At 37.4% G+C, this 144179-nt stretch overlaps 1 protein-coding gene across 1 annotated transcript; it reads right to left on the bottom strand.

The window, feature by feature from the left end:
* Positions 1-23405: 23405 nt before the first annotated feature.
* On the bottom strand, positions 23406-135919 carry LOC132086270 (guanine nucleotide-binding protein G(q) subunit alpha-like). The gene is made up of 7 exons (XM_059491812.1): positions 135437-135919; positions 95865-96049; positions 57037-57191; positions 43997-44125; positions 42936-43065; positions 33666-33819; positions 23406-30112 (listed from the first exon to the last, which is right to left on the bottom strand). Exons 1-7 carry the CDS (start codon positions 135570-135572, stop codon positions 29922-29924), a joined length of 1080 nt encoding a protein of 359 aa, XP_059347795.1. The 5' UTR covers positions 135573-135919; the 3' UTR covers positions 23406-29921.
* Positions 135920-144179: the final 8260 nt, after the last annotated feature.

Raw genomic sequence — 144179 nt, 5'->3', positions numbered from 1 at the left:
GTACGCATTATTTTATATCACGGCCATTTTTCTAAAATTTTTATTACTGTCATCAATTCTTGCTCTATGACTTTTTTTTTTTTTGTATTTGCATCATCCTTTGGGAATTTCCTTTCAAAGCTGCCATCAGTCCCTTGTTCAAGCCTGATATGTTCAACAGCCCCTCTCGAGGACATTGCTGGCACAGCTCTGCTTTCCAGGTAATATGACCATCAGAAGAAGACTGAAGCAGTTTATTAGACAAGGAATAAGTAATATTTCCTGGTTTTGTATGTAAAAAAGATAATACAGTCATTCTTTCAACATTTTTTTTTTGATTTCTCTAATTTTAGTGTTGTATTGCTTTACTGGAAAGAAATATGAAATATGATAAAAAATATGATGGAACATATGCCAAAAAAATTTTGGGAGGAATTTGTTCTAGCAAAGTGCTGATGTTACAAGGTACACCATGACCATCAGGAAGGCAGTTCTGATGTGTCATCTTTCAGAAGTCAACAAAAGCACAATGCAAATACAATTCAGTTTTAAAAACCCATCCAAAAATTCCACCACTAACTTTTTTCACTGCCAGTGGAACCCTTATATTTCAGACTACCTAACCTACACTTAATTTCTGGCCAAAATTTTATAAATTCAAAATAAACAGCCCTATCACATAACAGCAGTGCCCTCTAGCTCCAATTAAAGAAAAAACACCATGTGACTGTCAGAATTATGAAACAATGCTGTGAAATAAACATCCCCTCATCACCCCCACCCCCCCAATTTCAGTTTTTAAAGGAAAGTATTTTTTCCCAAGTCCCACAGGCATCAAAGGCAGATGGAGCCAAGTTTGAAGAGGTCATAATCTATAATGCAAACTGGAATTGACAGAATCACAGAATGAACCGGGTCAGAAAAGACTTTAAGATCATAGGGTTCAACCTATCACATAGCACCTCTTAATCAACTAAACCACAGCACTGAGTGCCACATCCAGCCTTTTTTAAACATGTGCAGGGATGGTGACTCCACCATCTCCCTGGGCATACTATTCCCCTGCCCAATCATGCTTTCAGTGAAGAATCTTTTTTTACATCCAGTCTAAACTTCCCTTGGCACAGCTTAAGACTGTGTCCTCTTATTCTGTCAGTGGTTGCCTGGGAGAAGAGATCAACCCCACCTGGCTGCAGCCACCTTTCAGGAGATTGTAGAGAGTGATAAGGCCACCCTTGAGTCTCCTTTTCTCCAGGCTGAGCCACCCCAGCTCCCTCAGCCGTTCCTCACAGGGTTTGTGTTCCCAGCCCCTCTCCAGCCTCGTTGCCTCCTCTGGATGCGCCCAAGCGTCTCAAGGTCCTTCCCAAACTGAGGGATCAGAACTGGACACAGCACTCGAGGTGTGGCCTCACCAGTGCTGAGTACAGGGGAGAATGACCTCCCTGCTCCTGCTGGCCACACTGTTCCTGACACAGGCCAGGATGCCCTTGGCCTTCTTGGCCCCCAGGGCACACTGCTGGCTCATGTTCAGCCTGATGTCACCAGCACCCCCAGGTCCCTTTCTGGGCACTGTCCAGCCACAGCATCCCCAGCCTGTAATGCTGCAGGGGTTATTGTGGCCAAAACGCAGGACTCAGCACTTGGACTTGTTAAACGTCATCTCATTGGACTTGGCCCATTTATCCACCCCGTCCAGGTCTCTCTGCAGAGCCCTCCTACCCTCCACAATAGATCAATTCACACTCCCAGCTTAGTGTCATCTGCAAATTTACTAATGAAAGACTCAATCCCATCATCCATGTCATCAATAAAAATATTGAACAGAACTGGCCCCAGCACCGACCCCTGAGGGACACCACTGGTGACTGGCCCCAGCTGGATGCAGCACCATTCACCAGCACTCTCTGGGCCCGGCCATGCAGCCAGTTCCTAACCCAGCACAGAGTGCTCCTGTCCAAGCCCTGGGCTGCCAGCTTTCCCAGAAGTGTGCTCTGGGACACAGTGTCAAAGGCCTTGCTGAAATCCAGGTACACAACACCCACAGCCTTTCCTGCATCCACCAAGGGGGTACCTGGTCATAAAAAAGTGTGGTCAAATACGACCTTCCCCTCCTAAACCCCTGCTGGCTGGGTCTGATACCCTGGCCATCCTGCATAATGACACTCAGTATAAACTGCTTCATTACCTTACCGTGCACTGAGGTCAGGCTAACTGGCCTATAATAACCAGGATCCTCCTTCCCACCCTTTCTGTGAATGGGCGTCACATTGGCAAGTTTCTAGTCATCTGGAACCTCCCCAGTGAGCCAGGGCTGCTGGTAAATGATGGAGAGTGGCTTCACAAGCTCATCTGCCAGCTACCTCATCACCCTGGGATGGATCCCATTCGGTCCCGTGAATTTATGAACATCCAAGCAGCTCAGTAGTTCTCTGACTGCCTCCTCCTGGATAACAGGGGGACCATTCTGTTCCCTGACACATCCACCAACCCAGGAGGACAGTTGTCCTGAGGACATGTCTTTCTGTTGAAAACTGAGGCAAAGAAAGTGTTCAGTACCTCTGCATTTTTCTCATCTTTAGGTACTAAGTTGCCTCCTGCATCTAATAGAGATTGGAGGTTGTCCTTACCATTAATGGAGATTGTTCTTTTGCCATTAATGTATTTATAAAAGTATTTTTTATTGTCCTTCACAGAAGTTGCCAGTTTGAGCTCTAACTGGGCTTTTGCTTATACCTCTTTTTTCCACATGCCATAGCAACTGCCCTAAACATTTCCTGAGATACCTGACTCTATTTTCAAAGGTGATACACCCCTTTTTTTCCTTAGTTCTGCCAAAAGCTCCTTGCCCATCCAGGCTGGACATTTGCCTGATCAGCTCATCTTTTGATACAATCAGGACTGTCTGCTCCTGTGCCCTCAAGATTTCTCTTTTGAAGCATGCCCACCTTTCCTGGACTCCTTTGTTCTTAAGGACTGCTTCCCAAGGATCTCTTCAAACAAGTCTCTTGAATAGGCTAAAATCTGCCCTCTGGAAGTCCAGTGCATAAGTTCTATTGATGCCCATTCTTTTCTTGCCAAATATTGAAAACTTCTGTTTCATAATCACTATGACTCAAACAGCCTGCAGCCACCACATCTCCTACCAGCCCATCTCTGTGTGCAACAGCAGGTCAAGTGTAGTCCCTCCCCTGGTGGGCTCACTCACCAGCTGTGTCAAGAAGTTGTTCTTCCACATGCTCTAAGAACCTCCTAGACTGCCCTTCTTCTGCTATGTTGACTTCTCAGGGGATGTCTGGTAGGTTAAAGTCACCTACAAGAACAAGGGTTGGTGATCCTGAAACATCCTTCATCTGCTTGTAGAATAAGTTATCCACCTCTTCTTCCTGGCTGGGTGGACGATAACAGACTCCCAGTAGGATGGCAGCCTTGTTTTGTTGCCCTTCTCCTTAATTCTTACCCATAGGCACCCAACCTCATTGTCATTAGTTTCAATGCCCGTGCCATCGAGAGCCTCCCTAATATAAATATTGAGGGCCACCTCTCCTCCTCTTCTCCTTTCCTGTCTCTTCTGAAGAGCTTGCAGCCACCAGTGCAGTGTTCCAGCCATGTGAGTCCTCCCATCACGTTTCTGTCATGGTGACTACATCAAAGCTTTGCTGTTTCACCACGGCCTCCAGCTCTTCTTGCTTGTTGCCCATGCTGTGTGCATTAGTGCACATGCCCCTCAGCTGGGCTGCTGGTCTCACCCCTAACTCTGGCTTACCACCCCTGGGCCTGCTTCCAGACAGCCCAACTGCATGCCCTTCCCCATTCAAACCCAGTTTAGAGCCCTCTCAATGAGCTCTGCCAGTTTGTGAGCAAAAATCCTTCTGCCCTTAACAGAGAGATGGAGCCCATCCAGTTCAAGCAGGCCAGGTGCCATGAAAGTTGCCCCACGATCAAAGAATCCAAAATTCTGCCAATGGCACCGGCCTTTGAGCCACTTGATACTTTTGACTTCTCCTGTTCCTTTCATTCATGCAGTTCTTCACTGAATGTAACCAATTTAATTTTTAAAGAATTGTTAGGTTAGTATTTTATTAATATTCAAGTTATCTACTCTATGTCAACCTATAGCAAAAGAAAATGGGCTATTGATATGATTCACAAAGTAGTATGAAATACATAGGTAAAAACCAGAGCCATCCTGCTTTACCCAATGGCCTTTTATAACCCTGAATACAAGATGATTTACAAGTTTTGTGCTTCCCATCTGATGTCAAGTAGAGTACACAGTCTTCCTCTTGTATTTTTCCTTCCAGCAGCTCCTTATGTGCCTTGCTGTGCCTCTTGACATAAACCCTGAATACTGGGTCTGTGCAAATCCCACAATACACAGTGTTTTGTTACTCCATTCCCATAAAACTCTCCAGGGCTCATTAGCTAAAATGAAACTAGGCTTTTGAAGCACATCTTGACAGAGCATCATTTAAAAGCATGTTAAGAAGAGGCTAGGCTTTCAAAAAAGAGCTTGAATATGGAGTATTCCAGTCAATATGCATACTTCTGAGATATTAAACTAAAAATAATTGAAATTCAGGATGGAACAGCATATGCAGTCAGACTTGGACTGAGTATCTTTCTAATTAAAATGGCTGGAAAATAAATGGACACACAAATTGGAATGTACCTTTTAAAACCTGGTGCATCCTTATAAAACAAAGTATAGTTGTTACATTAGGAATAACAGAAAGTGCTAAAAAGGTAATAAAAAGATGGTAATACAGAAAGTATAGATAATAGAACAGATAAATAGTGATGCATTATATATCTAGAAATATATAATCATATTTTAAAGCTGTCCATTCTAGCATCATGGGAGAACAGGAGTTTTTGAAAAATGGCTATATACCAGCAAGTTCTTGGGATTCTGTTATTACTAGCAAGTCTAAAAACATTATTTGTGCTTAAAAAAATTTAAGACATACCCCCCAAAACATAGGCAAATTGTATTTTACTCTTCAGTGACATTTCTGATAAGCATTTTCTCAGAATGCATTTAGTGGATGTAATTTCAGGAAATTATCTGTTGAATCATTGCTGCCACAATACGGCATTATGTATTCTGCCGAGCAGGTCACAGACAAAAGGTGGCATGCAAATACTTCCGTGGATGCCATACAATTATCCTCCTCCCATTCACTTCAAGCATTCATTTTTTAACTCTGCCTCCAAATACTGACTGCCACATGGGTAAGTATAACCTGTTCCTCCAGTTAGGCATGGCCACTGGAAAAGGGTCCTGAAAAGGATCATGTTTGAGCTTTAGGTGACTTACCAGCTCTGCAAAACTCAATACCCTCAAGCCTCTGCTTAAGCCTCTGACAGGCCACATTTCTGACTCTCTACAGAAGAAAAAAGGGCAGAAATATTTAGGAGAATAAAGATAGCAACATTTAGTGATTAAATCAGGAGATTCACTGTTGCATGAACAACTAAACCACCTTGACACAGGATCTGCAATAGTTGGTACTGTAGCTGGTAGGCTTGTACCACTGAAAGAAGAAAACATCTTTCTGTAATTGTAGGAATAAGAGTTTGATATGCAGAACTAAATGGAGCTAGTGTGCAAATGTGGATATAACAAAAATGGCTTTCAAATAAATAAACCTGAATTACTGAAAATACATAAGGTTATAAAAAAACCATAGGGTTTTAATTACAAGAAACAGAAAAATTGTCAGAATTTTCTCTTGAAAGAAGAGAAAAGCAGCAGAAAGGGATTTTTCATAGGTTGTCAGGAAGAAAATCTTTATGATAATTCAGCACTTTTGGACGACTACCATGCTCATTCTGTTAACCACTTCTATGGAGGTACTATAATAAATGCTGAAAATATCTTCACAACCTAATGCACATAGCTACATGAAAACAAATCCATGACCATTTCCACTACTACAAGGCAGTGACAAGAGCTGTGGAAAAACCAAAGGAGATTTAATCTCTATTACTCATAAGAAGTTATTGTTTTCCAGTAGGGATGTAATCCAAAAATAAAATGTGTTTTCACTTCTCTCGTTCATTTACCAATAAGCAAGCATTCCTAATATCTGTGCCAGGCAATGTTTTGAAGTGTTATCTGTGACTTTTTACTAATCAACAAAAAAAGCGCTATCTTTCCACAGATATATAAAGAAACAAATTTGGCCTGGAAGATGAGGTTGGGGAGCAAAAACTGAAAAAAGCATCCCCCTTAAACCCAGCAGCTATTCCAGATATGCCATTCATATTCTGTAGGGTTCAGAACCATCTTCCACACTGGTTACCAAGGAAACAGGTCTCATGCATTCTAAAATCACACATGTTAAAAGCATATTCTGGAGAGTTTTTCCCTGCTGATGACAGGGAATATGATTCAGAATATGAGATTCTCCATTCCCAAAGTTAAATTAACAGAGGGAGAGGCTCCAAACATATTTAATAATAACTATCAAAAATTCTGTAGAGAAGAAAAAATACTTTAAAAAATTATTTATAAGTTCATACGGACTATTGTTATGCATATATCTGAATGTCTGCTTCTGACATGACACCTACATAACTTGCTACTTCAATGATATTTTTGCTACTAAGTGTAAAGGTGGAAATGACAATGTATCTTCAAATAAGCCTGTAAATTATAAGAGTCTTATCAAAAAATATAATACAGAATTCTTTAGTGAGAACAGTTTAATAAAGTTCCATGTCTCATTCAAGTCTTTCATCCTATAGAAGCGCAGGACAAAGTTAGTCTTAATTCCATCATTCTAAGTAATTCCAAACATCCTGAAGGAAAGCATGGGAGCAAAATCAGCATTGTCACCAAAAGTTACAACCTCTGATCAAATCCCCTAAAGTTTCCTCATGTAGGAATGTATGAGGCTTTGTAAAGCATTTCACATGCTTAATGAGCAAAAGCTACTGTCCTCATCCCCAAGAGTCTGCTACTGTTGAAAATATCTAAAAAGTGCTAAAAGCATTTCTTTAATAATTTTATTAAAAAACAGAAAAGGTAGGTCACAGACAGTCCAGACACATGTGTGTACAAGTGCACTTGGGTGGGCTTTAAATAGAAACAAAACCAAAAACTTTTCAGGAACAACTTCCTTTAATAATTCTGTCAGGAACACTGGAACAAGCATGTGGAGGGTAGGTAGGCCAGAGAACATGCTTGTTAAAGCACAGCAATGCTCCTCCACTTTATGACAGTTTTGTTTATTTCAAAATTATCCTTCATGTTTAAAATTTAAACTTTATACATTTTTTTATTTATTTTGGCAAGATCACGCCAGTAATTGTTGACTAGAAAAGAAAGAGAAATTTGATGTATACAGAGGTACAGATGCCATTGTATAGAGGCAAGATTGGAGTTGCAGCAGTGAGGACAGACTGGGGAATGAGTGGCTGGAGTGAAATCCCACAGGGGGTCCTGGCAGGTTGAACATGGGTTAGCAGTGCCCTGGCAGCCAGGAGGGCCAACCCTGTCCTGGGGTGCATCAGGGACCCTTCAGCTTAAGCTGTTAGAAAGTGTCTAAGGGAGAACTATGAAGATGGTGAAGGGCCTTGAGGGAAGCTGTGTGAGGAGCACATAAGGTCACTTGGTCTGTTCTGTCTGGAGGACACTGAGGGGAGACCTCACTGCATGACTGCAACTTTCTCTTTACCCTTGCTGTACTTACCTTAGTAAGTGGTGGCAAGAGCTGGCCTGGAGGCCCCACAGCCACAGGCAACCCTGGTGACACAACTCCCCCAGCCGAGGCCGCTGCGGATGCAGACAGCCCTTGGCCAGTGAAGTGCAGCCGGTCGGGACCAGCCACGCTGGCTCTCTCACCCTGGATAAAGGTGATTCCCATTCCACTGGAATGGGCTGTGGCCATGTGAACCTCCAATGTCCTGCCCTCAGCTGCGACAGCTCCGTGGATACACGGGACAAAGACAAACCCCAAGGTATACTATCAAGACGCAGATCGGCAGCACTCAGTATTAACATACTTGGAGCTCTATTAAAAGATCATTTCAAGGATTAGTCTGAACACTAATCTATCCACACTTGCTCAAAACTGCTTAAAAATTTTCTTGTGTCACATTATAGACATAGATACATTAATAGAGCAAGCACTCAATTAAAAATTGAAGTTTGCCAGCACAATGTTTTTTCCTTTTTTTTTTTTTTTTTCTTTCTTTCATGGAGGCTGGAGCCTATGTGCTTCTGGAGGACCTGAGCAATTTACCACCCCAAGTTCTCTCATCTTTGTGAAACTTAGACTCTTAACTGAAATTACAAAAACAAAAGAAAAATCTGCCATGCATTACTCATGATTTACCTCTGAACCACAAGTAGTCTGAGACTATCCTTCATTAGTTGGATCTTATATTAGCATTTTGTGCTGCTGACCACAGGGAGGATAATTTGCCATAGTTCTGTTTACTTCTTCTTACAAATCAATAATATCAGTGTGCCGAAATATCTGATAGTGAGTGCAAATAAGACAGGGTTAAAGTCCTCTACTCTTGTCCACTGAAAGGACAGGAGGCAATGGACATACACTGGAATATTAGAGATTAAACATAAAAAACCCCTCATTATTTAACGTGAAGGTGACTTAATACACAACTATTCTGTCCAGGGAGGTATTCTTTATCTTTGGAGGATGCTCAAAACCCAACAGGACTCAGTTCTGAGTAGCCTGCTCCAGGTGACCCTTCTTTGAGAAGGGGCATAGTTGATGCAATCCCCGAGGTTCCTTCCTACCTCAATGACTGCTATTCTATGACTGGGTGAATAAAAACACTGCCCAAAATAACACAGCAGTGCAGCAGCAAGAATCTGGAAGTTGACTGAAACCCTCTCTTCAGAGGCAGGGACACCTCATACAAAACTTCCATTGAGCCAAAATATTACTGAGCTTGAAAAGGTTAAAAAAGGTCGAAAGAGGACAAGAGAAGAACCCAAACACCACCAGTCATGCACAGCTCTGGGAGATGAACCAAACAGGATCTTATGTAGAGAAAGAGTGGTGAGTACATGAAGACAGTCTCCTAAGAGGCTGAGTGGGATCAAGGCACAAATGCTATGCCTTCGTACTGCATACCATCCAATTTTTATGTAGACATTTGGACTACAGACCACAGATTTTCTATTATTCTCCAACAGGTTTTTTCCTAGCAGTATTATTTATTTCTGCTCAAAAATGACTAAAGTGCAGACTTTATATCAGAAAAGATAGCAGGCAAAGAGTTTGAAGTCTACCAGTAAGATTAGGGATTGCCAGAAAAAAAAAATCAGGGCTATTTAGAAAAAAAACCATAAATACCCCCTAACCCCCCACATATTAATCTTAACTACCTATTATTAAGACTGACCTCATCCTCCTTTCTTCTTTTTCTCCCCAAATCAGCAGCTTCTCAGCTGCTGATTAAATACTAATATTAGCTAAAATTTAGCTACTTTTAAATACTAATGAATATTAATAGTAAATACTAATATTCTTCCTCTGTCTAAAGTTTTCTCTGATGGATTTGCACTACTACAAACAAATAAAACTTTTTATAGAAGGAGAAGCTGAATAGAATGAAAGAAGAACCAGTGGACAAACCCAGAGAGTAGTCAAACAGACTGGCCCTTTAAAGTTGTAGCATTACAGTTGTTTAAAATTTAAACTTGGTTCCAAACATTGTAATGGAGAGGTTCACTCTCAAAACAAACCAATTCTCACTTTACATCACAGGTAACAGGGACACAGGATTTCACCCTAACTGCTCCATCAGATCTGAGTCTTAAGGTAACCAAATTTTTTCCCAATAGTTATGTGTGGTTGACCTTTGCTGGATGCCAGGTGCTTATCAAGCTGACCTATCACTTCTCCTTCTCAGCTGGGCAGGGGAGGGAAAATCAGATGGAAAATGACTTGTAGGTTGAAATAAGGCAGTTTGCTAAAACAGAAGTGAAAACTGTGTGATTACAAGCAAAGGGGGAAAAAATTATTCCTTACTTTCCATCAGTGAATGATGTCTGGCCACCTCCTGGGGAGCAGAGCATCAGCACATATAGAGGTTTCTCCAGAAAGCAAAGATTGTAAATAAAAGGCATCCCCCTTTCTCCTCCTTCCCTTAGTTTAATATCTGAGAGACATCACATGGTATGGAGTTCCCTTTGGTCAGTTTGGGTCAGCTGGCCGAGTTGTGTCCCCTGCCAGGAGCACCCCAGCCTGCTGATGGGGCACAGTGTAGAGATGTGGCTGATGCTGTGCCTGTGCTGCTCAGCAGTAGCCAAAACACTGCCGTGTTATCAACACCTTTCCAGACACCATTGCAAAGCACTGTGAGGGCTGCTGTGGGAAAATTAACTCCAGCTCAGCCAGAACTAGTACACTCGAAAAATATTTTCATCTAAATAACTCTAGGGTTGGCAAAATCCACACTCCAAAGCCAAGACTCTCCAGGTTGCTCAATCTGCGGCTCACCCCACCATGGCTCAGTGGTGTTAACCAAGCTGTACACAGGAAGGCAGCAGTTACCTAAGGACACCATCCCCAGTCAAAATTTTTATCTCATCTCTTATGAAGCTATACACAATTTCTAGCAGCTCCTTATGACTTGCCTACTAGATTCTGTCTTTTCCATTTGCTTTCTATATCTTTTACTAAAATCACGCTGAGATTCTGTTATTTCTTGTTCAAAAAGCTACAAAATTAAGCTTGGTCTGAAACTGCAAGCATTATTTATATCTTCTGCTTTCTGTTCAAACAGCCAACAGTTCAACATAACAATTTCTCCAATTAAGCACAACATACACTGCTGCATGTAGCTGGAGAAAGTGGGTTTCACAGGTATTTCAGAAAGAAAAAATAGAAACAGAACACAAAACAAGAAGTTTTGTAATCCAACACTAAGAGAAGCCTGTTTAAACTTAGTTCCCAATCTACAGTTTTGTTCAGTCTTCCTGACAGCTTTCTGTCAGAAGCCTGGTTGGTTATTTGGTGAGGCACATCATTCATGACGCCAAGCCTTGAGCCCCATGGGCGTCGGAGCTGAAGGCAGAGTCTGTAGCAAAGGAGTGTGAGCACTAGCACAGAGTCCTGCCAGCTCACTGTGCTCACAGACTTCTCTGGTGCTGCTTAGAGCAGAGAAGCAGCTCCAAACTGGGAGCTTTGACTCCTGAGACCTTTTGCATCAAGCTGTGGGGGCACAGGCAGCTGCCACAGAAAAGCAAACCTTTCCTGACTGAGGCTGCTTCCCCCTAGTTTAGAATTTTGTATCAGATAGTTCCAAGTATCTGGTTTTCTTTCAGCCACTGCTGTGGGCTTCGTTTCCACCCACACTCTGTTCCAGAGCAGCAGGAATTCTACTGGATGTGTGTTTGGCATCTGTGCGGAGCTTTATAGAGAAGGCTAGAAAGGCTTAAAGCTGTCAGCTTCATCTGCACTGGAGCCCTCACCGACACCTCGCTGGGATGAGCGGCAGTGGAACAGAGCTGGCGGCAGAAAGCGCGAGCTGGGTGCGGGATGCGGGAGGGAGCAGGCCTACAGACACGGCTGCTAGGCCTCAGCACAACCGCCCCTGACACCACGGCGTCCTCAGAGTGCCCTGGCACTGCGGGCTGGCCTTTGGCTCCTCTCAGAAAAACCACCCAGGCACCAGGGAAGGGAAGGGGAAGGGGAGGAGGGATGGGAGGGTGCCTGTCGCAGCAGGGCTCTGGGTCCCCAAGCTGTCTGCAAGCTGGAAGGTGGGGGATGTGTCTGCCATTGGTGTCGGCCAGTTTTCATGTTGAAGGGCTTTGTTGGACTTAGCTGTATTTCATTCCTTTCTGATATAGTTGGATCTAGCACTGAGCTTACTGTTTTGTGGTTTTTAAGGCATACAGTCTGGGAATTTTGCTCACACCCAGGTCTTGCCTGCAGTTGTAGCAAAGCAGCATTCAGGGCAGATGCAGTGCAGTGACAGGGGCTTCTCAGGTGTCCAGCAATTAGCAGCAGCATTACAAAAGGCAGGTTTGATGTTCCTTAATACATAATTCACTGATTTAGAACAATTACTATTTGTACAACTATATGTCTCCTTTGAGGACATGGTACTTCAAGCAAGCGGCTTAACTACTGTAGCCACAGAGATCTGCATGGTGACTTGTGCTTCAGTTGGAAATATACCTCTGTGCTGAGGGTGGCTGAGGTGGGAACTCCTTCAGGTTAAAGATTTCATGGCTTCAGTAATTTATTTCAGGTTTAGCCCTTTCTGTTCTCAGGCCAGAATGAATTCCATTGCTCTTTAAGGACACACTTACTAATGTAGCAGTATGTGATACTCCATGTTCCGGAGTCTGAGGCTCATTTACAGGCTTGCAAACAGTGGAGAATACAGTCTTTATGACCTTCTAAATGTACTGAAGTTCAGTAAAATAAAAACATAATTTTAAAATATCTTTTCAATGTTATTTCAGGTACAGAAAATCTTTTATTATTTTTTCTTTTTTTTAATTTTTTTTTTTTTGTGATGGGGAGAAACATTTATTGCATAGAAGCTCAGGTTTGTAATTACACTGTATGCATTAAAAATTAAAATGTTATAGGGTTTTTTCCCCTCAATTTTTCTTTTCTCCATGTATGCATTCAAAGTTTCCTTAGAGATTGTTACTTTACTTTGTCTTCCCTCATCGAGTTTTTCTCTACTGGTTTATTCTAAAGAAAACAAACCTTTTAATGAGACTTGAACTTTTGAACTTCTAGAGTTTTGAGCACTTTTAATAATGAGGAACAAGCTTTTGATTTGTGCAACAGGGATAGGTGAAACCATTAGAAAATAGAAATATGAACAAATATTTGAACAAGCATAAGGTGATTTTTTCCCCCATAGGCGTTTGTGTTTATATCCTGAATATAAAATATTTTTTAAATTCTAAGCTTAGTATTTCTAGGTTGATGGAAAACAACTGTCTCAAACTTTGCAAATATGCAGGAGTAAGTAATTATATAATAGTTGCTTCAAAATTTAAAATTGAAATGTTTTTGTAGTTTTTATTCATAGTAAGTTTTTAGAACATTTTCCTGACATAATGACATGGCAGGTTTTAAAGAAGACAGGATCTCTGAGTTTGCTGATCATGGAATTTCATACAAATGTGACTGTTCTCTGAATGACATTACTCATTGCTACTGCAAGTAAACATTTGCCTTGTTTAATAGCATTTGATGACCTGTGCATACAGTTTGAGATAAGTGTCAAAATTAGGTTTTTTGTTGGATCAACAGAAAGATGTACACAGCAGTACAGTTCCCACTATGCTAATCGCTTGGAAAATTTACATCATATCTCTGTTCCCACATTAGGGTTGGCTCTCCAAGGAAAGGAATCAAGATCTAAATTTATTTTTCTGTATATGTCCTACCTTTATCAGCTTTATTCATAGCACCTTTTAACAGGCTGGATAACTTTCACAGACTCATAGAACTGTAAATGGAAACTGGTGGAAAAGACCTCTAATGGAAGCGAGTCTAACCATTTAACCCAGCACTTCCATGCTCACCACTAAAACAGATGTCCAAATGTCATATCCGCACACTTGTTTAACACTTTCAGGCAATATTTCTCAACATATAACACTCTGGTTCATATATTTCTTCATCTAAGAGCAAGTCAGTACAATGTAGGTAATCCTCTGGGCAATTTATTCTTGGAGCAAATATTTATGTGATATGCTTAAGCTTTCTTCCAATCACTAATTGTCTTTTTTTCCAGCTTACTTATTACTTTCTTCAATAAGCTTGCACTATTTACAGTTTGGTTATTCTGTAGATGAGTAATATAATTGTGCAGACTATAAGGCTGTCAATATTTTCTTCTGTGGGGTTTTTCAAGTCAAAATTCTGCTCCATCTCTCTTGATGCATGACATGGTTTAACACCAGCCAGAAGCCAAGCCCCTCACTCCCCCACCAGTAGGACTGGGAGAGAATTGGGAGGGTAAAAGTCAGAAAATTCACAGGTTGAGATGAAAACAGTTAACAGGGAGAGTGAAAGCTGTGCACACAAGCAAAGCAAAACAAGAAATTAATTCACTTCTTCCCATGGGCAGGCAGGTGTTCAGCCATCTCCAGGAGAGCAGGGCCCCATCACACATAATGGTGACTTGGGAAAATAAATGCCATCACTCCAAATGTCCTTCCATTTCTCCTTCTTTCCCCGCTTTATGCACTGAGCATGATGTCAAGTGGTCTAGAATATCCCTTTGGTCATTTTGGGCCACCTGTCCCTGATATGTCTCCTCCCAGCCTCCCATGCACTTCCAGTCTCCTCCCCTGCATGGCAGCATAAAAAGCAGAAAAGGCTGTGTGTAAGCCCTACTCAGCAATAACAAAAACATCTCTATATAATCAATGTGTGCTCAGCACAAATCTAAAACATAGCCCCATACCAGCCATTGCGAAGATAATTGACCCTATCCCAGACAAAACCACCACACTGCTGCTGAAGAGAAATACTGCCACCCAAAATATCCGTCAGCCAGTCGTATTTCTTAGACTAGATATAAGCATCAAGCTCTTTTCCTTTTAACTCCTCTGGCTGATCCACCATTAGTGAGTCATGCCCACTCTCAGACATTCAGGCATATGAACTCACAACAATCTTGATAAGACTGCCAAAAACAAAGGAGTAGGTAAATGATTGGTGTCAGTACAGTTTTTGTTGAGAGCTAATTACAGTATAAAATTTTATTATACCGTCACGGATGAAAATTCTATTGTCAGCTAAAATGAAAAAATTATGCTTTTATAGGGGTGGATTTGAAATTTTTAAAAATCTGATATGATGTAAAAATCCTTATAACTCAAGCACCTCACTGTCTCACATACCTATATTGCTGAAAACTAGCTCAAAAGCTGTGCCCACATGCAGTTGGGAAAAGTTGTAAATCACCCCTTTTTGTTAAGCTAAGTGAGAGTTAGTTTGGCCTCATGGAGAATGGTCAGAAGTAATTTTCAGTGAATATCTTGTCACAAAATCATAAAACAGCTACAGGTAGTCTCCTCCTTCTTCTGCTTGCATATTGTTACTCAAGGGCAGAGGCATACACAATAATTTACTGCTCTCTTCTTCTTGTCAGGTTTTCATTGTTGTTATGATTCCTTGAAGATGAACATCTTTAAATCAGGAGGGTACCAAACAAAAAGACCATGAAGCAGGGCTCTGTAGCAACTGCTAGGAAGAGAAGTGGTATTTTGAGTAGAGGTAGGAAGCAGAAGGAAATGTTTATATGCTTCATAGGCTTGTATTCATGATGTGCTTTACATGGAAGTAGCTGGTTGATTAAGAAAGGTAATGAGTATAGGATTGGGGAAGATGAAGTTTTAGAAAAAAACATGAGCAAAAATGTGTTAATGTAGGTTCAATGAGGAAGTAACCAGTTTTTCTATTTTTAAATGTTTGGGGTTTTTTTGATGGCTCACAGCAGCTTTCTGGGTATTGTTGATATGGAGAAGGGACTTCAAGGCAGAGTACTTGATACCAATAATATTTTTGTTTTACTCCTAAATTACAGATACATTTTCCTATTTCTACGTTCTATATATATTTTCATACCTACTATGAATGAGAGTAGTGGTAGAAGACCATAAAAAATCCTCCTGTCATTCACTCAAGAAGTACTGAAAAATGAGAAATCTGTTATTTTTTCTGAGCCTTCATAGAGCATGGTCATTTTAACCTGTGAAAAATGGATACACAATTTTTTTTGCAATGCTTTCTGTCCACTTTTCTTAGGAACAAAGAGTTATGTAGGACACAGACATTCAGACAGAAACAGATCTCAATTCTTATACATTTTCCAAAACTGGGAGATTAAAATAAACTTAATTTTGCTTTAACACCATGTGTAGCTTTCTCTTTAGGGTGGTGGTTTATTTTCTATTTGTTTTGTTATTCTATTGTTTTGCTATTTTACAGTTTGATAAAGTTTTACTTCAACTGACTTTTTTATTTTCTTTCTCACTTTGTGCACTTTGTGCATGTCATTGCTTAGTAACTCACAGTAGCTGTACTCCTTGAAAGGAACAGATTCAGAGAAACTTTCTTACTGGCCCAAACTAGTTTGACACGTTCACTGACCCCAAATACTGGTGCAGTGAAAAAATATCCCAGATTCAACCACCTTCCAAGTGCACATTTTTGAACATATTCTTACCCTTCAACAGAAATACCTGGGTTAAAGGATATGAATTAAAGTAGCACTTAGAATGTGAATAATGAATTATATAAAAATCAGAAGGCAGTCTAGTTCTCAAAGGCAAAGCTTGTCCTTGCAGTAGGAATACTTTGAAAACAACCACCTGCAGCTTAAGCTTCTTTCTACCAGATGTCTGAGACTTATCATGGCCAGATTTTGCTGGTCTAATTCATGGTAGGTTAATCTCATCTGGCAATGTGAAGTTATCCACTATCCTAATGCTGCAAACCAACAAGAAATTATGAGAGCAAAATAAAACTGCTGGCGTACCTTATCTCTCCTGAGAGAAGTAAAAAAGACATTATGGATGACCAAATGAGGAAGCGTTTTCACATAATCATTCTTGTGAGAGGATAAGTCCAGGACCTCTCCTAAATGTTTGGTCACATAGGTTAGAAATCCTAAATGTTTGCTCACATAGGATAATTTTCCCAAGTAAATCCACATGTGCATGCTGATGTTAATATTTACTCATGTTTTGTTTTGTAAAGATTTATGGTGTTGGGGAATAAAGCAGTTCATTGCACAATAATTATGTCTGCAATCCTGAGGTATGAGGAAAGAGTTCCATCATTTTATTATTAAAACCACTAATTAAGATTAATGTTGCATAAATGGTTCTGTATCTGCAGAGTTTAAACCCACCATCTCCTGTTAGAGTGATGCCTTAGCAGTAGTCTTCTATGAGATTCAAGTATTTTATAATGCTTGTAAAAATATATTAGTAACGGCAGGTTCAGAGGAGCTTAGAAACATATTGGATTAAATATTGTCTGGGGAATAATACGTGTTTTTTCTGCTGGCAAATATAATGAAGTTTTGCATTTTTGTATTTTCTTTTCAGTAGTTTAAACTTCACCAAAAATAACTGCATTGCTTCCCACAAAAGTCTATTTGGCTGGACTGGTTTTACTCCCTGAAGTCCACTGACTGTACATAGAAAGCAGGAGAGCAATTCCACAGGATCGCATCACAAACATGACAGAGCTGGAACAGGAAGCTTGAGTATAATCACTGTTGTTCAGTTTATCATAAAGCACTCAGTAAACATTCAAGCAAATATATTTGAAAATTTATCAGGGTGTTTGCTTATGCTCATTGTTGGCAGTGTTTAATTAGTTAAACTACATCTCATTGTAGCGCAACAGCACCATGGTTCCACCATTCTGGGGTTTCTCTTGGAGTTCCTAATTTATTAAAATTTTACATTAAATGAAACAATAACTTTTTTGAATTTTTGGCTGCAGGTTATCTGGGCCTGTTTTAATTTCTACTCAATATTTTTTACAATTATCCTTAGTGACAAATGTATTAGAAAGTATTCAATCATACTCACTTGATAGCACCTTGCTATATTCCCTTCAGACATATACCAGACATAGGCATATGGAATGCCTGCTTCCTAATTTCTTCATATTTATGTTTTACCATTTGGGTAAAACCAAGAAGGACCTATGGCATTGCTAATATTATTCTAATGTACTTAAAATATCTGTCTTTTTGGTGCTACCTCATCCTTTGGTATTTAAACTTCCCTTTAACTGTTGTACTCCCTGACTTTGAATTCTGATTATTTATGACTGGATTTTTTTTCTGTGTTGTACTGCCTTTCACTTCCCTTTGCTACTGAGTAAAAATGAACATACAGCAGTATCTGTCTTATTACTGAATCTTCATTATTGATCTAGTAACTGTCTTAAAAGTTGTGATTTTTCTTTGCAGAACACTGTGCTTTTTTATTCCATACATCACTTAAAATTTTCCCAAACTGTTGTAAAGTGGCTTCTTCAAGGTATCAGGCACATAAATTACTTCCAGGAACTCTCCTTTCTTGCCAGTAATAAATACCAGGTATTGGGATTTTTCAGTCTGAAGAGGAGGCTCAGGAGAGACCTTATGGCTCTCTCACAGAAGGCTGTGGTGTAGTGGGGTCAGTCTCCCACGTAATAAGCAACAGGACAAGAGGAAATGATCTCAAGTTGTGCCATGGGAGATTAAGGCTGAGTATTAGGAAAACTTCTTCACTTCAGGGGTTGTCAGGCACTGGAACAGTCTGCCCCATAAAGTGGCTGAGTCACCATCCCTGGAGAAATTTAAAAGCTGAGTAGATCTGGCTAGTTAGGGAGACATGGGTTAGTGGTCAACATGGCAGCTGCACTCACTGGTTGGACTTGGTGATCTAAAGGGTTTTACCAACCTAAATGATCCTGATTCTAAATTGTATGAACTTTCTGAAGAGATACATACATAAATACACACACACACAAGCATGCATACATACATACAACGGGTACATGGATAGGTGGTTGATATTGTCTACTGTGCAAGTATGAGTAAGCGACCCCAGCTTCTTGCAAGGAGAGGGACAATTCCGATCCAGGGAAATAAAGGACACCCTTGGACTGATGAGAGGATGCTACCAGTGAGAGGATGACCCCAGCACCTGCAGCAGCTCTTCCAAGCCCTGCTATCACCTTGTGTCACAGGGCAGTACCTGCAGCCAGACGGACGCCGCGGACGTTTCAGTGGAGACAGCAGCGCATGGATGGTGGCAGCTCCCCAGAGGCGGGAGTCGCTTTGCAGAGCAGCGGGGTGTGTGTGCCTGCGGGGGACACGAGCTGGTGTGAATTGCTGGTGATGCTGCGCGACGCCCGGCAGGGAAGCGCGGAGGCAGCGCGGGCCTGCGGTGCTCCCGCCGGGCCCAGACGGGGCCGGGGCCGCTGGTGCAGTGCGAGGGGCGAGGGGCGGGCTGCCGTGCGGGCACAGCGCGGGCTGGGAGGGCGGCCGGGGCGCAGAGCCCGGCTCCGGTGCCCGGCGCGCCCGGGATCCCCTCGCAGAGCCGCCGGTGCCTCCGGCCGGCCGCGCTCCCCGCGGGCGGCCCCGCACGGGCGGCTCTGGCTTTTCTCCTCTGCCTGGCACCGGCCCCAGCCAGGAAGCTTCTGGCCCACTTTCTCTTGGCTCCCGTTCCTCTGGGGACAGGGCAAGGAGGCAGAGTCAGGAGAGCCCCTGGCTCTCACGAGGTACTTTTGGTCTCTCGACCACAGCATGCATAATTTCCTCATTATCATTGTAGTTTGTGAAACCGAATCCTTTTCAGCCAGTGGCAAAACCATAGCTATACTTTGATGTAAAATATCGAGAAAGTAGGCTCTTTAAAATAAACTTGTTTAATTTAACACAAAAAAAAAAAAAAAATCAAACAAAACACAACTTTTAGTTTTCATTGACAACTACGAAATTACAATAGTTTTACAATAACTTCTTGAAAATTCTTTACATAGGTAAGCACTATCTGTAAGACTGTGGCACTCTCAGACATCACAAAATGCCTGGATATGCTTGCTATGCCAATAGAAATGTGCATGTACAAACAGAAAAATGTACTTAAAAGCATTTGTACTTGTCTATGATGAAAGAAGTAAAATTGTGCGGCCTGCCATTGGCTTAGTGTTGCATTCCTTATGTCATTTATATATGCCATTTTCCAAATGTCACTGCTCCTGAATTTACTGCTAGGTAGTATATGCACAGATATATTCTCAACTTGTGTTTTATTTAATGACATTCTTGAACTCTTGGCAAAATACCTCAGACTTTACAATTTTTATTTTCAAAGGAACTTTTATTAAGTGGTATGACATATGCCACGCTGCTGTTTTCCCAGTGTATTTTTGGTCCAAGTGTAGTAGTTTTCTGCCATAAGAAAGTCCCCTCCTTTATCAGTAACTTTGGTCTGTGGGTTCTTCACATTCCAGTGTCTTGCCTGTTCTCACCATAGATCTTAGTACATGGTCGATGACCATCTGTCATTACCTATTACTTCTCTTGCCACTTGGGAAAGGCACCTTCTTACAGAACAGTAGCCACATATTTCATACCACATATCAAACCCTGCCTGACATTACAGGCTTGATGTAGTTACAGGCTCCACATCAACAGCCAGTGGTCATATTTGTAGATCTGGGCACTCAGAGGCTCAAACAACATGGCTGAAATCTGTTGTCTGGAATGTGTGTGTCATAAGCCTTCCCAGCTCCTTTGGAAGGTTTTGTTTGTTAGGGTTGGTTTTTGTGGTTGGGTGTGGTGGTTTTGGTTTTTTGTTGTTGTTTGGTTGTTTTTTTTATGTATAGAAATGATAGGGAGAAGGAAGAAAACAGGTATCTCTGTTGTAGAGAAAGTTTGTTCCACAAAAGTAGCAGCACATCTACTCTTGCTTTGAACACAGGAACATCTGACACCATGACTTTCTGCTATGACTTTTCTTTAGGGCCCTGGATTCACAGGTGACACAGCAGGCCAAGGTGATCGTTGTGCACTGAATAGCAATTTCCATGTACCCATAAGCATTTTAAATAATGCTGCTCAGCCTAAGTGAGGGAAATACACACTTTCTTTTAATGCTTCACCCTCTATCACTTACAGACCTCCAATTACCAAGTTAATGTTTGGAAATATCAGATAATCAGCTGTAAAAGAAGCCTCTTCTGAGAAGGAGATTTCTTTTCCATGTATATATGTGAGTGGAATCAAAGTTTTACTCAAAATACCTCCAGGCAGACAAGGGAAACTATTATCTCCTAAAATGAGTTGGTCACAGAATTATTAAAAGCAAAGACTAAGCCAGTATGAATAGATTGCAGAAAATGAATCTGCAGCAGATAAATTTGTCTGCCCTTTCATTAATTTATTGTGGTTAGGACCTGTCTTTTTGCCTGCTGTGCAACAGAAGGCTAAATAAAGGTCATACTTGTGGCTCCAAGACAGCAAATCAAACATTGAATGACCAAGAGTTCAGGAAAGGTGTGAAGCTGTTTTTGTAGCCTAGGGTAAGACAACAATTGTCCCTATTTCCATTAGAAAAAACTGAACAGTTGTTAATTAAGAACTCTTCAGTTAGAATTAAAATGACTGCTAGGGTACTGAAGCCATAATATTTTCTACTGAGAAGACAAATGAAATAATTAAATTATGTGTATTTTGCAGATCAAATGGCAAAGTCATTTTCATCTGCATGACTGGGGACATAAGGTTTGCCTTCCATGCCTTGCAGCATTTCACTATCCCCCTCTGCTGCAATTCGGAGGCATCGGTTTAAACATCCCAAAATGTATGTATTGTGAGTGTGAGTGTGTATTTCTCAACTCTAGAACATCAGAGTAAGGGAGAATAAGCTTTTAACCCACTTTGCTTTGACCTGCAAAATGTTTAAAGAGAGATGCTAGTAAAGTATCTCAAATGCAGATTGGTTTTTTCTATTAATCTTGAACAAGTGAACAGTCAACTAAATAACTCACAAATTATTTCTCAGTTTACATAAACTTTTCTCTGCTTAGGAAATTTGATGTGCTCATTTACATTGTACACTATCATCTAGATTAAGCCCTGTATTTACCTTCTAGCTATGTAATGCTTTGCCCTTCTGGTTTTTAATTGAGGACTATGTTTTGCTATCTAGAGTGGAGTTGCTTTTATTTCGTATTAGCAGAAATAAAATCAGCATGTATAAGTGTGAATATGGATCAAAAGAGAATTATTTAATCCATAACTACAGAAATCTTTCACTTCTAGCACCAGTTCTATAACTTCTTACAAGAGATTCCAACAATTTCTAGACCATTAAATAATACTGAAAATCAGTTAAGTTGTTTTTACATGTATTAGTCATAATATTATTTGAACTCTTCCAACATCTCCTAAAGAATCCGAATATTATGATTATGTATATAAGATAAGGACAGCTGATTTCTTTTTAGTACCACCACCACAGCTCATTGCAATTCAAGAGGAATAGCTCCATCAGCTAAACTATAGTGATGTAATTGATTTGTACATTAGAAGATTATTATGCAAGGGAAGTATCAAATTTGACTACATTTATATCTAGCTTTTTGCCTCTCAATTACACTCAGGTTGCTTAACTTCAGCAAAGTGAGATGAAACAGTGAAGTTCTAAATAAAATTTTTATTCAAAGTTTTTGAATAAAAAACTTTGATAATAATAGTAAATCAGTTAATTTCTTGAGCTAAAATAAATCAGGTCTTATCAGCAACTGTGAGTGTTCTTCTAAAGACATGAGAAAAGTAGTCACCAAGATACTAATAAAAACATTACTTGGCTTTTCCAAAATCAGCATTTGAAATAAACCAAGTATTCTGCAGCATGTGACAACAGATTAATTAACCTCTAGTATACAATAATCACACTTGTGTGCACACGTAATTGACAGTTGTTAAGAGACTCCAGATACTTCATTGTGAGATAAATGGAATTTTATTTTTAGGGAGAGAGTGATTCCTCTTCAAAATAAATGTATAAAAGTGCAATTATCTTAAATATTTACTGCATGCATGCAAGTATCTTTTTTGTTGTTGTTGTTAGCATCGTAAAAAGTAATCTTATGCCATAGTGTCTGCAAGAATACATTTGAACTTATTGTCGAATTAATGCATCTCTTCAGTTGAGTGCCAGCCTGATCATTGCATTAACCACCTCATACAGGGCTGCAGGAAAAAAGGCAAATTTTCAGCAACATCTTAGCAAACAACTCTCTACTGACAATGCAAAATGACATATTAAAATGGCAAAATTTGGGCCATGTTTGCCAACTACATTGTTCAAATGTTTGTATTCGAACGATGGTGTTACAGTTTTCTGAAATACAATTAGCCAAAAGGCTAATTGTATCTTCCCCTGATTACAGGAACCTTCTGAAGCTGTTCTTATTCACGATTTGTCTTTTAATGCAGCCAGTATGATCAACTCTGCAATGGCTACCAGAATTGAATCTGGTATGTCAAGAAACCCTCTCTTTGTGGCAAACAGGATAAAGGAAAGATATCAAAAAATAATCAAAACAAAATGGCAGGAGGAAGAAGATTAAGCAGAAAGTGTGTTCCTCTTCAGCTGTGTGTTCCACATCAGCAGTTGTTGAATTTTACCAGACCAATTTACATTTAATTCACAAGGATCAGAAAGTATTCCAGAGTGCACATACATAAAGCAATACTGTATTTTCTTTAGATGGCAATTAATGAGTGTGGAAGAGGAAGCAATTAATGTGTGATATTAAATAAATGTAAATGGAGAAAGAAGTGCCTTGGACAAGACACAGTAAACCTTGAATATCAGGCCCAGCAACAGAGCATTTTAAATAAGACAGAAAACATCTTTTTTGAGCTTACTGGAAAAGAAGTTTTGGTTTGTTTGTTTTTTTTTTTTTTTTTTTTTTTGTTTTGTGTAGCTATGTTTTGAGGGTTTTTTTGGTGGTATGAATAAAAGTCCAATTTTTGTATTTTTCTATCCTTAACACTAAGTTTGATTTCTTGGCATCAGTCATCAGTCTGACTAGAGTTTCATTTAGTCTATGTACACAGAAATTTGTGATTCTTAAAGGGGAACAAGAAAGAGTTTTCCTTGTTTTGCAGTTTCCTTTTTTTTTTTTTAAGAATAAGTATGCAATCAAGGCCTTTAAAAATGAAAAGTGCAACACTTCCAAGCCAGAATAGCTAATAGTGCATAAAATGAACGGTTTAGAAACTACAACACTAGGATGAGGTTTTCAGAGAGGAATGTGTTACTCCCTTTCTTCCTCATTTCTAAGCCTTTGGGCCACGCAATTCTACCCCTTCCACTTGGTCAACTTAGCACTTCTTGGAACTTCTTGGTCAGCCAAACTGGCTGACACCCCTGAAAATTAGACTAATACAGCAGCCAAGCAAGAAGATCAAAAATAAGGTGGTTGTTTTTCCACCCAGTTAACTGACAAAGCAGCAGGGCTGACGTAAGGGAGAGAGAAAGCTCTGAGTGGAAGAAAACCAGGATCAGAGGTATTGGAGGGTAGCTCCTTTTAAAAGTAATGAGCTGTGAGAGGGGGTCTGGTGCCTTCGTATCAGATACTGATACCAGATGTGCTCCTAAGGATCTGACAATTGTGCAGTTGTGGCATTTTTAAAATATTCTGGAACTCCTAGATGTTTGGGACAGTATCCTACAAAGTGCTTGGTAATTGGGTGAGATGATCACAGCATCTGATGTAAGATTTTAATTGCAAGTATGCACAACTTATCACACAGATACAGGCTTCTTCATCTATTGCACATATCTAAGGGTCACAATGACACTGTAGCTTGTTGACACTATCTTCACTGAGACACAGACATAAAATAATCGCTTTCCTAGTGACTGATCCTTCTCCCATACATTCTGCAACTGCAAAGAAAAACAAGGAACCATTCACTCTTGTCTTTGCTTAGGCAAACGGTTTGCACTCCGTTGGAGGTAAGGATTCTTACCTCAACTGTTTTGTTCACTTAACAGAGAACCAACTAATTTTTGCAACTTGCCTGAAATACTATTTCTTCAGTAATGATGATCTCAGATCCACTGATTGTTGACCAGGTATGAGTCAAACTCCTGAAAAGTAGCACATGGGCCTCTTTCTGTTATGGCTGTCATGACATAGGTGAACAAAAAGATCTAAGAAACACACTACTCTTGCAGTAGCACTGCAATCATCCAAAATGCCTTAAGAAAATTTCCTGTCTGCAAAGCATGAGCTTTCTTTTCCTAAGACATAGGTTTTATTTCCTTTCTCCCATGCTTCTGAGTTTCCATTGTACACAAGCCAAAAACACTCCAAAACTTTTATAATACTGTCGAATTACCTTCTCCGCTGTAACAAACCCTAAATGTTTTGAACATCTGGCTGTAACAAAGATACTCTGGAAATTTAATATTTAGACACTGATGATGGAGCATGTATAATTAAAAAGTAACTTTGGAGTAATACATGTCTCCAGCATTTACCAAATAAGAATCATTTTGGGAGAACAATAAGTCCAAATATTCCAGAAAAACTAAATTTCAAGGAATGAAGATGCTATAGTATGAAGATATGGCAAAAAATACTGTCTTTTTAACCATCAACATTTTTGAGGGGTAGAAACTGTATAATATTAGTTTTTCAAAAAAAACTATTTCCATCCCTCGAGCAACACACAATACATGCATTTATGTGACACTTTAAGAACAGCAAATATTATTTTAAACACTCTTAAGTTTAAAAATGCATCTGACATCCCTTCCTTAAAAGAAAAAAATTATTAAGAACTGGTCAAATAAGGATTTCCTGCAGCATGGTAAATGAGGAAACCAGTTTTAACTGTATTCTGAGAGCAAAAAAACCTTCAAATAATTTACATAAAACTTAGTATATCTTTTGACACTGTTTTCAAAATCTCTCTTCCTTTCTTACCTGCAGTATGACTACTGTGAAAAAGCTCAAGATAAACCTACAGTAAAATTCTTTTATCATCTAAATTGTGACCCCAATGTATTGACTAGATAGAAAAATTTCTTGTTTGACTGACAGAACTCAAAATGCTACAGATAACCAGAAGGCAAAACAGAGGAAATATTAGTAGCTCCACTTCTCAAACTAAAGCTATTGTTTTGCAAGACTTCTACTAAACTAACAAGCTGGTAAGGCTTTAGTTAATGTCTATTAAATGCTAGAACTTATGGTTTATGTCAAAAGAGGGACCGCATTTGTAAAAGCATCAATTTCTAAAATACCATGGTTAATTAAATACCAGGACATTTAAATTTTCTAAATTACTTATGTCAGTCTCTCCAAAACATAGCTACTTTACTAATCTCTTAACTAGAGGTAGGTCATGTGTAGGCCTTGTTAATATGCTGTGAACACTTCATTAGTTCACTAATGCAATAGTCTGCAGGATAACTATGCACAGATCTCCAAGAATAGCAGCACATGTAATAAATTAAATGTCTAAATTTTATTTTTTTCATGTGGGTTAACATGTACTTGTTTTCTCCTAATATTTCATTCTTTTGTGAAGACTGTTTAACAAGGAAAGGGTCATGAGGTTGAGTACTCTGAAAGTCTTCTGCATCTTACAACTCAAGGCTGGGAGTCTAGCAAAATCTATATGCAGCCCTTTTCCCCCATATAGAGTTTTTGCAAATCATGCAGTCAATTCTGACTGTTATCCAGCATTAAAAGTCTCTTCTCCATTTTCAAACTTTAAAAAGTGATTCACAATCATGTGGCAGTATGATTAAAAAGTACAGTCCATACACCTTGACAATCAAAAGGATTGAATTATAAAAAGTAAACTGCCCTTATAGCTGCATCATTTTACATCTGTAAGGACAGTGACAGTTAATTTGTGAAAAAGGCAAGTTCCAGGTTTCTGTAAAACACGTATTACAGCTTTCTTGTGCTAGTGAACATTTAGAATACACAGGTTCCCAAGACATTTTCCTTCCCTCCTCCCCCATTTATAACATTCAAAGAAAACACATCATTTTGGCAAAGTTAAAAGGGTTTCTGTCTTGATGTTTTTGCCTTCAGCTTCATGTTAGAGGCACAAACTTCTGGACTTAAGCACTATAAGGCATAGTAGAAACCGCCAATTAAAACAACAGCAACACCACCACCACCACCACAATGGAATATACTACAAGTGGGAACAGCTGTGTTATTTAAAAAGAAAATGTTTTGTAAACTGTCATACTGCACTGCTGTGTTAGGTGATTCATGTAAAGCTTGCCTCAGCATGCCGAATATTTTTTTTCCCCAGAACATGCTCAAATGATCTAAACATTGCCACAGGTTCAACTTACCTAAAAAATACCAGAAAATAGCCCAGTGGCACACACTCTTGAAAACTTCTGCAATCACAATATAACTATAAAGCATGAGTAAACTTTTGTTTCGTTTTTGTACAAAACTTGGAACCACATTTCCTTCTCCCCCACCCAATATCCCCTAAGGAAAAAAACCCAAACAAATTAAAAAACCCCAAACTTTTGTTAGACACTACTGTCTAAGCTTTTTGTTTGTATTTTTTTTCTTTTTTTTTTTTTTTTCCTTTTCCCCTCTTTTTTTTTTTTGCCCCTTCCTTTTTTGGCCACAGTTCCATTTATAGCACTGAACCCAGTGTGGGCAATGTATTCCCAGGTTAAAAAAAGGGATATTATCAACAGCGGAACTGTGAAAACAGAAGCTCTGTTGCATTTATAGCAAGATCAGGACCAATTTTGTTAAGCTGTATGTAAGAAAGAATCACTGTTCTGATCCCCTATTCAGAATGTCAGTGTCACTTTTTATAATCTACATCTACCTGGTTTAGCTTCATTAAATAAAACACTTTAACTCCCTAAAATTGTTAACAACAGTGACTTTTTGGTTGTTGTTTTTATACCTAAGGTTTCCACAGTTTCTGAAAGACTGATCTGATGTTTTGCATTTTATCATGGTATTTGTAGGGCAACAGCATATATACATTAGTACTTATGGTACAATGGTTTGAAATATCTCTGAATTTACTTTTCCAATACAACTATCAGAAAAGTGAAAATAACCTAATGCGAATCACTCAAATAAAACCTGAAATTTCTATTTAAAGTTTATGTTCTAATATGAGATATAATAGCATAAGTTCTTGTAATAGGATTTGTTTTATACAGCTGTATAAAGCCCTGATAAGATTTGAGCATTGTTTTGAATGTGAATCATCTCTGTCTCGGTGTCTCCAATTTACTTCTACTCAGGAATGTGCAAATGATTTTATACAGCACGATTCTAGTACCGCTCTGTACTATAGTATTTTGTTTTGTAAATAAAAACAACAACGAATCCCTAGTCAGAAATAAACTGACAAAATTTACATTCTTCTCTCTTAAAAAAGTAAATAAAATAACATTATTTAAAATGTGAATTAGCTATAAGACATACAATACAATTACATAGATACATATCAATACAGCACATTCAATTTGCCAAAAAATTAATGATTACAAAGCCAATATGGATGCTGCCATATATATATATATATATATATGTATGTACAATGATTATAGCATTCATAATTGCACTATACCTACAACCAGTTTTAAATTACAAGGTGTTTTAAGAGGGAGCAAAAAATAGTAACTATTCTTATTATTGTTCTTTTGAATTTGGGAGGGTTAAGGATGAAAAATATCTCATTGTTAACTTTGGAAATCAACTAATAAACCCTTCTTTTTTCCACCTCCCATCTGCTGCTATGTGGCAGCCATTTTTGTGTTAAGTGCACTCCAGTGCCAGCTGGCATCATAGATAATCAATCCAATTACATGTCTGAACTCTATACAGAGTTTTCTTGCTAGAAATCATGCACGTGGTCAAAAAACCTTCAACCTAAGCTGCGGAATAAAGGCTCATCAATATGTGCTGCACTTTTGTTTGTTAAAAATTGCACATTTAAATTTCAAGAATGATTTTGTCACTGCTTCATTTACATTTATAAATCTCTTCTAAAGAACATTGAGAAAGGCTATTTTGCATGAAAGCCTATCAAATGCCTGTGAATCAATTAACAATCAACCTTATTAGAAAAGGTTCCTGAACGTGATCTCTCATCAATAACTTCTTGTAATACAACTGAAGGTGCCTTGACATTATTACAGAAAACAATCTCATGTCATAACTTACAAAATGAGAGATCTAAATTGTCTTTAAATTACTAGACTACATGCGGGTGCACAGTACACCTTATAGAATATTCACTTACATGTTGGTTTTGGCATTAGAAAATGGTACACTTTCTAAAAAAGGGAACACATGAGCTGAAACTGTGTGTGTTAATCATTTGGCAGTTGATTCAATCAGGTCAGTTCCCAACCCATCCATTTGGCATTTCAATCAGTATCTTATATTTCAAGCACATTGCTTTTATAAAAAGCCAGATTTGGCAACATGAATTTTGTACAATAAAAATAATTTTTCTACTGTGGAAAACAAACACTTAAAAAAGCTCTAACATAAGAGAAAACACCCCACACAACTGAGAAAAACATTGTTTCAGGCTGCAGCCACTGAGGAAAATGTAGTGTCTATGACTTTTCTATTTGGCATTTGTGAATAAAAGAAGAGAGAAAAAAATGGCACATGGCAATTAAAAAGAGGTTCTAACATATTCCATGTACATCCCAGATTGTGTCTTAATTACTTCATTACTGTCTTCTGTGCACCTTTCTTAACTGTAAAACTATGTTTACATTTATTATCCTTAGACAACTGTAATTCTGTTTTGCAATCCAAATATTCTAGTCTCAGAAGTGAAGACAGAATGAAGACATCCATGTAAAGAATTTAAAAATCACAGTATCAATACTTTTTGATCCTTCAAAGTATATACTGCAAAATTTAAGTCATACTGATGACTTAAACAGTGATGATAGTGTTTTCCTGACCGAATCATTCAACAGAAAACATTTCACCCAGGAATGCAACTGGGGGGAAAAAAAAAGGCCATTGTACCTTTTAAAAGATAGGTGGAGTAGGAAAGAAGGGGAAGAGAAAGGGTTAGGCAAAGAGGAAATCAGCTTGATTTTGCTTCAATAGCAAAAAACTGCTATCCTTTGTAAATGTACGACTGAGAATTTGAAACACATTGAGTCACATGGTTTTACCTAAAAAATGAGGAAATGTGCTGTGAATGTACTTCAGCATCTTTTGGTTTTCCTCCATATACTTTAAATAAAATCATAATATTAACTACAAACTCTGTGGACATTCACAGAGTCCAGGCCGGCAATAAATTAGTATTATGCAAATTGTTTTCACAGATTATAATACAGTCCCTCTTGTATATCTTCAATCACGGAAAGTTGGTTTTGGAGGATGCCCCAGGTACAGTTAGACCAGGTTGTACTCCTTCAGGTTTAACTGTAGGATTGTGTCCTTGACAGCAGCAAAGACGAAGCGGATGTTCTCTGTGTCTGTAGCACATGTGAAGTGAGAGTAGATAATTTTGTCACTGTCTGGATTCAGGTCTACAAACATCTTCAGGATGAACTCTCGTGCTGCCTGTGCATCCCGCTGTGGTCCTGTAAGAGAAGTTCAGTTTTCAGTCAACTTTGTATTCCACTTCTTTGAAAGAAAATAAGGAAGGCTCAGTCTGTGATCCCCACCTAAAGAAGATGGGGAACCTTTTACTAATCAGTATTATCACATACTGGCTGCATTCCTTGTGGTAGGAACTATTAAAAATAAAGATGGAAAGAAATTTTAGATGTTCACTAAGTCAGAGCTGGTCTTTCACTGCTGACTATCTTCTTTCTTTACCAAGATAAATCACCTGTTTTAGAACAGGTGATTTATAAATGCATAGAATGAAAATTTAAAAAAATTAGATATATAATTAAATCTTTTAAAAGTTAGTAGAAATGGTGAATATTCAGTCTAAACCTACTATATTTAAATTTTACTTCACTTATTTTAGCACTGCAAGTTTACTAGCTCTATATGGATTTGAGTAGGAAGCATAGAGAAATCATATCCTGAACTGGATCTGACATTGTCATCAATAGACCTTAATTTACTTTAAGTGATAATAAAATACACAGATGCTCTCCAGCTGAAACTGTTGTCTGTAAAAGGCTCATGTTCTAACAATTTAAAGTATCTAGTATTTTAGTTGGTATCTAAATTATGTATGCTAATGATCCTATCATATCTAAATTAAAGTTGTAACTCTCAGAAGGACAGAGTCAATCTAACCAAACTACATTTTCAGCTTAAAAGATCTCAGAAGGTAAAGTAATTATTTCCAGCCTGCAACAGTGAGGATTCATTCAAGTTCACAGCCAAAAGAGCAGTGCAGAAGCAAGAACATAAGCCACAAGCTGGTGAATCCTGTTCAATTACTCTAGTACTGCCACCAAGTCATTGTTCCCTTGCTCCTGTGTTTCTGAAATGTGGGCTTCTACAGAACACAGATTTTCTGTGCTGTTTCCTCCTATTCTCTTCATTAGTTCTGTTGTTACACAGCAATACAAATACCAGCATCCAGCTGTTATTTGTAGCTCCGTCCTTCAGTAATCATAAAATCTATAGTTAGGTGCCCAACACATGTCCACACATTTCACGAACTGGGTAACAGACCTTATTTTAATACTTCAAGCTTAAAATTTGTAACACTTCCAATTTGTGCAACTAAAATTTAGGACGGGGATGTATAAAAGAGAAAGCACATACTTTCTGGTGTGCTGCAAATCTATGTGGAGGAAGAGTGAGCTTTGGCAGTAAATAGCTGTATGCACGTGAACAGATGTACAAATATGCACATACATACATAGATGACATATTTTCTGAGATTTAGGAATATAAACAGATAATAAGTTTTCTGAGGCAGGACAGAGGACACTGGACAGTTGGACAGTGTCCAACACCTCTACAGCTTCTAAAACACAACTGGCTCGAGCCTTTAGCTTGGACACCAGACTCTATCATAGAGCAGCAATATTAAGTCTCACAATAGCACATATATATATGAATATTTATGAAGAAAATTATTGGGCTTCCAAAGACAATGATTTCATCAAAATAAATCACTTAGTTTTCTAGACAGTTTCTAACAGAATTTTGTTAAACAGTTTCACAGTAGCTACACACACTGTTTTCTCAAGACCTATTGGCCTATTCAGAGATATACCCAAATCGGCACACCTCGAATCTTACGTTATTTAAACTTTTAGCTGACTTCAAGCATAGAGAAGTATGTGTATGACCTCAGGAACTTAAAAAAACTGAACGAGTTAATGTCAAAGTTAGATGGTGAAGTGGTTCTGGTCTAAGAAACCTAGAAAAGAACTATCATATGAGTTAGTAGCTTTCTTGCTCACTGCTCTCCCTAATCAGCAGTTTTCCATGGCTGGCTCTATATGATACCATGAAGATCTATGTAACAAGTGCTACAACAGTATTTTTCTCTTATTTTCCTACCAACTACAGCCTCTTTTTGTGTTTGCCCTCACTCCCTCTCCCAGCCTGTGAGTCAGTTGTCAAGTACTAGCATACAAAGTGTGTCTTCATATGACACACCGACCTAGCAGCATGGCTCGGCCTCCCTTTCAAAGCTCTTACTAATGCACTGTGCAGCAGAACTCCTTAATTTAATCTGTCCAATTTGCCACCCAGGCAAGCAGTTCTCATCCCTAGGCTACTTTCTCCCTTCTGAAGATGAGAGAAGCAATCCAGCTAAAAATACCTATTTCTGAAACCTTCCTCAGATCTCCCGCTTCCCACATCCCCAATACACTGGGATAGAAGAGGGGACCACCTCTGCAGTCACAGACTCCACCCTGCTGTAAGAAGTAAACACATCAAATTGTATACACATCAAATTGTCTCTGGAGTTAGGTCCTGCAAGACCTACAGAATTAGGATACAAAAGATTCTCAAAGACTTGCAGGTCTTCACTCCCACATCCTTGATAGTCCAAAAGGGTTTTTTCCCCTCATCAATGAAAAAGGAGAAGAGAAACAAAGTTTTTACAAACTGTTTGAATTATTTTTTTTTCCCCTGGAAAAGCATTTTACAAAGGCTTTGTCAACATTTGAGAGGAGGTAACAGAGTAGACTGTAGGGTCTACTCACCTTTGGGATGTTGTCTAGGGAACCTGTAACACAAAGTAAATTCAAAAGAACAAACATATTTCTATTCAACTGCCAGTTCTCTTCTCTACATTACTATGAAACTAAATTTACACTGCCTCATAGATAATGTGATCTGATCCTGCAGGCTTTTTCTGTTCTCTTCCTCTTTAACAGAAAACAAGAAGTACATTTTTCCCATTAGTACTTTCCATATTTGAACATGGGAGTTTTAATCTTCTTCTCAGCTTCCCAATCAGCTATTCCTTCCTGGTGGGACAAAATTGATTCTCTCTTCAAAAAAAAAAAAGGAACATTTAGTTCCTTAAACCTCTTATTATATGAGTTTGATTTTTCTCTGTTACCAAGGCCTCCTCCACTCAGTTACCTCAAAATACGTAGCTTTTCCCCTCAAAAGAACTTCCTGAAAGTACAGCTTTAATAGAAACACTTATACAGTCCTCAATTTTTTTTATGGACAAACACATTAACTCCACATAATCAATGTAAAGTTAAAGAACAATTTAAAAAAGTACAATAAAAGGGTGGAAGGGGAGGTTGCTTGTTTCTCTGAATGTTACAGAGAGCTCACAACACTTCCGCTTCAGTATTCAATCTTATATAAAAGCAAACTTCAAAGCACCAAAAATATAAAAACTATATGTACAATTAAGGAATATGTTTCTATTTATTTTTAACTCTTGTATTTCAATTTAAACTCTCACCCTAACTTTTGAAAAATGACAAAAAGTGGTTTACTACTAATATGACAATATCATCTAAAGTCAACAGTTTCTCAATAGAGGTTCTGCCATCCTACCCACAAGTCATTACAGTACAAATCAAAATCTTAGCAGCCTAAAAATTCCACAAAACTTCAATCACTTTTTACAATTTTTTAGTATTTTTAAAGGAATATACCAAAGTATCTATCTGTCTAGTATTTGGTCAAGCTAGCACAATTTGCCAGTACTATAGAGTAAACAAAGCATGTCATTATACTTACCGTCATACTCTGGAAAATAATCAACTAGATGGGAGTACATAATTTTCTCCTCTAGTAGATCTTTTTTATTTAAGAACAGAATAACTGAAGAGTTCTGGAACCATGGATATGTGATAATTGTCCTAAAGAGTGCTTTGCTTTCTTCCATTCGATTCTGGAATAAAAAAGAGAGCAGAATTTTGGTGGTCATGAGATTATTTTTTTTCAAAATAAATTCAAGCATTTTCACTCCATTTGGCAAAAGAATCCATTTCTTGTTTTGCACTTTCCTATGATCCAATTAATTAAATTAAAAGTAAAGAGCAAACAGTAAACGAAACCTTCAGGCATCTTCCTTTTGCAAATTCAGCTAGTTAAGCCATAAGTATTCTTTAAAATACTAGTCATGAACTTGAAAGTTGTAACAAGAACATTTGCTAAACCTGAATATGCAGTTACAATCAGCCAACACACTGGTGGTTATTGAAATACAAGTCATTCATGCTAGAGACATATATAACAACACAAGACAACCAATTCAAAGTTGAAGAACATTATTTATTTTACTTGCCTTTCCCAAATTTTGAATACAGAGTTCAGCAATTCTTAGAGATCAGGTTAAAATAATTGCAAGTAAATTTAAAACCTGGCAATATATTTTGTCAACATCAAGGGTTTACATTGAATTTTAAAAAATTGTAAATTATTACCTTTGTTTCTAGCATTGCTGCCAGATGAAGAATTGCTGGCACCTGGACTTAATACAATGCTTATTGTTCAGAACCCACTAGCCTATGGAAGAACACAATGCTTATTCTGTAGGAAGAAAAATTAGAAAGCAACCAGCCAGCCCAGTTATGTTAACTTTTACCAGTTCACCAGGCAGTCAGGTATGACTTTGGGGTTGCTGACCAGCAGGTACCACCAAAGAGAACCACAGGACAAAAGAATGCATGTACAGAGGGAAGGGACCACATGTCAAGGATTTTGGGGAAATTATGATCGTATGTATGTTTATTCTGGGAAAATTAATATGTATGTATGTAAAATACAGTATATAAAGAGAAAATGTTCTGTACTCAGCACACACAGTATTTGGAGGAGCTACCCCCTTGTGCATCTGGCTAAATAAAGAATTTCTGCTTCTTAATGCTGCCTTGGGGCTACATTAATTTTTACTGATTTTTGGTAACAATGCCATTGGATTAGCCTTTAACTCTTTAGCTGCTCCTGAAACCACTTTGCATTATAACTGAAATACCAGAAAAGCCTACAGTTATTTCTATTTGTAAAACTTTTGTCATTGTAAAATAATGCTACAATTCGATTAGTTCTGAACTGTTACGCTGACTCGATGTGGTTAATACAGAGCCAGAGCAAATATGGTTTGTAAGACAGGAACTAACTTACTCCTTTTACTATTATTATAATTTAAAGCTGCAGCTCCCTGAAAAGGTTGTTTCACCACCAAATGGGCCTCCAGAGGATGATAAGAACATGAATCTTGCAGATTCTGCTCTTACTGAGCCATACAACAATCTGTTAGATAACTCAGAAAGTTTTGCTGTAAGTGTATATTTACTTCCACTAATTTGCATTTTAGCGAGGCCAACATAAACAAGAATGGGAACATGAAAAACTCATACCAAACATAAAACAAAAAAACAAATAGTAAGCTAATTCAACGTTGTACTAAAAGCTGATGATTTGGTCTGTTAAACTTTATTGCATGTTGCTGTAGTGCATGAAAATAAATAGTTGAATTTATATATTGAGAAACTAATGCAGACTAATCAAACATTTGCTTTCATGTAGTCAGATCTCATGACTCATATTGATTTCAACACTGCCAGGATTTCACTCTGAAAGGAAAGAACCTCTAATGTCAACACAGCTGAGCATAAAACATAACTCCTTAGACAAACTGTTAATAAGATGCTATTTTCTTCTCAACATTATATGCAGAATTCTTCTCTTAACAAGACATTAAGAAAAGGCAAGGGGAACTACCTAGTATAGTTATATCTATTATATAGTCCACCTCAAAAAGTTTAGCTCCATGTAACTCCAGAAATACTTGTTGACAAGTACTTGTGTCTTCTTCACTAGACTAAACAAGCTCAGGTCCTCACAGAACATTGGCTGTGGGCTCTTCATGCTTTTCCCAGCAGATTAGGTGACCATGAAATTTAGAATAGAATAGAATAGAATAGAACAGAACAGAACAGAACAGAATAGAATAGAATGCAAATTATTTCAAAGGGAAATAGAAGCAAACTGTGTTAAGGACAGACAGTAAACTGACATTTTGATATGTTGTCATTTATATCTGTAGTCTGCAGATGTTTTGTAGGAATTGAAAAACGGCCTAGAGATTTTCAAGTAAATTTTATCTGCCCATATAGAGAAATGCAGTTTGCCATAACAGATTAAAATGCAATAATGGTTTCATTAATTTACTGTGATTGACTGATTAAGAAAAAATTTGAAGTGATTGATTTTTGACTTCTCAATCTCTGATTAACATTCTGCTGTCTTTCATCTCTCTGTTTATCCAATTACTAAGGGCAATTCAACTTTTATGGTTGTCTCACAGCAGATAAAAACAATTTTTATGCCAGAGTAAATTCCTCCAATACTGGAGGAATTTATTATCCTCTAAAATTTTTCTTAAACTGGTTTTCTGTTTCTAATGATAGCTCACTCCTTTCAATGCTTACTCTTTTCCTTTATTGAATATATGTGCCATAATATTTTTTAGCAGTTTAATTAATCACAAGATCATATGGTTGAACTGGTTTCTGAAAAAACCTTTCTTTAACAGGATGCACTATTGCTTGTGTAAAAGATAGTTTTATGTTACAATATTTTCCCTGATAGTAGGGAAACGATTACAAGGAGTATGGAAAGAGACTAGCACTGGAGATGTGACCTTCTGTCAGATGCAACATGAAGGAAGCTTTGCCAAACCAAGCATTACAGTATGGCTCTTCAAAACCAAACCACACAAACAAACAAACAAAACTCCTAAAAACCCAAAACCACAACAAACAAAAACCAAAAACCAGCAACAATGTGGGGCAGGCAATATTTACTAGGTTGTCCAAGTACTTAATCTCCTTTTATGAGCAGCTCTATCTCACCAAATTGTTTCCAGAAAAATCTTATTTCAGCTTCAACAAAAAATGCTGCAGATAGAAACTAGAATAAGTAATGTACAGAAATGTGCAGCTGGATGTGGCTCAAGGCATTTTCAGTAGCTGACAGCCAATGTCTGCAGTGAAGCCAACCTTCCACAGCAACCTCTGTCCAACAGCAGCAACAGCTCATCATGGCCTCTCTGGCTTGGCACATGGAAAATTAGCAGCAGGATTACTGTTTTCATCATCCCTAAAGATCTGCTGGGCTGGGCAACTTCCCTGATCAGCTTTTGTCTGCTGTCAATCCAAAATTACATAAAAACATACTGATATCACCAGCTGTTCCTCTCTTTTTCTTGTAAGGATATACAGATGCCAGTGTAAAACTCTCCATCTTCCATACAACCTGATGAAGTTGTCAGTCCAAGGTAAAAATATCATTATGAAACTCAGTAAGAAATACAGTAGACATACTCCAATAGTGAATTTGTTAACTACAAACAGGTTACATAATCTTGGACAAAGTTATCCTAATATTTAAATAAATATCAAGAAAAAACACTGTACTTACTAATGAGCTACATGACTGTCCAATTTTATGACTAGAAATATGTTTCTATGAAAGAAAAATAAAATGGAATTTCTTTCTGTCATGTACTTCTTATATAAAAGATTTTACGCTGGAAAGTTTTTGTACAACAATTAAACATTAATACAAATACAAGCAGAAGTATAAACCATGTTTCCCCACATTTTTTATCCAAATGCAAACCTACTCTTCCTTAAATTTTAATGGATTAAAAAGGAGTACACTTAATTCAAATTTTATTTTTATATGTACACTTTCAATTTTCCTATTAAAAGGATGGATTTCTTGTTTGGATGTCTCTTTGCTATCTGTTGCTCTGGAAAAATGCAATTACTCCTACAATTAGAGAAATAACAAAATGGAGGTAATTTATAAGCACTCAACTGTCAGATCCTGAAGAATACCTGCAAGAGTGCTAAAACAGCATTTAAAAGCTGTATCAGCTAGTATTCAGTGAAGGGAAAGCAGCATTTTCCAGCTAACAAGCAGTGCTTTGACAGAAAACACTTAGTAAAATATTAATCTGAAACAACAGAGAAGCACTAGTGGAGTTTCACCCATTATTGTCTTTATGACTATCCAGAGTGGCATCTAGTGGGCGTACTGTAATTCACGCACTGAACAAAAAACGTAGTAATTACTTTTCTCTTTAAAAAATGTTAGCAATTCAAACAGTGTCTATTAGGAAAATTAGGATTTCACATAGTCTGAGGAACTACATTTTCTTGGAATGCAGTGAGAGACAAGGTGGCAAGGAGGTAAACGAACAAGCATTTTTCAGTAAACTACTTGTTCTGTGTATGCAACTTCTGTATGCTGGCAAAAATGCTTATATGAATCAGAGGGCATTCAGAGATGATAAAGGTAGAAAACGAGATACTGACGCATGAGAGCTTCAGAAAAACCAGAAGTTAGTATTTCTGAAGGTTATTGTCATTGTCATGGACTCTATTATTTTGGCTGACAAAAACTTGCATGGTTTTTATGTACAACTCTGTATTAACTTGGAATGTCTCTATTATCCAACTAAGATCCCTAGCAATTATTTTCACAGAAGCAATGTCAAGCTCTACAGAAAGACCTACAGCATATTTCTTGGCTAAATATTTAATGAAGCTGCTTTGCAAAACCTGGGAAACAGTAGAGGAAATGAGGAAGTGGGAGGTAAGTGCAGAGTCCTCCACTGTGTAAAAAAGTAAATACAGTATCAAAATTGGAAGTGCTTTGCATTTTTGCCACCAGTATGAAGTATAATCTCATAGCTCTACTGCTGTAACTAGTCATCTTAGTAAAAACTGCAACACAAATATTTTGATGAGTAACACAAATGCAGTCAATAGGCTATTTCAAACAGAGCTCAGGAATAATTCCTTTATTTTGTTCACTGTCTTAAATATTTCTGTAAACTAGACTGAAAAAAACAGCTTCTGGTAGAGGACTGGAAAAAAGTCTCTGTAGATAAGAATTGTGTTTTTAAATCACCTGGGAGAGGAACTCTCAACTCTCCAAAAAACTGAATTTGCAACACTGCACTTTCAAGTACACGGCAATTTTATGTACCCAGCAGAGACACAGATGAAGCAAGTGACAGTTGAAATCCATTAAATCAACATGTTCAACAACCATCAAAAACCAAACATACTGTCCAAAGCAAAAACGGTCTATAAAGTACTCATAAAACATGCTTCAAGTATTGCTGTCAAGTATTTTTTAAATGCAAAAATGGCTCCTTAATTATTTTTCATCACATAACACTAATGCCAAAATTGGCTATTTTCATAATACCTACATATATTTGAGAAAAATAAGTAAAAACATTTTAAAATCAAATTGTCCCTGAAAAAAAACCCCAAACAGTTACATCTTTGCCAGTAGCACCATTTACAAGCAATATTTCTGGCAGCCTCTGTATGCCGGTTCATGATCATCCAAGCTCCCAACTTCCATTATGAACCATCCACTTCAACAAGAGAGAAGCTCTGACTCTTCCTAATTAAAATCTTTCCCAGCACTGATAGTTTACATTCAAAAGGTTCTTTATCCACAAGCCAAAAATAAATATGCATTTGTGTGGACAGGTTTTAAGAGATACAATACATGGAGCAATGGGGTTTGACACAGATAATTAATGTGCTGTTTTCTCAAGTTTCCAAATAACCAATCAATTCTGGAGATTTGATTTCCCATGGGAAAAAAATAAATAAGATAGTATGAAAACTTTTTGAGGATTTTAGTTCTAACTAAAGGAGTTTGTATTATCCCACTGCCACATTTTCAATTGTTCTGGATTGTTGGCTGTTGATGAAAAAACCAGCCAAATGAAGCATTACATTTATTTATGATGTAGAAAGACTGAAGTCCTCTGATCTCAGTATTGTTTTCTTTCAGCCTTCACACTAAGCCATGTATGACTGAGAATAAGTAACACAGTGCTGGAAGAGAAGTGGAAGCATGCTCAGATGTGAACAGCATGAGAGCTCTGATGAAAAAATGAAATACATTGTTCAGATAATTGCCTCTTTGAAGAGTAAACATACTCTGAACTTTGCAGTCTCATGCTATTTCTTATTTTTGCACACCTCAGAACAAAGTGTGACTGGAACATGGTAGCAATTTGTCACCTGTTAATGTATTACACAAATTAACGCTACACAAGTTCCATCTAGGCTCATCTGTTTTGCAGATGTACTTTTGTTCGGATTTAAAAGTTAAGCTGTAAGCCCTATGTTTCATGTCAATATTTTAATAAAAATTTAATAAATTTTAATAAATTAGATTTTAACTGCAATATTTTTTAACTACCTGTTTTGTATTTCATACCAAAACCAAATTATCTACAATCTAGAAACACACTTAAAAGAGATGCCATTGGGTCTGAGTATCACCTGTTAGAGACATCATACAAATACAGGTGGACAGCCAGGTGTGCTTGTCTTCAGGACTGAAGCTCACAACTCTTCAGGTATTTGTCAGGGGAGTGCAATTTCACAGGTGTGTCATTTAGAAGTCATCCTGCACCTCTCTGGATAACAGGCACTCTGCACTCTTATTCTCTTTTTTTCTTATTTTCTGTGTATGTCCACTTACACAAGAGTTACATTCCTCAGAACTTTTAATTCTAAATTCCAGCAAGGGCATGAAAATAGAAACATTTTCCAGCACTAACTCACATATATCCAGTGAGAGACACTAACAAAGACTCCCAACTAAGTGTAACCTCATCTGATTTATAATCCAAATGTATTTCTCTTGAATAAGATAAACAAGGAAACAAACAGATTTACAACTGACTATCCATCAGGCATTACATTTTCAAATAAAAATCAAGAGTCTTTACTTCCTAATGAGAAAGCTCATATAACCACCAACACCCCCTTCACCCCCGCAAATAGAAAATAGTCCTTTTTAAATATTTCTATTTACTCATTAAAATTATATCAATGAAAAACTGTATTAACTAAAAAGGATGACATAAATGATTAAACACTACACTTTTCTCTGTAAAAATGTACTACAGGAAATGAGACTTAAGGCAATATGCAATGGACTAATTAGAAAAAGAAAGTAGGCCACTGTACAAAAATCATAGTTTAATCAGGCCATGAAAGCAATGAAAAGTAAATAGCAGAACACTGTAAATTGTCAAGTCAGATATTTTAATTTCAATATGAGCCACATAGACCAAAGAATTATTAGATTCCATTCTAGTATCACACTGATGGCATACATATTAAGAAAGTAGAACATTCACACACACTCCCTCCACTTTGGTGCTAAAATTTCAGTACTGCTCCACAATTTAAAGCTAAGCATGAAAAGTATCTCTTGGCTGGTTACCAAAGTCTTCAAGTTAAACCACTGTCTTCCCTACTGAGGTTGTCACACCTCAGTGAAGAACAAAAATAGCTTTGTGAGTTGAATTTCCTAATTCAAGGTGTCAACAAACATTTAAAGCCATATTTCTGCCACACCCACATTCAGATAAACTATGCTTTGCTTTGTGTGGAATAAATAAACTCATTCTTCCATTAATTCTGGGACTGCAATGTTTAGAGATACAGAGGAGAGAAAAAGAAGGGAAGAAGGCAGTGTCCTTGCATACCAAGAAAATCTAGACAGACAGGTGACAAGTTTGCTGAAAGCCACAACTTGAGCTGCCCAGATTGGTGCTCAGCTCTAAGACTGTCTAGATCCTTTCCAGAGTTAGAGTAACACAGGCCCAAGTGTGCTGGAAAGCCTACTAGGCTATGTATGTGTAACTTGAAAACAAAAACTGATTTGAATTAAAGACATGAATATATTTTAAACTACAAGTCAAAAAGGTTCAGAAGTTTTCCTCTGTTGTTAAAAACATAAATAGTTCAGTAGTGAGGTGTAAAAACCATCTGCAAGAAAGTTTTGATTTCCATGAAGCTTATTTTGGATAGTTAGAATAGTGTTTGAAAAATATCATAACTAATTTCACATTACGCAATTTCCAATAAATTCTGCTTTGCTTTGTATAATTAAAATGCTTAGTATTGGTGTGTTGACTTTGTGGCTACAAAAGAATAATGCAAACAGAAGAAGACAGAACCAGACACTTCCAGTTTGACTTGAAACATACCAAGTCTGACAGTTTTCTCTTTTTTAACTACATGTGTCTAGCTTGTATTTCCTATAAATTATAGGAGATGAAGCTGGTGCAGACTACATCATAATTTCTGGAAATTCAGCCTTGAATGACACAGGTAATTATACACTTAATGTAAAACAGGGGTTTTTTATGAAAACACTGCAAATGTAAAAATTTCCAGAGCTCCAAGGCTTTAAAAAAAAATCCTAAAGAAAGCTCAATATACAATATACAATTGTGATTGTCCAGGGACACCTGTTTTACTTTATGTCAACAACTGTTTTAAACAGTGAAACTTGTATCCAGCCATGAAGAAGATATTGTCTGATGTTCTCCTTTTTTCATCTAACTTTTTAAAGTATGTGCTGAAAGATTTTCACAAAACAGTGCTAATTACTAAAATTTGTAAAAGTTCGTTGAGTAACTTTAAAAAGCCCTCAGGATAGAAAAATACCTTCAACATATAAAATCATCCTTAGTCTTCATTCAAAACAATGGATAGTGTGCTTTGAACCATCAGCACACCCATTTGCTTACTTCTCTTGGTTTTTTGAAACAAAAATACAATATACACCTTGGGTTTTAAGTCAAAGGAATGGAGTTTGCTACCCTGGGGCTGTTCCTTAGGAATTGATAAATTTTGTCTTCATTTACACCACCTATTATTGTGCCTCTGCTCATAACAGTAACTGAACAAACATTTCTCTGTGTTCAACTGTATTCCTCTTCAACACAAAATAGAGACTTCTTTGAATCCTTCATGGAGCAGATCCACTTAGCCATACTTGAAGATTGAACCCTTCCTCCCCTTTGATCCCTGAAGTGCTTCTCCTCTGTGTGCCTTTTGTGTATGATTGCTTGTAGATGCATTTAGAAAACACCTGGGACTGGACTAGTAAAACTATTTTTTTTTGAAGAACTCATGGGTTTTGCTGACGGTTGCTTACCTCATTATCTGACTCCACAAGCACTTGATCATATTCACTAAGAGCTACTAGGAACATTATAGATGTGACATTTTCAAAGCAATGTATCCATTTTCTTCTTTCTGATCGTTGGCCTCCTACATCCACCATTCTGCAAAATTAACAACCACATCAAATCCATGAACACCTTAACAGACAAACACCCAACTACAAACACAGCAAAATACAAGAATTTAGTTTAAAACACAGTTTGGCTAGGTTTTCTTAATGGCTTTTTTTCCACTGATATTTAATAGAATCTGTTATAAGCATGTTAATCATACTTGCTGATGGGTTTTCTGTATTTGAACTACTGTGACCCCTCAGAATTATGAGATATAAAGGTCTCATGAGCAAAGATTTGGCAATGCATGCCCCATGTATTCAGCAACAAACACAAAACAGATGGTGGACCACCATTTTCTCCTCCCCATAACAGAATCAAAATCTACAACTTGTCAAAGCTACCCCATTTTAAGCAGACAAATAGAAAACAATACTTATCTAATAAAGGCTTTGACAGCCAAAATCAAAACTCATGTTTGCTTGCAGTGTATTTCCATTTCATCCCATGTCTCAGTGTAAACACAGGTGTCTAACTCATTATTACAATTCCTTGGTTATTTTTAAACAATTGTACTTGCACTAAATTAGGGTGGTATCTCTCTAAAAATCAACTAACAAATGGTGACCTTTTATTCCATGATTTACATGAATGACAAGGGCACCTGGCTGGACTTTCAGATTATTATGCATAGTGAAACTTCAATATATATTACTGAAAAGATTAATTACAGAATTTTTATCAGTAAAAACTGCTCTCAAAAATAACAAACCTAATTGGCTTTGATCCCTTTGACATTTTTAACATGAGCTACTGAATACATGTGGACAATTAGATAAAAACAAACCCACCAAGTTCAAATTTTAATACCAGAATAATTGCTTTCTATGTAGTTTAAATGAATATCCTTACTTGACACTGCTAATGTAAAAGGAAACAAAAGAAGCAAAGCAAGCGGGTGCCAAAACTTTTTTCCTACCTGAAAATGACGCTTTGTAAGTCGAATGGATATTCAATGATCCCTGTTGTTGGGACTCGAACTCTGAGCACATCCTGCTGGGTTGGCAGATAGGTGGAATCTGCTATGCGGTCCAAGTCATTAAGATAGCTATAAACAGGGAGAAACAACAGGAATGCTAGACAGTGACACCATCATCCCATGAGGAAAAGAGAAAGGAAAGCTTGGGAAGGAAGTGGGGTGTGGGGTAGGGAGAAGTACAACAGGAAAAAAAAAAGCATTATCGGCAGAAAAGAGGGGATAAAATATAAAAAGGTACTCCATCACCACTTGCAAGCTAATTCTACAAGAAAGTTAGCAAAATTATTATGTTTTTTTCTTAATCTCATATAATTTTGCTTGGCTTTCACATGTAAATTCACCAAAGTTGTCAATTACATCATTCTAGGAAATTCAGAGGCATAGTATTGTACAAAGTGTGAAAAACATAAAATTGCTTTGAATCTGTAACATATTTCTTGATATTCAGTCTGTATGAATATCAACTCCATAAGACTGAATGAACCTTCCAAAAAACAATGGACTGCTATAGAATAGATAGTGGTCTACAGGAATCTGGTGTGACTGACTGGTAATAGATCATTACCAGTTATAAAATGACAGGAAGATAAAGAGCACTGTTTTGAGACTAAATTAAAAATTGAAAAGACCAACCACTGACAATTAAAACACTCTCCAGATCTTGTTACCAGAAGGCAGCACAAACTAATTAGTGGGATCTTTGGCACCTGAACTCCTGCATTCACACTGAAACTTCTGATTAGGTTGATAAGTCTGCAGTACTTGAAACACACTCCAGCTGGCTAACAAATAGCCCAAAATTGTATAAAATTGCTTGTAAATATTCAGTAACTATAACATAGACCTATTCTGCTTATTGGTTAATGGTAAGTTTCAACCATAAAGCACTAGTTTACTGAAGGTTTTAATTAGCTGTTATGAAAAACATCCTCCAAAAAAGGAAGGTACCCATGTGTGTGTCCAGGAGCTAGACATCTAATGAAGTCAGTGCACCACGAAGCTTATGCCCTCCCCATGGTGGACCTGTGGCAGAAGGACTGCTGCAGGAAACCAAGCTCTTTGACATTTGGCTAGTTCACAGCAGAACAGTAACCCTACAGTTAGTCACTAAGAAGATAAACTAATGTAGGGATCCCCTCATTCATTCTAGGGGATGAGAGCAATGGTTTTGTAATTTATTAAATGATGATGAAGTGTCACCAACTTCTGAACATGTTCTTTTCCTTGTAGTAACTAGTGAAGACACTCTTTTTAAATAAACCCACACAAGAAATAATCCGACTTCTTCTAGAGGTTCTGGATTACTCTTTAATAAAATAGTGAGAAGTTATCCTGAACGATGACAGAAACAAACAAGTTTAATTTCTACCTTACAGTAAAAATACAGAAGAATTTGTTAGCTTTGGGAAGAGCCAAATTATTATTGGCTCAATTATAAAATTATCAAATTTCCTTCACTCTGTTTTATTAATGGAGTATCAATTCAATAGTAAATACCAATGTGAGAAAGATTAATTGAACACTATCTCAGTTAATCCAGAAGGTACTAGTCTGAAAATATTTTCTGAGAATGCTAATTGGCTTCTGGCAGTGAGAAAAGGGCTTGAGAGTCTGAGCACTGGATCTGCCATCAGGGTTTTTTTTACACAAAAAGCAGCAGGAACAAGTCACCACCAATTTGTTGGCAGAAAAGGAAAAAAAAAAGTGAATGAAATCCATAACTATTACCATAAGAAAGTGACAGACTCAATTAGATTCTTATTCCCTCCCACCTACAGAATAATTAGTTTCATTTTTTGATGAAATTTTGGAGGGAGATAAAGAAGCATTGCCAGTCATTACATGCTACAGTGGTATTTATAAGAGCAAGAGAATTTTAACTGAATAAATTGGCAGGTGGCCCATTGTGCCCATTTACACAACTGTCTTGTTGCTTTCCTTTGGCAAGCAGTCTCCAAGGTGAGCCTGGTTACTGCATCTTTGCACAGTGGACATGTTACTATCTGGTAATGCACATCTGGCTCATTTTAGGAAGGTAATAAATCAAAGGGATAGATACTATTAAATTGTAACATCTCATTCATGTTTCTAGAAATCAATAAACAAGCAGATGAGGTTTTTTGGGGACTTTTTGTCCAAAGTTTTAGAAACACTAACTTATCCTTAAAAAACCTTTTCCTTGTCCTCATCCTTTATGCTCAAGTTCTGCTCACGCAGTAACCAAAAACAGGTCATTTCCTCTTTCACCTGTAGCCCCCTACAGAGTCTACACAGTCCACAGAAGAGTCCTTATGCATACCTACAGAGTCTTTCTTAATATCTAGAGTCTTACTTAATATCCTGGATTGCTTCACTTAACAGAATAAAGAGTGTTGGGCTCTCTAAGAACTGTCCTGAATTATACATTCAAACCCAGAATCAAGGAATTAGTGTCAAAACCAGTAGGACTATCTCACAGGAAAAAACCATCAAAACAGAAGGGTGCACCAAAACTCTAAAAGAAGAAAATCTTTTTTACAATCATAAATAGCAGGCTAACATACATACAATCATAAATATACAGGCTAACAAAAGCCATTTAGAAAACACCCCACTTTTTTTGTTGTTGTTGTTTTCCAGTAATATTTAGCCCTTATCCCCTTTTCTTCAAACTTAAAACTTAATAAATTAATGTATTATTGTATCAATTTATTTAAATGAAAATATCACAAGTCTTAGTTTTACAAATTGAAGTCTTTTATCGTTGCTATTTTAATGCTGTGACCATACTGCAAATTGTCAATTAAATTCTTCCCGGAGAGAAAAAAATGGATTTAGTTTTGATTTGTGGTTTTTCTGTTTGGGTTTTTGGTGGTTGTTGTTGTTTGTTTGTTCTGGTTTTGGTTTTGTTTGAGTTTTTTCTGGGTTTTTTGGAGTTTTTTACATTTTATTTTAACAGACTCTTTTAACTTATGCTGAAAAATTACTTGTACTGAAATTCAGATTTAAATTAAGTTTTGCACTGTTGCTCTGAAGCAAAGGAACCGGTATTTTCTGTTACTGATAGTTCTGCAGACAATTACACTTCCTGTTACCCCATGAAGATAGGTAACTTGGTGTTCTGCTATCAACTTCAGGGGGATTAAACATGAAAATCTGAAAATCAGACTGAAAGTTCTGCCAGCAGCAGCAACACAAAGTTGTCTTCAAGATCTTCTAAATTCACTAAAAATGTGGCATGTCTCTTTTAAAATTTACATAACCTCTAAAATAAAGAAGGAATTTTAAAAAACCACCTATTTTCTTTAAGCAAGAACATCTATCATTGGGATTGACATCAGGGTCTTTCTGTTCCCTTTTTTTCACTGTTTTATAACATTGTCTGAAGACTTTTGATATGACAGAAATAAAATGTCTCTTTTCAGTCAGGTGCAATCTTCCTACAATACCAATGAGAGCATATCAACACACATAACCTCAAAACATTATCATAACTTGTGCATTAATTGCAAAACACTACATCTCTACATCCACAGTACTACACAGAGAAAACTCAAGGCACTTTCTCTTTATGAAGCACAAAAATGGATTTTTGCATTTCATTACAAGGGGTGGGGTGACAGTCTGATTATTCTGAACAACTGGTTGTTGAGCTGAGTCACTATTTCAAAATGCTGAGAGGAAATATGTAAGTGAATGCAGCTGACTACATAAAAAGAGAAGACAACTAGAATACAATTAATATTTAAAGACATACCAGCAGCACACACATTTTCCACTTACTACTATTCTAACTCTTCCTGTAGCATTGAGATTTTATTATTTGGCTTATCATGGTTTATTTGCTGTCACAATAAAGACTTTTACTTTTAAATCTTCTTTGTACCAAAAGAATTGGATATTTGACATGTTTTTTACCCTCATGAAAGCTGGGGCTTAAAGAAATTCCCTGATCACCAGGGAAGTGCAGCATTGCATACATAAGCTCTAAACATTCTACAGCTTATCAAACTAATGATTTATTTGTTTTTGAATTACTTTATGAGGCAGCAACTTTAAATTAAAACATCCAAAGTGCTAGCTAATGCCAATTGTCTTCTGCTTTCAACTCTGTTGGCTCCAGACCACCCTAGCTGCTCCTCTGCCCATCCCCAGCTGCCAGTTCTTTAACTTGTGCAATAGCTTGATAACACATCTCTGCCAATATTATTTGGAACAGTGAAGAAACACTACTGAAATTGTTCTGATTATGGTTTATTTGAGGGATATGTCCTAGGATGTGGCAAGTCCATAAACTCCAGCAAGAAAGCAGGGTGGATTTATTCTCTTCACTGGTTTATCTGCAACCAGAAGACAACTTGTGAAGCCACAGCCATGTGAACTGTGTTGAGTTTTTTAATGCAGATGGATGAGGAGTAAATGAAAATTTGATGGGCTTTTGTATGTATCTGCTTACTAATAAACTGATTCACTGTGGTTCTAAAGCACTTATCTAATGCAGCCCTAAAGTACTGACAACTATATTGCCCTCCTGAGGAAACAAATCCTACATACAAACAAGAAATTTAAACAAATAAGAGAAATGCACTGTGTGTTTTAGGGTAGATGCTCAATTCAAAATGGAATAACACATACTGCAAATCAGTCTTACCAATGCACTTAACTCTCCAATGTATACTTCAACTGACTTTACATGCACTCTAGCAAACAAACCACAAGACTTGACATAGATACAATCTTACAAAAAAGGACAGTAGCCAGTAATTGCACAGAGCAAGTATTTTTTCAGTTTATTGGCTTCAAACTTTGAAGTCATAATAACAATATGGTTATTGGAAACACTCTGGAAGCCATCCTGAGGTCTAGTTCAACACTGAGTAACCACCAGCATTACCACAGAAAAATCAGTTGTACAGGTAGTAGCAACTGTGCAAGACATTTAGGTCTCAGCTACATGGTACTCAGAGTTCATTTTCACGATCTATTGAGAAACCTTGTTTTGATGAGTCACACTGTAGCTATATGGCCTCTCACCCAAACAGCACCTACTCAGCTAGGCATTATAGAAAGGAGATAAAATGAGAAAATACATGGTTTTGAGTAAATTTACGATACAGACCAAGTTTCTAAAGTTAATTATATCCATAATTAGTTTTAATAAACATGAATTTTAGTGGTGCTGAGGTAATTTTCCGGGGGTTGCTATAGTGACAGGCAGAAGGTGCATTATCGAGGCAATGAGTATGTAATGAGCTGCTGGCAGTGGACCTCCCTTGACGTCAGGACAAGCTGCCAGCATCTAGCAACATACCCGTGATCTGCACGCTGACTAGAAGCAGAGGAAGACTTTTATTTCCCAGTCAGCACCAAGAGCTAAGTAATTATTTTTAATGCACTTTACATCACCTGTGACAAGGTCTAAGCCTGCAGCCAGCTTCAGTGAAGCTGCCAAGCTATGGACATGCTAACAATGCTGTTGAAAGAAAGCACATATCAAAGGTACAGTGGGTCTACATTTCCAGGTAACAGCAGGAATAGGATTATGGGAATAGACTGACTCTGTACTTTCCTACATGTATTTCCCATATGGAAATTGAGCAAGGAAGTGAGACTCCTAAGCTTAATAAGCAGACCACAGTTGTTTTAACCAGTAAAGTTCTTTAATAAACTGAGTATAACTCCAGTCACCATGAACAGGGAGCTCAATACTGAGCCTTATTTCCTAGGGCTACACCACCTAATGAAGACAGACCATCAAAACTTATTTGAATTTACTTTCAGAAATCAAGATCTTGGAGCACCTTCAACATGGGGCAGACACTTCAAAGAAACACCCTCCTCTAGCTATGAGCTACTACTTACCAGCATCTTTGAGGTCAGATTTTTCCAAGTAATCAGGTGATAAAGAAGCATTTTCTAAGGAATTCATAGGATGAATTTATGTAACATTAAACTTTGTTCTAGTTCTATACTAGTGTATAACCTACTTGATCACATGCAGGCAGTAAGGCATGGGCAGACAAAGGTAGAAAGGATACAGCCTTCAATACATCTCTAACATAATTTCCCTATCTGAGGTTAAAAATGAGACTAGTCTGCTCATCAGTATTGTCTAACAACTTTTCTTAAACTCAACAGGCAAAACTGATGTAGCAAGGTGCTGAATTAACACTCACTGGCACACTATCAAACCCTGGGCTTAGGAGTCTGAGAGACATTTTGAGCACAGAAGTCTCTGGAGAGCAGAATGCATCTGTAACACACTGCTGAGGAGAAAGGATCTGACTGGCACCATACCAGAAACGTTATGTTATAAACCTCTCAATAAAACCAAACATTGAGACAGAAGTAATTATTGACACTGATAGAAAGGTCAGTATAAAACCAGTAAGGATGATTTGTTATCACCCAACCAGCCAACACATGTTTATGGTGAGAATGAGAGTACAGGGAAGAGTTTGTTGATGATTTCAGTATAATCACAGTTATAAAAGCAAGCCTTACCAGAAACATTTCACATGCAAATGTTTTATGTTTTCTCATTGCATTCAATGACGAGAGATTTTGGTATGATAGTAACAATAAACATTTACATCTTTTCAACCCCAAAGTTCAGAGGTTTAATGCAAAAAACCATATTTTTCCTTAATATTAAGATAGTTCATGGGTATGACCCTCTTGAAACGCTCTATTTCATACACAGATAACAGCAGTGCAAGAGAAAACAGAAACCTAACCTAAGTCTATGACAATGGATAATTTGGCAAGATAATAAACAAGATTTGATATATCTCTGTCCTTTGGAGCCTGCCTGTTTTGGAGCGGGGTGGAGCTATACTACATACTATTGCTGGAGTTTGGTGTGGTTTTGGGGTGGGGTTGGATTTTTTTTAGTTTGTTCTGCAAAACTTTGAGCCAGTTGATGAGGCCACTCTCCTAAAACCCCTAGCACTAATTTGGACCATGTGCTGAAAAACAAAAGCCTTTGTTTTTTTGCTTCTTAGAGAAAACATGCAACTGGCTTGACTTTCAACAGCAGATATGCAAAATGCTAAAGCTGCTGTAGCAGGATTTTTCCTGCATCACCGAGCTGCCAGAATAATTGACACAAGTGTTCTCTATGCTGAGAGGCAGCAGTCCAGTAAATGGAATTGATTTTCAGCATACAAAACTAAATGTAAACAAGTACTGGCTGTGTTCTCAGAACGTCTGTAGAGGTTTGTGTTTCTAAGACTCTACACCATTGATGAAAAGTTGAAGTAAATTGCCAGTTTCCAGAACTATCTTATCTTAATCTATAGTTTGAAGTGAGGTAGGAAGATGTTGGCACAGCAGTTTTTTAATCCATATTCCACCTAAGCCCTACCTAGTTGTCTTCCTCAATTTCCTACCTCACTAAAAGCCAACATTAACAAAGGCTAAAAAGATTAGTCAAAAAAGAAACAAATACTCATGCAAATTTTTCTTTTTATGAACTGTGGTGTAAAAATTATACAGTCATTAAGAACATGTTTGGTGCTGCATCAAAAAAAATATCCTGAAATAAACACATACTGTATACTGCTTTACATGGTCCCTCTTTCCTTTTTGAATTTCCCAAGCTGTGTTGTATAAGCTGCAGTTTTTGTATGGGAAGCAGTACTTTGGTATGCACATCCCATCTTTCTTCAGACATTGCTTTTATTTTTGGGACTATATCTAAAGCATAAGATAGGATTATATCATAGTTCTGCTGCTAGTACTTGATCTTTGAATTCAAGACTTTCATTTTTATTTGCTGTTTCTACTTTACTCTAAACCGCACGTAAGGCTGTGCAAACTCAGAATACACAAAAGCAGAATCTACAATTCTACAACACAAATTGCCCTCAAGTATAGGTTTAGGACCTTCAGGTATATTTTTACAAATGAAAGTAAGCAAGTACTAATAAGCAGTTTATTAAATAATAATGTACTTATGCATCTTTTAAATTATCACTATATGACTATATTTGTCACTACAGTCTAATGACTGCCACACAAATATCCCAGACAGTTGTTCAGAACTTGCTATCAGTTCAATTTCATAGTAGGTCCCAATTTCAGACATTATTACTACTTCTGAGAGACCCATCATGCTCTAAGAGTGCCCTAGACCTTTATGAAATGAAAAAATTATTGCTAAAGGCAATGCCAAGAAATGGAGTAAACTGCATTAGTAAAAACTTAATATTTATGGGTTGCTCTTGCCCTCCTGTGTACCCCAAAGCACATTGTATTTAAAGGGGGCTAGTTCCACTGAAATTTACCTGTTTCAGAAAAGTAACACAGAAGGAAGATGATAGTTTTAGATGACAGATATAAATGAATTTTTTACCCAAAGTTTTGAAAATACTTCAAACCTAAATGGAGTACTGTCATAGAAAAATTACTAGATGACCAAAGCCTTACACCTCCTGCAACAAGTTTTACAAAAGGTGTACTTTACTGAGCAGACATCACTAGGTTTCATATCTTTCTTTCCAGTTAAAAATCAGTGATATGTGGTAAATGACCTCATATTCACACACTTGAGCTCTTATATTACACAGTAAAGTATGGGAATCTGCATTTCTATACTAACTGTCCAGAAACAAAAGCCTGAAAGACTATACATGCATGAGAATGCAATGGCATGCATGACTAAAGAAGCAGTACATTATATAATAACAAAATCTGCTATAGATATCCACTGGCATAGCTAACACACTAATGGGAAAATTAAACTTAATTTTCTGAAGTGTTAGAAAACATAGCCACGGAAGGGAAACTAAACAGACATTCTCAGTGCTTGTAGCAATTAGGAAGTCCTTAGCTGGAGGTACACAGCAGCCAAATACTTCAATTTCATGTGGCTAGAAAAAGATGAAATTAAAAGTCTGAGCCAAGCAAGGCTCTGGGACACTTTCTAGGTCTTGACACTTCCTACATTTTGTTAATGAATGGTAAACCCTTAGTGCCATACTGGAGAAAAATGGTGAAGAATTTTCAAAAATTCCAATTGCAACCCAAATTCTCCAACACAGAAGGCTATTGGCTCTCCTTTCCTTAGGCTTTGAAAAAGTATGATACAATCAAACTGTTTAATGGTAACTTTTTTACATTTGGATTAAGGTCTAGGCAGCTGGGACAGCATATTCTGAATTCTCTCATCTTATCTCACATACCTACTACTAAAAGCAATTCTCCATGTTAGTTTACATCTGTCTCACACTGTGAAGCAGCATCTTAAAGGGAACTAATTTGATGGTAATTAAGTGGCTAAGTCACCAGGTAATGCACATGGAAAGCAAATAACCTCTATATACCTCAGGTGCTCTTGACTTTACTACAGAGAAGTCTAAAAGTTGATTTTAAAACAACATGAACATCCAAGCTTTGGAGCATTCAATGGTCAGGAAAGAGAATAGAATTAATTTGTTAAGCCTCCAAGAAGTTCAAATTGACTCCCATAATGCAGAAAATTTTCTTTCTTAGACACTACCCCCACCTCTTCTAGTAAACATACACTGAGTGTATTCTTCTAGAGCACATCAAAAATGAAGCTAACAATGACAAAGAATGACAAAACGGGTCAAAAGATGGCAGAAAGTGAAAGTAGTATGATATACAGGACATAATAGAAACCTGAAACGTAATTTAGAAACAATAAAATAACAGGAAAAAGACTATGTGTAGTAAGAGAATAATTTAGATTGCAAAATACCTCAAACATCATTAAGTCCAACACTTACCAATCACCACCTTGTCACTTAGACTATAGCACTAAGTACAACATCCAATTACTTCTTGAACAACTCTAGGATGGTGACTCCACCAATTCCTGAACAGTCTGTTTCAATACTTAACAATTATTTCCAAGACCAAATTATTCTTAATGCTCAGAAAAATGAACCTCAGCTGGTGCAACTTGAGGCTCTGTCCTCTTGTCCTATCTCTTGTTACCTGGAAAAGTGTCTGACCCCCAGATGGTTACCTCCTCCTTTCGAGGCAGTTGTAGAGGGTAGTAAGTTTACACCTGAGCCCCCTTTACTCCAGGCTAAAGACCCCCACCTTCAGCTGCTCCTCACAGGACTTGTGCTCCAGACCCTTCACCAGGGCTGTGCCCCTTCTCTGGACATGCTCCAGTCCCTCAGTGTCTGTCCTGCAGTAAGGGGGCCAGAACTGGGCACAGGATTTGAGGTGTGGCCTCAGCAGTGCTGACTGCAGGGGGACAAACCCTTCCACAGTCCTTCTGATACAAGAAATAAGATGTGGTCCTGATGACCACACTATATATGATTCAAGCCAGGATGCCATTGGCCTTCTCAGCCAGAAGATGGCTCATATTCATCTGCTGTCAAGCAGCACTCTGAGGTCATCTTCTGCTGGGCAGCTTTCCAGCTACTCTGCCCCTGCCTGTATCACTGCCTTGGCCTTGTGACCCAAGGGCAGCACTCAGCACTCAACCTTGTTGAAGACTGATGGCAGAAAAGAGCAATATAGGCAGCAGACTGAAAATACTATTACCACTACTACTGCTACTACTACTACAAAAACAGTGGAAAACTACTGAGAAGATGAGAGGCTTGTGCAAGGGATGAATGAAGAACACACCTGACATTGACACATACATTTACCAGATACTGGCACATATGCTAAGATGAGAGCTGGTGGACAACAAACTATTCTGGTTTATACATCAAGTCAGAAGACAATGAGCATCAAGTGCTTTTTTCTGTCTTACTGCCTTGTGAATCCCAGTAGTAGCTTTAAACCAATTTGTTTCCTTGCTTTGTGACATTTATAGTGTTAATGAATTTGTTTGGGTGTTTTAATTGTAAACACACATACTGTATTTTTGAAACAACATTTCTTTTGTGTTTGCTGATTTTTTATAGTGGACCTCCACACCCAGAAAAAATTCTACTTGCAAGCATAAGTATACATAGAGGCTTTTCTAAATACTCATATACAGTGATTAACAAGTCTAATTTAAAAGATTTTGCTGAAATCCATAGTATGAACTACAATAAAGCCACCAAATCTCCACAAACTCATGGTAGACTGCTAAACATGCTGAGCTTAAGAAATAACCAATCAACTAGTACATGTACCTTTCGCAAGACAATGTACTAGAAGGTTTTTTTAATAGCTACTTAATGATTATTCCCTACTATTCTTAATGCTACCCAAAAGATCCACTACAGTGCCAATTTATTAAAAGTAGATCGAAACTACGGTATTCAGCACAATCTGATCTGAAGTAGCATCAGATCATTGTTTCCTACTTAGGAGAGTAATCCTATTTTTAGCCTCTAAGGTAGAGCACACAAAATACATAGTTACTTCAACTTTAAAACCAGTATCTCATCTGTTGTGGAAATAAGGTTAGGACCTACAAATACAAGAAATTCAAAATATAAGATGCTTCACCTTCTAGTTAACCCTGCCACTCATTTCAGTACAGAAACAACCTGAAAATATGTTGTTAGTAACGTGTCTCTAAAATTTTTTTATCACTGTTTATGCACCCTGAAATTTTTCTCTTTATGCAATATTATATTTGTTTCCTTACCACCTAAAACCAAAACACAGTATGGTATGTTTGGGGACAGTGAGAATCTGAGCAATACAAGAGAGATGCCATTGTGCTTTGCACCACCCTACACAAAAATGTATGTGTAAAAATGATGGGTTGGGAAGGTAACCAGGACAGAGAACTGCACAGGACAACAGAAGCCCTATGCTCAGGGCAAAGGGAAGTCATGGTGTGGTGATAACATTGCAACGGATCTGAGGAGACTTAGGTCATGCATCCATAGTCTTCAGCTGCCTAAATTCTATCAGCAAGATCCTAGTAAGTTCGTCTTGTCTAATTCCCTTATAAAGTGCGGTACTAGATAGGGATGCTTAGACTACTATGCAGATAAATGTCATTCCACACCTGTCATGTCTAATGTCCTGCTACAATGAGCTTAATGGAAGTTTCATTGTGCTTTCCTAAGTGAGAGGCTTCCATCCACATACACATGCCAAATGGAGACTGGAATTATGTCACTGGAATAATTTTTTTTCATAGCTAATACAGAAATCAAGGTAGAACCCGTGGAGGTTTTTGCCACGGCTTTAACAACAAACCAAGCTGTGCTCTGTAGCACAGGTCAACATCAAAAGGCCATCATCTGTTTCTTTGACAGCAAATGACAAATTTCACCTGAGCTGTATGCCACATCACTAAAAAAATAACTAAGATTCATGGAGTAAACCTCTGGCAGACATCAGATTCCAATGACAAATTTCACATGTTTTTCTAATCAGATCCCAGTCCCAAGAAAAAGGTAACATTTCAGATAGTTTTTAGTCACATACACATTTTTATTATTGTTGCTCTAGAACAAACAATTTAACTTGATTAACTGATTTCTTCCTGGCAGCCATTTTAAAGTTTAGAATTTGTTTCCATAATAGAAAGACAGTTCTAAAAGACAGTATAAAACAAATCTCTTTGTTTAGTACTGTTTACCTCACCACTAAGACTGCAAATGCCAGAGAGGAAAACCAGAAAATCTGGAAAATAGAAGTTATTGGATATTTCAATTTTTATGAATTGTATGGAGGTCTACTTTGGCTGCACTTCCCAGTATTCACTACTGTCACACTACATTAAATTATTTTTGCATATCTTGCATTTGTGATTATATGTTGGAAGAGAGTAAGTTGACTAGGTTTAACAAAAATTCCCCCCCAAATTAATCATCCCTAGTTTGAATGTTAATTTAAGACTTTGTATGATCACAACTATCATTTTGTAAAATAAGCACAGGTATAATTCTAAAATAGATGTATACCACTCCTTAATTCAATTTATATTCAGCTATGCTTGTGCTGCATATACATACAAACATGCACACAGACATATAGTACAACATGCTAAAAAGTAAAAATTACTTTGTTAGAAACAGAAAATTATATACAGATGTTCATAACTACCATGTACTTACTATTTAGTTGAATCTGATAATTGATATTCCCGTCGTCTATCGTAACACTCCTGAATTCCAGGGTCATTCCATAAGCTTCTTATTGCATCTACATATGGGTTCTCAAAACTTGACACCTTCTCTACATCAACTTCTCGAACTAATAGTGCATGAACCTAATTCAAAGCAAACAAAACAGTAAAAATGTACCTAATTTTCTATGTTTGCAGTCAGCTCATATACAATTAACAAGATTTATAATTCTTCACATTGGTTATATCACCAACACGAATTTAAATTTGAAAAATCAAATATCATGAAGATGATTGTGAAGATGCAAAAAGGAGGTAACTTTTAAGCTAACATCAAAGGGAGTGAAGTTGCTCTTGGGAAAATTGCATCTTCTTAGACTTCTTTCTTTTGGGACACCAGCAATTGTTACCACAACATTAAAACAAAGAAAAAAATAAAAATAACAGACAAAACAGAAGGATTCTGTAAGCACCATCAAATTCAAACTGGTCATTAAGATCTGGCTACTGATAGTTCAACTCAGTTGTTTCACCAACATCTAGATGGTGTAGATGGCTGTTCAGTTCACTACAATTTTGACAACAGCAGACAATATTTTCCATGGCCTTCTGGGAATATAAGAATGTCTCCTTTTATTTACCAGAAATCTTGTAAACACTTAATCAACTATTTTTGGAAAACCACGTCTCATACATTTAGGATCTTCTTCATGGGTTTCTATAAGTATTTAAAGAAAGATTTCAGAATACGGAAACTGGAATTTTGTAATCACGATATCACCACTTGAGAAGATACTGAAATAGCAACCATGTTTTCTCCCTCTTTATTCCCCTCAGAAAACTATGAGCAGGGTTAAAAACTGATTCTGAGCTTCAATTGTATTACAGCTTTATGCTGGTTTTCCTGGCAATACTCTTTTTGCCACAATCCATTATATACTTACAATAGTGTGGGTTTTTTTGTTTTTAGGCTTCATCACCTCAGTCTTCTACTTATTTTCTTTATTATCATCTCTTATTTTTATAGTAATGGGAAAGTAATGGAAAATAATTTCCATTTTCCCAATGCAAAATAATTTCCAAGCCACTAGGAAAAACCTGGTCCTACAGAATCTACTTCAAAAGAGCTGAGAAAGTTCTAGTAACTCAGCACTATTACTAAGAAAAACGTTCATATTTTCTCTGTTCTTTGGTTTGTAGGACTACGTTAATGGTGGTTAGATTTGCATAAGACCAGTGAGTTGGCATTTCACTACTGTGAAGCACTTTTTTCCTTTGGCTACTTGTGTGCATTTAAATTAAACTAGATTTTACAAAAATGCTGTATATATTTTCCTGAACTACCTCATTGGTTATGACAACAATAACAGTTAGCTGAATAAACTGAGTAAATAAAAATATTTAATGCCAAAAATGTATTTCACTTTTCCAGCTATAGGAGGAACTAAATCAGTCATCTCTCTTTGGTTTGCCTTTTTTTTTAAATCAGTGTAATCTTCAGAATATCCAGTGTAAAACTCCTGGGTTGCAGTTTCATGCCATTCCCTCAGGTCCTGTCACTGTCACCACAAAGAAGAGCTCAGTGCCTGCCCCTCCTCTTCCTCTCACTAGGAAGTTGTAACTGCAATGAGGTCTCCCCTTAGTCTCTTGTTTTCCAGGCTGAACAGACCAAGCAACTACAGGCACTCCTCACACGGCTTCCCCTCAAGGCCCTTCACCATTCTCATGGCCCCCCTTTTGGACACTCCCTAATAGTTTAATATTTGTGTATTCCGGCACTCAAAACTACACATTAGACTCAAAGGAAGGCCATTCAAAGGATAGTGCAGAGCAGGATAATCACCACATTTTAAAACCCCAGCTACAGAATAAAAATGGCACAGCAACTTTGGATGATCCCAACACTTTCTGGTAAATTGAACTTAAATGCAACTATGGATGTCTACTGTAACACTTAAAGACTGAGAATGCTGCAGCTGTCAGACAGTCAGTATGTGCTATATGGTAATTTACATATAAGGCTGTCAAACCCTCACAAAACCTGTTAGAGCAGCATCTTCCTCACCATGGCTCCACTTGCAACATGAAGATATAAACAACAATGAAGGCACAAAGGGAGAAATAAGGGTGTATAACAGCTTCTTTGTTTCCTCGTAGTAAAAGGATGACATCTCAGCTGGGTGAACTGAAATCCATCAGAATTTCAAAGAAACATACATAGAGCCTGTGTAAACCAGCCTGGGACATGGATCTATGGTCACCTTAGGAATGCCATTACAGGGCTACTCAAATGTTTAAAATACAACACAAACAGGGGAATGAAAACAGTGTATACAACTTGCACTCTAAGTATTACACAATTCTCATGACTTCTCATAATTAAATCATATTTTTATGACTCTATGACCAAATTTGTTATTTGCAAAACATCCCCAAGAATTAAGGTATGGAATAAGCAGATGAAAACTGTGCAGGTAAATAGTTCCATGAAGGAAGTAAACTCTTCCATGAAGGCAGGAAATTGTATGCCATTTCTGCGGAACAACCCAAAAATCTTACATCTGCAAAAATTACTAACATAATGCAGTATATTGTGGGGCATTTTTTCACCTCCAAGGAAATCTTAGTTACCAAAGTATTTCCAATGTTTTGTCTGTGTCTGGTATATAAAGCAATTCACCAGGGATATAATACCATTTCATATATATTGGTACTTCAGAGACTTGAGGCTTGATGTAAAATACAGATATAACTCTTGTTTTCAAAAGCAAAATGAAATTGAAACATATTCTAATACTTGAAATTATTTGACTACCTTTAATGAAAAACATTACAGTAATTTCTAGTCATCTTTTATTCCCTGTGCTGCTGGTATATGAAGAAAAAAAGTCTGAAACAAAAAATACCTGTTATTTGAAGAGAGGGGGAACATCTCACTTTCTCTCTCTGCTACAAAAGACTTAAAACGCCATAGAGATAATGCAATAACCTCCTCAACTGCAGTGATGACAGAGGCAAAAGAGAAATTTCACCTTATGACTCTAAATATTAATCATCCTTTTATATTTTTCACTCTCTCTAGTTGTTCCACCTATAAACTAAAATATGAAGATTTAATAATCAAAAATTAGAGGCTCTTTTATCCTCTGTTTTAAAAGTTTCATACCTCTAACTCTCCAGACCTCTAATTCTCCAGATCTTCAAGACATTTGCCTACTTCTTTCTTAGAAGGTGAGATCATTAAGCATTACAACTTTTAAATGCTACAACTTTGCTTGCCAATGACTGCATAGGGTGTTACACTCTTCAAATACTGGCATAACTATAGAGCTAAGCTGGAAGATGACATCAGTGCAAAACTGAACAGCAGGTTGCAAAAATCTATCACAAAAAAAATAATAACTAATATTTACATTTGTGTGTGTGGCATGTTACATTTGCAACAGGTTATAAATTAGGCACTTTCATACCTCCTGCAGGTACTAAATGTAGCACCTTACATGAAATTTTCACACACTGGTCCTGAAGTTTTGCAACTAGTGAATACTTTCCTGATGTGTGCTGTAAAAATGTGTCATTTTTGCTGTTGAGGATAGAAAAAGAAACAGCTTTATTCTATGGAAAACACTTTTGCTTTGTAGAGCTGGGGAAATTCTACAGCTGACTTTCTGAAATATCTCTATGGATCAACTAACTGCTACATCCTTTCCACTGCTTCAGTAATTCACCCCCAAAGAGCTGGTTTTGTGTTGGCAGGAGATGAGGTATTCTGCCCTGAAATTAGTCAAGTCTGCCTAAACATCCTACTTGTTTACATTCACTTCTAAAATAGTTCAAAAAACCCAAACAAACCCCAATTTTATTTGCAATTTTATTCTAATTGTAAACAATAGCTTCAATTACACGTTTAATTTATATATATTTAACTACTTGATTAGGAGTCTATGACATTTATTCACAAGTTCAACTTATTCTCCAGGCTTTGCCAAATTCCTTTTTAAAGAAAACAGAGCAATGAGTAAAATACAGTCCATATAAGTAAAGAGAGATCCAAAACAACTAGCAAAAATTTATTTTTGCTAAGTTACTACTGGGTTTAAATAGTAAACAGTCTCATTAGGTCACATTTTGACTTGTTTTCCAAGTATTACTTTGACTGACAATTTTTCAAAGGTTTTCAGCAGCTGATGAAATTTTGAGATTAACACTTTGGTTCAGATAAATCCTTAAGATTCCCAAGGATACCATGGAATATACCTGATAATGTTCTGACATTTTTAAAATTTAATTTTAGCTTTTGAATTCTAACACTGATAATCTGAACATAAAACTAAACCAAATCTTTTTCTTTTAGACATAGTCACTAGCAACAAATGACAATCTCATCAAGTCCTCACAATTAATAACTGACAAAGAAAACAAGTGAAATAATCTTCTAGCAATGAAACCTATTTACAAATTTAATTCAAATCTTCAATGACAGAAACTAACAAAAACCGTTTCAGATTTGAACAAGCATAGGCAAGAACTGGCAACAAGCTCTCCTCTCGCAACAATTTTTGTAGTTGAAAGGAATTATCTAAATTACTGCTCCATCTATAAAAAGATAGTATTATCACCAAGTAATCCTTGAATGTTTACAAAAACACATTCAAGCATGGAGCTCTAAGCAATCTGGTCTAGTGGAAGATGTCCTCATCCACAGCAGGGAGAATTGAAACTAGATGATCTTTTCCAGGCTATTCTACATATCTACAATAATATTTTCAGAAAGATATCAATGTTATAAGTATTTTTTCCTATTTTTTTGGTGTGCTCTTTGTCTTCTTTTTTTCTCCCAAGGACAATTTTTAAGCTGAGATCATCCAACAATTATTGTGCTATAATCCTACAAATAATTATTGTACACACAACATATAACAAAACATTTCTCCTACTTCATAAATATCTCAGTTTTTAGATGTTTATAATATGCTTCACTGTTTTTAAAGAACAGTGCTCGATAAGTCTTGCAAATGGTACACTTTTCAGCCAGATTTTTGTATAGTGGTTCAGCTGAATTTACAGAAGAAAATGTAGTGGAAACATGGACATGCTGAAATTTTCTTTCCATCTGCAAGCAAAATTCTGTACTTCACAAGCCTCCAAGAATCTGCTACCTCAGTCAATCACTGCAGTACACAACTAAGTGCATTAAAAAGAAGTAAAATAGAAGGACAATGTTCCAGTACTAGAATTCTTATTTAACAAGCGTACCATTGAACAGATCTCCCACAAGCCTCACTCCTGCGCCTTGGTCCTGCACTACAGACTTTTTTTAAGAGTACAAGCAGTAACAGCCTTGCTTGGTCTCATGGATTCAAACACCTAGAACTGAGAAGATGATGCACCTCTTCACAGATGTCACGGCCAGTTGATTCAGACAGTTAAGCATCTATTTGCTTACCCAAAGAAACTGCAGGAATTGCACTGCATTTCAGACCTAGAGAAGAACCTATGGTGAACCTAGGGCACAGGGAAACAAACAGCAAGCTCCTTTTAAGGGAATGTCCGGGTTTCGTCTGGGATAGTTTTCCTCTCAGCAGCTGGTACAGTTTTGGATTTAGTATGACAATAAACTTGATGACACATTGATGTTTTACTTGCTGTTAAGTATGTTTACTCTAAGCCAAATTTCCCATACTCTGTCAGCCAGCAGGTGCACAAGAACCTAAGAGGCCGCACTGCCAGGACAGGTGATCTGAGCTATCAAGGTGATATTCCATACCACAGAATGTCACGGTCAGTATGTGAACCAAGGAAAGGCGGCTGAGAGGCACTGATCACTGCTGGGCAATGGGCTAGGCATCATTCAGCAGGTGCTGAGCAGTTGTTCTGGGCATGTCATGTTTCTCTTGGGTTTTGTTCCTCTCTTGCTCTCCTTTTCATTCCTATTATTATGATGTTTTATTTTGATTCAATTATTAAACTGCTCTCAGCTCAGCGCATGAGGTTTAATATTTTTTTCTCTGAATCTTCTCCCCACCATGGATGTAGCAATCAAGTGCCTGTGTGGTATGTAGCACTAGACTGGGATTAAACCAGGACAAGAAAATGTGCAATTGCATCTGAATTTCAATTCAGGAGAGAAAGTACTACGTGGAAAAATAATCCTCTATACAACTCATACTAATTAAAATTGTCAGATGTGATAAGTTAAAAAAAAAACCACACACAAAAGAAAAGAATTTTGCCTCCATAATTTTAAGTCACACTTTTTTACCTTCAAAGAAGCAGAGTGCCCTCTACTGACTAATACATAAGAGCAGAGGCAGTTATTTCAAACTGGTATTTCTAGAAATATCAGAGAACTGGGAGGGTCCCTTTCAAAATAATGAGTGGTTCCAGCAGAAATTTTCCTCTGTAAAATTGCAACTAACTTAAATGATTGTATTTGTGTGCTGTCCAACCAAGAAGATTGTCCTTCTAAACAATTACCTCACTTCTTGGAAGTAAACTCTGAAAGTGAGCTTCAGACTTACCCTAGGCATGCAAAGATACATGACACCCTATCACCTACTTATTTTGAGTGTGCTCATTAATCCCTAGATGTTTAGAACAATGAGTTGGCAAGACTGAAGTAAGGGGGCAAAATGTAATCTCAGATGAAAAGCTGTTGTTTAGAACAGGGTCATACAAGAATCAATTTAACCCCAAGATGTTAAAGATAGCAAGCCAACAATATTTTCTCTAGAGAAACCACAGACATATTATACCATAGTGATGAGTAACTATTTGAAAAAAGCCTTGAGGGAAAATTAAAATAAAGTTTTATGCCATGTGTGACCTAAAAAAGTGATAGCTTCCTTATAAATTAGGTACTATCTTCTCTGTTCCTAGAAATGGACTGTATTTGTGCTGGCTGATATCAGATGCCAAGAAGAGCTTATTTAAAGGAGGACGGCAAAACACTGCTGACTCCCCTTTCAAGGCTTCAAGCAAACACCAGTCCTGAAATATGCTGCCAACTTATATCTTTGGGAAGGAGGAAGAAATAACCAATAAAACACATCTTTACAAGACTGAAAATATTGAAACAATTTGTCTATTTTTAAGAGCTTGAAAAGCTACTCACTTTGCTGCCTGGCGTGTGTAAAATTGATTCATTTGTATTTTTCAAATATTAACTCAGCTTATTAACTATTTAATATTTACAGTGAGAGGTCACAGTGGCCTTTTAAACAACCATTTGGACAGGTTATTTAACCACCAAAGCACAATTGGATGAGATTCTCAGGAGAAATAAGGCATGTTCTTTATAAAGGTACCATCAGTCATCACATGAGAGGAAATAGATTTTTGAAGGGTTATGTTAGTGTCCTAATAGTACATTTTTAATAACCTACATGATTTATTTGAAAGCCTGTGCTTTCAATAAGAATGACATCTATGCGAAGGTAAACAAAATTGAGGGCTTTTTTGAATTAATTTTGATTAAATTTCATCTGGAAGAAGTGAGGGGTGAATAACACAGGTGTGAAATCACAAACAGTCTATTGAGAAAAACTGTCCTCATTACTAGTATAGCAAGGTTTCTGAATTCAGTCACCTAAGCCTGCTCTTCAATATACTCTGGAGATTCTCTAAGCAACGAGATGAAAATCTAAAAGTGAACATGAATGATGAAGTAAACAGTCACATCCAGACATCACATCGCGTCTCCTGGAGTCAACAGGTTCTATTTAGCCACAAATATCTAAATTTACCCTCTTAATTCTGTCCGTTATTGTTGTTTGTTAGTTTCAGAAATGTCCAAGGCAATTTCCCAGAAAATTTTCAAAACAAATTAATCAAGTTAATTTAGGGAAGCTGTTGATGTAGAAAAGACATGCTGTTTGAGTTATATCCTGCTATCCAGAAAGAACGTTTATTAACAGGCCTTATCTACCCCGTTCACAAGTATTATCAGAGACAGGCAGCTACTTAGGAAATCAGCAGGCAACTACAACACACACACAAAGAAACATTTCTAGTTGTAATTGCAGTATTAATTCAAATGCTGATAGTAAGACTGAACTGAATGGTTAACAAAAATAACCTGCAATTAGTCTTTAAAACAAAATAATTAATTCACTGTAAGAAAAAAAGGCAGGATTTTGTTAAAAAAGCTAGCAAAGCCCTCTTGCTTTAAGTTATTATTAAGATACCTGATGCTATCATTAAAATTTTTTTCTTCAGTGGCTTTAAACTATCAATATGAAAATAACCCTAATTACTTTTTAGACAGGGTAAATAAGTATTTTGTTTCAGACTTCTGCCATAAAATGAATCACAAATTGGATTAAATATTAATAACATTTAGCTTCAGTGGATAATTATAATACATTGATTTAATGCAATCCCCACCTGCAGAACACATCTCCAACTAGGAACACTTTTGCATTTTTGCAGGTAGGTCAGGACATTATTAATCAAATAAAAGAGAGCAATGCTGGAGGGGAGGAATCAGAGTAAGCTTTATACTGGTTTTGCAACCACCCAACACCTTCTTCAGAAGTGTTGTTTACTAAATCTGCAAAGCACCACAGCCCCACAATCACTCAAATTTGTATTGATGGTGACCGACTTGACAGCCCACGTCACAGCACCTGGCAGTTTGCGCATCTCGGTATGTGACCACTGATGTCCTTCAACAATCTCTGCAATGATATATACAAAGCAGCAGGAGACGTGCGGAGGACAAAGCCCTCTTCCACAATTGTCATCACAAATCCTAACATGGAAATGCTATCAGAGGAGGGTAAAAGTTTAAAAGGCTAGAAAGCTGGAGAATACATGATAAGGACATGGCTCTGCCACTTTCTTTGTACACTGGTGAGCTTTCCTTCACACTACTACTTTCATGCTCTTAGTAATATATATTCAAATGATTTAAACTACAGATTTAGTTAAAAAGGTCAACACTGAATAGATATAGAGAGAACACTTAGTGATGCATGCTAACCTGGTAACCATGTAATGTAATATGGAATGCTCCTTGTAATAAAGTTTGAATTTTGTGATCTAAATGCATCAACATAACAATGTTAGAGCAACTACTATTATATAAAAGTACTCTCAGTTGCAATCTGTCATACCATCAAAACTGGGTTTTAACCAAAATTGACTGGCTGTGGATTATAGTGAATTTACAGTAGATGAAGAATTCACTACAGTGGCATCACATGGGTGGCTTTATGTTTAATTGTTTAAAAATCAATTGATGGAAAGCTAGAAAATTCACACTACAATTCTAAGAAAATACTAAACTTTGTCTTATTTGTGTGATAGGACAAAGGAACCACAGAACTTATGTTTTCCAAAGATTTCAGTGCTGTTTCCCCTGCATCTTCATTTCAGTGACTTCCTTTGATAGCACATTCGTTGTTGTAGCTGTTAAATTGCTTCACATTGAATTGCTTTAAATTTTAGAATGAGGCTTTAAAAACTGTCTTAGGTTGCAATGCAAGATGTACCAGAAGCAAGTATTCTATTACCACCTCTTAAAACCAGGTGGAGCAGTGTTCTTTATCTCTTCCAGGACCCATCCTCTCTCCAGGAAGATATCTTCTGCTAATGGGCCATTGAGTCTCACTGCATGACTGATAAAATTACATCATCCCATTGGGAGATGCTCCACCCAGGGGGAGGAACCAAGCATTCCTACCTGGATAAAAATCTGGTATTTGGAACATCACAGTCAGCCTTTTCCCACTGGATTCCCAGAGAAAGACTAGACCCATCTACACCACCACTGGACCTTCAGAGGAAGATGAGACCCTTCTACAGGAACACTGCTTCAACAAAATCACATTTGTTACTCCAAAAGGAATGCAGCCACCATTTAATTGGACTTCTACCAGCACCCTGACTAACAGGGTGTCAGGTTGTATTCTGACTCTCTCAGTGTTTCTATATTATTGCATTTATTTTAATTTTCCTATTAAATTTTATTTCTGACTTAGGATCCCCCACTGGTTTGCTTTCAAACCAGCGCAAAACACAACAAAAAACACAACAAAAATCCCTTAGAAAACAGAATATCAAATTCTGTTGTAAGATTCTTTTCCATACAGTAATCAGTCCTTTTCTTTGATGAAAAATTCAGTCCTACTCTTTTTCAAAATTCAGCTTTTCAGAGTACAGAAAGTACTTCCTTATTTAGGGGAGCTATGATAGAGAAAGTTACTAGTATATACAGAGGTCCCAGTAATTCACCACAAAGAGAAGTATTTATCCAAATGTAAATTTGGATCAGCAATCACATTTACCTTTTCCTAAAACACTAATCACTGAACAGTAAAATCATTCCATACTATTAAGGAAAGAAGTTCGCATTGTGAGGTCAGCAATTCTTTTTCACTTGTTAGGCCACACTTTTCAGTTTAAGCAGCAGAAAGCTGCAAGTATCCACAGTGTTTCCCCCAGAGGGTCAGCACATGAGTCAAGCTTAACAGAGGGGAAAAAATCTCATAAAGAATAAAACAGTTTGGACAAGAACAAGAAGCTCTGCCTGTGCACCCTTCTGTGGTTGCTGGTCTGCAGAAGCCCCTCCAGTCTCCTGCACCACAATTATTACAAGTATTGCATAGTGCTGAGAGGTCCCAAATACTGCCTCAGCTCTGACAACCCACTTGGAAAACACCTTAGCAAAGAAAAAAGTTAACTAGGTTTGTTAAAATACAGACTGTTGACAAGCAAACACAAGTCTAACTACAATTCAACTCTGACCCAATAAAGACCAAGGATTTGATAAGCAGTATCATCAAACTGTGTTTATATACATTTGTGGTTGGTGTCTCCGTGCTTTCAGAGACGCATCACTACTTGTTTTTCTCCCACATAATTTACTGTCTAACAGGAATCCGCAAATTCTATTATGTCTCCTTGCAACTCCATTGCTGTAACTGTAAGCAAAGCCTTTAATCAAGGAAAAATAAATAAATGAAGTGCTCAATCATTATCAACCTTCAAATACACGCATCCTTCTTCACCTTTACAACTTACAGGATCAATGGCAACGTATTTGGTCTGACACTAATACTTCCATGTCAAGAAAAAAAGGAGAACGGGGAGGCAGAAGAAAGGAAATAAACATCAAGATATAGTTCTCTAACTTTTAAGCTGTTTTGCAGCTTCATCTTCTGTCCACTGAAATCTAAAGGCAAATAACTCCTGTAATTCTTACTGAATAAGCACTGCAGAAATCACTACTCCTACAAGAACCCAATAAATTAAGCAAACTCCATCAGGGTCTTACAGAGATCTGTAAGTGGTGTATTTATCCCATTCCTTAACTTGTCTTGGATCATACCATACTGCAAATATATCAACCATACATAGTAAGTAGTTTGAAAGGCTGTGTTGCCTAATGACAGGTTTGGTATGTTCAAAATGCCTGGCAATTTTTCTGTGAGCATTACTGTGAATTCCATGGCCTTAATTTACAGCAAGTCTTACTTCTGTTCATACAAAGTACAGCTCCTGAGTGCATTTTCCTGTTGCATGTGCCACAAAAAAAGCCCAAAAGCGCAAAATCAGCCAACTGATTAAACAAAAAAAGCCTATCCAAAATAATGGCAACAAGGAAGAAGAGACAGGAAAGGAAATGACATTTTTAAAGACAGTATCCTGTGGGCAGTGTCACCTCCTACTCTCAGAAGATCATAGAATTATAATTATAAAAGAAAGACTGTGTACCCTGAAGTCAGGGAAATATTAAAAATACTCCTAGAATATTTAAACTGATGCTGCTATACTGGTCTCCCCACTTTCATACAGAGATTCAGTGGGTGAGGTAAAGAATTTCTTATTTAATAAGAATACCAGAGAAACACAGCTCTAACCATATGGCTATAGATTTTTTGCTATTATTTTCACTGTAAAGGCACCACATATTGCCTTCTTTCATGTTCAATCACCTAAACCATCTTATTACACATAAGGACAGCCCAGTATTAAATGTTCAAGTGATGTATCAGCATTACCCACACCAACAGAAAAACAACTGTTGAACCTTAGACACACACGCCCCAAAAAACCTGAAGACAGATGATGTAAGAAGCTTTTTTCATCCAGAGTCCTTGTCTATAATAATGCTGGTCTTTCCTCCCAACATGAATAAATAAATAAAGATGTTGGAACAAGTGACAACCAGAACAAGAACTCAGAGGAACACAATTACTCATCCAAGTGTCACAGTCACAGCCTGCCATGAGCTTGTGATCCATAGGCAAATGGCATCAAAAAAGCAGGTGCAGCTGTTCCTCCTAAACTGTGTAACAATGGAGATGCCTAACAGCTCCTAGAGAGTAGAAGAAGCTGGGCATGCCCACTGATTCCATACTTTCATAATTAAATTCTGAATTGCATTTGCAGAATACCAGGGACTGAATTTGATTGTGTACTATATTTGGTAATCCCTAAAGTATGTTGTCAGTCAGGCTGCAAAAGAAAAGCTGAAACTGAAGAATCTGGACAGGGTTATAACCATAAATAAACCAAGAAGAAGGCTGATAGAAGAAAAGAAAATTTATGATCGAGAAGAAATCTCCCTTTTTTAATTCCTGCTTCCATTGCCTTTTGATTACATTTAAAAGAAGGCTGACCCCAATCCCAAACTCCAAAACAAGTCACCACTACAGTTCCCATCTCAACACCTAAACTTTGACAACAATACTTTGCATCCTAAATCTTTACTTTTCCTAATAACTAAGCATGTATACTTAATTCTAAAAAAACTTACGAAACTGCTTGCCAGAGAGATGACAAATAGTCCATTCAGCTGATCCTTAGACATAAGCATCATCACTTTGGTTACAATCATATGCAAACACCACACACATTAATATGACTGTGTGAGAAACCAGTAAGTCACTACAACCTAAAAGAAACTGCAGAAACCTTTTACACAAAAGTACTACAGGAACATATTTTACAAAAAGGTAATTCACATCTACAATCCTAACAAGTCACTGTGTTAGGTATACCACAGGAAATAAAACTTTCTGTTCAAGCTATAATATTGTAGTTATTCTCCAAATTTAAAACAGACTGATCCTTCTGGGTTTGTACGAACCCTAATTTTTAATTTTCAGAAATCATACACTTTTGAAATCAGTTACTCTGGACAACGTTTACCTGAATGAGCCTATCTGAATCCTAGGGGTTTTTTGGTACAATCTGTATCATCAGCAAAGCCAGTACTGCAACAGTAACTCTGGAAGAGAAAACAAGGCTTTGGGAATTGCTGAACACAGAGGAACAGAACAGACCTAAGGAGAAGTAGAAGAGCAAGACTTTATAGTGTGAATAAATGCCAGACACAGCATATGTGCTTCACTACTTTAAAATGGTGTGGCTGGAAATAGTTCCAAATTCTTAGTGCAAATGAAAACATGGAACTATGTTAGAAAACAGTGACTAGAGGAAATAGCGTGAAAGAGGACCTGAGACTGACATTTCTCAACTCTGCACTGGAGTTTCTCCAAAAGGCAAAGAGAAAGCAGCTTCAGTGCCTTGAATCAAGACCTTACAGTGAACTGTATCTATTGACTTACCTGAAAAATGCATATTTATAAAGAGAGTAATTAGAAAAAAAAAAAAAAAAGAAAGATAAAAAAGAGCCAAGCAAAACCCTTTGATATAAAAATTGCTTTCATTGGTATCATGTGAGATGGGTGAAAGGGCCTTCTCCATCTTCTAACTAAAATCTATGATATCACTCTTCTGATCAATACATAGAAAAAAACCATTGTCTTTAATTAAAACCTGAAATCACTCATTCAGAATAGATTACCTTGCCTGTATCATCCTAAAGATTAATGTCTCAGCTATCACTAACATGACTTAGCTGGCAAGAAGAAGACTTTGACATAAAAAACTATCAAGCATATGCAATTGTGTTAATGCAATGGTATGCTGCTGGGGGAAGATAGACTTCTGGCAGCTTTGGAACCAGACAGCAACCCTCTGAAATCAGGAACTATTAAGTAGACGAACCAGCAAAAGTGAAAGCTGTAGAGCAAAAATTCCAGCAAACCATGAACACACTCACAAACTTGTCACCACCGCATCCTCACCAGTACTGTTTACCTTCTTCACCCAAACCATGTTCCTCTTAATTGTTTCCTCAAATAACCTTCAACTAACCATTACTTTATTTTTATCCCATACTAAGCTCTTAAAACTTAACAGATATACACAAATAATTGAATATGAACAGCTCTCATTGAGAGCTCTGTCTGCAATTTTTAACTCTTTTGTTTGATGAAGGCCTTGTAGATAAGCTAATAAACTAGCCCCCTTTGAGGAAATGCCCAACAACAAATAACACATTTGTTATTTGCAAATATTTGTTACTGCAAAACTAACACTCTCTCAACTTCTGCTGGAGCACAGCTCAGGAGCCAGACATTTATGCCTTAACTTCCTTTAAAGATGTTAAACTGTTCTGAGTCCTTTCACAAAGCTTGAAAGTAAACTAGCTTTTACACTCCAGAACATAAGTTTATCACATAAAAAGAAGATCAAACAAACAAAAGAAGAGGTACTGTCTACTGAACCTAAAGGCAAATAACTCCTGTAATTCTGTACTAAATTCTGTACTGTAGATGGGAACAGCCACTTTATTTTCTGGACATAAAAGCTAGATATTTAAATTGAATTCACTCTTTCAGCAGTATGAGAGCTCTTAATGAATCACATTTACTGGATTCCAATGCTGCATACATTTATCATGCAGTTCTTGAGGAACTGAATTTAAAAAAATTGCTTTGGGTTTCCTCTTTGATACATTATACAGATATCTACATATATATATATAGTTACATTGCAACTGTAATGTAACTATATGTGCTAGGCTTGTTGCAGCTATACTCACTGATTAATTTTGAAATTAATTTAGGCTATTGCTTATGGAACATATTTTGTCCTTTTTAAAAATTTCTTTGCATACTTTTTTGAACAGTGAGAAATACAATACTGGACTCTAATTTTTCATAAATCTATTTTAAGAATAAAATAGGAGGTTCCTTCATTTTCCTTTCCTGTCTATGTAAACATGTAAACCCTCATAAAAACTAAATGAAGTGTAGACATACTAATTCAGTAATCAGTCCCTCATTCAGATCAGGCTGATGACAGAAAAAAAAAGAGGGAAGAATGAAAATTTGGTTTTTATATGGACCTCCTGCTCATCTGTGAGCTCTGCCCTAGTTTGAACCTAGAGTTTGGGACATTTGAGATGTTCACAGATGGCATGTGTTAATGGAGTTGTTAGTTATTATTTTCTCAATTTCTTGGCCCAGGAATGAGATATTGGAAAAGACTTCTGAGTGATTTTGGTCTCTTGAGAATAAGGTGAGGTATTGCAATTTTAAAGGTAGATACATTTCTCTAGACATCCACATTAAAATAAATGTTCATGAAATTGTAGCAAACTAGATAATTTTGATTTATCACTCATGGGACTGTACAAACTACTGAATTAATATTTTCTGCAAGAAGAATCCACCAGACAGGAAGAACCATGGAGGCAGTTTCCAAATACAGGTGGCAAATGACACAAAGCACCCTTAACTGTTTCACTGTGGAAAATTATGAGAGGAGTGGGTAAAAAGGAACATCTGGTGTAATGCAGTTGCCTCCATCATAGCAATCCTTGCCCAACTAAGAGCAACTGAGAAGGAAAGATGCAAAAATGATTGTATGGAACATAAATGAGGTAAATACCAAGAAACTTCTGTGGTGTAGATATCCTCAATTTGGAGGAGATGGCTACTAGAAATGCTGCCTTTTAAAGGGCAACAGCTAAAACCTAGAGTTTTTAAGAAATGTAACTGGTCTGCTGACATAAAATATTTTACAGTATTTGAATACTGACTGAAATGTATTTGAACAGAAATGTATTCAAAATGCATAATCCTTTGCCAAATCTCTTAAGTGTTCTCATTTCTAACATCTATACTACAACAATATCTGAATGAAGATACTTATCACACATCCTTTCCTGTATGCCTAACATTAAACTTTTTCTAAAGCTGATGGAGGCTGAGACTTCCTGTATGTAAATAAATCTGTTATTGTCCTTGCAGCTCTTAAAGTGAGACACCCAGAGTTATATCAATATTGCTCCTTTTTCACTAAACCAAGAACAATTACATATTTTTTCCACTTGTATAAAAAGTTTTGAAAAACTGAAATCTTTAAATGGTGATTCATTGGTTCATTTTATTAAACAATTAGAGCTTAAGTTACAGTTCAATAGAAGGGGTTTGACTAGAATCAAAACATAATGATTCAAGACAAATTTTCCCCCCTTTTTTAATAATCAGTATGAGAAACTTAATACTCTCATTCTTTCTTCCACATTATTTATTGAAGAAAATTAAATACAAGTGTTCATAGTTAGACACTCTAACAAATTCTGCAGCTGAAAGAGGTCCAGCTCCTATACACCTTTTATGCCATATACACCTTTTATGACACATTACACAATAAAGAAAGAAGGTGATTAAGTGATTTGTTGCTTTCTGTAACCATTCAGCAGTATTTACATTTGACCACATATGTGTACCTTACTAAAATACAACTGAAAACATCTACCGCTGGATGACCTGAAGTTTCTCTTCACACTACTTGTTTTTCCAATAGTGCTTCTTTCCTTATTAGATAGCCCTATTTTGTGAGTTCTGAATATATTAAAATCTCTTCAAGACAGAACATTCTAGCCTTACACTGAAACTGCAAAATAGAGGTTTAACTCTGGAACCATGTTGTTAGAAAGCTAGTCTTTGGTGGCAACAGTGACTCCTTTCACCACACTATGAATAACAAGGGGCATTTAAGTCACTCTTAGGCAGTTTGGATGAAATAAATATACAGTAGTGCTATACTGTTTATATGCAATACAACAACTGTTATGATGAAAACATTAGCATTATATATATTCTAACAATGAAAACAAAATGCTAAATAGAAGAATACATTTTTAAATTATAAGGTTTCTTTTCATTGAGAAGCTGCAATTCTATTGAAACTTGAGAGAATGAAAGAATAATAGTTATCTGCAATTATTGAGCATGGATTGCAATTGGTGTGAATCAGTGTAGATTCACTGAAACCACTGTGGCTTTGCCAGGATTTTCTAATCTTCACCAGCCTCTTACCCAACACCTTGTACTACATCATCAAACAAGCACCACCTTTTGATGAATACTACTTCAAGCCAATAAATGGGAGACATGACATTGGTATGAATCCAGAATCTCTTCTGTCAAATGGATTCTATGGGTTCACGGTCATTCTGAAAGAGATGTCATTACATGTAATGTAAATATTTTCAGTTAAGGCAATCCATTCTGCTATTGACACCTAATTTCTCCTAGGTATGAAATATATGCCAAATAAGAGGCTGGTATTCAACACAGTTAATATTTATGGTATTTATGACTGACTTCATATTAGGCTGAGAAAAAGTATATAAAGCAACGGATAAAAATGGATCTTGGATAACTTCATAAAATTATTAAACTGGAATGATGTGCAAAAATGCAGCTACTCTCAAATTTTCAGACTCTTCTTGGGTGGAATGCTAAGTAGAACACAAAGAAATTTCATAAAATAGCACAACTTCAGCAAAATGTTGCATGACAAAGAAAAAACATTTTAGAGATATTAAAAAAATATTTTTTTCCTTGAGAAAACATGAAATACATAGAAAGGAGCAAATACAGGAAACAACTTCCTAGTTGTATTAACCTCTTTAAAGTGTGAGGACAGTGTTAAATATAACTGAAATTGTAAACAGGTAAAAATATATCTGCTTTGTTATAAAAGATTATATTTCTTTTTAGAGCTAGAAAGTAAGTGTAGTGTAAGTTTTGCTTCTCATCATTTATCTATAGCAAGAGAAATTAAAAAATGTTGACAAGAGATCATCACTACTTTTGGATCCATAAATTAAGAGGACAACAGCCACAGGCCTCAGAAACAGAAAATCAACAAAAAATATATGTTCTATGCAAATAAGGAGAAAATTAAATTTGTAGAAAATAATCTGGAAAGTGAACATGCTGCGTCCATATATATTGACTGTAATGTGCTTAATACAGCTATAACAACTAGCTAATTTGAACTATAAAGCCTGACATTACCTTAAAGCAAGTAAATCCATTCAAATTGCACATCAGTCATCTCTTGAAGGCTGCAATATGTAATAAGAATTTAAACCCACTGAAAAAGGCATGGATGGCATCATCTTAAGAGAACACTGAATTCAAAGTTTTTCACACACTTCAAGGTCTCCCATATAGAACTCTTTTAAGCATAATTAGTCTGCAAGTTTGTGGATGTTATTTTTACAGCTTCATATTTAGTAACATGCATCTTGAAATCATTGGCAGAGGTGTGTCTCTCACACACTGTCTAAGGTAAATGATATTTCATCTTCAGTTTTCAGTATCATTAACAGTTGAATTTAAATTAGAATAATTAATTAAGTTATCTAACCTGTTTACTATGTATTTTGAGTTATTTCACTAAGGGAACAATATGAAATAGCATGCATATAGGTAGTTTTCTTAATTGTGGTCTGTTCTCCAGTTAGATTTTTTCTCTCAAAAGGAGGCAGGAAGGCCCTTCACTACTTGAGAAGAAAAAAATTAAGAGGTGGATAATGAAAAATTTACAGAACTAAATTTTCAAACAGACACAGCTTCTCCATAAGCAAGGACAGATATTCTCAGTGTGAAGCTAAAAGTAGTAATGTTAGCTTGGACTTCCTTACAGAACTCTTTGCACACTTCTCAGTTTACTCTTTCAGTAGTTCTGTACTCCTGCATAAGTAATGTAATCCCTTTGAAAAACTCTTAAATAGGAGATACAATTGAAGTGTGAAACATAAACAATCCAAGGCACTTTTGCTAGTCTAGACTACATACAACAGTATGGAGAAGCTCCACTAAAAACTCCCTACTTTCCTGCAAGCCAGTAAGAAAAGTGCTCCCAATTAACTATTTTCTGGCTCCAAGCTAGATAATGAGCAAGATCATCAGAAAAGAAAAATAATTTTGAGAGATCAAGTTCTATTCTGTCTTCCAAGTCTGCACGCTCCTGCATACATGTCAAGCCTTGACTTGGAGGATGCAAGTCTGATAGAAAGTTTTTTGCTTAAAGAGAAAAAAAGAGGGCAGTGGGGGGATGCCATGAAAGAGGTGGCTTGAAAAAAACTTCTCGAGAATTTTGAGCACAAAAAGATGCCAGTTCTGGCTACCATTATACAAAATTAGGTGCATTTGACTTCCTTTTTGACTAATCTGTTGGGTCTGACACTCCCTCTCTCCCATGTCCCTGTCCTCACTCCAATCCTCACGCCCTAAGGTCTTCCCTCCAAATTTATTTGCAAATAACACAGAAGAATTTGTTAGCCTGGACAAGGAGCAGAATAAAACAAAAAACACAAAACCCAATCAAAACCAGAAAAGATGCAAAATGGAACAAAGAAAAGAACCACACAAAGCAGCTTTTTTATAATTAAGGCTGAAACAAACTTTCCACTAACTTCGCCAAGACAAAGTTTCCTTTTAAGTTTTTTACTCACTGAAATCTGACAGATAATTCTTTGGGAGACAATGAGGGTTTCAGAAAAGATGAACTAATCACATGAACATTTGTTTTCTTGTAAATATTCAATGAATATTTGTAACAAGTTAAGAGTTAATGAGTTGTCTTTTGTTCTCCTTTGTCAAAAAACATACTCAGCTAGTTTATGGAACCAGAATACAAAGCTCCATGTGAAAAACAGGAAAAGAAATAACTAGAATTTTCTAGGATGCTGATGAGTTGCCTTCTAGCCTCTGATCTGTGAGAAAACAAAACCATTTCCATTCCTCCAGATCCTCCTGTCTAAAGAGTAAGAATAACCCATTCAATAATGCATTGCCCAAGAACTTTCAGGCATAAAACTCAAGGGCATTATGTAAAATTGTGAAGGAATATTTTTTTCCCCTGAAATGCAGTTGCCACATAAATTATGATCCCCAAGGCTGTTGGCAGAATAGGCATCCTATGGCTGACATTATATTGCCTCATCAGTCCCACAGATGATAATATGAATCCCATCCAGGCCCAGAAAAAAGGGTCTAAAGGACAAATTGTAATCACATGTGAACTGAAAAAAACCAAGAAAGGTAAAACAAAGCAAAGTATAACCATAAAGCATTAGAGACCTTCAAGGGAGGCAGGCAAGCAGGAAAACATCTGAGGCAGAAGGATAAATGGGACTTTTCTGGGAATTACAAGGTAAGTATAAAATTGTTCTCATGATCAATGAAGTTTGTTAAAGAAAATTTCTTAATAAATTAGGAGAAAGGAGCTTTAATGTATGAAATCACATGAAGCCTTCTAAAATACCAATTTTTTCCAGTACCTGCAAATTATCTAAAGGAAGGAGTATCTAGGGTACAAGATATTTCTTTTTCTGAATAACAGAGAACTTGGGAATATGAATCCTTTCTTTTGTATGTTAAAAATATACATAAAAGAAGCATTAAAAATATGCTCCAGTAAGAGTTTTAATGAAATATGATACAATGGACCTACTGCCCCAAGTAAGGGCAGCAAACACAAAGGTATCTTTATCCAATCAAGATTCTGAAATTAGACAAATTATCTGAGAAAAAAATAAGTTTGCTCATCTGATCCTACAGCAGATCACTCCAAAGAATCTAACCAGGAAAAAGGAGGTTATCTAAATGTTCTCACCAAACAATTATCAAAACTGCCAAACAGACTCATTTCCCAGGTCTGTGAAGTTACAGAAGTATTGCTGATCCACTGCAAGTCTTCAAAACCAGAAGTAACTCCAAGTATTAGTACTCAGGTATGTGTACAGCACAGCTATAAAAACATGTTCAGCACCATGTAACAATTTTGTAAGTATTGCTACAGAATTAGCTCACTTTCAGGAAAAAAAGTGTAAATTTTGGATTTACTAGTGATGCTAATTTTTTCAAATCTAAGGAGAATAATGATTCATCATGTGGCATCCTGACCAATGTTCTGTTTCCTGAGAAAACAATACCAAAACCAGTAATAACAGAATCAGTTTCCCGATTTATGGCTTTTTCTGTAAGTACTCAAAACTTAATTGAAGCTCAGCAAAAAGCAGTATGTGTGTATATATACTGAAGTAACATAAATGGGACAGGATTCAATGTTACAAATATTGCTACTTTTGTTTTCCTGCATTACATTTTTTGGCTGGACATGCTCTGCTGTTGAAATTACAAGTGTTTGCTGTTTCTTTACTATGAAATTTAGATTTCTTGGAAGAGATAAAACATGTTTGGTTTTTTTTCTGCTCCAAGCAATGACCATTTAAAGCATTGATTATTTCTAGTCCTCCTCAAAATTTGCTTCAAACACTTCCCTATTTTCACATTCATGATAAAAACTGTATGGCTTTGCACTTGGAAATACATAGCTACTTCAGCAGTTATATTCAAAAACTGAAAATAAGTTAAATCAAAGTGAAAAAACATATTACAAAGGGTACTGCTCCTTTGATGTTTGTTGCATTGTATCACAATTTGAGAAACACGGAAAAACTTAGTGCTAATCAGTTTTGACAGTGCTTGACAGTTCCTAAATGTCAATAGTACACATTAGTCTTTCTGAACAGTACAAAATTAGGCAATCCTATGAAGACTTTCTTTTTACAGTTCCAGTTACTTGTTATTCCTGCTGAAAGCAGACACTAAACCTGCACAGTTAAATATAATACCATGAAGTGAAGCATATATCATATATAACATATTAGGTATGATCTAAAACTTCTGAACACTGGAAAGCTGCAAGTTTTACAGTCCTAAAATAAACTGTGAGATTTAATTTTCTGAAGCATCAGTGGAAGAATAAAACCAGGTATACATTAACAATTAAAATTGAAACCCTCATATGGAAGGGCAGAAGGGCTAAACTGAATCTAAACTAAGCAAAACTAGTTTTGACGGGGAAAAAAGGGGCTGTAGGTAAGGAAGAAAATCTAAAGTAATTGATTGGTTTTGGTAATTCAGCACATGAAATGGGACAGAGGAACCTGTTACAACAACACAGTTTGGAATTATCTAATTGTGGCAGCAGATGCAGAATTATTTTCTTAACAGAATCCTTCCTTACTGTGGAGGTATATATTCAAAAGAAAAATGAGAGAAACGTCTTGATTCCAAAACTATGTACAGACTAACCATTCTTGTTTTGAAGTCTCTGGAAACACATTAAGTCTGCCATCAACAAAAGAGAAATATGCAATAGCAACACCTTATCAGGTTGAAAGCAGAACATTAAAAGTCTCACAGAAGAACTAGCAGACCCTGGCAAAAACCCCAAAAAATACCCTCCCATCTAAAAAAATCTAAAAAACAAAAAACACACCAAGAAAAAGGAAACAAAAAAAAAAAAAAGCAATCAACCAGCCCCCCACCGAAAAGCGACACCAGAATCAAACAAATCAAACAAAGAAATTTTGAGCCAAACCTGAGAACTACATTCTGTACCTGGTATTAACTTTTTTACTATCATTTTGAGAAGACTATCAGTGATAAATGGCAGGATCATATGTTGCTATACAATTAATAACCGTATTTTTGCAATCTCTACTCTTCTCCTGTATGACTCCTTCCCTTCCATTCTTTTACATATTTTCCATTGCTCCAAGTATTTCCATCAAAGATCTTGTAAGGTGCTGCCCTAAGAGCTTGTCTTAGATCCCATACTACCTATAAACACTCCAGCTTCCAAAAGCGTGTCCTGGGGACAGGACATGGGAGACAACTTCTAGTGACATAGATGTACAAAGTTACAGTACAAGCCCAAAAACTCCTATGGGATTTCTAATTATAGCTTTCATTCTCTCTTTCTGTTCTCAAGCAGCATTTCAAACACACTGAACTTATTTTCATAAGACTCTGAACTGAAGGAGTGAGTTCAGTGCACACAGCTTCTGAATTGTGCAGGAGTTAACATTTTTGGAACTTTTCTCCCAAATATCATGCTTTTATTAACATCAAATAATGGGTTTTTTCCCTCTTATTTGCTGAATATTTGCTAATAAGTTCCTAAGCACGACTACAAATAATAGATGCCTAGACATACAAAGATTTTGGTAAGAAATTTTCCTGTGTAGCCAACATTGTTTTTTACATCAATGTGGTTCTAACCTTATTTTATTATTGTCTTTTTTATACAGCCAATGGTGCTTTCTCTAAGCTTTTAACTGGTCATCATCCAGGATGTTAGATTTTTTTATTTAATAGTGAAATGAGTTAACATTAAGTTATTTTAGCACAGATAATTTAGGGTTGGCATGCTTTATCCAGCCTGTTTGAAAATTACTTCAATCAAAACAATTAAAGCAGCTCTGAAAAAAAATTCTCGCAAAAATGTTTATCAGAGGACATATAATCATTGATATAGAGCTTAAAACCAGTTTTTCAAATAGCTTGGAACCTTTTCTGAACGAACTACAGTATAACATTCTCTTTTAAAACTGCACATGAATGTCTGTATAATAAAGCCAAACATCATAAAACTAAGAGCACTATTAATCAGTTAGCAAAACAAGGTAATTGAAGGACAGAACAGTTCTCCAGACCCACTGAGACAAACCTTACCCTAGCAGGAGATTACATGACAAGCCATCTTATTTGTATAGTAACAAACACAGCTATGTAGCCTAACAATTGCCTGGTCACCTGTATGGAACATTTTCTGACCTCTGCGTAATAGTTTGCCATGATTCATGTTGTTGTCAAGCTAAGAGGTAAAAAAAATAACCGGCAGCAGAAGCTGTTCAGTGCTGTGTCACACCTGATGCTCACACAGCTCACTGTGTTCTCCTCTTTAGGGCCTCTCACAACAGCATCACAAATACCAGAGCCTGAATTCAAAACACTGCTTCTGGTTCTATAGGGTTCCCTACTTCTCACTGAAATGAGAAGAAGAGGTTTATTTAAATCTTAAACACGGCACATGCAGAGCCTATAGAAAGGCAGATGGAGTTTATGAACAAAGGAGGTAACTGATAATGCATCTGCCTACTGTGTTTACAGAGGGACAAGTATCAAGAAGCAAAGCAGTTTCATTGACACTAGCAACATGTTAGGCAGACATAGCTGCACTGACTTGCTAAATTCTACAAGTAATTCAATCAGAGGAACAATGAAATGGCCCCTGCCTCCAACCCCTGAATGACACTGTATCTCACAATTTATAGAACTGCTCATGTAGCAAGGTGAAAACCTGCTTGCTTCATAACAACTATCAGCCACTTTCCTAACTCCCGTGATATGCTGGTTTTGCTTCAGTTTTCAAGCCTATTTCATTAATAACTTTAAGTAAAGTATTACTACTTTTCTTGCCTTCTCCTTTTGTATTTACAGAGGTAACAAGCATGACTCACATCCACATTAAAACAGTGCTGTCCTCCAGAAAGCTAAATTGCTTGTGCTGCTGTTCATAACTTCAACAAGTTTATGATCAGCCTCCTCATTATTTTTTTCAGCATTAGTGACACAATTAAAATACTATGCCAATTTTGTTCTGCTGCAAGGGCTTAAGGGAAGTTACAAAATGCAGAACTGTTGCTCTTCTAGACTCAAGCTCCTAAGGAGGAAGTAAACCTTAAATGCAGCCTGAGGCAGTTATCAAGGGAAATATACACACAGAGGCTTTCATAAATAAAGGCTCCTCTTCCTTCTGCCCTGAGCAGGAGTTACAATGCCACCACCTTGTAATCAGTTTAATGCAAAAGGGAGCTCCAGAAATTCCAGTCTAGGACCTTCAAGATATATAAGAATAACTAAGAAAATACTACCTTCCCTTCCCCAGAAGATATTCAGTGTGTGTTACCAAAACTTTAAAACAAAAACTATTGCAAATTGTAGATTTGTGTTTGGTTGGTTGATGGAGGGGGGTTGTGTTTTGTTCTTTTTTTGTTTGTGTTTTTTTAAATAATCTTCATTTTACTTAACTCTGGTACATTATGTTTAGTCTCTTTGGTAAGTGGAATAGGAATGAAAAGTCTCCAAAGAAAACAGTCAACTGACAGATGAATAACTACGACATGGTATTTACATAAACTACCAAAAAATGTGTGACTTTGCCAGGTACCAGCAAATTCCTCCCATTTATTCAGCTACCGCCTCAGGAGCAACAACAGAAAAAAACCTCAAACACAACAACATACTGAAATGAAAAAATTTAGTCAGCATTATAGATTTACTTCACTCAAGGTCTACAATAAATATTTATTTCACAGTTAGGAGAGGGAAAAGTAATGAACAAAGCAGATTAAAAAGAACACAGTTAGCTGGACAGTGACTTATCAGTAACACAACCAACTCTGCATTAAGTAACATCATGTATTCCTAGTTTGCTTGCCATCAAGCATCCAAACCTAAACCCAAGGAGTTGAGGGTTGCTCCAAACTCGAATGCTCAATGTATTTCTGGAGAAGGATTGCCATAAAGAGTTGCTGTCTATACAGACTGAAAACACCTTCATCCCATCAGTAAGCACCTCCTTTTTATTTTTTTCTTAACCCCTTAGTTAAAAAGGAAACAGTATCTCAGCAGTTAGATCTTCAGAAGAGGTCTAAAATTAATTAGTTCAGGCAGTATGATTTGAGGTGTAATTTTTTTTTCACCACCCCCACAGATAGCAGAGCTAAGCGGAAAGAGTGACTAAGGTAGCACAAGGACAATGCCATAGATTTATATGACTAAGGGAAAACAGTATTAAATTTATCAAGTAAAAAAACCCCACAGAATATTCCACTAACAAAAACAATAGTAACTGAATTTCAGTTACTTACTATTGCAATCTTTCTCTGGATGTTTTCCCCATATTTTTCATTTCAACAAGGTATTCAGTAATATTAACATTTGTTTGTCAGGCTCCTAACAAAGAAAATCTTCAGAAAAAAGTAAAACTGTGTCTTACAAAAATTCTGCTCATGCTGCTCACCAAAATTTACTAAAGCACAGTCTAAAACTAAATTTTAACTGGGTCCTATATAATAAATACAAAGCATAGAAATAAATCTTTCATTTTCTTGAACAGGGATTTTATTACTGGCAGGACTCTGCATATCACATTTTGTAACTTAGCCTTTACACCCAACATAGAAAAGATGCAGTAGCCCCCTGAGAAGGAATTTGTTAAGTCCCATACTTTGGAGAGGGACGCAGTCAGCCAGAGACTTGCCGCTTGACATTGCAAATACACAGACCAAATTATGAACCTTTGCTCATGCTTATGAAGCCTTCCATGAATAACCTGGTATTAGTCTGAGCAAGTACTTATCAACACGATTAAGAGGACAACCACTGGACTCATGACAATTAACACAAGTTATAAGTACCCTTGTAAAAGATAAATACTTCTGGGCCAGATCAAATGCATTTTTTACTAAAACATGCAAAGATTTCTTTGAATACTTGTTTTTTTCCTAAAGATTTTACATGAATACTTCCACTAGACTTGTGAAATGTGCTTGGAAGGATATTTGATGCCAAGAGGGAATGCTGTGTAGAATAAATAAATGGAAAGAACATATTTTTGGTTATAATTTCAATTACATCATTAATCTTCATTACTTTGCTGAAGAAAGTTTGTGGGGAAGCTTTCTACCATCTCTGTGTAATCTGAAATACAGGTACTGTGGCTCCTGAATAAAAGCCTAAATACTGTTTAACTGCCTAATAACTCCTCCTACTGACAATCTGTGTACAGAGGCAAATAGGTTTCCATGGGTAAACTACCCATATTCCTGCTAAATGCATGTAAAACACATGGCACTCGTTCAGCCTGCTGCTCTGCAGTGGTAGTGGGGTACTGGTCAAATAAATAACAAGAAAGTAACTGTAGATCAAAGTGTAGATTTAAGTTGGTGTTTATTGAGCTGAGTTTTTTCTTTTTGGTACTGGAAGGGGGCTTCGTTAGCTTGCTGTGTGCACCCCAATGTCAGTACACCCAAATCAGCTGCCCCCAAATCAGGGATTGTTCAAGTGCACTATCTGTATGGCAGTCACATGCCCCACCAACAGTGAACTCACACTGACAAGACACAGGGGGAGGAGGAAAACACTGCTTCGCTGAGTCAGACTCTGGAGTCTGAGGCTGGCAATGCAATTAAGAAGTATCTTTCAGAAATCTCAACTGTGCTTTCACTGTTCATCTACTAGGCAGGAGTCACTTATGTTAACAGCATTTCACTAGAAGAGCTGGAAGAGAGGAAAATAAGCTTTGCCTTCCTATTTGTTATTTCCGACTTCTACTGAGTTGTAAATACCTATCATTCTCTTTTCATATAACTGAAACAGTGATAGTGGAAAGGTCAAAAAACAAGTGTGTATTAGATTAAAAAGATCAGAGGTGGCAACACAAGCAAAAACAGGTTGGTGACAGAAAGCATTAGAAAGCATTATTCACTACAAACTGACTAGGCACAATCCTGCAATTTCCAAAATTATGATTAATTTTGTTACAACTTCTCACAGCAGAGGACAGATTTACTAACGCTAAAAAAAGTAAGTAAAAAGGAGTCAGTGAAAGCAGAATTAGCAGCTTAGATACCAAAAGCCCCTCCTTATGTTTAGACAATGCTAGTACAATTACTAATATATCAAAAAAATGCTTCAAAATGGTGCCAGACATGTTTTAACAGGAGTAGATTTTGGTTTTAACTGTTTTAAAAAACTGATGCCAGAAGAGGCAGCATTAGTTTTGTCCCATTAAAAGAAATGTACCAGAGCTCATCTTAAACTGTGCTTCTTGAAGCTAGATTGTCTTTTTCCTGCTTGTTACACAGCCAATATTAAAATTAAGAAAAAATTTAAAGGTAATTTCTTTATAAATTGCTTTACTTACATGTTAAATGGTAGTTAAATCATTGCTGTTTCATATCCACAATAGAGAATTTCACTTCCTAAAAGTAACTTTCCCACCATTAAAAATATGAACACTCAAAAGCAGAACAAAAACCCCTGACAATGTGTGAAATTCACATTCAGAAACCAACGAAGGGAGAAAAATTTCTTGACAGGCAATAGTTCACACTTTTAATCTCAAAATAAAGATGAACACATACTTTTTTTTACCAGCAAAAATACTTTCCATCTTGATTTTTCTGATAACTGAATAGTATCAACCTAAGTTAAAATGCAAACAAATCTTCAACAAACAAATCAGGTTGGCAAGAAATGAAACCTGACAGCAAAATCTGAGTTGCTTACTTTAGTTTCATGCAGATCACTTAGTTTAGCTCAGGGTGTTTCTTGTTTTAATCAGTGGAAGACATTACCTGCATCAATTAACTGCATGATCATATAACCAGTATAAGCATATATTAAAAATTACCTCCAAAATTATCTGGTATGGACTTTGTGACATTTTCTAGCATGTTCTATAGTTGCACATGAGGTCTGAGGTCAAACTTAGAAAGTCAGCCAAGCAATACTTAATTGAGAGTTTGGGGGAGGTGAGGTGTGGGGGGGAAGAGATTCAAAAGAAAGACTTAAGCATAAGATAGGGATAAGTCATCTTTATACCCTCCTGACAGTTGATGCTTTTAGCTTCAGGCACTACTCCAAGTTAAGCTAGAACATCCTCCATGCTGAGCTAACTTTCAGCAGCAGCTAGTGGGTCTGGCAGACAATTCGGTGCTTTCTCTACTTTATCAAATCACATCTCTATACACGAATACTGAACACTCTAGGGGAGCAGAGGTTAGTGTGCAGATCCTCAGGTTGGCCATAAGGAACAAGTATCCAAAACCACTGCAGTCCATTTTCTGAACCAGCTCTCAAGACTGCAGAGCATGTACTTCTGCATGTGTGTGGAGTTGCCCAAGACACTGAGCCACAAACATGATTCCAGCATTCAGTTCTGCAGTGATACAGGTTGTGAAGCAACACCAAACTAGCAGTGACTAATACTTTGGTAAAATGATGTCATAAAGGGAGGAAAGAGTTTTGTTTCATTCAGAGGTCAGAAAGGGGAAGAAAAAAATGTAAGAAAAACCTTACTCAAACTAGTTTGCTTGAAGTTTCCTATCTTTGAATTAACCAACATTAATGTTAATTTAAATGCTGTGGGATACCATCCAAGATCCATATTTAGACTCTTAGCTATGCTGCTTGTGGTAAGACTGACATTTTCAGGGCCATATAAGCCACTGAAAGTGACATGGACCGAAGAAAGGATCTCTACAGCTTAGTGCAGGTCACCAGGTGTGTGAGAGAACTTCAAAGAGACTGACAGTTCATGGTGATTGAAGGCAGCACATGCTAAGCATTCTTACTGCTGCTCTCCATTTATGAATCTGTGCTGCAAACTGGATGTGGGTTTGTCCTGGGACTGCTCAGAGCAAGACTGCTACCGCAAGCAGGGCGAAGGGCAGAGAATCTGGTACTGGACAGAACCACAGTTAATACTGGAAAGGAGGGAGGAAAAGCTCTGCCTTTAAAGAATCTCCCCACAATAGCTCTGAACACTTTTTCCAACACTGGTCTTCATTTTAATGTCTAGCTATTAGTACTTCAGGCATAACCACTGATCTCTATTGAATACAGGTCTCCATATAACAAGATGTTGTAAGACGAATGACAGTAGAGACTAACACTCAGAATGGCAATATTACCACAGAACAGAAGTAGTATTTTAAGGGATATGAGCCTTTCCCCTATTCTAAAATTGGTTGTGCTGAAGAAAAAAAAAAAGTATGAAGTGCAGAGGAGAATACTTAGCTCACTTATTGATTTTATTTATAAATGGTAACAGTGATGGCACTTGTAACACACTGTTACAGTGGAGATTTATCATTGCTTCTTTCATGAGACTCATCTGTTGATGGAGTGAACCATAATTAGGAGATGGGCATGAATACATGTCTGAATTTTGCATGCAGTAGGGTTCTAGTTAAGAGTATTTTTACTCAGCCTTTCAAAAGATCTATGAACTCCAATTTCTACTATAAAATTACTTCCTAGTGAAAGCATGCATTACATTTCTGCTCATTTTAAGGATGGGATAGTTACTGTCTCTTCTTTTCTTGTACTGTACAGAAGGGATGTTATGTATTTCGTGCAATGCTGCCAACTGCAGACCCAAAATTATGGCATTGTTTTTTGTTTGATTCCTCAGCCACTAGGGAATACTTATTTTTAACAAGAACTGTAGTAAAATTCCCTGGAACTCTGCAGCTGGTATAAATCTGTATCTACAAAGCAGGTGCTGGAAAATGCAACTATAACAGGAAGCCTGTGTTTCACTGTCATATCAACCATTTTTCCAACTGTGTTAAATACTGATTCATGTGATTACTTTTATTACTTGTGCTGCTAAAAAACTAAGACTGTCCTGAAAACACACTGAATTCTAAGAAGTCCGAAAGCTCAAAAAGAATATTGGAACCAGGCACAAGGCACGGCAGTGTAAGAGCTCTCATTTAGTACTCTCCCTCACACTCTTCTGCCAAATACAATTGCATAAAATCTGAGAATATGCAAAGTGAAAGAAAAAAAAAATCCCACAAACCTTAACACAAGAAGATAGAAACAGTTGTCTAAGGAAATACCTTATTTGATAACCTGTTGAGAAATAATTGTATCATGTTCAAAGATTAATGACTTAATGAGACCATCTGAACACTGGAAAACCATTACTAAACAAACTCTCTTCAGGGACTAACTCTTTCTTTACAAAGCAGCATCCTGACAACTCAGCCTACATATCAACTACACTCCTCCCTTTGCCCACGTCTCTACCAACCCCTCTCCCCAAGGCATATTTATTTAAATTTCCTCTCATTGTAGTAACTTCATATGAGAAATCTAATTTTCATCCCTTTCCAGAGGAAAGAACTCGTAAAATCTAATTCTTGTGTTTAGACCAGTAATGAAAGACACATTGAAAAATTGCATTAAAATCTAGCAAAGCCAGAATTTGATTGCATTTTATGTTGGCAAGGATTCTGTCTGTTTAAGTACATCCAGACATTTACAACACCTGCTTGGGATGCATTCATAAAAGGTTGTTTTCTACTGCATATTCTAGCCAGTAGATGATAAATCAAAAAAGACCTGCTGGATCACAGAAATCCATCCCAGTGTGCCCTAAGAAAGTAACTCTAGATAGTACTGACTTCAAAGTAGAAAAATTAAAATGATTACTGTTGGAGGTTCCTTATTTGTCAGACAGGCAAAACACTACCCACAGTGCTGATTCATATGGTATTATCACACAGCAGTGCACAGGAAGCTCTACAGGAAGACCACAAAAGCTGACAAGTGTCCAAAAAGGGACAGATAGGCAGAAACATACCAGGAAGAACTTACACACCATACTGGAATCAGGAAACAACAAAGCTAGTGAGTGAGCAAGCTATAGCTCCTACCAATCATTAATCCTCAAAAAACTACTTCTTAAAAAGGTACACTTTTTTTCTGAAAGACATGAGGACAATTTGAGTAGTTTTCTACAGCAAGGAGCTGCTATTTAAAACATTTTGCAATGCAGCGACAGAGTACACCACTATAGCAACAGCAGCCAATGCAAGTCATTGTTTATCACACAAGAAGGGCATGAGCTACAGGGCTTTACTGTCATGCTCCTCTCTGTTTAGGATGGTTTTGTTTATAAAAGTTACCCCAGAAAAAGAACTTTTTTTAAAACAGGGCCTTTCACAATGAGTCTAATAATAATAGTAATGTCACACAATTTCTTTTCCCTATCAGAAGTACTAGAATATCCCACAGTTGAAATTAAAAACTTCCACAACTCAGCTTGGAAAAATGCTGACTGGTGTTAAGACATTTTTCATAGGACGGGATTTTCAAGAAGTAAGTGAACTATACACAACACAGTATCATTATAAAAATTCTGAAAAGAGCTGCAAAAATAACAAGTCTGCAAAAAGACATATCGCCTCAACAACACAGAAGCGTCCTTAGAACCTTCCTGACCATACTTTAAATACCACCTGCATGGTCTGTGTTCTCCTTCAGGAAAGCTTCGGTTATCTCAGTGTGCAAGCTCCTCTGCAGCCTCTGAGGAGATGAGTCCATACAAGCATTACTCAATCTTTTCATACACAGTCTTAAACACCTTCCCTTATGAGCAAGCTTGAATCTGATATAAGCAACTCCAACTTTCTTCAATAAAAATCAATTTTATACTGCAAATGTAACTGTAGATACATGTCCTAGACATATTTTCATGTCTTTTACTGATGTCTCAGTTCAACACCAACAGCTCCTCCATGGCTCATTATCACAGTGCCACTTAACTTGTTTTTCTACAAGAGTTTTTAAAAGCTCCTTGCAAAGTGGTAAGTGGTTGGAAAAAATTCCATCTTTTTCAAAACCAAGACTAAGTTTTAAGGTTATTTTCTCCCCCAAATTCCTACTACGCAGCTAAATTAAAATATCTATAAATTATTTTTGAAAAATGCCACTACATTTCATTTTCTCCTGTGCCTTTCTTATTTGTAGACTATTGGCTACAGCAGAACTTACAGTATCTGATATGTTTTTGCACTGTTTTGAATGGCTTCATTTTCAATTGTTCATTATAACCCTTTCACCTTTTCAAAGATCAAGGTAGTATTTAAGTGTAACAAAGAAAATGAAAGAAAAAGAGGAAAAAATAACTAAAGCAAATCTATTAAGCTTTAGGGTTATATTTCAGCATTAAAGATATCTTTTTCAATTAAGACTTTGAATAAAAGCAGCTTTAAAATATGCAAAGGGTCAAAGGAATATTAAAAACATGTATTAGAAGTATTTCAAAAATATTCTGTGCCAAAATCAGTTTTACTCAATTCCATGGGTTTACGGCTGACCTATTAGTACACTGTATCTACAAATTGGCTTAGAAGATTAACAACTAAACAGTAATCCAAATTTTAACACTGGCTAGAAAGTAATATTAAGAAAAATGGTAAGTCGTCATCAGAAACAACTTTAACTACTACTTTAATTGTCTCAGCTTTTCCATAGTATCATTTGTCTCAGAAACTCATACGTATCTCAAGACTTAATGAGGAGAGACATGACAGTTAGAGAACTGTTAGAAAGCAGCTCTTCGTAATTCTCAACCCTACAACTCAACATTTAGCTTTTCCTGTAATATTTGAAACTGTTCACAGAAGTGACTTGCTCATAATCTACATCAATCACAATCTACAGTCAAGAGCTCTACACTTTCTTGACAAAGATGAAGCACACAACCATAGCCTTGTGATTGTCTGTTTGTTATGTAACTGTTAGACAAAAATTAAAACGTAACATGACTAATGTCATGCTTTGATTTTCCTCCGCCAACCTACTCTTCCAGAAGCAAAACCCTGGATTCTTGCCTCCTTACTCACCTTTATGCAATCACCCAAAGTGCATACAAAATCTAAGAATGGAGCTACATGGGCCCATAGCCTAAAAACAGGTAGGCATGTGATCGGATTGATGAAGTGTAAATATGTAATCACCTCTTCATGTGCAGACTTTAATCCTAATTTAACCAGGGAGAAAAAAAAGCAAAATAATCTTCCAGAAAAAGTAGAGGTCAATGTGAATACTTTTACTAGGCAATACATCCAACAACACAAAACAAATTAAACTTCAGAAACAAAAAAAAGGGGGTTGGGGGGAGGAAGGAGGGAAGGGTGGGTTGTGTTTTGATTTTTTTTGTGGATTTTTTTAACTACTCTTTTGTCAAGCCAAGGCTGAATTTTATTGTAAGACAAAACCTGCTTGCACTGTAATTTTTACCATATAGGAAGAGCACACTGAACAAGGGACTGACAAAATCTGGAGAAATAGATTGTCCATTTAATCTGAAGAACTATTAATTGATTGCAATAAACCTTATTTCAAGCATCTTGTGTATTACTAGGAATTACAATGAATAAACAAGTATCTTTGAGTCATTTTACATAATAAAACCAGAACACAACAGGATCTGAATTCCCCCAAAAAAAGGTTATTGTCAGAAAGAAATATTCTTATAAATTTTCAGAGGAAAATATGACAAAAATACTTCCATCTGAAATTAATTTAGAGATAAGTATTAGACAAGCTTAGCCTATCTCCTGTAGAAGACTGAGGAGGTGCCAGAAAGAGTGGCAAAGAATGAGAAAACCAAATGACTGACAGGAGACTGATAAAAAGATGAGAAAGGCAGCTGAGGAGAGGCTGCTATCTATTTAAGATCACCGAAATCCTCACAAAGCTTCCTTACTAAGCACTCAGGAAGAAACTGCTTGTGGCTTTATTGGAAGCCCTAAAGTTCATGGATCAATATCCCCATGGGAGGAAACACAGCTATCAGGGAAATGGGCTTTCCCTCATATTACGGCTTCCAGTGAAAAAAAAAGTAAGCTGTCTTCAGTTCCTTTGTCTGAATACATGTAGTTCAATGACCACGATATTTTAAATCTTCTATACGCTCTTGAACATTATCTGACTGCAGCTATCCAATTCTTGCAAAAGTAATGCCTATGGAGCCTCCTGGTCTTAGAAGCATTTAACTCTTCTGCAAGACTTGCTATTTATTGGGTAATTTTACTTTTTGGTTTTGAGCGCTTGGAAAACACCTCAGAGAACCTAAATACTAACCAAGCACTAAACATTGTTAAATACTAAACAAGAACCATACAAGTTTCTCCATCTGCTCGAAGAGCCATTTGATTATATCTATTCTAAAGTATTAAGCATTTTATGTCACTATCCCAAGAACATAATTATTACTTTTTTGTTAAATAAAACCCCTCTCTAAACTGAAAGACTTTCCTCCCAGTTTGCACACTACTGCTCTAGATTCAGTCCTTCACACCCTGTTTCAGGTGAGGTGTCTGCAGTAAGTCCTTTCCTCCAAACTATGTTTGTTCAACATCAAATTTCACCATGGGATTTCACCACCTAACATTCCCAAATGTTTACCCAAGACAAAAACTTATGCAATCTCATTCCATTCCTGCTCCTATTGTCCCACTTCTGCCTGTAATTTTATTAGCTTTCTCCAGTGGATCTGTCTGACATGGAAAAAACCAAGCTAACAAAACAATTATGAACTTGAAGATAATGCTAATAAGATTTTGAACTTTGAAAGCATTTCCGATATCTGCTCATTTTGACTGCAAAACATTTCCCAAGGGAAACAGGCACAAATACAAACAAAAATTAATCAGAAAACACTCTTAAAAACTTAACAGCAAATGTCTACCACAAAACTTGCTTTTATGTTTCCAGCTTCTTGAAAAACTTTCCTGCAGCCTATTCTTGAAGACTACAGTGACTCACATTAGTTTTAATATTATGAATATTTAAGAAGTCTCACAGGAAATTATGGGAATGGGATTCAAGTAAGGTTTCCTGCCTGTTAATCACCATGGAGTGACGCCTTCCTGATACTGTCTGCTGGAAGAGAGTAACAACTTTTCTGTTGAAAGTTACATTAAAATGGAAAAGCATAGGACAACCATAGTATTTGGTGATTAGTATAGTAGTAGATGCATGTGTCTTAAAATACAAACTGCAAAAAGCATAAGCCTGTATTTTTTTTAATATACATTTGAACACCTGTGGTTGCACCAGTTTGTTTGTACAAACAAAACTTTGCAAAAGACAGGCAATTTTCAGAATTGCTTCTGAACATTTCTCTAAAAACTAACACTTTCCCTTATTTCATAAAATACTTCTTACCCTAAAACTCAAAAGCCACACAACAACTTCTAGTTGAAAAAGAATTAATGGAAGCACAGTAAAATTTACTCAAAGGGAAACTAAAAAAGTCTATAAGCAACTATTTCCCATGACAGACAAATTACTGAAAGCAGAGATCACACTCACCCATTATCTTAAACCTCAGAAGAGCTCACATTCAGAAGTTTAAACACATAAAAATGAATGCCTTTCATGATATAATGCTATAACATCAGTACCAAGATATTAGTTTCTAAACACAATTATAGTTCTCAATAATTGTGAACTATAATTCTGATAATAAATCTTTCAAAACAGTCTAGGTTATTATAATATAGGACAATGCATTTCAGTCTCTGCCTCTTTAGTTACATCTGTGACTATGAAGACAAATATAATCTCACAAGAACTAACTGTGAAACTTAGAACTTACCTATGTTGATTATACTAAAATAGTCCAATGTAAATGTTGTAATGCTGTACACCACACAAAGAAAACAGCTGCCTACTTAACTGACTGCTAAGGACATTTCAAATTCCAGCAGCATTCAGAGATTCAAAATACTCCAAATTTAATAAATCACAGTTAAAGGTATGAAAATTGGTGCAGTAAGAGAAAACCATTTATACTGTAGCCCCAAAGTCTATTGCAGAGCATGAAGAACTTGACCCCAAAAAGGGGTAATTTTTTTCTTCAGGCCCAACCAAATCAATACCAACTTGACCTGCAATTTTCTAAACTACAGTGTACAACAGCTACTGTGCTAAAAATATTCTGTTACTCAAACTTCGAAATATTCTCTCCAGAGATGGGATTTCCTGATAGGAGATTCAAATTAATAGGAATTTGAATTTCCTGTGTTTTCCCTTCCTGTGTTTTCTAGATTGCTAGACTAATGAGTATGTTTTCAACAGCTTGTAAATAAATGAAGGAGCAGATTTATTTGTTGACTGGTATTCAGTGCTTTGAAGTGAAGTGACCTTGTATACAAATACAAAGCATAGTAGACCATGATCATATCTATTTAGGCACAATGCTGTAGCACGTTTGGTTTTTCCTACATTCCTGAAGGAATTTGTACAGGAATTGCCTTGAGAGCTTGGTAACTGGTGACTTTTATTTTAGTCTGCAAGTAGCCCTATTAGAAACTGATGGGAACCCTTATGAAGTAGCTGAGCAGAGACCCCTACTTTAAGCAAAGTAATTTTTATGTAGAGAAAGTGAACAGCTCTGGCCACGCTTATAAAGCTATGGCAAACCTACCCGACTCACTCAGCCATATAAACACACTAGAATAAGTCAGCACATCTAAAAAATAATTACAGAACCCATACTCTGCAATATAGTACAATGAAAAAAGAATCCTAATCTATCATTAGGATTTCCAGATATTAAGGCTAAGTGACAGCCAACACCAATTTTGAAGAAAAAATGTGCTTTACAATCAACTAACTTTTCAGGCCAGTATGTTTCATGCTTTGCACGCAGCAAAAACATGGAGCCAAAAGACTGAAATGAAAATGAAAATGCAGTTTTAAAACTAATTAGACATTTGATTGTGATTTATAAAGGATGATGGGAAAACAGACAGCACCAGCAGGCAGCTAGACTATGAAATTTAACAGTCAGGAGTCTCACCAAATACAAATTTTTCAATTTTTTTCACGTGCATGAAAAACCCCACCCACCATTAAAGAAGGTTAACAATATTGATTCTGACAGATGGGATCCTCCTGACTTCCTACTGCATCAAGTCACCCTCCCACAAGACTCTTGTTATTGCAACATTACATCACCAACAAAATGATGATAATCTGTGATGACTTCAGCAAATGCAAATGAAAAAACAACTCATCATTAGCCTGCTAATAAGCTTTATCTTCCCTACTTATAAGTCAGCTGTTGTAAAACACATACAGCAGTTCAGTTCTAAAAATTAAACTTCATATATTTAGACACAAAAGATTCTATTATTAATCCAAGTTTATCTCATTTTCTCTTTCCCAGTTAATGGATGCTTTTTTTAATTGTAAATGTTGCTGCTCTTTGATATTTTCTATTAATGAAAAAAAATAGAATAAAAGAACTTTCGAGTAATTTATCAAAGAAAATACTACTTTTATTCAGGACTACTAGATAATCATTAAATATTCTTTCACAAGATGGAAAGAAAGGTGAGCCATCCTCTTTGTCACGGATCTTAAATTCTCCTTTTGACAAACTTACTGATAATGGATCAACAGTAAAAATACAAACAAGTTCTCAGGGAACTTATAAAACAGTGCCTGCTTGAGCAGGGAGAGATTGGACCAGATTATGCACAGTGGTCCCTTCCAATTTGACCCATTCTGTGACTTCGTGATGTTGGGAGACATAGACATGTAATTCTGTGGCTTACCATATATTTTAAGTAAATAGCAAGTATTTCATTCCTAGTCACAGACTGAGACAAACTATTGTAGTTACCATACTATTAAAATCTGACTATTAAAAAAAAATGTTAAAACTGTTAGAAAACGTTAAAAGGTTAGAGATGAACCCTAGAAACACTTTCAATGTATTTTGTCCTTTTAAACTGCAGTAACAGCATCAATCTAAGAAGACTCTGACTGTTTTAAGGTCTTGCGCAGAAAATTTTAATTAACAATTTATTCACACACAAATAGATATCTTCACCTATTTGTCTAATAATTTGAATTTTTTCCACTTGTAATGTAATAGCCATCCTTAAGCAGTACATCACAAGAATGGTTTAACTGTGCTCTCATAGCAAAGGACAAGAGTTAGTGAAGTCAAATGGCAGCCTGTCATTAAACCTCTGTTCTGTGACAATGCCCCCCAGGCATCTTAAGAGAGATCTCTTGCTTAAAAGCGTATTTGTGTTGTAAAAGTAGACAAAAAGGCAGGACAGGAAATGCCCTTTTCTTCGGAGCTTTCAGTATCACTTCTCTGATGTGTCATTTTTCTGAGACCTTCAGTACATTTCCGAAAATAAAAAAGAGGAAAAACTTCAGCTACAGAAATAAACATAAATCTCACCTTGTTATTTTCACACTTGTATGGGATTTTGAGGGTATCCATGGCCTTGATCATGGCCTGCATTGCTGTAAATATATTCTGGTACACCAGTTTTGTAAAGCCCCTTTTGTCTTCATCAGAGTAACCTGATCCATGAATGATTCTCATCTGCTTGATAAATGTGCTTTTGCCACTCTCTCCTGTGCCTGCAAGACAAATAAGAAGGATATGCTTTACCTAGTGAACACAAACACGACTTTTCTTGCATAATGCTAACAGCTTGCTTACTGCAGAGCTTAACAGTGTCAAGTGGTGCTTGGGAGGTAGCTACAAGGACCAGTTCAAGGTCAAACAGCAACATCAGTAGCTACTGAAGAACTGAATTAAATTTGCACTTTGATTTAACAACTAAACTAATGAGCAAAATGGCACTCCAAAATATACATATTATATATGACTTGGTATTTGAAAATATTTTGTTCTTAAAGATGTAATTGTACAAAACTCTAACTCCATGAGACATTTCATCACAAAAGTTCTGAAAGGAAGAAAAACAATCTTCCTAGGCTAACTCTCAGGACATTACAGTAATCTGGTATTACAAGCAAGAGATATATGTGTTTTGGTTTTTTGGTTTTTCTTTTCAGGGGTGTCGGTTTGTTTGGGTTTTCAGTTTCATTGTATTTACTTGTTTGGTTTTTAATTTGTTTGTTTGAGGGGATATGGTTGGGTTGCAGCTTTTTTTTGGTTTTAAGCTAGTATTGGAACAATCAGAGCCCAACAAACCTCAATCTCAGAACCATATGAAATCACCGTTAATTAAAATTTGATTCATATTTATCAATAAGCAGTCATTCCTTCCACTAAATCTTTTTCATGTCTTTTTATACTTTGTACTAAAAGTAATTTATTGATAAAATATGACTATTTGTTAACTTAAAGTTAAGATCTCTGTTGGAAACTTCACAAAGATTACAACACACATTTTTCCTTCTCTCCAATTCAACAAGCTCCTCTATGACTACGAGAGCTTATCTATATTATCCCTGTGTTTGCTTAAGAGGAGGAGTTGAACCTGCAAAGCTACATAAGCCCTGTGTTCACTCAGCTGCTCAGCTCTGCAGAAAGCAAAATGCATTGCTCAGTGCTGTGGTTTTCAGACTTTCAGCCTCGTCTTTATTTTAATCATTTCTGTAAAGATTTCATGCCTTGTGCCCTAATACTCATGTCCAGAACAAGGTAGCTTTATAGGCCTCTTAGATAATGTTTTTGGTGTCTTCTCAAAAAAGTGTGTTTCACAGCAGTGGAGTTTATAGGAGTAACCCTTAACTATTTCTGAGATAGCACACACTGCAAAATCTAAGCCTCCAAAATCTTCTGCCCTTACCACAAGCATAATTTTGAAACCATCACTCCAATTTCCTGCACACATATAAAAAACTTCTAATGCAGGTTTTCTTTATGCACACATTCCCAGAAAATCAAACATGATGTTACCTACTACAGAATCAGAATGGTTTGAGTTAGAAAGGACCTTAGAGATCATCTAATCACAAGACCCCCCTGCCATAAGCAGGGACATCTTCCATTAGACCAGTTTACTCAGACCCCATCTAACTTAGCCTTGAATACTGCCAGGGATAGGGCATCAACAGGTTCTCTGAGCCACCTGTGCCAGTGCCCTACCACCTTCACATGTAAAGAATTTCTTCCAGTATCTCATGTAAATCTACTCTCTTTTAAGTTTAAAGCCATTTCTCCTTCTCCAATCACTACATGCCCTCATAAAAGTCCCTCTCCAGCTTTCTTGTAGGCTCCATTTAGGTAACAAAAGGCTGCTAGATCATCTCCCTTGACATCAAGACACTGACTGGTATCAACTTCTGCCTTTTACAGCCTCAACCATTCATTACAGAACAAGCTAAAAAATACATCATGGCAATACAGTCTAAAAATTTTACCATTTACCATAATAAACAAAAACAACACTGCGTAACAGCATGAACAGGACCCTTGAGTGGGCCTGTTTCACAGGGTGAAAAGAAAACCCGAAATTACATAAGAAAAAAATCTACATATTCTTCTGAGAGGATATGAATGCCTTATGGGCTCTGTTAGCCACTGCTTCTGCTACCATCATTCTATTTATACCTCCAGTGGATACAAGACAAGAGCAAAGGTGAAACAGCAGTGCAGTGGATCAGCAGAATGAACCAATGGGGGATAAAACTATACTGAGACCAATTTTCTGCTGGCTACCACAGCACCTTTACATTGGTCAAGACAGTTCCCTGAAGCCAGATATACAGTATCTTCTCATCTGTCAGAAGACTGCTGAGGCCACACGATGTACCTAAAACTCAATCATAATCAGAATACCACTGCCACACACCCTCATCTTTTAAAAAACATTACTTTCAACCTTTCCCTCCCCATCCCCTCTCCAGTCCCAATATAACTCCTTGTCTAGTACTTAGATGAGAATTGAATATTGTGAGAGTAAAACCCCACATTCTTGACTCAAGCACACAACATGGTTCATCATCTGACTTCTAAACTTCTTCTCAGATAAAATCAACCTAATGAATGAAAAAAGATTAACTGTCATCAAAAAATAATAAAGAAATGTCTGTAATAGTGATGAACTCTTCAATCATGGCATAGAGAATTATCAAAATTTTTAAGAGCTTAGCACCTTAAAAACTGAAAGTTTCTGAAAACCTCTTTGGTTTTTTTTCTTGAAATGTTAATAACTACAACAATTACGGTATCATCAAGAATTTTACAAGCAGAGATCTGAAAGTACTTCTAGCAATATTACATCCACAAGCAGAATCAAAAGAAGCCAGATTGCTTAAATGCAGAGTAGATCCTTATGCATGCACTTACACCCAGATATATACATATCACGTACAATTTATTTCTCCTGGCACACTTCCTGCAAAAATCAAGATACAGAATGTTGAAATACAACATTCTTTGCTCTGCAAAACTTATGGAAAACCTTTAAACATAGGTGACAATGCAGCTACTGGCAGAGAGGTTTCAGAACTTGTGGTGACTGACAAAAAAGATACAGGAGACTAATTTAAAAGAAAAACAACTGTAGAAGCCTAGAATGACAAGCCTTTCCTTTGTATGGTTGTCCTGTATTTGTTTTTGCATTTCTCTGCATTGCAACTTTAAAAAAATCTTAGGTATAGTATCTTCAGATCAAATACAAGGCTGTTTTTTAACTAAAACAACAAACATACCATTCTCTAAGCAAAATTCACACTGACATCTCTTAAACAGAAAGACTGCTAAACTACACCTGACAGTGTTTTTTCCCCCAAGTTTGACCTATGAAAGGGCAAAAAACCCCTGCTATTTTACTGTTTGAAAATTTATATTAAATTAGAGAGAAGAGGACATTCTTAACATGTAAGGAAGGAAAATGCCATTGAAATCCACTACCCTGTTAGTCACTGTACACACACACTTATTAGGAACTGTCAAAACAACAGTGTGTACATTTGCAGAAAACTGGCTTTCATCTTGGAGCTTAGATGCAGAAAGAAAGCCTACAAGTACCTGGAAAGTGAAGATTCATGGGTAAGGGTGAAATCAACATCCTACACAGATGAGCAGAACCATACTATAACCACAGTTTCATCAAACATGTACTCAGACAAAGCAGTTGGTTGTACATTGCCTCATAGATTTACAGAAAATAGGAGCAATAAACCTCATCAGATACTAAGTAGCAGAGTAATTCCTAGGATGAGTAAGAGCTAAAACAGTACTAGAGAGGCAATGCATGAAAAGAAAAATACTTGATTTCACTTAAAGTTGTACTTCACTTGGAAGAAAGTTTAATGTCCTCCATGCTACCACTAATTCAGTGTTAGAGAAAACAAAAAATATGGTTTGGTCTGTTGCTGCTCTAGCAGTGGAATGCTTGGATCACATTTCCACTGAAACCAAGTATGGGTAAATGAAAACATGAAACTGTGCAGAATTCCGGTCTTGGACCAGCTTGGCTTTGTAGGTGACAAATCAGTTAAAATGTAGTATGGAATGCATGAAGATCCTCCAGGGAACTGAGGCAGAGAAGCCAGTCTGTCCGACCACTCGGAAGAGCAGCTTTCAGGCTCACAGCTGGAGGCCGCTGCAGGGAGGGATATTCAGTTGGTAAGACTGTAGCAAAACTCCCTGAGGTAGAAGTGAAATTCGCCACCTCACCCTGCAACATGTATCTGTCCAAGCTCTGGAGCGGAACTAGAGTCTCACTTCTCCATCAAAAGAAGGCAGCAAGGCTAGGGAAACGAGGGGTCCCCCATACAAACAGCTCAGTCCGCCTGATGCGGTCATGCGCCCAGGCAGCCTGCGCTCTCATCCTGACATCATATGAAGAGATCCTTGGCCATCACCTCTGTCAACAGTTGCCACAACTGAGTTGACCTGCTTCAAGTTGGTACAGCTATTGATCAGGCAGTCCTTTTTAAGTGAAGACTGCTAGTACTCTATGAACTTTTTTCTCTATTGCTTAAAAAGTATTACCTCAATGACATTGTATCACTGTATCATACCTCTTGAAAGATACACAAGTACCAACCTACACCAACAACCAATTTATACTATTACAAGTTAATAACTGAAACTGACCATTTTCACCTTGGTCATAGAAACACCAAAGAATTTCAGGGACAACTCATCCAGAGACATAAACAGAATTCTTGTAAGGAATTACCAGTGCTGATAATGGATACAGTAGGCATATTAATATTTTTCACAAAATGAAAAGTAGAACCAGTATATCTTCCTTGTATGATTATCCAACTTACTAACTGACATTAAGAGATTAAACCTCACAAGAGTTGCTTGATGTTAGGAAACATTTCAATGGCATTTCATTTAGAGTTACAGAAAAGCCTATGAAACAGGAAAACATCTCAAATTTCAGTCAAAAAAAAGCCAGAAAGAGAACTAAGGTTTCCTGAAGTCTGTTCCTATATCAATAGCACAATGTTTTGCAGTTATATTAAAAACTGAACAGAATAACTACAAAAAGCAAAAAAAAGTGAGAACCTCAGTGATGGCATTTTGAGACTTAACAGTACACAGGTTGAAGTTAAGAACCACTTCGAAAACATGGGAGAGAGGTACATATTATTCTATTGCCAAGTGTTTGCTCCACTGACAGAATATCTTTAATTTAAAATCACTACACAATCTTCTTACTTGTTTTGCTTAAAAGGCACATTTGCATATTCCACTTGCTTTTTTAAAAAAGAGTAAGCATATGATCATTTCACTATTCACTGAATTATCTCCTCTGTATCATTTTCATAATTAATAAACATTTCATTAAGATTACTGTCAATATTCTACACAATACTATTTCATGAATTACTAATGGAACAACAAAAAAGAGCAAGATGAGAAAATATTTATTCCAAAAAAGGGTGGATAGAATTTTATGAAGTACCCCATGAAGTACAAAATTACCTCAAATAAGGAATATGAAACATCTAAATTCATGTAGAGCAATTTGTTTCAAGAATAATCTTGAATGTCTTAAATATTTATGAAAAACTAAGCAAATGTTATCCATTAAAATATTACTAAGTTGTTCCATCATTTTCTTACCTATGTGATTGAAATTGTATTGACCATCTTCCTTAAAAAAGGGGAAAGAATACCTGCCATTATGTGAACAGCTAGTTTGAGTGCTTTCTACAGAAGAAAAATCCTCTTACAAATTTGATCTGGTTGTTTTTGAGACTATAATAAAGTTAGTCATTCTAGTGCAGCCACAAACTTAGAGAAACAAAACGCCCATCCTCATTGTACAAGTGATGCACTCAAAATAGTTCAAGTGACCACTACAATAAAGCCTAAGACAGATACTGAATTACTGAAGGAAATGGAAGATAGAATTGAAACATAAAATTCAGCTGATGTTCTGTAGCTTCTTAACTAATGTTAATTCAAGCTTTTGTGAACCAGAACCTCCAACTCTTTTACAGGAAATGCAGTTAATCAAATACAGCTTTGTGCCAGATAATCAAAATTACACAGCAAAACTACTATTATGCAGCTGAAAGTCAGCATTCTCTTCTCCACACCTTCAATTCAGAAAAACCCCAAACCTACCCATCCAACCAAAAAAACCCAAACCAGCAAGACCCCCCCCCCCACAAAAATCAAAACAACCAGACAAATCAACAACAAAAAATACCACCAACACCTAAGCCCCCACCCAACAAAACAGAACCTCCTCCTTATCTTTTATAGCTACAAACAGATAACTGTCACCATTTTAGAGGTATCTTATTATGGTTCAGGTGTAATTCAGAAGCAAGTATGCAAGAGAAGAGATAAACTAGGTGCCTTCACAGAGGTCAAGTAATTCTTCAAGAATTTGCACAGCTTTGTAAATGGGTTCAAAGCAGGACAGGATCCCACCTTGTGTGACCTTCTCCTCCCTTCTCTTGAAAGGATCCCTCTGATAAACCACAGATTCCCTAAAGAGAATCAGCTCTTTCCAGTCTGTGCTTATTTTCCATTTTATACAGTTTGGAGCAGCTCTGATAAATTCTGCCTAAAGAACTCATCTGTGCAGAAAAAGCATCACAAATCAAATTTCAACCTCAAAAATATTTTCTTGATGCTACTCACAACTCAACTGAACAGCAAACTGTTTAAAGTCAGTCTGTTGGCTGCTGCTCTTCGATGGAAATGTTACAAACAAAACCAGAAGCAAACATCAGCATTCATAAAAGCAGGTATCATACAAACTCTTACCTCCCTAGCACAGAGGAAAGGCAAAATCGGTGTCTGCAAACATGTGTGATTAATTTCAAATGAATGTTTATATGAGGGTGTTGGAAAGCAGACTCCAGTAGATTCCAAGGCACAAGCAAATCAAGATTGATCATTTATTATCTTCTTTGAGATCAGTACAATACACAACTCTTCATAAATCAACATGTATGTTTTCTGTAAGCTATTTATTAAAATGGTAATAATACGCTGAGCACCATCTGATTTTCTGTGAAAACTAGCTTAACTACTAATTTGATAGACAGGGTTTAGGGTTTAAATCTTTTATGTTTCCTTCATATTACACCTACAGTTCATCACCTCTACACCTAAGCTGGACTAAAAATGATGGAGGCTGAGAGAGGCCACAGAACACTACATGTCCTGCAGGTCTCCAGGAGTATTCTCCAGGAATTTCAGTACGAGATTAAAATTTTCCTGCATTCCAAGAAAAGTCTTGAGTTAGCTCTAAACTTTTATTAAGGAAGATACATAAAATTTATTTAATTAATAATTAAATCTTTCAAATTTCTTTCACATTCTGTTAGTCGGAGGGATTATGAACCGGTAAACACAACTCTTATTCCTATCAACTCTGAGAGACTCTGTTTCAGGAACAGTATAAATCACTATGATTAATCAAAAGCAAGGATAAATACTGGTAGCATTCTAAATTGCAATAGTTTTCCCTTAGTTTTATTATGGAAGGTAAATATCTTAACTACTTCAAACCCTATGTCTTCAGAAAAAGTGGTCTTCATGTCTAAGATAATGCAACAGAGTTTGGCCATCTATGTTTCCCCCATGCCAAGGGCTACCATTCTTCCACCATACAGAAAACTGCAAAAGGTGAATATTTCTCTATTGGTATGTTCTATCTGGAAACATAATTATCATGTACAAGAACATATCAACAAAACAACAGCTGTATTTATCAAACACACAAAACCTTATAGTTTGCATGTTCTGCTTTCGTAAGGTATAGCTAGAAATTCTGTGACCTGTTCTCTAATCTGTGCTTTAAAGAAGTACTGTAGTACTCCGAGTATATTAGATGTGCATTTGCATCCATCTGAAATACCAATATAAAACAGTATATTATGTAATTTGTTTAACACTATGTTATGCTAACAATATGTTAGCATAACAATATGTTTTTGGACAACTAAGTCCAAAAACATGAAAACACCCTTTCCAAAGGTTTTTTAAAAAATAATATTTATTCTATTCTATGCCTGTGAGCTCTATTTTGAAAGCCTGATATAAACTTTTGACCTACCCTTCATACAAAAAGGCTCCATCCCAGAGCTGAAAGTACACAGTGCAGCATTTCTTTCTTACAAGTGGAAATGCATACAAGTAAATTGCTTTGCTATAACAAAACTAGTATAAATATAAATTTACTGAAAACAAGTCATATGAATAATAGCATATTTGTTATGATCCAATACTTAGGTCAAGTAACACTGCTGATGGCAAATCTTATTATCTGAAATCAGAAACTAAGAACAGCAACTGTTTTGTAGCATTTTGGAACATTTTTTCTTCAAGAATGGTTGGCCACTGCTTCCAAGAATGATAGTCACCCCAGTTCCAGGCTTTAGTCTAGAGATCATGAAGCACTCCTTACAGAAGAAAACCACAAATGAATGAACAGAAAACCTCTTTGTTTTTCCACTTTTTTATATGTTCTTCATTCATGCCAAAGAAAGAACATTTTCATATGGATTGAGATGATTTAAAAGAAAGAAAGAAAAGCTAATCCTGCTGGTTCTTCTTACACATGAAGAGAAGAATATTTTTCCCACAAAGCTATTTGGGGTCTTTCTGTGTTAGGTTACATACTCCTGAGGAAGATATTTAAGCTGTTCTCTTGGTCTCCTCTGCTTCTGCTTCTTTGCTGCTCATGCTTCAGAGCTCTCAGTGACCTCTGCGCTAGTATGATAACATGACAGCTGATGCTAAAGACGTCATTAGACAAGAGTCAGCTTATTGGTGTCACTATAATACTTACACTAGAAACATAAAGGAACTATGTATCAGATGTTGGTATGCGCATACCTGTCAGACAGCTTCCCTGGTCCATTCACAGGCAGTACTAGAGGAGAGACAGAGGTTTCTTTCAAGCCTCAAATATACCCCCAGCACTAAAATGATGAAGTAATTTTTTCTTTAGTTAAACTACAAACAAGTACAAACAAAGTGCAGGGTCTTGAAAGCAGAGCCCTGAACTGACTGCAGTAAGGAATCAGCTGGGGTAATTAATAAGTTTTTTTAATATTACACCTCACAAGTGTATATTACACATTGTGTATCTTCCTGGTTTCCCCAGGAAACACATCTTGAGAGCATCATAAAGGAAATACTTAATGGTATAAGCGAAAGTTTTACAGTAAATATCTCTCTCTAGCATTTAACCCCTTTCTCTCATGCTACTGTGAAGGCGTTGCTCCTCCTTCCCCAGGGAGACTGAAGAGATTGTGGTAACTGAAACCCACCCACACCCGGTTTCAGGCCCTCTCACTGAATGAGCACCCATTTCACTCCACATGCCACCAACTCAGTTACTCCATTTGGGATATCACTGTCATTACAGCTGATCCCAGCGTTAAACTGGAAGGAGGGTGGGGTGGGGGGAGCTCAGGCCTTTTATAAGGAACAAAGAAACCTACTAACAGAAAATAGAATGGGCAGGCAGCTTCAGCAGACACTGACTGCTGGGAGACCTAAAAAGGAGGTGAACTGGGGAGCTCAAAGGCAAGTCCAGTGCAGAGACTGCTTCCAAATCAGGAGCTGTGAGTAGCCCTGGGAAGAACTTTTGCCATCCCCTACAAGGCAAAGCTCCTCCTGGCTGTCCTTCACCCCATGGACAAGGCCTTCGGAGCCCAGGGATGCTCCTCTTGCCAGCCTCCTTCCATGTGCAAGTTTCTCAGAGGCTATTTAGCAGCCACTGGAAAGACTTCGTCCCCAAAAGACCTGTCCCTTACTACAGGCAGTGTTCCTTCATCTCTTCACCCCCAAGGTGCACACAGAGCCCAGCAAGGCTGACAACCATGATAAGAAGCTCTGGCACAGCAGCTATCCAAGTAAAAACATATGATTCGATTTTTATTTTCATCCCACAAATACTGTGAGAGGCTCAAATGCTGGGTTTGCGTTCTGCTTGTTCCTGCGTTCACAGTGTTGCTCCCAACTTCTACGTCTTCCTTGGTGCACACCAGCAGGGCTGTGCATATACACTGTGAAATCCAGGCAGGCTCTGAGGCCAAGCCCATTGTAAATCCACCCAGAGGAAAGCACAGTTTGTGCACATTTGTGGCACATTTCCTGCAGCTTATGGCAGACCATCCTTAACTTGAGAGTGTTTTTGAGATGCTACTTCCCCTGGAGAGTCACTAGTTTTTGAGTTTTTATGCTGTCTTCTCATATTTTATGTCTTCTGAGGTATTCCAAGAAGCTATACACTAATTAAGCAGTTCCTCCAAAATGAAGGTACAACCAAAATGAAGGTACCACAACCCCTTGTACACTTTTTCCTCCTACAAGGAGAGGGGACCTGGGCAAGTCAGCTCATTAGCTGGATAGGAGTGACAGAACTGCTATATTATTGTAGCTCTTACTTGAAACATTTCAAATCTAGGAAGTTTGGAATAATACTGAAAAAGTAAAGAATGAACAAATCACGTTTTAATCATGTTCTTTGCATATTTGAATATAAATACCATCTGTGCACATACTTTCATGTGCATACATACACACATAAAGTGACGGAGGCTCTAAAGACATAAATATACCACTGGCACTCTGAATTTAAGAAATCAGGTCAAGGGTAATATTAGCAAGGAACAATTTTATAATTAAAAAAATTATAATTAGATTCTCCACCCCCCCCCCAAAAATCCCTGCTTTTTGTTAAGGAAAAAAAAAGGTAAATCAAATAGCTAAGTTCTGAGAGGACATCCTTGCTAGCTTTAAACATACACACTACATCATATAGGTATTTCCATGCTTAGTACATGACAAATGCAGTATTCTTTTCAGATGCTGCATTTGCTCAAGCAAATAGATGAAAAATCGAAATAAACATTATGCTTGCCTAAAGTGACGGATGAAAACTACTACTGGGTCAGTAAGAACACGGACTGTCACAATCAGTAAGAACAGGGACAAGCAGGCAGATTTTATGGTCAAAGTATCTGGTGCCATCATTTTGCATTTGCATTTTTAACAGCACAGTGTCCCAGCATGCATACTGCTTAAAGCATCGCTTTGGTATGGCTGAACTGTGTGACATCTCAATGTTCTGCTTCTCCAGCAGGGAAAGTCAGGTGGCACCACTCTGGAGTACGACAGCATCACAGAGAGAGCATTCATGGCTTGTGCCCCTTCAGACTGCCCAGACAGGGCCCAGCTCCCATGCCACTGCCCTGCTCTGAGCAACTTCAGCAGCTCAAAGGAAGAGTTTCCAGTCACATCTCTGACATGGCAAAACAGACAGCTACACTACTCTTGTTCTCCTCAGGAGATCCTCCTTATAATAACCTTGTTGCTGAAGCTACATATTTATTTAGACCTGATTATATAATCTGATTATATACCAGATTATTACGTACTCTGAAAGTTTTTAGATTTTTTGTATTTTTATTCACTTTACACATGTACTATAAACAAAGACTGCATAGATTAATAAATAACTACTTTTTACTTATAAAGGTAATACTTTTTACTTAAAAAGGTAATAAAACCCATAAGATAATAACACACTCAGAACTCAGTTAAAATTGTGTCACAGGAAAGCATTGTTTTGCTGGATACTCTTACATTCTTAGAAGAAATCTCCAGAAATCCATTAACTAGATGGCATCTGAATTCAATGAAACAACTATTGTTTTACTCAAAATCAGCTATTCTAGCCAATAGCATGTACCACCTACACATGGATATGTAACTTAGGAAATGTCACCTCCTTTCTCTCCTTGAGTGCCTCATCACTCTGACCTCTTCTGAAATTACATGTGGTTTTCTGTTTAAATAATTAAAATCCACATGCTGTTCATTTGCATTTAAGTAAGTTACTTGCATTATAAATCCTGGTTCATCTGAGAGAAAGTTCTAAATTCACTTACTATCCTCAGTAATTGGGCTTTCTATGGTGACAGGTTTTCATTTTATGAACATTTATGCAATTCTGGTTTTCACTTGTTGTACTGGCATCTGGTTTCAAAAAAGATTACATTGAATACACTTCTAGCCACTTTCAGTGCTATGGCAAAAGATACTCAAAAGCATGATAACACTATGAAGCTGTTCCTGTTCTTATTTAGTACACCAAAGCAGAAATAAATTTAACTGTGAGGGCAAAGAACTGTAACACAAGTGCAGTTCATACAGACACAAGGTGGCAGAGTGAAGAACTAGTTTCTATTCGCCATTATTTTTCTTTATAGAGGAAACTTTTACTTCCAGGAAGTAAACATTTATTTAACATGTCAATCCTTTGCACAATAGTCAAATAAGAAGTATTTGAGTCCAATACTTTATGTTTTAGGCTAATAAAATGCTATTCACCAAGTCAACATTCTTTTTTTTTTTTAATTACCAATTCAGTTCAACTAAAAAACCCCACAACAAAACAAGCAAGGGCATATCCAGCTGTCACCACAAACCACAGAGTTAACCATTCAAAGCTAAACAAGAACTTACTCACAACAACCACAACGGAATGATGCTGAAAGGTGATTATATTTGGCATCTCTGTATTTACTTCTCCATTTGCATCATTCTTTATATACCTTTAGAGCAACAATAAAAAACAAAACAAAACATCCCCCCCAACTTCTTTTGGACTTACGCAGTCAATTTTGCAATTTTTTTAAGACTTTTTTTGATAAAATGTACTCTTTGATCCCTTTTGTATAGGGCTGGACTGTATGAAAATCTATAATGAAAAAATCTGGGAAATCCAAGAAGATATTAAAAATGTTCTCTTTATTATAAGGCTTGTTCTAGGAGAAAGAAAGGCAGGCAGAACGAAACATGCAATAGTTTACATGACTAGAAAATAGCCCACACCTTTTAGATATTCCTAAAAAATCCCCATGTCATAACACTCCTATTGCTCTAAAGGCCTTGAATCTTGTGAAATAAAGTTGATTTTATGGAGAGTACAAATGCTGAAAACACTAAAAATTTTCAAAACAAAGAATAGAGACAGACACCATTTTTCTCCACTAACGTCACAATTTCTAACCATCTGTGTGGGGTCCCTCCACACAGCTTTCCCTACTGGTCTGCAAAATTTGCAAAATCACCACCAAGCACAAAGGCGCACGCCTTCACCCAAACCCTCCAGCAGCTGTCCAGCCTCATCCCGCAGGTTTCTGCACTGTGTGTGCCAGCAGAGGAGAGCTGTGTGTGGCCGAAACAATTTCTGCCTGGGACATGACAGTGGGAGCTGCCAGCCAGCTCTCCCCAGTCAGGCACAGCCTGGCCCTTAGGGAGGGAGTACCGGGAAAGTGCCCTTCCTCCACCCACTGACTAGAAGCTGACAAGGCAGTTCCCTATAGAAGTCATGGTGCAGAATTTATTTCTGGAGAATTTTAAGCTCCTTCCCCAGCCTTCAAGTACAAGCAACATAGAGCCATTTGGCTGCTGTCACACTGAGGAGCAAGAGGTGTGTAAAAAAGGACAAGGATGACACTTTCAGCACAGCAGCCAACCCTTAGTCCACACTTTGCAACACTTATTTTCAAGACAATGGGAAGCAGAAGACAATATGATAACCAGGAAGTTCTGAACTATCCTTTTTTCCTGTGGTCATTCGTCAGGTTTTGGGATATTTTGCTGACTCCAACTGTCTCATTTGTCGAGAAAGAAAGAGAGAAGAGAAAGAAAGAGAGAAGAGAAAGAAAGAGAGAAGAGAAAGAAAGAGCCCAGCTGCTTCAGTGTGTGTCTTACCCTACAGATCCATCCACCACTGGAAGCCTTCGAGCATTAGTAAAAGGGTAACCACTGCACCCTCCCAGGCTGCTGAATTACACGTGCACATCCAGTATAATCAACACCTCACACTAATTACCAATTATCTAAAACACTTAAAAAGTGTTTGCCATGAGGAAGTCAATTGTCTCTTTTAACATGATCTCCAAAATCATGTAAGCATTCTGACATTCATTAGACGAGGAAGGATGCTGGTCCTCTAATCTCTGCCACATGGGAACAAGTGTCATAAAAGACAATTGAAGTGTTTTGGGGATGGTCTTTATATTGTTGCAGTTCTGGGAAAATGTTATCTACCAAACTCTAGGTTTATCAAATCAGATAAAGCAATTTCATTGACTAAAATATGCAGTTAAAGACTACCTTCTCACTATGGCTGACAAAGCACAAAGCTATGGAAATGTGTTTTAGACAACAGACCAGTGTATCCCAGATGGCCTGTGTTATTCCCTGATACAAAATCTAAGATGAATGTTTCTGCCCAGATAAATATGAATCTTTCTTGACTGTCATCAGAGACCGCCTGTTTTGCTGGTCAAGTTTTCTCACGCCATCTTAACAGCTTTCTTTATTTCTAAAGATGAAGAAATAAAGGCTTCTGCGCAAGTTTTCAACAACTAGCACTTCTGTGTAAGTATCATGTAACTTCACTTCAAACTGCCAAATTCTTTCTTCCCCAACAAAAATTTGGTAAGTCAGAAAATTCAGAGAGGGATTCCTACACTTCAGTAAGAAATTTCCAAAGTATGAACATAACAAAAAGAGAAATTTGAGTTGTGAGTGCAAAATTGTTCCTGCAATCTGTTTGCAGCAGAAAACAAGAGAAAATGCACAATATTAGCATAAAAATATGGATTTTTACACTATGCAGCTTACAGTCAATAACTAAATTTCAACTACCAGAACTTCAAAAAAAAAGAGCAAACGTTGTTGCAACTAAGAGGACTAAAGCTATGTTCAGGGTATTTGCAGGGGAAAACCCCTAAGCAACCTACAACCTCTCCCCAGTTTTGCAAGCATTATTTTCTTCTACATACTGACTCCTCTCATGTCAGTAGTAAAGAAAAACCAATCATTTTTCAAAGAAATTAAGTTACTGGAGAGTTTGGAAAAAGAAATTAAAGAAAGTAATAATGACCTCAGGAAAGGTTAATCATACCCCTCCCCTGCTCTTTTTTCCTGTGATCCTTATTAAGGATTTTTTCTGCCATCCTTACTCTTTAAGTAGTCCCAACAGATTACTGCAAAGTATGGCCTTATTAATATGAATGAGGGTAAAAAACTGAGAGTAGACATAAAGTATACTGCATATCCATTTTAATAATTTTAGAAGTATTCTTGAAAAACAAGGAATAGAAATAAAGAATATCAAATGCTTTCCAAAATTCTCTGCCTATCACTTAATCAAAGTACCTAAAATGTTTCTTAAGATCAGAGAGAGTCTAAGAAGAGAGTTACCATGGTGTGACCAGTTACCATGTATTAGCTGCTCCACAGTGGTTTCTGCATGGGTAGTGCAGTTACCTGGAAATGTCAAGTGTTATCAAACTGATTTGTTAGTCCTTTTTTATTTCAGTAAATCTTGCTGCACTACACAGCTAATGAGAAGATTAAATACCTTTAAACACTGTCCTAAAAAGTGACTTCACCTATATTATACCATATTAACAAATGAAGAAAAATGTATTTGAAGAATGATGTATATAACTTTATAGAAACTAATTCATTTTTAAACTGAAGTATCAGACGAAAGTAGAAGACTTAAATTTTTACTAATTCTCTGATTCTATTCTATTGCAGCTCTGCTGTTACAAGTTTATTATTAACCTGCTTTTTAACTTCTAATTGAGAAACAATTCTTTGGCAAGCTATTTCGTTATGTCACACAACTAGGCATACAGGTCATGATCCCATTCCTTCTCAACAAAGAGGTGAAACATATATTTACCTGAATGAGAACACTTCAGCACAGTGTGGTTACAGCTGCTGTGTGTGATGTACCAGTCCTCTGAACAGTTCCTTATGCATGTTTTTGTGTTACTGTTGTTAATTCTCATAACAAAAAAACCGCACTTATTCACTAAACAATCAAACAGACCAGTTATTAATGACCTGTTTCTTAATTACTTTTAAAGACTACTGGTACCTAACCAACAAGCACCAATTTCAGCACTATTTTTCTTGAGGCTTTTTGCCTCCCTATAAATCTCATGTGCATGCCAGATTTTAGTGAGACTTAGAAAAAAAAACCACATACCATTTTTCTGCATGAGCTATCCATTTCAAATCAGTTACTAAAATGTTACCTTCGTTGTTGCTTGGCATACTTAAGATTTTTAAAACAAAATGCAGTATCAAGAATAATCTCAATGCAGAGAAGATGCTCCATTCTGACTACACCTCCACCCTGCCATTTGGATTTATTCAAAACTCTGCTTACAGGCATTCCATGATCACACACATTCCTTTTTGACTCCATACTCTCCACAAGAAGTTGTGTTAGGCTATCTTTAGTAGAAGATAGATACTGTGACAGCAACCTGGGAAGAAGTAAGCGCAGAAGCAAGGACTTGTACATTATACTGTGTATCGACTTCCAATAACCCAAAAACTTTTGCTCTCAAACAACACATGACTGCAGACAATCAAGTATTTGCTAAACTCTGGAAGGCATGTGAAATTTAAAACGGAAGTTTTACATCTTCAAAGCCCTAAATGCTGTGGCCTAAAGCCAAAATTAAGTACCTTAAATTCTTCTCTTCCCTTGCACAGGTATTTTCTGACTTACCAAGACTGAAATGCAACAGTTTCTATTTCTGTAGAAGAACAATATACAAACTTTATGTTGGAAGGCACTTATAGCACTGGGTTTCAGACTGCAACTAGTGAAAGCCACTGCATCACCAAGGTAACTTCCTAGGACAAGGAGACAGCTCCTTTAAGTCAACTACTGACACATGGCTATTGATTCATATGCAATACTGTACATATTATTTAAGACTGTACTATCATGAACCAGTTATTAAACAAAAATACTGATTTGACTTTTGCAAGGAAGGATTGCTAACATAATGCTACATGAATAAATGTATCTTTTCATATATTTTACCAGCAATTTCAGGTAGAATCTAATGCATCATATAATTACACTATGATTTGTTTGCTTGAACTGATCATCTTTGAAATGAAATAAGCTTTTCAAAAAGCAAATTTATACAAATAAATTTCCTGTCTCTTTACTAAATTAAAATTTTCTTTCCCAATTTTACTGGTAGCCAAAAATCTCCTGAGGAATGTGTGAAAGATAACTGTACATCAAGTTAAAGGCATCTAGCTCAGCTTAAAGCATGAAAAAGTTCCATATGGAATAATTTTGTAGATACAAAACCAACATACGGGAAAGCCAGCATCAAACTTCTCATTCTAATAGCTCTGTTGTGCAGCTACATAAAATCTATAGGTCAAAATTATTTTAAAGATTGCCTGAATATACTTACACATGCAAAGAGAGACAGAAGGATAGCTATTCTTTTCCTTCCAGAAAAAAATCAGCCTAGAAGGATTGTATTTTTCCCTGCTCAACTCCTTGTTTTTAAGATCAAAAGCATCTGTTAAAATCTATTTTTCTGATGCTTCTGTTGAAGAATATTGGTATGAATTGACAGTATGAATTATCATTAGCTGAAACAAGAAGTCAAATCAAACAAAAAGGACTGATAATTTAGATGTTAACAAAGATACTGCCTAACCAAAGAATAAACACTTCTCTGATCAATTAGTTATGTTGCAATTTAAACCTACTGCAGGGTCCAACATCGAAAGCAAAGCAAAGGAGGAGTGAAATGTCATTAATGGTTCAGACAATTTAGAACAAAAAAGACCATAAAGAGGACAACTTAATCCAAGTTTTTGCACATAATGGACTAATTACTTCTGGCACTGAAACACAGAAAAAGAGAGTAAGTAGCTCATGTTCTTCATGAAAATCAGACTTAATCAGAAGATGTTTCTCAACATAAATCAATCTACTTCAAAGAATTAATATTTCATTATCACTCAGCAATTACAGGGAAAAGTGAAATGTGAGTTCCATCACTTTCATGCAAAGTAACAGCCAATTCCTAAGACCAGATTCATGTATATAAAATGCTATTGGGAGACGCTTTGCAAGCACAAATCTCTGTTCAGTTGAAGTGCCCTTAGCAGCTCTGAAAATTACAGAAGTATAGAATCATTTAGGTTGGAAAAGACCTTGAAGATCACCAAGTCCAACCATTAACCTAACACTGCCAGGTCCAGCACTAAACCACATTCCTAAGCACTGTCCAAGGATGCTGACTTGATCGCTTCCCTGAGCATCTTGTTCTAGTATTTGACAACTCTTCCCATGTATAAATTTTTACTGACACCCCATCTAAATCTCCTCCAGCACAACTTGAAGCCATTTCCTCTTGTCTATTACTTGCTACTTGGAAGATTCCCACCTTGCTACAACCACTTTTGGGTAGCTGCAGAAACCCCCTGAGCCTTCTTCTCTTCAGGCTAAACAACTAACCTGTAGACATAGTGAAGCTCCTACCTGAAACCACCTGCCGGAGTGTCCCATGTCCCTGTGGGTGGACATATGTGGAGAGATTTATTAATAATTGGTTAGCTGAGAAAGGCCACGCTGAAATAATGCCGCTGGTTAAGCTGAAGGAGAAAAGCCAGCAGTCAGCAAGCTAAAAGGAAAGGTCAGCAGTGACCTTGCTGCAACATGAGGAGAGGGAGTAGAGATATTCCTGAATATATCCTGAGAATATGTGAAAAGTATCAAAAGTAGAACCATAGGAATGCAGAAGTAGGCGTAGGTGCTGATATGTAACTGACCAGCTAACCTGATATGTAACCTTTCTCAGCTAACCAATTATTAATAAATCTCTCCACAGACATATACTAGTGTTTATTTCAAAAGTGCTCTTCTGAACCTAGCTTAAACTTCCTCAACTCCTTCAAGGACTGTGCTCTTTCCCACCGCTATCAAAGTATCCCCAGGTGAGAACATAGATTTCTTTAGAACGAAGCAAGCAAAAATTGAAGTTAAGGACCACAACGAATCATTCCAACTACAAACAGAGATTTAGTCCCTAGGATCAGATTAGACCTGGCTAAAGTAAAAAAAAAACAAACCCTTGGACATTGGGTTCTCCACACCTACTGTTTTATCCTAGAGATCCACTCTTCATTCACAGTATTTGCTAACTCAGGAATGGCCTTTCTCTGCACTCCCCCACCTATCACCACAGGGATAGTAATTATGAACCCTATGGAGGTGACAGAGTGACTGATTTGTTAGTAGGTGGGCAATATTTTGAAAATCTGCAGTGCTATGTGGCTATTCCCTCTTATTACAAATACTCTTGTGCAGGTACCATCCAATAAGACAGTAGTGTATAAACAAGAAAACCCCTATCTGGAACACCCTTGGTTTCTCTCCAGCACAACTTTGATCCACTTGCTGAAGCCACTCTGGTGACAGCAGCTTTATTTCATGGAACTTAACAATGATATGATGTGTCCAGTCAAAGCACATGCATTGATTTTAGCTAGGATGCTGTTCAGTTCAGCAGAAATCTGTCCATATAATATAAGCTTTTCTGGATCTTAAAATGTTATTTATCAGTCAGGATCCAAAAACCCATCAACAATGAAATGACTCCTCAATAGTACTGCTATACACAACAGAAGCAATAAGTACCTACTGCTGTTCTCATGCATTTCCTGCTTATTTATTCTTGCTTAATAAAACCAAAGACAATATAAAGAATCTATTAATAAGTACTTTAAAGATTGCAATTTTGTTAATTACTACCTTTCATGTTTCATTTTGGCACTGTACTTATGCTTCCAGAGTTCCTTACCTCCTAGGTTTTGCAGTATGGCAACAGCCCCAGGGGGCTCATCTGAGGAGTCCAGAGCAAGCCTCACATAGTGTGAGGACATTTTCTCTGCTTCAAAATACAACTACAGGAGAAAACAACCCTTCCTACTTCAAACAGCTTTCTGCTTAGCTTAGTCACAGACAGCTAGAAGACTACACAGAAGAACTTTAATTACCTTCTCTTGTTTGGCAAAATCAGTTCAAACTCCCAGTTTTAACCTCTCAAGAAAGATAACCTGCTGTCCAACTACACTACCATGTATCACGCATCCATGTCTTGAAAAGCAGGATGTATTGCCAGATGAAGGAAGGAAAGTGATCATGTTCTCACCCTTGATCAAAAGTTTGTCTCAGCTTCTGATCCTGCCAGTTCTAGCTAACTAGGCACATGCTTACTCATTCACCCAGTTCTCTCGGGGCTTCTAAATCAGGTCAAAGGATTGATAAGTACTTCAGTGCTTGCTAGCAGAGGTCACAGTTCTCTCCAGGAAACCTGCAATCCCTCTGCACAGATTCTTCACCTGGGCAGTATGGCATGATGAAGATGAACATAAACCATCAGGTGGTCTAAGCATGTCAAAAGTTGCAGTTTGAAAAACCAGTGACTAAAGAAGCTAGATGTACTGCAAATAAATTAATGAACTTCAATGCTCTTAAACAGATGTTTAGTAGAGTGACAGGATCTTTCATGTACACATTCAAAAATATTAATCAAAATTACTTCCAATTACCAGTATGACTACATGGGTTAGACTAAATGAAAGAGAACATTAAAATACATTTTACAGTAAGGTTTCTCAAAAAGTTAACTACTGGTGCCATCAAAAACATAAGTACCTGATTGTACACGATAGAAAGAATGAAAAGGAATTTCTATAAATAGTCACTTTTTATGGAATTGTAACAAGATGTTCCCAAGATATTAAAATATGAAGTTTAGTTCAGACATTAAGGCAGTATTGGCTAAGACATGAAAAACTTACTACTCCTAGGCAAACATTTCCAGTCCAATGTAAACTAAAATCCACCTCTCTGCTACCTCAGTCTCTTTTCTATCTCAGAGTATAAACTGGGTGACATGCTAGAGGGGGAAGCAGTATCACCTATGAAAGTAACAGCTACTGCCTTTCTACTTTCCCTACTTTAAAATTTAGTTTCAGTATGACACTTTCCTAAAAAGAAAACCTATTGTGTGAAGGTAAGATAATGATCCACGAAGCCCTGAATTAAAGCTTTATCATTTAAGAAAGAATCATGCATTATGATCAAACTGTAGTAATTATTTAAGTGAATCGCAGAAAACCAGCAAAATTGGCAACATGCTGTCATTCCCAGGTAATTTACAGCATCAGAAGCATTACAAAGTAAACTAAAAGAAAAAAAGAAAAAAACTCAACCAAACCCAACCCTAGATCAGTCTGAATCATAATTTTGTTTGAGAAATGATGATACAGATTCATTAATTGAACCCAGAATAAAGCTTGGTGTCATTTCCAGTATAATTCTGAAATGTAATTCATAACACCATAATTACAAAGAGATTACTGGGCAGAACAAGCAGCTCAAAACACTTAATTACAGAGATACCATTAATTTAAGAAAAAGAAGAAATACTCCTAGGTGACTTTCATGTCAAAACATATAATCAGAAAAAACCTTGCTTGCTGAGGGACTAAAAAATAATCTACCTTGCTTGCTAAAGGACTGCCTGAAATTGAGAAATAGATCACTGTGAAGGCAATAAACTTCACAATTTGCATTACAAGCTGTTCAGGAAGGTTTTCTGCCTCAAAAGAACTTCATCAGAAAATCATTTTTCCCCTCTCTGTGAAAGCAGATTTATTAAAAAGGCAAGTCCAAAGAAGAATGGCAGGAATGCTTATTTTTTATTTACAATTAATTTACAATTGCAAAACTGTGAATTTCATTTACAACTGCAAACTTGATATATTTCAAGGTAGCTCCATAACACAGAAGAGGGCTGGTTTGTTTTGTTTTCTGGGATTTGTTTGTTTTTTCTAAGGATGTGGGGTTTTTTTCCTTATTTTTTGTTTTGATTTTTTATTTTAAACATACCTTATTCTGAGGGCAAGTGGGTAAGACTAAAAGACAAATCTTTGTAGGAGGCAAAGGCTTTTGTACATTTAAAGCAGGCTGTTAAGGACAGGGGAAAAGATAATTCAGCATTCAAATGGCTTTTCCCTTCTTTCCATTTACTGGTTTTCACAAAGAGAAGAAAATAGTGTACTCCCAAACAGCTGACTCATTACTGGCATTACCTCAAGAGAGCCTGGAAAACAACTTGCCATCATTTGATTTTACAGGTTAAGATGCAAAGAAATCCAACAGGTTGAGAGCTCCAAAAACAACCAAAATCCAACATCAAAAAAACAAATTCCCAATACTACACAGTGTTATGACAAGAGGAAAATAAACCCAAGAGTTGATTTCCAAAAGGTAACATCAAAAGTAACATTTATAGAAAGTAACAGCAAAGATCCAAGCACAACTACACGCTCATTTGCTAAGGTCCAGCCCTCCTCACGAAAAACAGTGCTGAGTTTCTATAGGACCACTGAGCACCAGTCTTAAAAACAGAGACCTACGGATGGGGCCAAGGTTCCAACTCGAGTGCAACCTGACAAATGTCTCACATCTCCCTAATTGTACTGAATGAGATGTTTTACCATAACACCATGCCAATTCCTCCCTGCAGCACAGCCAAGGCAGACAGGTAAGGTGTGCTTCACAGCCTACTCATGCTTCACTGTCCCAGATACCACAGTCATCAGTGGACACCAAGACAGCAGATATGGAGATGGGACACGGGAGATACGATGTACCACATCACTCAACTGTAGGGTACAGGCTCATCTTCAAACACTAGCTAGGAGGAGCATTCTTAAAGAAAGAAAAAAGGACGGAGCAGGACTCACTTTGGAAGCAGGTGCCTCTCTGCTTAAAAGCCTCTATCCTGCCCCACCATTCCCAAAATTCCCCTATGGGAAGCCACCAGGCCCTCCAGCAGGCACACACACACTAAAAAGCAAAGTCCTGTCCGCTTAGACAGTAAAGCTCTGCCGAGAGCCAAGGCAGGTGCTGGTTGCTCTGCTATTCCAGTACCCAGCCTAAGCATGTCAGGGCTATAGACTGGCAGTACACGCACTTCTTCCTTACAATCTTGTCAACCTTGACTGAACAGGCTGATTATTTCAAAAAGTTATTTATATGTATTTTAGAATACACATATTTGGTGCACAGTACCTTTGTAGAGAATCACAAGTTTTATCCATTTCTTTCTCTCATGAATGTACACACCAAGAATTAACATTCACCTCTGCAAATAATCTTCTGACTTTGCAGCATAATACTACCAGTATTTTGTGGGTAGGAGAAGAGACTATTTTTCTTTCTGCTACTTTATCCAGAAGTAATTTTGTCTTCTACAAAAAGAATTTGCTGACAACAGACAGACCATCTTTTTGAGTATCACCAAAACAACAGTTTGTGATCGCATCCATGTGCCGCTTACCAGGATGTGCTGGCACTGATCTGGGCTTACATGCACAGTGAGTATCCTGCACCTAGTTTACAACATGGTCTCAGGATGTTGCCAAAGTGTGTTTTTACAACTTGGAGGGTTTCAATCCTGCTGTGTCTACTTAGTTTATAATAACATGTCAAACCCCTAAAACCATAACTACCCTATATAATGATGCATACTGATGTGACATTACCAGGAGCACTGAGACTGGATCAGGCTCAGAGGCTGCCCAGCCGACAATCAACAGCTTGAAGCTACAGCCTGTGTCAGTCCTGTAGCTATTCAGGGATCAGCTGAAAGACAGCCCTATATTAGCCCACAATTGAGGGTAATGAGCTATCTTGCTGTCTTCTCAGACTGACTTAAGCTGCACAGGTGGCTGTTCTGGGAAAAGCATGCTGGCATACTGCCACTGCAAGAATTCTGATCCACAAAACTAGTGGTTCAGAATTTCACTGATTCCCCCTCAGGTAACTGGTCACAGTGGTCCAGGACTACTTACCAAATTATACTTACAAGCACTGATAAGCAAGTGTAGCATAATGAAATATAAATCCCATAGGATTTCCCCCCCATTGTATGATTAAAGGTCAGGGTCACCTGGTGACTCAGCTGACCCAATGCTGCAGCACAGTTACTGTATTTCACAGAAACACAAACTAGTTGAGGTCAGAAAGGATCTCAAGCAGGGTCACAACACGCTGCCCAGGACCATGTTTTTTTTAATAGAAGGCATACGCTACAACCACCCTGGGCAACCGGTGACAACGCTCAGTCATCCTCACAGTGAAAAAGTATTTCCTGATGTTCAGAATCTCCTGTGTTTCAGCCTCTGTCCATTGCCTCTTGCCCTATCACTGGGCATCACTGAAAAGAGCCAGGCTCTGTCCTCTTTGCAAGTTCCCTTTGGGTACAAATTGGTAAGATCCCTCCCTGAGTCTTCTCCTCTCCTGGCTGCACAGTCCTAGCTCTCTCAGCATTTCCTTACAGTGAAGTATTCAAGTCTCTTCATTACCTTAGACACTCCTTGCTTGAACCCCTCCAGAAGTTCCACACCTATCTCTCTTGTACTGGTGAGCTTAACCTCAGACTCATTGCTCAACAAGCAAGAGGCAAAGAGGGCTAAGTGCTCTCTCTACTTGATAAGGAAACTTTTTCCCCAGAGTGTTTGGGCTGCATCTGCATCAGTACAGTGTCAAGGCCTGACCATGCTTCAGCTGTGTTAATGCACATCTGAAAATTATGTAAGACCTTTCAGAGCTCTATAGGTACACAAGAAAACACAGTCCCACAGGTAAGCAGTGGTCCTATATCCTATAGGCCTCAAGTTCTCATTTTTATATTTATATTTTTATATTCTCAAATTCTCAAGATTAGATCTATTTATGAAAGTCTGCCAATCTAGATGAGGGTAAGTGGAGCAAAGTACCTGGTAAGTATCCCAGACTATTCCAACTGTGGTTGAGTCCTGGAACACCCAGTTCTTTCTTGATATCAAGAAGTACTCACTTTCCCAGGATAAATCTGATTCCTCTGCAGAAGATGCAGGACTTCTTACAGCAGGCCTCTAAAGCCAGCATTCCTAAAGGTACAACATAAAGCTGTTTTCATATTTCACACAAGAGCTAAGCAGCTGCTACCAGCATTCACCAAGCATTGACCCTTACACAAAAGGGTCAGTGTACATCTTACAGACTGGTGTGCGGTCTGTACAGTCAGACAGTGCTCCCAAGATGAATGAGCCATGACCACTGTGCATGCAGTACACAAGAGAAGCCAGCAGGCACTGAGATGTAGGCACAGACCACTGGGATTCTTACATCATCACATTCTATTTGGATGCAAGCAAGACCCTGCTAATAGCTCAAAGGGATTGTTGAACATTACTTAATAGATGTAATGACAGCAATATGGAAGTATGCTGAAGTACGCTCCATCCGAGTAATTACTCTGAATCTTGTATATTATAAATACCTAAACACCTAACATTGACAACTCCTGACACCTAACAAGTTTAAACATTACTGTGCTATACTAGAATGAAACAGAAAAACCTGGAGGTAAACTACTGGACGGGAAAAGAATACACAACAGACTTCTGAGCAGGAGACTAGTCCTTGGATTTCTGTGGAAGACGGAAGTTGCAGAATTTGGGCAATTTCCATTGTAAGAAGAAGAAAAGCATTCTGAAAGGCAGGTTGGCCAGAGAGGTCAGAGTATCCTTGCACTGCTGAAAGTGAAGAGAAGGATGGGGAGCAGAGTGCAATTATTTAGCAGAAAAATTGAAGAAGGATTAAAATTAAATGAATAATCAAATAAAATTGAGAGGTTGAACTGTTTGTTCAAAAGGCAAAATATTCTAGATAGGCGACAAACCCACAGAATTGCTGATATATAGATGTTGATTTGAAGAAGGAGGATAACTAAAGAAAGAATTTACCAAGTTGAAGTCTTTACAGTGGCTGGATTTATTTTACACTTCAGAATTGTCTGGCAGCTAGAGATCTTCACATTTTTGGTTTAAATTCTAATAGAGTAAAATTGAAACAAAAGCTGATGGCATAGCAGATGACAGTCTCAGGTAAGGGCAAGCAAGTGGAGTTCCTCTCGTGCTTTCATGAAGATGGAGAAGTATGACCTCCTAAGGCCATGTAGCTGACACTAAAGGTCTCAAGCAAATTACCTTGGTATTTCTGCAAGTTTAAAAATTGTGATTCCTAAACCAGAAAAGCACCATACAGAAATACCTCTTAAGAAAAGGGGCATGTGTCAGAACCACAGTCAAAAGCAACTGCAGGAGCATATGATTATGACTGTACACCATCTGCTATGTGTAAATGAGCAAATTTCAAAACCAGTAGTAAAGGCACATTATAAGCACATTGTGTTCATAAGAGCTACTTTAGCAAAAACCTGACAGAATTGCAAGTGTAAGTTACTGGATTTAGATTTAAAACAGGAACAACTGGGAGTAATTTCAGAACATTTCATGAAGCAGCCTAGACAGCCACAATTATACAAAGAAAAAAGAAAAGCAATAAAACTAGCCTGGATAAGAGAGGAAGTAAAAGAAGAAAATTGAAATAGGTAAGCCAAAAACATGGGAAATCTCACCTCTTTTTAAGAGAAAAAGTCAAATGATGACCTCTGGGGCTCCACATAAAACCCCACTTTTTCTTAATGACAAGCCACACTGGTTCCTTATGAAACTGTTGCTGTAGAATACTTAATATTTATTAACACAGAAAAACACTCATGTAATTTTCTTTTTTTTTCTTTTAGGGAAGCACAGACCACATTTGCAATAATGAAAGAGTGCCCACTGAAGATGAACAACACAGAGGATTTATTCAAGTCAGAATGGCAGTCAGACAGTCCAAAGGTTTTAGAAGGACAGGCTAGGAAGGCATACTGACTTGAAACTCTCGAATTATCACCCAAAAAAGCCCAAAGGATGAAAAACAGGTGAGGGAAGAGGAGAGATTGCATACCAAGACTGATGGAGTTACAGTATTTGGATGGTTAGCCGTCAAAGTTAGTGGTTTTGAAGAACTAAGCATCTGCTAAGTAACTGATCATACAATAAACCAAGACTTCGTGCATTCAGTAACAGTTGCTTAAACAGTTAAGTAGTAAACTACACAGGCAAAATTCCTCAGCAGACAGCCATCTTCCAAACAGGATCCCAACAATATTAAAACTTAAAATAAACCTTAAAAATCTTCACCCATGAGATAAAATAAAAACATAGAATCATTACTGCCAGTACTTGTAGGTGATGCAAAAGCTGTGAACTGGTGAACAATGATGATGATATGATGCTGAAAACTGTATCAGAATAATCTGTAAAACAGAAAGAGGCAAATACTGTGTATCCAAATACTGTTAAAAATAAACTTGTTAAACAATTACTAAACCCACCCTAAAAAGCAATTATTTAGAAAAGCATTTAAATTACAGCAGTCATCTAAACATGAATAGTTTAATGTCATGGCTCAGTAGGCTGTTACACTCCTTGAACACACCTCAACAATGGTACTCCACCTAGCAGTACCTATATACTTGTAATAGAAAGTATATATAGGTGGCCATTGAATTTTAGTATGTATTGTATAGGTGGCCTTTGAGCCACAGTAAAATCTATGTATTGTATACATGGCCTATGAGTCTCAGTAAAATCTATGTATTGTATAAGTGGCCTTGCCCCAGTCCTAGTTGTTCTAAATGGGCTGCAGCTGTGATGTCCTTAATTGGGTGGCAGCCGTGGCTAATGAGGATAACTGGGATAAAAGGGGGTGGGCTGGCTGGTCAGGGAGAGCCTTGGAGGAGCCCTGATGGAGAAGCAGGAACAACACTGCTGTGAAGAGCTGCTTGTAAGAAAACCACCCAGAAGGTATGGGACTCTAGAAATATGATAACAACATATGGGACTCTAGAAATATGATAACAACAAGTATATACATATCACTGTTCAATTCTCATGATCTCTACTTTAGTACTGACCTTGAATTGGGAAGAACTCAAAAACCAGCTACAAAAACAGTTACAGGATGATAAAATCCACTCTACAGTTACAAAGTTAGAACTGAACTATGGAACCATCCAGACTGAACCCCAAGATACTGGAGTATTTTCTTTCTGGTGTCAAAGTGGATAATAAATTAAATGTTCATGGTTATGATGAACTTAAAAAAATGAGTAGTCCAGTTATTTTACTTCTTATGCTTTATCTAATGTCAGACAATAAAATCCACAATATATTAAAAAAGAGCATCACACAGGCCGCTGGTGTTTTGTGCAACCATGCATTTTGGTTCAAAAAAACACGTATCACCTTAAAGACACCCATACTCAAAAAAGAAAACCTCATCATGTATACCCACAAAAAGAAACCTTTCTAAACCCACAAAAAAGCCAGAGTTACTGAGTACAGTGACATATACAATTAGCGTCACTATACCCAAACAACCGTCTAGATTTGTAGGTTGAAATACTGTTTTAAATAAGACTGAACTCAGTTAACAAATAAACATTTCTCTGTCTTATAGCTCTGTTTTGACTACTTCTGCAGAGTTTTGATCCTCTGTACACCTAAAAAAACCTGCAAAGAAATGGCAAGGTGTAAGAAAATTCCATGTCACTAACCAGAAGTAGCTTGGTATCATATAAACAAGACAAAACAAACAGGTAAGAAGGTGATCACATGTTTCTGCAGCTACAGATTATTCCAGTAAATAGTGTCACAACTTGAAAATAACTAAAATATAAAGCAAAAGCATTACAAAGTAATTTCCTGACAGTTGCCCCCCTTTTAAGCTATTCTAACAAAAGACTATGTCCTAGCAGCCTGACAGATCATAGTCATATATAGTAATTTTGCATAATTACCAGTTAAAGAATTCCCACCATATTTTGTCATTTTAAACAACAAAAAGACAATCTCCTCCTGCTTTACTGCTTTTATATTATTTAATGAGAAAATTCCATAGATGAAAAATGCAATGTAAGTATTTAAATCTATCCTTCTCACTTCACTACATGAAACTGTAGACCAAAAAAGTCCATAAATCAAAACATTCTGACAAGGTATTTTCTGAGAACAACCAAATAAAAAACGCACTAATAAAACTAACATGGTTGTTAGCTTACAAAACAAAACAAATTTTAAAAAAGCACAAAAATGTGATTACCCAGAGAATGTGTCATAAATTTCTCTGAGAAAACAATTTAAAGGCATATATACTAGCTTCACTGTTCAGTATCGGGGGTTTACATTTGGTGTAGGAAATAGAGCCACAATTAATTAAATAGAGCCACATTATTAGCAAATTCTGCTCATGTTGTTTCTGTAGTTTTGGTTCAAAGGCCAAAATCTTCAGAGATTACCATGAGTCTAGTTCTTAACCCTAATTAAGCCTAATAATTAATAGCAGTGTATAATTATGTTGTGGAGCCAAACACAGAACAAAATCAAAGCAAATCCGAATTCACTATTATCTTGCCTTGCAGGTAACAAAAGAGGATGAATGCAATTAAGTAAATAAACCCCAAGAGAACAAAAACTGTTCTGGGCAGAGAATGTTTCTGGATTTCTATGAACACCAAAGGCATTAAAATCCTAGTTAAGGAATGTAAGACAAGCCATTTTACTAATGCTGACTGTGAGGGCGGTGGGGCACTGACACAGGTTGCCCAGAGAAGCTGCGAATGCTCCAACCCTGGCAGTGTTCAAGGCCAGGCTGTATGGGGCACTGAGAAACCTCGTCTAGTGCACAGGGGGCTGGAACTTTAAGATGGCAGGGGGCTGGAACTTTAAGATCCTTCCCACTCAAACTGTTCTGTGATTCTATGAAACATGCTGTTAGGCAATTTAATGAAATACGTAATTCCAGTGAATCTTTGTTCCATTTGCAGAAAATACCCAGTCTTACATTTAGATGAAAGCAAATTTACTCCTAAATTGTCTGTTCTGCTTTTCTATGAAATAAGCGGCTAAATCAGGAGAGTCACCTAAATGAAACCCATCTTTGCATCACTTAGAGTAAATGTTTATTATCCCCTTTAATTTATTTACCAATTCAATGCTGAGATAAACAAAGACCAAGAGGATACTGAATACAGTATGAAAAAAACCCCCTCATGTTATTTTCTCTCCATATTCTCTTCTACCAAGAAAAATAAGAGTATATTTAGGTGCATTTTGTGTTTTCAGAGGGGGAAAAACACATGTATGAAGCATTATTTCTTACAGCTATCAATTAGGAAGATGTACAACAGCTTTAACTTCAGGAAATCATTTATTACCACAGCAGTCCGATCATAGCATCGCAGAGCAGTTAGGGTTGGAAGGTACCTTCAAAAATCATCTATGCCACCCACCACACCAGGTTGCTCAAAGACCCCTCCAGCATGGCCTTGCGCACTTCCAAGGATAGGGCATCCACAGCTTCTCTGAGCAGCCTGTTCCAGCATCTCACCTGCCTCCTGTAAAGATTTCTTCTGTGAGTCCAATCTCAATCTACTCACTTTCAGCTCAAACCCATTTCTCCTTGTCCTCTTACTGATAGACCCACGTAAAAAGTCTTTCTACAGCTTTCTTATATACACATTCCTGGTATACTGAAAAGCTGCTCATCATGGTCTTTCTGGCATCTTCTTTTTTCCTGGCTGGAAAACCCACACCATCTCAGACACTCTTCACAGGAGAGGTGCTTCATCCCTCTGATCATTTTTGTGGCTCTTTTCTGAGGTTTTTTTACTCTAAAAGGTCCCTGTCCTTCTTGTGCTGAGGAGCACAGAGATTAACAGATTCCAGGTCCCAGCAGACAAGAATCACCTCCCTTAACCACCGGGGAAGACTTCTGATGTAGGCCTGGCTTTCCAGGTTCCAAGTGCAAGTTTTCATTCACCAGTACCCAAGTCTTCCTGCAGAGGGCTACTCTCAATCCATTCATCTCCCGTGCTCTACTGACATCAAGGGTTGTCCCAAGCCATGGACAACGCACCCAGGACCTTGGAATTGCCCCTGCTGAACCTTGTTGAGGTTCCAATGGGCCCACTCACCTCCTGTATCAACAGTACGTCTCAGACTGGTGTCACCTCAAAATCTGCTCAGGGTGCAACTTCCCACTGCTTATGTCATATGAAGGTATTAAACAGTATGATTCCTTGAGGGACACCACTCATCACTGCTTCCACTTGGATATTAAATCGTTGACCATACTCCTTGAATGCAGCCATAATGTAAACTCTTTATTCATCAAAGAGTCTGTCCATCCGATTTCCCTCACTTCAATTTAACAGTAAGAATGTTGGGAGGGGACACTATATCAAAGGCCTTACAGAAGGCTAGACAGATATGACATCTCTAACTCTTCCTTTGTCCACTCATGCAGTTACTCCATCATAGAAGGCCAAAAGATTAGTCAGGCAGTTAGTCCTTTGCACATCTTGTTGGCTGACTCTATAACGAACACCTCCACATCATCTTTACGTTTCAATAAATGTTTGAAGGCTACCTGTTCCATGATCTAAAGCCTAAATTATACCCTGAGTTTTGTCTTGAGTTTTAATGTTGCCAGAGACGTTCCCCTACTTGGCGGGACCAAAAAAAGTTTCTCAAATGTTTGTCATGGGGTTTTGTACAAAATCCTTTTTCGATGACATGCAACACCTGTAACTTCAGATCAAACCTCCATAAAAAAAATCTCTTAAAGGACTTAATGGATTGGAGGAATAGTAATGAGATAAACAGATTTTGATCTCTAATTCTCTCTTTTAATAATGGGCTAAGTCAGTCAGAAAGCTGCTTGGTGGCCTGCACTCTGGGATTAACTACTAATCCTACCACTGTTGAAGATGACCAGGTGCATACATCAGAACCACCCTCAAGAAAACAGGGAATCACAGGACAGGAGAGATTCGAGTAGCATGAAGATTGTTGCTATGTATGAAAGCACTTCTAAGCATCAGGTTCCATTAACACACAAACAAGAAATTAAAAGAAGGAAAACAGAATTTACCAGTTATTCAAATATAGGTGTAAGAATACGTCCTTTATTCTCTGGCCTTTCCTCCAGCATAACTACACAGTGTCTGTTTCCATGTTACTATTATTTTCTTTTTAAAATCAATCAAACTGAAATACAAGTGAGAAGTATTGTAAGAATCATTATTCTCCCTCCTAAAAGATTAACTGAGTTAAAACAAATTTTACAAAGGAGTAGTTTGGGTTTGTTTTTCATTTGCTTTTATTTGTCCTTTTTGCAAACTATCTTTGAAAGGTTTTAACCATCAACATAAATATTTCACTTAAACACCATCTAGATAGCACACTCCAAAAACACAAGCATCAGATCCTCCAAGTATCTGAACAGCTGTGTAAGATTCTATTCAAGATACGTGGACGATGCCTTTATTTTTCAGCACATTTAATTTTAATTGCTTTTGCTGCTCTGGTCTGTGAGACTAAGAGGCACTCACAGTGCTTTGCAAATGCATTATCAGAGCAAAATGAAAGTTCCATACTTGATCACCAATTTCCCAAGCCTGACCTGCTTCCAAAAACATAAAGAATGATGGCATCTTTTCCAACATCTATGTCTTTTGCATTTTTCTGGTGTTCTGAGTTACCAGCTGCTTCAGAAACCTTCAGTTTGACTTTCTGGATGATGCTGTTCACATAGAATTGTGGGCTGGAATACCTTTCAGGATTCTTTTTCAATATTCTCTAATTTAAGCAAGATAATGAACATTAACATTGAAGACTTGGAGTTTAAAACTCTCCTGTGATCAGTTCATAGAACAAGGAAATCAAAGAAATTTTCCTTAATTCACAGAAGTATTCTCATTCAGTATAAGGATTTTTGACAAAGATTATCATTAGAGCAATGAATTAGCCAAGGACCAAGAAGTTTATGCAAGTGTCTAGTGAGCATATAGCTCAGGGACAGTGAAAGACACACTACCAAAACTAGATAGCAATGTATATTCTGTGCCATAAGAATAAGTACTATTACAATTAAAATATTTTTTCCTACTGTATAATTTCAAAGTGCACCTAAAACACGTTTACTACATTACACCTTAGTTTATAAAAGTATGATCAAGAAGAGGATCCCTTTGGTTGATTTCATGGTTATATTGTAACTAAATGAGTCATTTCTATCTTGATTCTTATATACTCAAAGAATCTCTAACAGGTTGTCTTTCTTTCACATCCAGATACACTAAGTTCCTACAGAACAGAAATCTGTGCTCTTACCTTGAATTAACTTAAAGGCAGCTAACATTATCTGGGCAAACACTATTCGGATCCACATTTGGTGATACTTAAGATGTGAGCTGTACCTTTCGGTTAACTTCAAAAGACTTAAAGGTATAACTGCACTCAGCTCTTTAGAGAAGACAAAATTGGGGGTAGAAGGGAGAAATATATAACATATATCAAATTTTAACTGCCCTTTCCACACTTTCCTTTGGGAAAAACAAATCCTCCTTCAACAGACCTTTGACAGCTGGGACAGAGTACCAAAGTACTTCAATAAGGACCACAATGGCATTCTCCTAGATACAAAACAAAAGATACAGATATCAGTGGGAACAGGACCTATGGTAGAAATCTCATCCATGTACTCTAAGGCAAATAGACTCGGACTCTGACACTAGTCAAAACTAGCTAGTCTCATTCACTCCTATCAGATGCTTCTTCCACACACAGATCAATCTAAATTACAAATAGCAAAGCTCCCAGATGAAGCTGTCAATACACAGCTCAGCTGTGCTGAGGCAATAGTGATATAGCCTTTATCTTTTCAATTTACTGAATCACTAGTTGCTTCCACTTCCATCAACTTTTGAATGTTCTCTTGCCTATTCAAGCAACATGTATTGCACATCACCTGCTTTCCACAGGAAGATGAGCTGAATCAATATGGTGGGGCACATGTAAATCATGCAGTTCATTACAGTAGTCTGTCAGATGATTCCACCTTAACGTATTGACAAAGGAGGAGTCTTGCTGGTTAGGGTTTATTTTTGTTCCTGGAACAGCCACACTGCTTTTTCAAGTGCAGAATGAAATGGACAACAGTACCTTTCTGTTGGCAACTGCATCTCTATCAGGGTTCTGGGATAAAACTCTGTGCTACTGATAAACAGTAAGTACAGTGTACAAATTAGGCAGTTTAATTATTCCCTGCCATTTGTCCTTTGAAAACTTACAAAGAACAAAAATCTGTAGAAAATCACATTTCAGTTTAGCCTCAGTATCAGCACTACTTATTGAGGGAACAATGTGCTTACAGAAGACTTCAGATTTAAACTTCAGTTTAGCCTGAAAAAACATTTGTGCTGTTCCCGGAACTCTCCAGGAACAGGAGACTTTCAAAACTTTTAAATTCTAAAACATTGGTATCTCTTGGACTTCTCTTACCCAGTTTTAGCACATCTAACTTCTTTGCACAGAGTTGTTAATATTTAAAACCTGTAGCATGCTTCCTACTTTTTGGCCAACACCAAGTGTACGGCTTCCTAGTGTCTCCTACATGCTAATTCTTCCTTTGTTTTCTCCTGCTTTCCTGCTCTTTGTTCTTGCCAGGTGTGATAATTACAGTAAATAAAAGGTGAATACTGAAAAACTTCCATAATTTCATCAGTAACAGCTGTTCATACACAGCATTTGTGTACAAGAACAGATTTTCTTCAGTCTTCTACCATTCAGCTTAAGGAAGTTCATAGAAAAAGATATTGTGCTGACGGCATTCTATTCTGCAACAAAGCTAATCACCACTAATCGGACATCTATCTTACTTTATTTCACATCTCTCTGTGATTCGTTTTTCAGAGATTGCAAGGTAGTGCCTTCCTCTATGAAATTGCTGTTACTGTACAACAACAAAATTAATCTGAAGCAACTAAATGAGGAGAATTATTATTTCTTCACTTTGCAGCACACACTCAAATGCCCATTCTCCAATGATTTCTCTGCTCAGCATGTATTTTTTCATCCTACATTTATTCAACATTATTTGCCAGAGTAACATACAAATTAGGGGCCACTTGGCTCTATAAATAAATATAAATAAATATAAATAAAGCTAAATTAGTCTAAATTTTTAACTCTTCAGACCCTCCACTAGTTCCTATTAACTTTGGTCGGTGTAGATCACTTATTGAGTAGTAAAAACAAAAGAACAACAAACCCTCTTTAACGGCTGCACACAAGGTGTCCCTTTGTGGCACACCAAAAATAAATGTTCTTAAATATTTTCTAAATACATGTTCTTCACATTATCACACTGATATCCAAATGGTGATTTCTGTTTTCCTACTCCACAATAAAATGTTCTTATACATGGACATGGGTGTGTATATGAGAATACATCAAGGTGTTAAACATCTAGACTGAAATTGTATTTCCTTTGAAAAAGCTTCTGCTAAACAAGAGATATTTACCTATCTAGTTACAATATGTATGAAGAGGTAAGTTAATTATTTGTTCATTTTTCAGTAGTAAATATGTACTGTGTCAATTACCTAAAATTATTTGAAAGAGTTCAGTGTGAGCAGGGCAGACTAATAAAAATACAAGGTACAAGAAAAATAAGGAAGCTTGTTTCTCCAGCTGAAGAAGTTATAGGAACACGAGTGTGCCATTGTTGGCTTAACGATCCATTTCCTCTTAAACGTATCTACACAAAGTTTGCCTCTGTGAACAGGCCACATTCTGCATGTTCAACATCTAATTTGGCTGACACAGGTTTAAGAAATAATACATATAGTCACCTTATGTTCAAAAGCATCTTTAAGCATAAGATTGACTGCTGTTGATGCCAATTTAAATGGCTTATCGTCCATCTAGTTTCCGTGCTACAGCACAGAGAACAGGAGGACACTTGCATCAAGGCAAGTTTCTTAACTGACACATTTGCTATCTTCAATATAAGAAGTACCTAACTCCTATGAAAACAGGCTTTGCACATGACACAATACCAACCAATATGCTGCAAAAAGCAGCACTGTCACACACATCTCCAGTAGCTTATCTGGCCAGGGTTTACAGACACACAGGCACAGCTAGCACAACACCTACATTATTGTCTTAGATACTCAAGGCATTTCTCAGTGAGAAAATAGACTACAATATTAATGTATACAGTCTACAGGCAGACTACATCTAGGACTGATGGTTTACGGCTACAACCTGTCGTGCAGGCTCAAATGCTGCTTTCTGAGTCCCATTTACATGGATGGCAGGAAAAAAATTACATACAGAAGTATGACCAAAAAAATATATCCATAAGTATATAGCTCTTACTACTTTAATATAAATACATACATAAATGCTTAAAATAAAAGCATGCAGAACACATTGGCACAGGCAAATATAAAACATTAGAACACCTCTTCATTTTCTCCCCGAATTATAAAAACGATGTGTTTTTTACAGATAACAGCAAACAACAGATGGATATTCACAACTGCAAGCTCTGGAGAACAATCACAGTATTTTACAAAGTGTTCATCAATAATGACATCCAGAAGAGTTAAAATACAGATTAAAACCAAATTCAGTGGAAGACTGAATTTGTTCCAAAGTGTCTCAAAAAACTACAGGCAAGTTGTGCTAGCTGAAACTACTATGTAATATGCTTCCGTGCATATTTATGGATTCTGGCTTTCCACAATTACAATTGTAAAAAATACTTTGTCCTATTCTAATACATTAAAAAAAAATCAAATAATGATGTACAAAAAAGGTATGTAAAATTCGTATTTTAATGCTTAATCAAAGAGTGTTTATTTTTAAACTAAAACCTAAAATTAATCTTAGCACACAGTGAGTTTTACACAAATTACTTCTGACTTTGAGCTCTTTTATTTCATGAAAAGTAAAAAGATATCATGAGCACACATAAGCAGTGTGTGTGTGTTTGTGTCTGTGTGCGTGACACAGTAACAATTTGGAGAAAACTAAGTTTCCAAGAAGGCACTGTGTCTTTCACAATTTAAGGAGGGAAAAAAATCCTTTTCCTCTGAAGCAAAAAGATTAATTTTTTCTTTGTTTTCTACCTATGTGCATTTTTATGTGTGTACATCTAATTTTAAAGCAAGTGTAATAATAAAACAACTTAGCACAGACACACTTGTTTGTGCCTTTAGAGGTTGATAATACCTTTCACTTTGCACTTGCAACTAGTCTGAAGAACACGCATAGCCACTTAACAAGGTTCAGCTTAAACTGCACTAATATTCCCTCCAAAAGTCAAAGGTTATTCCTTAGTCCCATATTTAAAAACCTTAACACACTTATGTTTTTCAGACCCATTGAGAGAGTAGGACTGAGAAACTGGCACTTCCAGAAAAAAAAAAAAAAAAGGAAGAAAATTTTATGTAAGCATAAGTGAACATGTTTGAGTTAAGCTGTACTAGTGATTTTCTTGCTAATAACGAGGGGGAAAGAGATGAAATGGGACAGTAAACATCTATTAGTATTTAAAAAATCAGATAACTTTAAATATGTTCAGATGGTTTCCCTGCTACCAGCCTCACCATTTTTAATGAATATATTTTCATCTGAAAACTGTTTTATCTGTCTCATAACCAAGTGAATGACCTAAACAAACAACAAACTTAGTAACTGAGCATTTGCTTATGCCGAGAAGCAATGAAAGTGACTAAAAAAATACTGCTCTAAGATACTTAAGATAAACCTACTAATGAAAGAAGTTTCCCTAAATGTCTTTCAGAAATTGAAACTGGAGTCTACAAAATACCAAGACACCAAGAGTCCTTCACTACACACAGCATTTCACAAGACAAGATCATTAAGTGTTGATCCAAATGCACACATACTCCTTTCAGTCAAACATATGACAGAGGCTGACAAAACAAAAGACAAAAAATGCGTGCACAATTTCTGTACTGGTTTTATTACCCAGGTATATGGATGTGCTGTTAAGTACATGCACCCAGAAGTTCATCCCTCCAGATCTCTCTATATCATGCCTCTACTTTCACAAGCCTGCTGGAACTCTTAGCAGGCATTTATGATGAATGCCAAAGTCTTTTATACAGGAACTCCACAGAGTTTTCCCCAGTTCCTTCCATGGGGTGGCTTCTCCCCCATTCCTCTGCAAGTGACCACACATCACCTGGTCCAAAGTGATGCTGTAACTGGACTCCAGTCTACCACCAACTACGCCAATACTTCATGTTAGTGGTGGGAAGACCTTGCAAAGCAGCTCAAGTTCTGCGTTCCTAACTGCAGAAGTCAATCTCTGAATTTCTTCTCTAGGTAATATATGCAGTGGAATATATTCTAGGTAATACATTTAGTCTCATTCAATGGATTTCATACATTTCTCAAAATCTGGGAGAAGCCTCTAGCACTACTGTAAGAGAAATCCAGAACATACAGAAAAAACCTGGACCTGAGTAATAGGTCAAATGCATAAACTGCCTATCCTGAAGCAAGTGTCTATCATTAATCATACTTAGACATCCATAATATTAAGCAAGGGCAACCTATTTAATCTTCTTTGTGAATCTTGGAAATCACACCATGTGCTGCCATAAACCAAAATCAGGCCAAAATCCAACAGAACATTATTACTGTGAGTGCTGCATCCATGTCCACTACTTCTCTCCCAGATCAGTTAGAAATCCCAACCTTCTCTACATCCAGAAGATAACCTTCAGGAAACAGCATATTCATATGGAAGCACTAAAATGTATCAAAACTTTTCCTTCCAACTTGCCTTACCTCATTGAATAGGCAGTTTACTTCCCCAGTATCAACCACTACTTCCATATACGCGGCCCAAGAAAAACATCTTCCCCGTAAATATCCCACATCCATTTGGAACACACTCACTCATCCACACACCAGACAGCAGTGCTAGAACACATAAAGGCCTACGAGTCCAGGCAGGAACTATTACCAGAGAGCTACACGACATAGTGCATCACACTGGACACGGGCAGGCATACTTTAATTCAAAAGCCTTATTTTAAGATAAGCCAAATTTCTATTAGATAAATGCCACCTCCACACACTTGCAGGTCTAAAATAGCAACCTGTTTTAATTAAGGAGAAACGATGCAGCTGATTTTATTTCCACCATCCAGTGGGTGGATGCCAACGGTACTAAAGATCCTGTAATCATTCAGCACACTTCAGGTTACCCCTCAGCTTGCCATGTGCATCTGGGCCTTTGCGGCTCCCTTTTCTTTATAGAAACCGGTATGCAAGCTGAGCACAAGCCCCTTATCCAACTTTACCTCAAGAAATAAAAACCACAATAAAAAATTCAACCGGTAAGCTAACAACCTTCCCGAAGCCCGCGGAACAATGCAGATATCACACCCGCCACCATCGACCTGCACAGCGACTCCCCTTGTGAATCCCTTCCTTAATCCGCTTCGCTACCATCGCTCTCCCACACACATCAACATTTGCCCCTCATCCCGCAGCCCCCTCTCTCACCCGCCATCCGTTCCCTCTCCATTTTGGAAGGCCTCTTCCCGTTCCACACTGAACCCACTCGCCGACGATGCCCGCGGGCGGGCACACACGCCCCATTCCCCGCGGCGGGGGCTCGGCCTGCGGCTCCCCGCGGCGGGGGCGACGAGCGCCCAGAGGCACCGCAGGCATTGCCGCTGCCGCCCCGTCCCCGGGTACCTGCGCCCGGCACGGACCGCGCCGGCGGCGATGCCCGGGCTGGAGCCCGGCGGCACCTGGGGCGTGCGCGCCGGCGGCGGCCCGAGCCGAGCGGCCCGAGGCGAGCGGCCCGAGGCGGGAGGAGGAAGCCCCGCACTCACCCAGCAGCAGCAGCTTCAGCTCGCGGCGGGCGTCCCGCTTGTCCCGACGCAGCTGCCGCTCGATCTCGTCGTTGATCCGCCGGGCTTCCTTGGCTTCCTCGCTCAGGCAGCACGCCATGATGGACTCCAGAGTCATTCTTCCTAACTGGTTCAGACACAGCCCCCACCCCCCCTAAACCCGCACGCACACACGCACCCCGCCGCCGCTCCGGCCCCGGGGGGCACAGGCGCTCTCCGAGGGCCCAAGGGCCGCCGCACAGGGCAAGCACGCAGGCAGAGCAGCCTCGATATCACAGAGGGGCAAGAAGAAAGGCAGGGCCGCTGGCGGCGCGGATCGCCGCTCCCTGCCGCTGACACCCGCCGCTGCCAACTCCTCCTCTCCTCTAAATCATGCACCGAACAACATGGAAACATCCACCGCGGCAGCAGCAGCAGCGCTACCCAGCCGAGCCGCCCCTCGTCCCGCTGCTTCCCTTCCCTCACCGCCGCCCGCAGCCTACGCGGTCCCCGAGTGTCCCTGGCGGCCGCCGACACCCCCGACGCGACCACCCCACCCCCGTGGAAGCGCTAATGCCCACTAATCCCTCCCCCGCCCCGCACACGCACACATCTCCCTGCCGCTCTCCGCCCCCAGAGCGGGAGCCCAGCTCCTGCGGGGTGGGCGAGACCGCCGCTGCCCGGCAGGAAGAGCTTCCCCGCGGCCGCTCCTCCTTCCCGCCGCCTCGGCCGCTCGCCCTTCCAGGAAGAAGGCGGGGGTGGTGGTGAGGGAAAGCGGAGCTCGCTATCAGAGAGCTGCCGGTGTTCGGCTCCGTTCGGTTCGACCCTGCCCGCGTTGCCGACGGAGCAGCGAAAAGGGAAACGAGTGCACTAGTAGGGGTCGAGCTCGACCGGCTTTTAAATGGTTGGGCGCCGCGGGCGTGGTGCAGCAGGAATATGGCGGCCCGTCTCCCGCCGCCGCTCCCGCTCTCTCTCCGCCCCGCTGCGCGGTGGGGGCGAGCGGCCGGGGCAGCCGAGCCCCCGCCCGCGCTGTGCCGCCCCCCAGGGCCGCGCCGCCCGCCCTGCGGCGGCCGAAGAGGAGGGCAGGAGGTGCGGGAAGAGACTGAACGGATTCTCACTCCAAATGGCTGCGAGGAGCTGTGCCTGCACCGGTTTGTTCTGCCGGGCAGCACCTTTCCTAACGCCTTGTTTGTTTTCGCTTCCTTTGTTTTTAGTCGTGGGCACACATTTTTATTCGGTTCCCATCCTAGAACAGATGAGTTGGGTTGGCAGGGACGGGCGGAAAATGTGGCCAGCTGAAAGGAAGGAAGAAGTAAGGAGCCGAAAATTCCTTTTCCACCTTTGCCGGAATGGGAAAGCAGAGCGGGATACACGCACACCGTCAGGCACCCGGAAGGTTTAGCGCCCTGACTCTTTGCTGGGAAAGCAAAGCCTGGGACACCCCACGGAACGCCACCAGTGTGGCCGATACTCGGCTGCGGTGAGTTCTATTCGCCCCACGCCCCAGCCCCTGCCGCAGACCCAGTCCCTGGAAAGCTGTCCCCATGTAGCTTTCGGTAGCCCTCAGGGTGATGGCATACAATCGAGCAGAACGCACTGATGCGCCTTTTAGTTTTTGTGAATTCATAAACGCCTCACGGAATTCCCACACCTGCACTTCCTTTGGCCACCTCCATTTTAAGCTACTTGTATCTAGGAATGCTGCCAAATCGGCTGTAAATCTGGTACTAGCCTAGGTAATGGGTAGAAAGGCACATCATTTTCTATCTTCTAGCTCCATGTCTGACACCTCACCAGCACCTGCTGACATCTGTTTTGGAAAGCATATGCTCTTTCCTAAAAGCATCCATATGTACCGACAAAATTATTTAAGTAAGGTGTACTATAAAGAGTAAGATGATGATGGAATTAAAAATAAAGATAATAAACCAATCAAGAAAATAACACATTCAATCAATTTTTTAGAGCATGAAAAAAAAGATTACATATTTTAAAAATGCATCATTTTCATGTAGATATATACTGTACTGGTATATATAGTGTATAAAATGATTGATACAACTTGGAATCTTTTTTTTTTTAATTCCAGTCAATGACTTTAAGTCAAAATTGTGTAGTTTCAGCTACTAAGAATAGATTAGATTTCACTCAAAGCATATTCTCTCTTTTAAAACCTGTATGTATACAATTGTATCTATGTATTCACCTGTATTGTGTACTGGTCCCAGATGTATTAATATTACATGAAATTAAGATTTCTAAAGTGCCAACACTGAATTACAGAGACAACAAGTAACAAAAAAGAGGGGGAGGTTACTTCAATAAAATAATTATTAGAGTTTTTGAGATAAATACTAGGGTTTTCTTAGAAATGCCAGAGTCCAAAAGAGTGACGGTGAGTGTGGTAAAGCTCACAAGAAATACTTGCTGGATGTTTTGTACATGGTGCCCAAATCCACAGCAATCATCTCCAGGAATCACATCTTGAATAAAGGTTAGGAACAGGTCAATGAGTTTCCAACCTTTAGGTAAACTGAATCAGTATCCTCTCCAAAACTGAGGGCACACTGTTCTAATAAAAACTGTAATAGTCTGCAGTAGAAGAAGCTGGACTAAACTTTCTTAACTGTTTTAGCTGGAATAAACTTTTTAAACTATACTTTTATATGCTCAGTATAAAAGGCATGAACACAGTGTATACCTCAAATGCAGAACTGTAATTTAATTTTGCATTTTTAATGAGACAAGACACCCTACAGACCAAAACTGTAATCTGCATGTACTACTTCTATTGACATAACTGAATTTCAAATATTTACATAATAAATAACTTCAGATTTTTAATGGATGAGCCATCTAGTCCTGAGTATGGCATCAGCAGATAGCCATTATATACTGTTTTACTCATTTGCTTCATGACTTAGTGGAAGTCAGAAGAATCCCATTATGGATAATTACATGATAATAAAACCTATGAGGAAATTTCTTTCCAGACCTCAATTCCATAATGGTTGGCTTTTGTTTTGAAATGTGAAATATCCTTTATAAATATTTTATCCTAGTAACAACTATCAGTAAATGACATAAATCTTTATTGCCTATGCACATACTTATTATCCATAGATACCATAGATATCCATAATGTTCCCTAATCCTAGACAGATACTTCCTGATAAGCCTCCCTATAGCACTAATCTCATATTCCTCTATCCAACAACTAGTCTCCAGTTGGGTTGCATGTCATAGCAACCCATTGCCTGTGAGACATTTTGATGTTGCTTACAGCTACAGGAAATGAAAAGTGAGACTGACAGAGGGAGAAAACATGGTATAAAACACCTTGTTTCTTAGGTATTCTTACTCATAAGACAGTAAAGATTTGGAAACTACCACTATGTTTAACCATGTCCATAACATTCTTTGCACTAATCTATCCCAGTTTTCAATTTCTTCCTTCCATATGCCTAAAGATGTTTATTGTCACTTTCCTCTGTCTTTTCTGCCTAAGAACGGTTTTCTGTGATGTTTTGACAGGTTCCAAATGGTACCTGAACTTGGTACTCACATGACCGTAAAACAGAGAAGATTGTGAATAGCAACATCATAGGATTTTCATAATGAGTAAGCCTCCCATCTTAACCAATTGGATATCTTGTGAGTGCTTTTTGGTTGCCAATGTGCATTAAGAAGACATTTGTACAGTGCTATGCAGAAGTACATCCCAGTCTTGTTTGTGAATGTTTCCAGTAAATTTAGAGGCTGTCAGTATGTCTGAGTTGAGCAAATTGTCCTTCCAGTATGCCTTCCTAATCAGCTTTTTGTTTGCTGGTTTTGTTTGGGTTGGGGCTCTCCTTTTGTTGGTGGTTTTTTTTTTCCTCTGTTTGGTTTGGTTTCTGGGGAGGTTTTGAGTTGGTTTTTTTGGCTTTTGTTTTGGTTGGTTGGTTGGTTTCTGGTTGGTTGTTTTTATAAAGGGGAAAAAAACCCCCCAAAAATTATCAGCTGTTCTCTGCTGTTTAATGAATAACATCCAGTTTTTGCAATTTCCTTCAACAGATATCCATTTGTTCCAGTGTGTGCAGTTTTGACAAATTATCTTCTGAATGTTTCTCAGTGTTACTTATTTCAAAGCAAAAGGTGCCCGCCAAGGTGCTAAGGTATAGACTAAGGACTAGGGAAGAGTTAACCCCCTGGTTTTTCACCTGATTTATGTGGAATTTTAGAAACTTCCTTCCTTCTACCTGTTTGTATGTCGAGGTTCTTATGAATGACCTATCTGAAAAAGCTCAAGTATTTTTCGAAATACGTTTGTTCTTCAGACTCATCTCTTAATATTATTTTGCCCCGGCAGGCAGCAGAAGAGGGGTGTTGTGCAGAGCAGCGACCTGCAGGCACCTGCACCAGGAGCCAGCATCCTGTCCGCAGCGCTCCTCGCCCGTTCCAGCAGGACAGGCTGCCAGCCGCATGATTTAACTGCGTGCAGAACTGATCCTGGTATATTGTGTTGGGTGGGAATTTTCTTGGTCGTTAGGGTTTGTTGGTTGGTTCCTTGCTTGGTTGCTTGACTGGGTATTTTCCCAGAGTTTGCAGTTAGTTTAAGGATTTGCATTGTCTTTCACAAAGTTTCAGTTGACCCTTCAGTCCTGCTCATGGGAAGCGTCTAGTAGGCACAGTGTGATCCAGGCCACCACTTCTGTGGGAATTAGCTGCTGGATCACTTGCATGAGCCAGTTGTTCCTGCATTGTTCTGCACAAGTCTGGTGGAACAGGATCATAAATTTCAACCTTGAAAAAAACCAAAAACCCAAAACAAAGCAAAAAATCTCATCGTGCTTGACATGACACAAATTACATTAATAAATTGGTGGAGTATGAGCTGATAGTACTGCAATATGGCCACTCACTGAAAATGAATACTTAAGTCTTCAGTATTGGCAGTAGCTGTTTCTCTGATTACTTTTGTCCTATTGTATTGCTTTTACCATGAAATGGATGCCAATTATGGATCCAGGCTTATTTGTATTTTTATTATTTGAGAGTTATAGAGGTTAAAATCTCCTCCCAAAAGTTTCAGCAAGGCCAGTGATGAAGTGTTCAGCCCAGGATACAGTATGGAGGATACTAGTCTTCCACCTCCATGACATAAATTATAAATTCATATTTTGGCATCATAGAAATACTATTGCTTCTGTCAAAATACCTTTCATGTGCATTTATTATGTCACATTCAAGCACATTTTTCTTTCATGTCATTGAATTTTTAACAAGGCGGCTTTCATTCTTTATGGGTTTTTTATTTTTGTGCAAGTCCAAAGTAAGTTATTCATAAATATAATCACACCTATTTATTAACCTAGAGAGACTTTGTATAATGTCTAGTTCATTTGCCATCAGCAGGGCTTCTCATGCTCTGCTAGGTTAATGGTATTGTATGTTTGGATTATTTATCTAAGACTTCAAACATTCTATTCTAGCTTTTACTCTTACCCTACAGTCTATTCTTGGATATATGCTTCCTAATTCTGATTTCATATAAGTTTCATAGCATAGTAACTCCATCATTTTCAATGGAATTGCACCATTGAAAAACAATGGAATTGTTTTTCATTATCATACACAGTAGTGTCAGACCGTGAGCTTCCTTTAAGATATTTAACATGCACATTGTAATTGTGTGACTCCTCCAGTTTGTAAGGAAAAAACCAAAACTTCAGAATAGTCCAACCATTAGAAAGCATAAACTGATACGCCCTCATTCCCATCTTAGTTCTCACTATGTCACAGGACAGGGAGGCAAGAGTTACACATCACCCAGACAGAGGTAGTTCTTTTGGTATTTCATGGAAAAGTATTATTTATAAATCTTTCCATCATCCAAAGAGTGCGTCAGAGGAGGTTATTTTCTTGCAATCCAAAGTACGTCACTAGAAGGACCATGGATAACTATCTCATTGCCCATAATTTTAAAATGGAAGACTAATCTGAAATCAAAGCATTCTTGAATACTTCCCACAATCTTGTACCAAACTTTAGTATGTAAACTGAAAAATTATTTTTCCAGTGGAGATGAACAGAAAATAATGATCCACTTTCATGTAGTAGTAGTAGTAGTTCATAAACTTATCTTTTCAATATGCAATTCATACACAAGTTAAATGCAAGAATTTAGACTCTTTAGGAATAAATTCTGTATTTTGTATATGATTCATGTCTTATATTAATAGGAGCATCAATATATTTTGCACATTACTACCAGATTTTCTAATGAAAATCATAAGCAAATGCATGAGGGATAAGTGACATAAGGATAAAAATTATGACCCAGTCAATTGTGTTTTCAGATGAGCAATTAAATTATTTTTATTGATATATATAATTTAAAAACATTATAGCAGAAGCTCATCATGAGATTGTTTCAAGTATTTATGGTTTTAAAGTGAATGCAGAGAAGGATCTTAAGACAACAGGTAATCAGTGTTTTCCTCTAAGTGGAAGTACAGTAATAAGGGAAGTATCTTTCTTTCTCTGTATGAAAATCTATTAGAAAAGCTTGTGGTACTTAGAAAAAATGGTCCTCATTAAGTCTTATATAAAGCCATCACAAATACTTGACAGAAGTAGTATTTCCACAGAAGTATTTAAAGTAATGGAGAAAATTGAGTTGGAAGACAGCAAAATAATTGGCTTCCATTTAATACTTTAGGAAGTATTGAGCAGGAATCAAAGCACTCAGTTACATACTGAAGTAAAAATGTGGGTTGAATTGTATAACTATAATTACAGTTACATAAATTCAGTTATACCTATAACCTCAGATAGCCAGATAGTATGTTTCTTCAATCAGTATGGGATGACTTGTGAACTTGAATTTGGGCAGAAATAGAAATAACTCTTGTGCCTGTGATGTAGAGCTAACAGTAGATTGCTGTTATTATTCCCCTGCAGTTAACATGGAATTTAGATAGTGCGCTATACTTTTAAGGAAGATTGGTGAATCTATAATAATATTTAAGGGAATTACAGAAATTCATTAGTAGGGAAAAGGATAACATTTATTTCATTTGTCCTAAGAGACAGAGAAGAGAGACTTTTCAACACTTAGAAAGTTCTGTTTTGGACATATAGAGAATTTGATAGAGTTCTAAGATTGTTTAATTACCACTTTGGATAAAATACATGCATTACCCTGGTGTGGGTATAATTGTGAGGCAAGCTGTCAGGGTACTATATTTCTATGGGACTGCTTACTAATCTGGTTGTATTTTGAATTGTGGGTTTGCATTGCCTTACATAGAATCTAAATAAAAATCCTCTGAAATTTTGGTTTTGTTTCGATTGAAAGAAGATAATTTTTTTTTACTCCAAAATAAAGAGTGTTTAACAGAACTGAGACTTTGAAGAGACTAGGAAATTTTCAGAAAAATCAGTGGTTAAATTTTAGTTTGAATACTGAGAGTAATAGATGTATTTTGAATTATATAGGATATTCAAATCTCTTGTATTTGTGAGGGAAAACTTTTGTCATTAATACCTGCTTCTGCTAAGAAACTAGTCATAAGTCTGAGATGTACAAGAAAAGAAAAAAAGCTTTGAGCTCCCCCTACTGTTCTTTCCATCCAAAAAGATGGAAAACCTGAATTTTGTTTTGATGGATAAAATATCAGTCAGATAGAAGAGAAATTTAATAACACAGAAGTACTATTTTAAGTTTCTTATAATGTTCTATTAACAGTGGAGAGAACCCAAGTTGTTAGAACTCTTAAGGTTTTTGGCATTCACAGCATAATGTGCACGACAATGTATACCTTCATATACAATAGTTTTCCAAGTTTCCTGTGCAAAGATATGATTTAGTGTTTGTATATGCATACACTTAATCTTGTTCCCTTTACATGAAATTGGTGGATCATAGAATTTATTAAATATTGGCATATTCATACAAATTAGTAATTTAATTTACTTTTCCAGAAAGCTTTCAAAAAGCTATTATTTATTCAGATAAGTGATTTGGGAACTCCCACTGCAATTTTTAATAAATTACTACTTGTAAATCTAATTTTTGAGTTCTTTTACATTATTACCATTGCAAGTTATAAAGAGTACTTTAAGAACTAAAATTCTGAGCTATGTACTGACTGACATAACAAATACTTTTCACTGAAAGTGTTTAATCTCATAATGGCCAGATTTGTCTATAATGTATAGTTTATGAGTTCATCATCAGTGCTCATGATCAAAGCACTTTTTATCTGTTTATTAGTATTTCTTTGTTAAATAACACTTAATTTTTTCCAGAAAAAAAATCCTCTCCTTGCACAAAGGCTGAGCTTTATTTGGAGTTATGTACTTTCATTGTTTTAACAACTGAAAAATATTAATGTACTGATTATTTCAAGTCTTGTTATACCCATTCTCATAAAGAGTCTCTGCTAGTCTCATTATAGGTGACATAAAGGTGGTAGCATTGTAACAAAAAAAAAAGTCAAAATTCTCTCTAGTGTATCATATATGTATTGGTACTTCTCCTTGATTTTCCCTATGGAGTTCAAAATTCTTCTAATGAAATAATCTTTCTTTTTTACCATTATGATTTTCAGCAAGTAGTTAAACTAACCTCTATTTCTTTGGCCTGGTAACACCAAATACCATCTGTTCCACATGGAGGTGTGGGGTGACGTGAAAATGAGCTGGTGCAGGGGTCTTGCTAAATTTTGGTGAGAAAGGCCCAACAACCCCAACCACAAGTGGC

The sequence above is a fragment of the Ammospiza nelsoni genome, chromosome Z (genome assembly GCF_027579445.1).
Source record: "Ammospiza nelsoni isolate bAmmNel1 chromosome Z, bAmmNel1.pri, whole genome shotgun sequence".
Taxonomy (NCBI): domain Eukaryota; kingdom Metazoa; phylum Chordata; class Aves; order Passeriformes; family Passerellidae; genus Ammospiza; species Ammospiza nelsoni.
This window is presented reverse-complemented; position numbering and strand designations above follow the sequence as displayed.

What these genes read in the sequence shown, in the direction of transcription:
- LOC132086270 (XM_059491812.1), bottom strand. Translation starts at nt 135,572, where the DNA reads ATGACTCTGGAGTCCATCATGGCGTGCTGCCTGAGCGAGGAAGCCAAG. An exon ending in TTATCAGATTCAACTAAATA is followed by an intron (nt 44,126 to 57,036) that starts GTAAGTACATGG and finishes CCCTGTTTATAG; the next exon opens with CTATCTTAATGACTTGGACC. An exon ending in TTATTTTCCAGAGTATGACG is followed by an intron (nt 30,113 to 33,665) that starts GTAAGTATAATG and finishes CTTCTCTTACAG; the next exon opens with GACCACAGCGGGATGCACAG.